The sequence below is a fragment of the Leptonychotes weddellii genome, chromosome 7 (assembly GCF_054177405.1).
Source record: "Leptonychotes weddellii isolate Sample4059 chromosome 7, ASM5417740v2, whole genome shotgun sequence".
Classification (NCBI taxonomy): domain Eukaryota; kingdom Metazoa; phylum Chordata; class Mammalia; order Carnivora; family Phocidae; genus Leptonychotes; species Leptonychotes weddellii.
The window spans coordinates 37,170,473-37,314,651 of NC_138375.1; the positions used below are offsets into that span (position 1 = coordinate 37,170,473).

The 144,179-nt window shown below is 42.4% G+C and overlaps 2 protein-coding genes across 12 annotated transcripts in view; one reads left to right on the top strand and one right to left on the bottom strand.

The window, feature by feature from the left end:
- The window catches only part of FBXO38 (F-box protein 38), a 53,864-nt gene extending 48,459 nt beyond the window's left edge, over positions 1-5,405 (top strand). For all 10 annotated transcript variants that reach the window (XM_031018552.2, XM_031018559.2, XM_031018556.2 and 7 more), the window contains 5 exons: positions 403-569; positions 1,914-2,059; positions 2,679-2,782; positions 3,246-3,359; positions 4,805-5,405. In XM_031018552.2, coding sequence (XP_030874412.1) covers positions 403-569; positions 1,914-2,059; positions 2,679-2,782; positions 3,246-3,359; positions 4,805-4,983 — 710 coding nt within the window. In that variant the 3' untranslated portion in view covers positions 4,984-5,405. The remainder of the gene's footprint in view (positions 1-402; positions 570-1,913; positions 2,060-2,678; positions 2,783-3,245; positions 3,360-4,804) is intronic.
- Positions 5,406-10,722: 5,317 nt separating this feature from the next.
- HTR4 (5-hydroxytryptamine receptor 4) lies at positions 10,723-91,138 on the bottom strand. 2 transcript variants are annotated; one of them, XM_081826139.1, is made up of 6 exons: positions 91,017-91,138; positions 89,534-89,734; positions 70,545-70,698; positions 69,622-69,663; positions 66,323-66,891; positions 10,723-13,748 (listed from the first exon to the last, which is right to left on the bottom strand). In XM_081826139.1, exons 1-6 carry the CDS (start codon positions 91,073-91,075, stop codon positions 13,661-13,663), a joined length of 1,113 nt encoding a protein of 370 aa, XP_081682265.1. In that variant the 5' UTR covers positions 91,076-91,138; the 3' UTR covers positions 10,723-13,660. The 2 variants fall into 2 exon arrangements, with proteins under 2 accessions (XP_081682265.1, XP_030876758.2); XM_031020898.2 differs by lacking the exon at positions 10,723-13,748 and adding an exon at positions 37,752-41,252.
- Positions 91,139-144,179: the final 53,041 nt, after the last annotated feature.

Genomic DNA, 144,179 nt, shown 5'->3' on the forward strand with positions numbered 1-144,179 from the left:
TTTTTAAATTTTATGTATTTATTTGAGAGAGAGAGCATGCACATGAGCACAAGCAGGTGGAGCAGAGGGAGAGAGAATCCCAAGCAGACTCCATACTGGGTGGAGAGCCTGATGTGGGGCTCAGTCTCACACCGTGAGATCACAACGGGAGCTGAAATCAGGAGTCGGACGCTTAACTGATTGAGCCACTCAGGCTCCCTGTGACATTTTCAAATCATTTTGATAACTGTTAGTTGTACTTTATGACAGTACTTGACCTAGGTTAGAGATGTTCACCTCTGCAGTATTTGTTGCTAATATAAGTTGGCCCAGTCTTCCAAACATGATTCCAGATGGGCTATACATTGCTCTGTTATTTTGTATAAAGTATTTGTAGAGCTTACCATTGTTTTCATTTTGTAGCTACCAGGTGCAGGGTACTGAAACATTTAAAAGTAGAAAATGCACCAATTGTGAATCGATTTGACTATGCACAGTGCAAGAAACTAAATATGGATCAAGTACTAGATCAGATACTAAGGATGCCTCCTGAGAGAAACCGCATCATATATCTACGCCCCATGCAGCAGGTAATGAGCTCACTCTGCTCTTCTCTGAGGAATATTGCAGTGATTTTTTTTTTTTTTTTTTTTTAAGTCTTCCACCTTTTTGGACTCGGAATTTATTCATTTGCTCAACCTGTGGTAATGAGTCTTTAGATTCTACACGCTTCTTTAGGTCTTTTAGGTAGTTAGACTGCCTTGCTAATCTTCATCCTTAATGCTTCTCTGCTTGATTTTTATGGGTTTTCAGCAAGCTGTATAATGAAGGCAGTTGTTGTTTAAGTTTTTATACTTAGTAAAAGTTGCCTGTGCTTAAGAGCACAGACTCTGGTTTCAGACAGCCTGATTTAAGTTCTCGTTCACTGGCCAGGAACAGATTACTTAGCTTCTTTGTCTTATTTCTTCGTCTGTAAAATGAGAATAAAAACCTACAGTTGTGATAGTTAAATTAATAAATGTGAAGTATCACAACAGTTTCTGGCATGTAACACATAGTCCTGTGATAGCTGCCATTATTATCATTATTAAGAGGAAACTTTTTATTGTATCTACATAAGAAGATGAATATTGGCTGAACCTATTATGGTCATCATTTCACAATATATGTGAATCAGACTAACCTGCTCTGTGCCTTAAACTTACACAGTGATGTATGTTGATTACTTCTCAGTGAAACTGGGGGTGGGGGAAAGAGCAAACGTCGTATGTAAGACTCTGTGCTTGGTGCCAAAATAAAGTTTAAAGGAGATAGTAAATAATCGTTGCAATCAGTGTTTAAGCCTGGCCCCAAAAGATTCATTTCAACAAACAAATCATTTGTTGTCTGTAATTTTCTGGGGTTGAAGAATACATAGGGCATTATCCTTCTCTCGAGAAGTTTGCCTTTCCGGTAGGAGGGAGACATGTGCGCCACTAAGATGGTAAGGTGGGGTTGCCTAAGTCAAGACAGGGGAGGGGGCACAAAGGCTACGCGGGGGCAAGGGAATGTGTTCTTTAGGATTGGCAGTAGGCCAGGGTATGTAGAAAACAACACACTCGCAGCTCTACAGTGCAGCCAGTACTTAAACCTGTGGAGGGCATACTCAGAAATGGATCCCCGGGGTCAGTCAGCTGCATCAGGATTCCCTGCTTTAGTGGGTGTGTCTGTAACAGTGACATGTAAATCAGCAAGCTTGCTGAGAAGAATTTTACCAAGCCCCACTCCCAGCATGGCAAGCTGTGTTCGGGACTGAATGTGACTATTTGATTTTCAAATCTGCCAAAGATTTTAAAACTGAGATCCCAAAGAAAGATTGTTCATACTCTGAAGAGATAGATTTTCAAGGTGTTCTCTTCCTTGGTCCAAAGCCCTGTCTATGATGTCTTCCCCAGGTGGACACACTGACCCTGGAGCAGAAGCTATTTAGTGGTCCCTACCCCTATCACATCTGCATTATCCATGAATTCAGTAACCCTCCCAATGTCCGGAACAAGGTGCGCATCCGCAGCTGGATGGATACTATCGCAAACATCAATCAGTAAGTAATCTGTGGCCTCTGAAGGTCTTTTCAGTCCTTTCCCGTGGCAAGGGGTCCCAGAAATGAATCCTAATTGTTCTTTGAAATGATTTTGTCTGAGCTTTTCAGGCACTGAAACATATGACATATAACATGTAAAAAAACTGAGGGAAATGAGTACTTAAAACTAAAAAGCACGCATATATATTTGTAACTTTATTTCTAAACTTAGAGAAAAATTACAGGAACAGACCATACACGTACATTGACATCGTGTACGTGGAAAAGCGATGAAATTAAAGATCTTAAAACTGTTAATGTTTTATATCATCAGAAAGTTGGATTTTTCTATGCATTTATTATATAAATGTTTTATTTAGCACCTTATACACGCAAGACATTTGATTAGAGTGGCTTTCTTTCTTTTCCCAATAGGACTTTGAAGATAGTGAGGAATGTAATTTTGACTTGACTAGATACATGTCCTCTAGTTTTCTACTTCTGTTAGCTATTTAATATTTTGTTTGAGATATTCATTAGAATCTAGGCCCGATACAACTTTGACAGGTCCTTTCTACCCCACACCCCAACATTGTTTCCAGTTTTGTAACCTTTGTTTAATTTTTCTTGTTGCCTCCAGAGAACTCATTAAGTATGAATTCTTCCCTGAAGCCACACGAAGTGAAGATGATTTAAAGAAATACCCCAAGTACCCCTGGGGTAGAGAAATTTATACTTTAGAAGGTGAGCATTGACCATAGGGAGGGTAGGAATCTGGAGCCTTACAGTTCTTTAAGGTAATGGGTGTTTTGAGTATCTGCAGGTAGCAGGGACCACATGAATACTGCTCTCCCTCTGTGAGTCTTTACCATCCCCAAAATAATCCGAAGCAGTGTTGAAACACAAAAAGTAGAAGAAAATTGAAACCTGCTACAGTTTGGGAGTTGGAAGTAACTTTAGGGCACCTGTCTCAACCTCTTTATTTAGAGAGAGGGAGAAACTGAGGCTTACTGAAATCAAAGGGTGACCAAGATCACAGGACCTAATAGAGGCAGAGCTAGAGTTAAGAGTCCACCCCTCCTGGTCCAGCACTTTTTTACCCGTGATGGATGAAAGCACATTTTCCATTCTGCTTACAAAATACTAGTGTTTGGCCCTGTTCTTACTTCCACACCAGCAACACTGTTAATGTGTCTTCTTATTTTAGGGGTTGTGGATGGAGCTCCGTATTCCATGATCTCTGACTTCCCTTGGTTGAGATCATTACGGGCCGCAGAACCCAACAGCTTCGCCAGATACGATTTTGAAGATGATGAAGAAAGTAATTATGGCCTGATTTGTATTTCCTAGTCTGAGTATATCCTACTGTGTTAGATACTTAATATTTTGTTTGAGTTAAAAACAGTGTATGTAGCCTTTAAATTGCTTCTCATATAAATGTGAGGGTTTTTTTGTTTTAAGTTTTTTAAAAATGTTAATGAAATTTTGTTAACATATAGTGTATTATTAGTTTCAGCTGTAGAGTTCAGTGATTCATCAGTTGCATATAATACCCAGTGCTCACTCATCACGTGCCCTCCTTCATGCCCGTCACCCAGTTACCCCATCCTCCCACCCACCTCCCCTCCAGCAACCTTCAGTTTGTTTCCTAGAGTTAAGAGTCTCTTATGGTTTGTCTCCCTGTCTGATTTCATCTTATTTTTTTCCTCACCTCCCCTATGATTCTCTGTTTCGTTTCTTAAATTCCACATACGAGTGAATTCATATGATAATTGTCTTTCTCTGACTAACTTATTTCATTTAGCATAATACCCTCTAGTTCCATCCACGTCATTGCAAATGGTAGTATTTCATTTTTTTGATGACTGAGTAATATTCTGTTATATATATGTACCACATCTTCTTTTTCCATTCATCTGTCAAAGAAAAACCCAAAAAACACAAATAGAGCTACCCTACGACCCAGTAATTGCACTAGTAGGTATTTACCCAGAGGATACAAGCATAGTGATCTGATGGGGTATCTGCACCCCAATTTTATAGCAGCAGTGTCCACAGCAGCCAAACTGTGGAAAGAGCTCAGATGCTCATATAAATGTTTTTATTTGCTTTTTGTTGCCCTCCCACCCTACCCCCCCCGCAAACAGCAGCTCTCAATTTGTACAATAAGTTGACTTACTATGGATATATAAAAGTTGGTGGGCAGGAGTCCTTGAGACAGATATTTTACCTAGGTGTTTTTATTACCTAAATGCTTATAATTTTCTTACTCTCTACTAAGAGTTTGTCAGCTATATTGTTTTGAAATTGTTCCATTTACATGAATGATTGTTCTCCTTATGAACCGCTTCTCTTTGGATACCATAGAGGAACTTACAATTCAGGTGTAGATATTTGGGGAGAAACTTGAAGGAGCTTTTGAATAGAGTTCTTCTGAGTGTTAGCACACTTGAACATTAATTCATAGGAAGTTTTAAAAGCATACTTTATGAAGAAACCGATTTGGAAAACCACACGGACGTGTACATATGACTTACCTGTCTGGTGCGTTGTCACGTTGGGCCTTTAATCATGCGTGCTCGCCGAGGCCCCAAACATGGGTGGCAGCATGGCACGTGTAATGTGGGGGCCCAGCCCGGGAGCTACGCCTAGTTCAGTAGCATCACATTACAGCACATAGGCGTTTCTCATGCACCAGCTTCACCAGTGACCTCCAAATGATTCTCATAATCCTACATGTTTCCCCTTTACTTTCTAATTTCCAAGGCACCATCTATGCTCCTCGAAGGAAAGGGCAGCTGTCTGCAGACATCTGTATGGAAACAATAGGAGAAGAAATCTCCGAGATGCGTCAGATGAAGAAAGGTGTGTTTCAGCGAGTAGTGGCCATTTTTATCCACTACTGTGATGTCAATGGGGAGCCGGTTGAAGATGACTACATTTGACTGGTCCCTCCTACTTCCCAGATATTCTGGCGGAAGCTGCTGGGGTCACCTAGCCGCCAGCGAGTGCCACAGGGATTCAGGGCATGCAGTTTGGAGGCCCTGGCACATTTTGGTATATAGGAAATGTATAAGGAACATTGAAGTTGTATACAAAGATTTGTACATAGAGGAAATATACAAAGACAGTTCCCAAGTACCACCTTTATATCATATGTTTATACAATTTAATTTAAGAATTCATTTTAATGAAGGCAGATAATTGGAAAGAGTTCATTTTGTTCATTTTTCCTGACTTAGTTCATAAAGTGTCACTTTTTGGCTGAGCCCCCATTTACTATATTCTTAATAATCATTGTCATCCCCTTAAATCTGTGCCTTTTTCTTCTCGAGCAAAGCTGTTTGAGTAAATCTGTTGAAGAGTCTTTGTGTCTTGTGTGCTTTTTTTGTGTTATTATTAAAACCAACTAAACCCTATAGGAGGAAGCTTTATGTTTGTGTACAAAATGGTGGTTCTTTTTTCTCTTGGTATTATAGTTGCCATATTTCTTAAAATCAAATAAAAAGATTCATGAGTTTAAAAAAGAAAATTGAGTTTGAGAGGGACAATGGAAGTTTCCAAAGCATTTCTAGTTATTTATTTCCACATTCAGTTGTGTATATGCTTTATCTTGAATATAAAAATAAAAGTGTATTAAAAACTTTTTTCTTGCCTTGGGCCTGAGTCCCTGTTTTTAAAGAAGAGCAGCAAATACCGCACAGAAAAGGAACGTGTGGAGTTGTGTCTAAGTAAGACTCCAGTGTAAGCCGGTCTCTTGCCTCTTTTTTTCTAAAATCCTGTGGCTGCAAGGTGTTCAACCCGTAGAGCTATTACGTGACCGAACACTGGGGAGAGCAGAAGTTCCCGAGATACCTGGTCACCAGGAGATGGCCTTTCTCCTTTCTCAGAAGAGACATCACGCTGATAGGGCGGTGACCTGTGCCTCATTATAGGGTCAGGGGTCAAGAGCAAAAACACCTTCTAGAGCAACACCTGTGCTTAAGGGATAGCTTTGCCACTTGCTAGCTGAGTGACCTCGTAAGTTGCTTAAACTGGAAGGTCTGTGGAAAAATTCTGTCAACCCTTTCCACATAGGATATGTACTTACAGTCTCTATGAGGTGTAAGGGCCCTTAGAGACCGCCTAGTCCAACCTTTTCATTTACAGGGGATTAATTGAAGTCCAGAGAGGGAAAATTCTCACTTATGGTCAAGAACTGGTCAAAGCTAGGTAGGACAAGAATTTAAGTGTCTGATTCCCACTGGGCTGCCTCAGTATCATTCACGTCCATAGGAATGCAAGGGCGCTAGCAAGTTTTTCTAACACTGAAATAGTGTGAATGATCATCAGTGTCTCTTCGTTAAAGTTCTTTTTCAAGACAAAATTATTTCTATCACATTGGGAAGAATTGTCAGGTACCACGTTCAGTCATCTTTTTATTACCTTATTTTTAACTTGGCCAATCTCCCTTTTAACTAAGAGTGTGTTGTACTCTCCAGTTTAGAAAAGGCAGGGAAACATTTTAAAACATTCTAGATATTTCCGAATAATACAACCCCCCCCCCCATCCTTAGACTCAGGCTAAACCTGCTGGTTTTTTTTTTTTCAATGTAACCCTAACCAAATCATCTAAACAATGCTGAGATGGGCCGCTAGAGGCCGCTGCTTTCTAACTTGGTGGTTTCTCTCTCCGGCTCATCTAACCCACTGTTAGAACAAGGACAGCAGGAAGCGCTAAAATCACTGCAAAGATGCTCAGACTGAAAACCAAAACCGTGAACTTGGAAGAAGGCTAGTGTAGTAGGCATTTGGTCCGTGCGTGTGGAATGAATGGCTGCACAGAGATCGGCCTACAGCAGGGCTCAGCCCACTTCCCGGACAGAGCCGGACGGTAAATTCCTCCGGGCTCCACCACGGCAGCCACACAGGGGACGTCAACAAACGGGCGTGGCTGTGTTACAGTAAAGCTTTATTTATGGACACAAATTGGAATTTCACATCATTTTCACATGTCACAAAATATCTTTTAATTTGTTTTCCAACCACTTTAAAAAGTAAAAAGCGTTCTTCCAGCCTGGAGGACTTGGCCCCCCAGGCCCTAGTGCGCTTGCCCACACCTGCCATAGAGAACGGAGTTGTCCTGTTCGTCCACGCAATTGCGTGTCACCAACTTGTGGTGCAGTGTCCGGCACACTTTTAAAAGGCCTTAAGCACTGTGTCGCGGACGGATGACTGAATTAATGTCAGTGTTAGATAGTCGTGCGAGATAATCGCGTCTGACGGTGCTGCCCAGCTGTGAGCCCCGACAATCTCTGGAGAGCACAGCTGGGCACATAACCCTTACGGGGACAGCCTCTACTCTGGGGTCCCCGTTTCCTCGGCTGTAAAATGGTAACAAGGAATAATAGGCCCACCCCACAGGGCGGTTGTGAAGGCGCGATGAGAGCCTCCATAAACGGGAAAATGGGAGGCAAGGGGACAAAAAGTACTGCTTCCGCTGTAATTCCCTTTATTAGGAAAGGGGTTTTTACTACTCTTTCCATAACCTCCTCTTCCTTGTACCATATTCCAGATGGTAGGAAGCAGAGATAACTGGTGAGGCCATTAAGGAAGTAATGATACCATGAAAGCATTTTTAAAAAAGTGTTTCCCCGGGAGCCTGGGTGGCTCAGTGGGCTGAGTGGCCAACTCTTGATTTCAGCTCAGGTCATGATCTCAGGGTCATGAGATCGAGCCCCTGTGTTGGGCTCCACACTCAGCGGGGAGTCTGCTTGAGAGTCTCTCTGCCTCTCCACCCCGCCCCCCCCAACCCCGATGTGTGCTCTCTCTCAAATAAATAGATCTTTTAAAAAAGAGTTTTGCCAAGTGCTTTGCGTACATCCTCATACTAACACTTCCAAGTGTGTCTGATCATTCTGTCCCCTGCTTTCCTGTTGGGGAAATTAGGGCTGAGCAGGTTAACTATCTTGTCAGAGGCACGCACCTGGGAAGCGGCGGAAGCAGGATGCTGTCAGTCTGTCCGTAGAGCCTGTGTCCCTGGGGCAGAGCGTCTCGAGGGCCTCGAAGGGAGGCCGGCTGAGGCCCAGGTAGGGTGGGCCTTCTCCACAGGGCAGCCGCCCCATGAACGTGAGCCCACTCCAGCTGACCTTCATGTGGTTAGCACAGTCCCAGAAAAAGAGAGGCTGCTGATTTTCAGATGCGGGCCTCACATGCCCCGCTCTGCCCCAGGATGCAGCCAGACCAGAAGAGAAACAACGCTGCCAGCTGGACAGCATCTGCTGTACGGTGTGGATGCACTGCAACTAAAAAGAACGATGAAGAGTCTCATGTGTTGATGTAAAATGACGTTTACCGTGTACCGTTGAAGAAGGCAAGTTGCAGATCATGATACACAGCATCATTTATATGTAAGAACAAGACAAGACCATATATTTTTATATGTACATTTATACATATGGAGATACACAGAACGCATTCTTGAGTTACATAAGCCAGGTAGAAGAGCAGATACTTCTCAGGAGGGGAGTGGGATTGAGCTGGATCAAGGGGTGTTTTGCTCTAGCTATAGTTAGAACTTGTTATCATGGGGACGGGCTGCATTAATACATTATCTGTGTAACCCATCATTTATGTCGTCTAAAAATATATAATTTGTATATTTAGAAACAAATTTAAAGAAGAGAAGGAGGAAAGCAATCTGTTAGAGTGGAGTGACCTGCAGTGTTTGGGCCCTGACTCCTGTGTCCTTGGGCAAATCACCTTCCCTGACAACGGCGGCTTCCTTTGCTAGAATATGCTGTCAGTAATCCCTCCCTGCAGGCTGCCGTGAGAGGCCCAGGGACCTTGCTGGGGAAATAGAAACTATAAAGTGCCCGCAGTGGTGAGCTCCTGGGACAGAGGAGCCTATCCAGATAGTGATCCAGGTTCCAACCACAAAATGTGGCAAAGTCAAGTTGCCTTCCACTGGAGCCACTCCTCCTCGTCTGCACAGCCCAGGGAGGGTCTGAGATACAAAAGAGGAGCGCTAGCTCTGGCTCACACCGCTCTTTCTCAGGGTGTGCTGCTGCTGGTTCCTCAGTAGCCCGACTGAATACTGGCAAGAGTAGGAATGATCAGTGCGGGAGGGCCTTTCCTCCAGACCAGTCATCTACTGAATTCCTCCCTTGTTTAGAGACCCAAAGTGAGGCTCAGAGCGTGGAAGGGAGCCAAAGAAGACACTAAGCAAGTGTCGGGCAGGGCTGCACACTGGAATAGGCAGGTCCCGGATTCCTGTCCAGGCCCCAGGCTGAGGCAGGAGGGTACTTCCTAGGCAACAGGAGGGCTTGCTGCTTGCACCCCTGCTTGCTCATACTCTCTCCCAACACCGTGCCCTACATGGGAGAGTGGAGTAAACAGCCTGGTACGGAACCTTGTGCCCACGGTTAGCGCTGCAGGCTTGACGGTCCCATTGCCTGTGGCCGGACTCCCGCCCTGGGGCCTGGGGCCTGGGGCCTCTCGGCTGAGGACCGCTCTGCTGCAAAGCAGGAGATATTTGGCTACTTCTCTTGCTAGGATTTTATGAGGATTAAGATAATCTAGGTAAAGCACTTACCACAGTGCCTCGCAAAAAGGAGGTCATTAAATGTTAGCTTCTCTTATTATTGCTACATGATTATTACGATTATTATTATTAACAACTTAGCTATGTTCTGGGATGAGCTAAAAAAAAGGAGAGGAAGGGAAGGGAGAAACAATCTGAATCAAATATAATAGCAATGAAAAATATCATCAGTTTCACTTTCCTTCTCTCTGTGGTTCCAAAAGGTATCGAATTCCACTAGTGATTTAACCACATTCACTCAGAAAGTTGGGAAGATCCTCTCCGGTGACTTCTCTCGCAGCCCTTCCCAGCATCAGGAGCCCCTGGACCCGCCAGCCCTCCAGCACTCAAATCAGTTCCCTTGTAAACACATAAGCACTGGGCTTAAGTTAGAACTTAAAAACCTTGTTTTCATTTCTTTATCTCTATGGCTGCTTTCTATTTTTGGCAAGTAATACTGATTTTCTATTCTGGGATTGATATAGTGTTTCTAAAATGTTTATCGAAGTGAAAATTTATTGACTTAAACGAAAATATTAAGTAAATTGCAGTATAGGCAGGACACATATTTGGGGAAGATCCTAACAGTGGCCCTTGGATGCATGTTGGAACACTCCCAACAATCCTACCGACTCAAGAGTTTCTCTATTTTGTGGCTGAGACAAGCAAGACAAGCGCTGGTTAAGGTCCAAAGCAGCACGCTGTCCCAAACCCAGGCCTTCAAACGCATCCCTGATTTGTTTAAATTTAAGCCAAACACGCGACCACAGTTTTCTAGACTGAATGAAAAAGAGATTGCAGATTACGGCTAGAAAAGGTAAATGCATTAGTCTTTTCCACCGACAAGACCCAGAGTTTACAAGGAAGAAGTTGACCAGAGCAGAGCAGAGTACCAGAAAGACAAAAGCAACACTGATCTCTCCCCGGAGAAAATTGCAACACCAAAGAGAAAACGGGCAGACAGCGCAGCACCAAGAAAACATTACTTTGTTCTCACTTGAAGACAAAATTGAAGGCAGTTTAGTTATAGCCACTCCCAGCCCCTCCCTGGATCCCCGGATCCCCTCCTTCATCCGCCCTACATCCCCCCTCTTTCCCCCCACCGCCCCCCGTTTCCCAGTTTGCTTCAGGACAGAGCAAGTGAGCAGCGTGAAGTGGAAATGGTGGTGAGTTGAGAAGGTGAAATCTCAGGAAGAACGGGGTTGTCTACAAACACATACTTGGGGGTCAGTTGAAGAAGTTGGTTTTGATCTCTTTCGCTCTCCAGCTGCTGACCAGGAGCTGGACAGGGAGTTCGGGGCTTCTACCCGCACAGACCTGTGAGCTGGAGAGTCATGTGGAGAACAAGCTCAGCTGGAGCGCCTGGATCCCAGGCGTGGGGTAGTCTGGCTGCAGCTCCGCCACCCCCGTGATTGTCCAGGCTGACCTGGCAGATGTGGCCAGAGGCGTACCCCCCCACCGGAAGCATCTCTTCTTGACACTTGGGGCTACCTGGAAGAGGGTGGCCTTCTCAGAGAAGACAGCAGAGTAAGTCTCCTCCTTCCTTAGACAAGCTCTATCTACATCTCCTCCTTCTCCGTCTTCCATACACATGCTCTATTACCTGGACTCCAGGAAGCCAGACCTCTAAGTAATGTCAGGCTAGCAGCTGTCTAGACAGAGTGCCTCTGGTCCTGTCCTATAAACTTCCAACGTGCTGTTGGGTGCATCACCCACATCATCCCAGCCCTGGTCCAAAGCGAGAGCAAAGTTTGCTTGTGAGGACTTGTCTGCAAAGGAGACCATCTTCTTGACAACGGCAAGGGCTTCTAGTTCCTCAATCACTACTGTTTCCCTGGCCCAGGGTGCTTGTGACCTCCGCAGACACCAATCAGGGGCTGGCCCACAGAAGCGTGTCCCGAGAGTCCAGAAGAAGATGGCCTGAGGATATGGCAAGATCTCATTTTCCCACACATGCTATAATCTGTGGATCCCTGTTGAATCCAAGCTCCCACTGAATACGGTAGACCTACCACTGAGAAATCATATTTTACACAAGCAGATAAGCTTGCCAAGCTCCTGGGAAAAGAAGCATTTCATAGTGAACAAATCTTACTGGATGTATGCACGTGTGTATGCATCTATGTACTCGGTAGTAGATACTGTCAACTTTGGGGACATTCAACAAAGCTTACCAGTTGCCTCAAAGCATTAAACCTCTTCCTCCTCATGATGATCTGGTTCTCATGATCTCTTAGTCTTTCCCTAAGAAGTTCTTTGTGCTTTGAGATCAGAGACCTCATTCAGACAGCACAGGAAGAACTCTAGAGCCCCGAATTTACTCAGCTCTGCCTTTTCCATGAAAAAGTGTAGAAAGAAAATGCAACTGTGAGGAGGCCTGTTAAACCTCTCTGAGAGGGTCCCATACCTGGGGTGACCAGCCAGCTTCCTTTGCCTGGAACTGAGGGGTTTCCTGGGATGTGGGACTTGCAGTGCAAAAAACCAGAGTGTCTGATTATCCTTCCCACCGTTTCTGGGGATGGAGAGAAGAGGGAGAGCCAGTGGGTTCTGCTTCCATGGATAAAATCGGTGGTAAGGAGGCAATTGTGGCTTCTGGGATGACTTAGGAAGGAAAGTGGGGTCAATAGATCAAGCACAAAGGCAAGGAGAACTGGTGAGGCTAGAAACCTCAGGCACATCTTTATCTTGTAACCTCCCCCCCCCCACCCACATTGCCTGTTCCCTGGGCTGGGTCCCTAAGAACCAGCAATCCATCTTTGCAATAGGATTTTTATCAGCAGTCAAAAGAAAGGCAACTGGAAGAAAATTTGCCCTCAAGAGTTTCAACCTGGGGGGATAATTCACCCCAAGACAAAATGATTTGCTGGTAGCTTTGACATCAGGGGAGCATCTCCTGAGGAGCTTGGAGGAAGTGAGATGCTAAAAAAGATGCAGAAAAATGGAGCCCCAGCAGCTTCACAGGCAGGGGGCAGGGAATTTTCCCAAGACAGTAAGTTGGTCTGTGATTATGTCTTCGCCTCAGCGAGCAAAGTGCCGGGCCCGAGACCAAGCACTGCCTCAGCACAGGGCCCTGAAAGCCCCTAAAATGTGTCTTATTGGAGTAACTTCATTTCCTCACCAAATATGAGTTGCAAGACCATCCTTAATCAGCATTCTCAGGAAAGGTGCAGTTCCTTCTCCCATTGTCATGGAAGGAAAATGAATCAAGATTCATTCCACGTGACCTCAGAGCCAGTATGCCAATGAGAAAAATGTCATCTTTAAACACACACACACAAATTAGACCAATAGTAAAGATGCCTTTGGGTAATGGATCTAAAATCAAACCCTGAGCAGTTTCCAAATCTATCCCCAAGAAAAAAGAAAAGAGAAACGTTCATATCTATCAACCAGAAAATATTGATGTTTCACTCGTCAGCTCTTTAGTGCTTCTGGACAGACATCTTGGCATTGATATCAATCTGACTTCATTACAAGAGCCTTGATTAATTCACCCACTATGGCATGTCCAGAGGATGGCCACAATGGAGAGGAAATTGGAGCTGTTTAGATTGGAGAGAAGACTTAAAAGGGTGGGTGGATGGCAGATCAGTGTCTCTCCCAATATCTAAGGGCTCTCAAAGGGAATAGGGAGCTAACTGCATGACCCCCAATGGAAGATGGAGCCGAGACAGGATTGTGTTCCAACAAAAGGAAAAACTTTCTTATAATTAAAGCTTCCCTACAATAGAAGGAACTGCATTAGGAGGTAGTGAACTCCTATCCCTGGAGGTGTGCAAGCAGAGACTGACCAACTTCCAGGGATGCTATGGAAGATGCTACTTCTGCATTGGATGGGAGGCTGGATCTGAGGATGCCTGAAGTCCCTTCTCAACTCTGAGATCCTCCATATTCTGGCCTTGGTCCTGTCCAACACTGTGTTCCATGTAGCTTCCCTGGGCCCTCGGCCCCACTGCTTCATGCCTCACTGGTGGTGAGGAGGGTCAAGAGAGATGCCAGGGAGTCCTGTTCATGCGGACATGAATGGGAATGAATGGCTTAATCACGAGCCATGTTCTCAGTCAGAAGCATGATTCCAAGGATTCTGGGTCATTGTGTATGGGCAGTTTCTCAAGTTCCTGGTGATGTCCACTGTGCAGAACTGTGTACCTAGGGAGGAAGGAAAGAAAACATGAGAACTCTACAGGCGTCCTTCAAATGCACCGAAGAGAGTGTTCCCACTACTGTTGACTTCCTTTCTGCTGTCTGTTTCTGAGAGCATGGTGAGGTGGGGCTGGGCATGGGGGTACATCAACCATTTGAAACCTTTGTGAAATCTTACTATGCAAACCAATTGAAAGCAGCAACTCTGGTTGAAAGCTAAAAAGGAGCCTAAGAGTTCTACCCATCTAACTTCCTCTAAAGACCCTGAACCCAACCAAAACCCTGGGGTTCCAGAAAAGATTCGAACTATTGATCTAGCCAACCCACTGAAGGCCTTCTTCCATAGTATTCCCGAAGGAACTTCATGCAAAATCTACATCAAGAACTGAATCCAAATTGCTCATTTTAAAAGTAAGGAACTGAAGGCCTGGAGGAAATGACAGTCCCAGAATACGCAAAGAGTTAGTGGCAGAGTTTGGACTAGAACCTAGATTTCTTCTTTCCTCCCAACAAAGCCTAAGGCTCTTTTGTAATCATCAAAATGGACTTTATGTACTACCTCAAGCACTACGTACACTAAGTTTCCTCTACCAGGGAGGGTTCTGGATCCAGTACTATCAAAGTGCTGAGATTCGTAAAGTACTCAGGGTCTGAAAGACACAGTAACTGTATTCGTTTCTTTGATTCCTTTTGGTGACATTTGGGAGAGTAAATCAATTAGATGAATCAAACAGCCTGTTGACTCTAAGCATCACAGTGAAATTTCCTACTTGACAAGTGTTTATTATTTGTCTGCAGGATCACACAGTTGCACTCATATGTTAACTGCCTTTAAATCAATCTCAGTTGCAAGTGGGTCTTATCATCAGTAGCCCAGATTCCAGCATCTGGCAGTTATCCTTACGAAATTTCTACAGAGTTTCGGAGCGCTACCACTTCCCTAAGGCCAATGTCAAGCCCATTCAGTAGAACAAATAAACACATGCCAGTTACTTGGCATCATATGTTGACAATCAACTTGGTGGTGGTTTCTCATGAATTACATTAATGCTTTGCTTTGAATTATAATAAATTGTTGCTGACTTGTATCGATCGATTGGTATTTACCAGGTACCGTACTAAACCCTCTCCAGCGTTACCTTATTTCATCTTCACAATAGAAGATAGTATTATATTCATTTTGCAGTTGAGCAAAATGACACAGAGCTTCAGTGACTTGCCCAAGAGAATAAAGGTAATATGTGAAGGTAAAGTCAGTCAAACTCTATCTGATGCCACTACCCATGTTCTCACACAACCCATGGACCAGGTACGAACTTAGAACAGTGGGTCTCAACAGGGACAACTGGGAGACATTTTTGGTTGTCCTGGCGAGGGCAGCTAGTGGGCAGAGACCAAGGGTGCTGCTTAGACACCGTGCAACACAGCACAGTGTCCCACAACAGAGAGTTACCTGGCCCCAAATGTCAACAGTGCCAAGACTGAGAAACCCTGATCTAGAATAAGAAGTCCTCTGAGCTGGCTGGAAGCAGAAGTTAGCTGAGGAAGAGAGACAAGGTGAAGGGCGTGAGTCTGACCTCTCCCAGAATTGCCCACTGTAGCTGCGGCTGGGCTTGAGGCTAGCGGAGGGCATGGGACTTGGAAAACCACAAGCACCTGCTGGATGAGCGTTGAGAAGAATAGACTGGAAATGGCTCTAGAAAGGAAGAGGGCACACTTATAATGATGGTGACCAGGGAGGGTGCCCCGGGGAGGTATGTGACTAAAGACCTCGGGAAGTCAGTGTTCCAGCTACTGAGTCATTAATGCTCAGCCTCAAAACTATTCTTCTACACTTGGCTTTGAAGGATGCTGCAAACAGTATCAGCTTTGTACGGGTCTCCGATCGGGCTTCTCCAACAGGGGGCACTGCAGGAGGATGGCAGCCTGGAAGAAGGAAAAGGGCCTTACTCCTCCTGCGGCCACCATCCCAGCCAGGCTTCTTCAGCCCGGCAGCTGAGTCCAGTTCGCCGTCTTTCCAACTCTTGCGAAAGCAGCTTCATGGCAGCCCCTCAGAGATGGCAGCGCTAGCTGAAAAGTGCCTCCTCTCCAGAGGTCTGCCTCTCTGGTCCGTGGGGTCCCTCCTCTAAGTTTCTGTCTCGTTTGTTTGTTTGTTTGTTGCCTTGTCCCCTCAACCCTGAAAGTAGCAGTAGCTTCAGACACAGCTCACGTGACTGAGGAAGTAAGATGTACTCCAGGCCTCATTTTCTATAATTACATACATTGTTTTCATTTGTATCATTTACTCATCACAACTCTAAGCGGTACCTACTCTACTTAAACCCATTTTATAGATGAGAAAACCGAGACTCAGAGAAGTTAAGCGATTGATATAAGGCCACAGTGTCCACGATGCCCACACTCTTGACCTCAAAACTCTTAACACTCCTGACCCTTTTCCCTGATTGGGGCCAATAAGTTCCTTTCACAGGCCATCAAGGGCACCTTCTCCTACACAAGTTCACATGAAAAGGGTGTCCTGGTCGAAAAGGCAAACTGATACATCTGATCACGTAAATGTGCTTTCATGGAGTATAGGCACGCCTGTCCAGTAGCCATTCCTCTCTCCCAAGCATCAGCTTCTCATGTGCCAATGAGCAGATTGTTCAGGAATGACTAGAGAAGAGGTGTGGAACTGGAGGGGATATTGCAAGTGGAGGTTCCCTTTTACCCAGAGCACAGCTGAAGGGCAGCAGCTTTTTGAGAGATGGGGGGTAGACAGAAGGGTATGCTTTCTAGTTACAACACCTGTGGGGTGGGGGGTCCTCACCATGGTGTGGTGGGTGGGACACACAGGATGGAAGAACCGCTCTGAGATTTCAGTGGCAGGACTGTCCCCAGTGTGTCCCCAATGGAGTCTGGCCCACAGAGGTACTCCCTGGGCTTGGGTATGCATTCCCGAGTCTCTATGAGATACAGATCTTTAAGTCAGTGTTTGCACTTTCATAGTATATGACGGGTATTTAAGCAGATCTGGGGTGATCTGGATGGCTACCCTATGAACTCACACTGCCTTGTGAATTCAGATCACACATTTGCATGAGGTCCACCCTCATGTCGCACTGACAGTGGCCAACTTTATGCTGTGTTTCTTGAAGCAGGATGCATGAACCTCCAGCAGCCTATAAGCATATTCATGGGGATCTACACATCCTCAATTTGAGGAATAGTGGGGAAAAAGAAAGCACACGATACTTTAGACAAACCGAACAGCATTCAAACTCCGACTCTACCATCTCCTGGGTTGTGTGACCTGGTCAAGGAGATCAGTTCCACCTACTTCACAGCTTCTTTGTGATGATAAAATTACCATCTCGAAAGGGCTGAGCAAAGGGCTGGACACATAGTAGATACTGGTATCTTCACTCTTAAGGAAACCAAGGTTCAGAAAAATGTGACTTTCCCAGGGTCCGAGAAGTATGACACATGGGATGTTTAAGAATACAGACTCTTAATGCCTGGGTAAACCCTGGCTCTGACACTCACTAACTCTGTGAATTACTACAAATGTTCTGGGTTGTTGCGAGCATTAGATGAGATAATGCACACAAAACTCTTATTAGATTAGTGACGGCCAAGTAGTAAGCACTCCATAAATATTTATGAGTACTGTTGCTCCTTGACATTGGATGTAAAACTTGAAGCCAGTACTTGATTGCTGATTCGGTGCAGAAATCCATTCTTTAGTAATTGATCAGATGTTTGTTCACTTAGCAATTGATCACAGAGCTGAAAGAAAACTTCATGATGGCTTTACAGATAAAGAAAGAGCCCCAGAGACAGCCTGTCATCTGTCAGAGTGGCAAAAGCCTCTCGGTTCTGTTTGGTGTAAGATCTTCCTTGTCGTTTCGCAGCTGTGCCGGTGGAAGGCAGACCCCAGATGTGTGGGTGTATACCTGGGCAGTTTCAAGCCCAGATGAAAAAACTCACTGCTGTTTCCCAAGCAACGGCGAGCAGGAGGCAGCTCCCTTCAAGCGGGGTTGCTTCCCGCCTGTAGCATTAATTTACTCAAACATGAAGGGAGCCACATTAGGTTTGGTAATTACCTGAGTCTACAATTCATTCACTGAGCAATTAGCATTGCACTTAGAGCAGCTTGGATGCCATAATTAGTCGCATAAAATAGCCCCCTCTGCCTGCCCAGCCTGGCATTGTAAGGAAATGATTAGACTTTATTCCACATCACCCCAGCCGTCCCCAGCATGGCGGTGCTCACATGGGGTGCCTGCAAGATGTTTTAATTATTAAAATATAACGTGCATGGGTTTAAAGGGATTCAACCCTAAAGCAGAGTTTCCCGAAGCTGGAGCCCCATCACCTGGGAACAAAGACCTCACAGTGGGTGTTTTCTTGATGCTGGGAGGAATGAGACTTTCAAGTCTTAGGCGTTTATTCATTCGGCCACTTGTTTATTTAAAAACATATTTTCAGTGCCTACCACAGTCCAGGCACTGGGCCATGCCCCGGAGACATGAGGGTGGTGAGGACAGTCTGCACAGTGTCTGTCCTCCTGGAGCCCGCAGCGTGGTGCAGGAGACCCACAGTCAGATGCAAAGTCACAGCCACAAGAGGTGTTGGGACAGGAGGCATTTGGGCTTGCCATGGGCGCTTGTCACAGGGACAGAGGTGAGGCTGGGCGTCAGGGTCCCGTAGCCAGGGAAGAGATGGAGATGAGAACTGAAGGGTAGGTAGGGGTTAAGCAGGCAAGGGGAGGGGGAGGCTGGCCCAAAGACGGCTGCCACAGGGCCAGGTGAGTGCTTCTCGAGTAGAACAGGCTGAGTATGTCAGTCTAAGATGAGCACGGGGACTCGGTGAGGCTCAGCACACCCTGGATGGCTTCACTCAGCCACAAGCCGCAGAAAGCTGTGAGCAGAGCAGGTGCACGAGGACTTTCTGTTTGGAAGAACGTTCTAGCTGTGGTGTATAGAATGGACGGGAATGAGGTTGGAGTGGGAACCCAGAGGTAAATTAGGAGGTATATCAGCTTCCTATTGCTTCTGTACAAATAGCCACAAATTCATTGACTTACAAGAGCACAAATTAATTACCTTACAGTTCTGGTGATCAGAAGTCCAATATGAGTCTCACTGGGCTAAAGTCAAAGGATGGGGTTGAGCTGCATTCTTTCTGGAGGCTCTAGAGGAGAACCCCATTCCTTGCCTCTTGCGAAGGCTGCCTGCATGCCTTGGTTTATGGCTACATTGCCCTGCCCTCTGCTGGCATCAGCACACCTCCTCCACCGAAGACCCTCCCGCCTCTCGACGTAAGGGTGCTTGCGAGTACAGTGCCTCCCCCCCCACCCAACTGCCCCGGACAATCCAGGATAATCTCCCCATCTCAAGATGCATAGCTCAATCACATCTACAAAGTCCCTTTGGCCATGTAAGGTAACAGATTCCCAGGATTTGGGGGTTAGGATGTGGTCCTCTTAGGACAGCCATTACGTTACATGCCACAGATGATTCTCAAGGTGTCCAGAGGTGGCTCAGAGATATTGGATGGGACCAGTGGGGGTGTTGAGAAGAAGTCAGAGTCAGGATATATCTTGAAGGATCCCCTGATGCATCAGCCATGGGGGCAATGGGGGAGTTTGAGGCCCAGCATGAGCGAGGCAAAGGCGCGGAGGCAGGACAGAGCACAGAGTGGTATGCTTTGTTTGAGGAAGGGCGGATGTTCTAAGAATATAACCTACATGGTGGGTGAGGGTGCTGGGAGATGAGGCTTAAGGGAGGGCGAGGTGGCATTATTGGGGGTCTTAAAAGCTGGGCTAAGGAGGTTGGGTTGAATCCTTAGGTGACAGAGACTGAGATGAATACTGGCTGCACTGTGGAAAGAGGGAGGGATGACCAGGGCACTGAGACCAGCGTGGAGGCTCCTTCCTCCAAGAAAGATGAGGTCATGAGCAAAGGCTAGTAGCAGTGGAAGGAGAAAGAGAACCTTACAGAGAGTGATGGGAAGGACGCCATCATGGATTGCATGTGGGGACCCACTGAGAAGGATGTCCCAGTGAGCCTGAGTTTAGGGGCAACTAAGTGGATGCCATTCACGAGAGGGCCCTGACCACCCTGAGCCTCTCTTCTCTGGTAGAGACACCTCCAGTTCCTCAACATTCCTCACAGATCAGTTTCTACTCTCCTCAGCTCCTTGGTTGTTCCACTCTGGACTAGCTTATCTTTGCCACTTGAAAACAGGTATTGCAGGTGGGTAAGGGACCTTGGCCTCAGGCCCTCCCCTTGGTTATCAGTGGAGTCAGGATCAAAATCCACATTTATGGTCCAGGTGTCCATTTCTATACAGGTATTTATAACTATTCCAAAACAGGGAGTGTTTCCTTTAAGTGGGTTCCCCTCACACCCCCCACCCCATACCTTCAGGGGCCCACAATCTCCCAAATGTGCTTCTTCACCGTAGGATGCAGCTGTGGCATCAGCCCTTGTTCCCCCACAGTCTGAGGAATGATCCCCACCCCTGCAGCAGGCTCACCCTGGTCATAGTGGAGGCCAAAGCTAGAGCACTCTTCTTCCATCTCCAGAAAAGATGTGATGTCAAGACACTATCAGGCTGTTACTGCTTGAACGGAGAATGGGTGGGGCTGTCTGAGGGAGCCAGGTTTGACCCGTGTGTTCATAGAAGAGAGAAAGGTGGTCCAGAAAGAGAAAAGAATGAAGTTGATGTGTAGTGCAAAGCAGACCAGAGATTATGGCCTCAGAGAGATGGAAAGAGGACTACTAATCCCTGAAAGCACCCCATTCCTTATTTTAGCCCCAGTGAAAGCCAAGAAACTTCCTGTTCTGGAGATCCACGAGCTGTCTCCTTATCTCTCCAATCTCTCTTTGTTTTTCTTCAGGAAGCATGAACGGATTTACAGCCTGTGGTAGACACTATGAATTATGTCCTTTAAAGCATGTGCCCATACTCTCTTCTTTCTTTCTGACAGAGCATGTCTCTTAGTGGAGGCAAAAATGCTTGATGCATTGCAGCTAAAGGCTTGGCCTGTGATCTTCTCCTGGTAGATAAGACCTAATGGTCTGCTAGGGGAGTCTGCTGAAAAATGTTTTCCTCCTGAATAAAACACAAGTGCAAGAAGAGTCTGCCTTATCTTCTAGCATTTGGTTATGGCTATGGTTTTGTGAGGAGGATGCAGTGTTTGGAGCTGTTGCAGCTATTTTGTGACCATGAGAACATCATCCCAGGATGAAAACGAACAGGTTGAGAATGGCAGAGTGGAAAGATAAAGAGCATCTGTGTCCTCCATGCTGCTGTTGACTCAATGGATTAACCTAACCTGAAACTACCCAACTCTGGACTTTCTATCTTGTATAAATGACCTCTTTAAGTTAATTTTAGTTAGGCATTCTAGAATGTCCTTGTAGGCGAAAGTGTTCTAAATGATGTAATGTCCGTGTTCCTTGTCTTCCATGCCTACAGTCACTTCCCAAATTCTGCCACATTCCAATCCTACCCATCCTTACAGACTCAGTTCAATGTCCACCAGGAGGCCTTCCAGAAGCCTTCGAAACTATCCTTCAGCATTTATTGTCTGTAGAAATACAAATTATCTGTTAATGTCAGGTGTCTGGACATATCTCTGGCCTCCTAACACTCCTGAGAGGCAAGGTCCATATCTTATAAGAGGTAACAATCTTTTAGCCCTCTGTACCAGACCCTATGCTAAGTGCTTTGAAAATCTTACTGCATTTAGTGCTTACACTGACTCTATGATGTCAGCGCTGTTATTTTATATATATCTCCATTTCACAGACGAGGAAACTGAGATTTGCCAGAGGTCATTCGGCCAGCAATGGGCAAAGCCACGATTCAAATCCACACGTGTTAGAATCTGAAGCCCTTTTTGCTATTAGCACTTTCCAACCTTATTCCTTCTTAATCCTTGCTACAGAGCTCACAACATCTCACACAGAGTGCAGAATATCATGGAATCTATAGAAATGGAATGAAATGAATGGATTACAGAATGAGACAATCCTCCCCGACATTGCCTGGCATTTGTATTGATCACAAAAGACGTTGAACTCTTCTGTCCCTGGTCCTCACTCGGCTCTGTGGGTTGCACTGCTCAATCTCTGCATCTGTGATGTGTTTTCCATTCTTTTATGTTCCATTCCATAGCTCCTGCGGGGGGAGGGTGTGGTCCTTTCCACATTTGGAAATGGCCCTGCTTGTGGGTAGTTCTGGTTCTCAATCTCTCCATGGGTAGGAGACTGAGAAAGCCACCTTAGCACGAAAATCACATCATGGGCTGGGGTCGTTCTGATGGAAACACCCTGGCAGAGAAGGTGGGAGTCTGAAGATGAAGAAAGGGATATTTTCCAGCTGGTAGAGGACTGAGGGTATTATGGACTAAATGCGTCCCACCCTAAATATGTCCATAACCCCTGATGGGATGGTATTTGGAGGTGGATCCTTTGGGATATAATTAGGTTTAGATAAAGTTTTGAGAGTGGGGCCTCCATGATGGGATTAGTGCCCTTATAAGAAGAGGAAGAGAGACCAGAACACTTTCTCTCTTTCTCCCTCTTTGGTTCTCTCTGCCATGTGAGGACTCAGTAAGAAGGTATCTGCCTGCAAAACAGGAAGAGGATTCTCACTGGGAAACGAATCTGCTGGCTCCTTGATCTAGAACTTCCCAGCCCCCAAAACTGTGAGGAATGAATGTTGTTTAAGCCACCCAATATATGATAGTTTGTTATGGCTGCCCAAGCAGACTAATAGCGGAGATCTCAAGGAGCCAAAGAAAGAATGCGTAGGGAGGGAGAAGGAAACAACAGGATGCATTGGAGAGATAGGACCTTTTGTCTTTAAGTGACTAATTCAGAAAAACCCGAGGCATCAAGAGAAAATAAATGAACTACCAGAGGGGTGTGAATTAGTGGGAGCTTCTGTGAATCTTTTACTAACAACACGTCATTTGTCTAGAGATCAAGCATCCAGTGTCGTTAACTATCCAGAGACCTGATTGAGAGGTTTTTGTTTGTTCTTTTTTAAGGCCTCTGAATCATCAGAGTAGTTGTCACAAATACGTTGGCCTCTCTTAGCCTTCCTTGGTTTTTCACTCAGAGAATATTTACACCTGGTTTGTGTATAACTCTGGAGAGCTTGGTACTTCTTCCACCCACGGCAGAGCAGAGCTCACCAGCGGGGGACAGACTGTCTGCAGGACAAAAGGACAGTGAATGTGTGCAAAGAGCAAAGAAACATAAGAAAGTCGACAGAAATCGACCCAGTGAAACCAACAGGGGCCATTGGTGCTGATGAAAACGTTTCAATCGTCTCTTTAGGCCATGACTATACCAGGGTGGCTTAACAAAGAAAAGTCAAAATCACAGCTTTGAATAAAGTGGCTCAAGATCTGTTTTGATACTGGGGAATCCAAATAAAGGCTGTAGTTCCGCTGCTAGTATTGGGAAAATGCTAATCTTTCCAGCTTTGATAAAAGATCCATGGTTGGGTAAATTGTTAGCATTAGGGGGAAGCTGCGTGAAAGGTATAAGGGAATGTTCTGTAGTATCTCTGGACTGTTATTCTACAGATATAAATGTGTTTCCAAATAAAACGTTAATAAACTACTACAAAAAACTCCCCTCATCCTGATTTAGTCACGATCACTTGTTTAAGAAAGATGAAGGGTGGGGTGCCTGCGTGTGGCACAGTCTGTTAGGTGGCCGACTCTCGATTTCAGTGCAGGTCGTGATCTCGGGGTTGTGGGATTGAGCCCCGTGTTGGGCTCAAACTCGGTGCGGAGTCTTGAGATTCTCCCTCCCTTTCCCTCTGCCCCTCACCCCGCTCGCCCTTGTGCCGTCTCTCTCTCTCTCAAATAAATAGATAAATATTAAAAAAAAAAAGAAAGAAAGAAAGATGAAGGAGTTCACCACTTATAGCCAAGGAGAGACAGCATGAATGGGGACCTGGGACAACCCAGATGACAGAAGCTCTAGGACGATTTCACGGGTTGAATCGAGCTCTGGCAGGTGCTCATCTCCCAGAGGCCTTGGGAAGCCTATGCTCCCAGGACAGGGAAGAAGCCTCAAACAAAGTCTAAAAATTAAAGAATATAAAATGAAATAAACCTCCCAAACCATATGTATCCCTGGCCTTCGGATCAATAGCAATCAGGGCCCAGAAGGAGCTCTGGGCGTGGCAGGCGTCTGCCAGCAACTGTGATGTTTCCATGGCAGGTGACGTGTCCATCGGACAAGCTGGCCCAGTGAAGACAGAAGAACGGGCAGAGACCAAGGACGTTGTGTAGGAAGAAGTGACGAGACAGACACAGACAGACTCATAATACAGACAGTGACAGACTTACAGAGCACGTTCAGAGTCAGACAGGAACTGGTCTATTGCAGAAGAGCAGGGGGAAGCTGGAGACAGAGGGACAGCCACTTTCTTTTAGTTGAAACGGAAAACAGCCACAGAGGAGGGAGAGCCAAGCAGAAGTTGAGAGAGAAAAAAGAAAGAAAACACAGAAGTGAGTGGACAGGTGATCTTAGCCTAGAGGAGTATTCCAGTAGCCTCAAAGTGCCTGTAGGGGAGGATAAAGTGGGGAACGTACTTATTGCCCAACATGGTTACGTCACACTGTTTGTCTAGAAAGCACTTCTCTAGCTGGCATCTCACGCGGGTCTCACAGCAGCCTGGGAGGGTCACTGTGCAGGTGGCCACCTGGATTTACCAAGGAAGGACCCAGGCATAGAGAGCTCAGTCTCCTGTCCACAGGTACCCAGCGGTGAAGACAGCTGAAAGCCACGTGTTCTGAGTTACCTTGCACGGTGATGTGGCTAAGGGATGCACAGAAAGCCACCCTCCTCCCTCCTCCCTCCTCTTCCTCTTCCTCATCACTAGCTGCCATTTCCCGAGTACTTATGGGTGCCAGGTCCTATCCCGCATTGTTATGTGAATGAGGAATGATCCCATGTAATAGTCACCACCACTTATGAGGCAGGGAGTACTGCTCCCATTTTCTGATGAGGAGCTAAGGCTTAGAAGCAATCTGACCAAGATAATCTGGTGAGCCAGAGGGAAAACATGACTTGACCCCCAGGCTCTCTGACTCAGAAGCACACACCTTTAAACTGTGAGAATCAGGAGTCTCTAAGCCTCGCTTCTAAAATCCTGGACTGCCTGTGTCCCCACCCCCCAGGCAGATTCTGGGCCAGGAAAGCAATGAGGCTCTTTTTTTATTGAGCTCTGGGTCCCATTCCAAGAAGGAAGAGCCGTCCGTGGCTCCCTCCTGTTTGCCAGAGACACCCCCAAACCCCTATACTAGAAACCCCACCCGAATATCTATCCCCTTCAGGGCTCTAGGCTCTAAAAGGCTCTCTTAACTCTGCCCATGTCTTCCCTTAGCAAACATCAAATTCCACTTCAGCTGAAACAAGAGGCCAAGCAGAAAGCCAGGATCCTGCAGTTGGGATTTTTAAGGGCAATCTGATTAAAATAATTCACCATAAGGTTAAAAAGCACAGAACATACCCTCTTCAGCTCTCCTCTCTCTTCTTTAGCTCATCTCCTATGATATGTCTCCATCGAAGAATCTTTGAAAATATCGTTGGGCATATATGGCCACTTCCTCCATCCAGCTATCTCTGACCATCCCAATATGATAATCCCTTTCTTTCTTGTAAACAAACACAGTGCTTCCTGCTTCTATAATTTATTTGACAATATAAGCTGCCTTGTGACAGTCCTTGATGTAGCTTATTAAGTGCAACCTGTATGTGCATTGACCTGGTATGTTTCCAGATAAATTACAAGCCTCTCGGGGCCACTTACTCATCTTACTGATCATTATTAGCTAGGCAATGCTGATTGAGAGTCAAACGTCCAGAATTCTAATCTCAGCTCCACTACTCAGTAGCCCCTCAACCTTAGACCTCCCTATGCCTCAAAGTTCCTCATCTGTAACACAGAAATCACTGAGCAAAGCACAGCGAGTGTTAACTGAAACAAAGCATGCTCATCACGTGCATGGTGCTCAGTAAATATGAGCTGGCACTACTCTAAGCAAACTTTAAGTTAATGACATGATTAAATGGCAACTTGGACCCCCAACTTTTTCTTCCTTCAACTGGTTCTCTCTAGCCCTTCACTAGCGCCATGACACGCCTCCGAATCCTTCACTAACAAAGCTCTCTAAGGGCTACCGTTAGAATATTCTGAATATTCTGTGAAATTCTTCAGTTTCAATAATACACATGCTGGAATGAAAATTTGAGAAACTCGGAAACTTTCATTAGGCCATAAACAATCATTTGAAGACTTAAATGTCTGGGTATCTGTTTGCCTGACATACTTCCCTGGAAGTCAGACTATCAGAACCCAGCCGTTCAAATACTGGAAGCCATGGTGTGTTTTATGCAGGAGGACCCGAAACCACTCCTTCACTCTGGGTCTTCCACCCCCAATTCTGTGCTTCCAAGTATTGGTGTAGGGCTGGGATTACTCACAGCATCACAGAACTATAAACTATTACAAATAACTAATACTTGGGGGGGGGTGTATATGCATGTGTGTGTGTGTGTGTATATATATATATATCCTCAATTATTTAATTAAAATTTTAACTACTCTTACATATTTACTTTTTATTTTTTTTTTATTTTAAAGATTTTTATTTATTTATTTGTCAGAGAGAGAGAGAGAGCACAAGCAGGGGGAGCAGCAGAGGGAGAGGGAGAAGCAGGCTCCTCACTGAGCAAGGAGCCCGATGTGGGACTCGATCCCAGGACCCTGGGATCATGACTTGAGCCGAAGGCAGACGCTTAACGACTGAGCCACCCAGGCGTCCCACTCTCACATATTTACTTTTTAAATGCAAGCCACATACTGCTTTTCTTCGCTATAACCCTTAATGAGTCCAATGAGTGAACTTTTGAGAGTGCAACGTGGGGGGAAGTTTATAGACATGTCTGAACATAGCAGATTGTGGCCAAAAAACAAACAAACAAAAAAAAACCAAAAAATTTTTCTTGTGAAAATCTTAGAATAGAATGTAATTCTTAACAAACACGTTTTTGCACTGCCCGATCCTTAGAAATGGGAGATGTGATTAATTTTACACCCTGAAGTAATGTTAAGATGAAATTTAAAATATTAACAGGAAATAAAAATTTAGATTTTCAGAAATTTTATCATTTGTACTTAAAGACCTTATGGACTGTCCCCTGTCCATGTCACCCTTGCTGGATTAACAATACAGTCTTCCGGGGACCTCTCGCTGTTTGCATTCTCACTGGCTGGACTGATCGCATAAAACCACGTCCGATCGAGTCTGCTTTTATTTACAGAGATTGTTCCTTACGTTTGTACTGCAGATCACGATCTTACAAAAGCCCTTTCATATCCATTATTATTTTGTACTCACCACACACCCATGAGGTGGTGTGAAGATCTGAGTGAAAAATACGTCACTCATTGCCTTCCTCTGCCCAGACAGCAGGGGAGACTTTATTTTTTTTTATTTTTTTAAAGATTTTATTTATTTATTTGACAGAGAGAGACACAGCGAGAGAGGGAACACAAGCAGGGGGAGTGGGAGAGGGAGAAGCAGGCTTCCCGCGGAGCAGGGAGCCCGATGCGGGGCTCGATCCCAGGACCCCGGGGATCATGACCTGAGCCGAAGGCTTTAAACGATCACACTAGACCCCGCCTACTGGTCAGGCTCACCTTCCTTAAGTTCACGCATGTTCAGTCCAGGCAGGGCCTCAGCCCCGAGCTTGCGACAGACACAGGAGGCGAGCTGCCTTGGCGGGAGTTCGGAGGGTGACGTGGCCGGCCGGGCACTGGTTGGTGGTCAGCCAGCGGCCTGGCAGCAGGTGTTAAGAAGCTCAAAGCGGAGCAGACAAGGCTCGGTGGCCGACAGGGAGAAGCGGCCTGGCCGGGAGCTGGGATCCGGGAATCATGGCTCGGAGCTGCACTCCTGTTACTCTTAGAGGAACGCTTACTTAAAAGGGTCTTATTCACAAATACTGAGTTAATATCCCGACATCATTGCCACAGGCTCTTACGAGAGAAGACTCCATCTGGCTCAACACAGTGACCCACAGGGCTGCCTTCCCTGGGCAGGGAGGTCATCTCGTCCTCCTCCTCCTCCGTCTGACGTTCTATGTAAGTCTCCGGGACAACCGGTGGGGAACAAGTCGCACGGCTGTTTCTAGAGCACAGGGGCTGCCGCGAGCAGAGGCAGGTCATTAGCTCTCCCTCGCGGGCCAACGCCCCTCTACAAAGCGCACCTCCAGTTCTTCTGCCCTCTGAGCCAGGGGCAATGCGGAAGCTCCTTAAGGGTCATTTGCACGACTGTGCCACGACAGTATCAGGAAGCACGACTGTCCACTCCGTCCAACAACAGAGGCTATTTGCATCTACGGCCTTAAAGAGAACCTGAGTCAACGCTGAATTACAGTTGATGTTGGCCGGAAATGACAGGGACTCTTTCCATGAGCGAACTTTGAAATGCCCCCTAATTGTATAGTCATGAATTCACTCTCAGGCTATAGACCACTATGATCTTAACAACCTGCTTTACACATCACTCCAAGGGCGTACTTTTGCTCAAATGTGTTTTGGCTTTTGCCCAAACCAAATAAAATACAGTACTCATCTGACCACACCAGCTCTGTTGTCAAAAACGTCCTGGCCCCTCCTCTCATACTTCCCCACGGCAGGTACCTCGGCTGGTCCCTAGTGGCAGACTGAAGTCTGGCACATTCTGAAGCTGGCTCTGTCCTGGATGGAACTATTGGGAGGGTGCAGGCTGCTGTTGATGAATTTCACTCTCTGCAGCATAAACAATGAGGTCCTAAAGGGGGGCTGTGTTTGTTTGCTCAGGGCTTTTTCCATTAGGCTTGGTCATCAGCAGTTGGCTGGTTACATACGCAATCCTAAGATCAAATGGCTGGAATCCAATTATCCCAGCTTCCTGTCTGCAGAGCCTTGCCAGGGAAGAACACAGTAATGTCTGCCTGTCTTGTCAGGCTCCCTGGACTCAAAGTATATCATTTGGAGAAAACTAACAAACAACAGATCCTCAGATGTTTTATGAGAGAGGCAGCATGGTGTGGAGAGAGGACAGGCTGGTCCAGAATGCAAAATCTACACTTGTCCTTATTCTCCCTCTTCCGGGCTCAGCATCTATCCCTTCACTTCCCTGAGCTCCAGTTTCTTATTTATTAGCAGGGGATCCTAACACCAACTGCTGCGTTGATGGGAGCTTCTGGTAAGATGATGTATGCAAAAGAGCTTTGAAAACCACAACAGTGATGGGGATGAGAGTAACGAGGGTAGCTGACATTTACTGAGTGCCTTCCATGAGAAGGGCACCGTGCTAGGTGTTCAAGAGAGGCTGTCTCATTTGATACTCGCAAACACCTTTGGTGTTGACACTGTTGGTGATGACAGTCATATTGATTTTAATAGCAACGGCTAAGACTTCTTCAGTGTTTACCCTAGACCAGCGTCCAGTCTCAGCTTGGTATGTAATCCCTGCATCATGAGCAATAAGTGCTATTATCACTCCTTCCCGACATGTGAGGAAAGTTAGAGACAGAGGTTGGCGAATCTGCTCAAGATCGTGCTGCTGGTAAGAGGCCACAAGGAATCAAGCACAGGCATCCCGATTCTAGAAGAGGAGTCATAAACTTTTCCCATACTAGGGCTAGACGTAAGTATTTTAGGTCATCTTAGTATCATAGGGCTGACTTCCTCAGGCAGGGAGGTCCTATCATCCTCATATAATCTCTGTTGCATACCCTTCTTCTTCTTCTTCTTTTTTTTTTTTTGTTCTTTTTCAGTTTAGTTTTATGTTGTTGTTGATTTTTGCTTGTTTTTATACCCTTTGCAAATGTAAAAAGCACCCTTGGCTCAAGGGTGATAAGAAATAGGCCAATGGCTAGATGTGGCCCACAGTAGTTTGCTGATGCTTGCTTTAGAAATAATTTTACTCTTCCTAATAAAAAACCTTAGCTAAAGCTCAAGTGTTTAAGTTCCTGAAGTTCGGATTTGAATCCAGTTTGTCGGCTTCCGGAGACTGTCAACAGCTTTCACGGGTGCTATTAAAATGTAAGGTATTCTCACTGGGTGAGGGATGCTGTACTCATCCCAGTGACTTTCCAAAGAGAACAGTCTTTTTCCTCTTGGAACAGACTTGGGAACGAGATTTGGCAGACCCAGTGCCAAGTACAGTGCCCGACACACAAATCTCCACTGAGTGAAAGAATTCTGACTTCGGAATGGATTCAGTGACTCCCCAAGGCCTCAGCCATTCGCTCAGACTCTTCTGGACCTTGCCTTGGAGTCCATAAATGAAGGCAATGACACACTCCTTTATCTAGCTCCGGGGGAGTCTGTAGCAGTTTATGAGAGAATTGCCACAGAGCTATTTGGGGGAAAGAAAGATGTTCCCAGAAGAAACATGATCTTTACGACAAATCACTCGACACACGACAGTGGTACTGAAGGGCTATATTTACAGCTTTGAAATAAATATCTCACCAACTGGAGGCAAGACAGGAAAAAGACTCTGTGATGTCATCAAGTCAATATTGTCATATCCACCAACACAGGCTCGCATTAAGCAGGGATTTTCATCCTGACCCTGGGTTTCTACTTCAGAGAACAAATGAGCTTCTTGGAAATGTATCTGACAATCTGTGCATACGTCCAGATCTTTAGGGGAAAGGCCAGAGATTTTATCTGGCTCTCAAAGAGTTTTATCGCGCCCTAAATGTTAGAACTATGATACATTTTTGCAGTGTAGTTTACACGTGATGAGGAGAAGGGAAAGATGAAACTTTCTGATGCATAGTGAGCAGTATTGGGTTTTGCAGATGCCCTTGTCAATATGATGCTTCGTTAAGCTCTCAAGATGCCCATGTAGGGTCCTCCCCAAAGCAACTCACCAGTTCTCCACTGGCACTGGTGTGTGGGTCTGCACATCCAGCCAGAGGGTTAATCACCAGTCCAGGGTGGCTGCAGTGAGGGTCACTCATGGTAAAGCAGACCCACCACGCAGCAAGAGAGTCTCCTCTACTTTTTATTCCGCCCCAAGATAGGGCTCCCAGAGACCACCAGAGCAAGCCCTGAGGTTTTTCTCCCCATTATTAGCGCCTAGCAGAATTTTATTAAACAGCAGGTGTTTCATAAAAGTCTATCTGAATGAAGTTCAGGGTAATAATGAAACTGATAGCAATTACTCCTCACATTCCTAGGATGATTAATAAGGTTGTTTCCTTTTATATCTCTTGAGATACTATCTTAAGTACACCGTCTATATGCACTGGTCGGTCTTTGTCAATTAGAGGGTGTTTTTACTTGCTATTGTTTGTTGGTGGTGGTGGTCTTATGCTGAGATCCCTGGTTTGGAAATTTCTGTTTTGTGTGCAGATCTGAGAGCACCCTTCCTCAGGGACTGTGGGTTTAGCTCCAGGGAATTAGGTTCTATGGACCAAGACGAGGGTGGCCTGGATTAGGCTTCACAGACAGGGTCACCCATGAACTTTTGGCTTTAACTAGGGTGCGGTGGGAGAAAAACACAGTGGGCTGCAGCAGAGCAGGGAACGGCCACGTAAGGACCTGACCACTGGAGAAGGAAGTGGGACTTGGCCCACTGGTACTCGTTCTGTTCTGAGGTGGGACTGTGTTGTGGGCATGGACGACATACTGATGAGCAACTGGGAACCACTTTAAGCTTCTCAGGAGCGTTGTTGAATATGGAAAATTTTCAGCATATGGAAAATTGGGAGGGGATGTTACTTTATTTTTTGTTTTTTTTAGTTATTGTATGTATGTGTGTAATTTAAAAAACACATTAGCCTAGACAGATGTAAAGGGAAAAGAATTAGAAAACAGTGTAGTTATCTGGTATGAGGGAACGGGGAATGACAGGTGGCAGAGAAAGGGAAGACAAGATAAAAGACTTCTCAAAGGAAGAGAATTTGGAAACTGAATGTAGGAGGCATAGAGGGTAAAGAAATCAGGAATGACTTCCACCGAGAGTACTGGAATAATGATGATGATGATGGTGATGATGATCATGATGGTGATACTTGGCATTTGTTGCCCAGTCCTATACATTTTAGCATATGGTTTCTTAACCTCACCGGACTTAGCACTTTTTGCCTGGCTTTCTAGTTTTAGGGACTGTATCTTTTCCCACCTATTAACATGGAAGCCATCCAAGGCCAGTGAACAACATTAATTTATTTCTCTCTCTTCTGGAAGCATAAAAACCCTTCTCAAGTGAATAAAAAATATTTGGTGTCTGTGCAATAGGCTAGGGCACCTGTTTGGGGAGAAATTTGAGGCTCAGAGAGGGAAGTGGCTTGCCAGAAGCCACTCAACTGGTGGCAGAATTCCAGGGGGAATCAGAATCCATGTTTTTTTTCCATCACACAGCCTACCGCAAGTGAAATCATCAGCCGCAATAGGAAGGTTTGAATAGCAAATAAATGCCAGGAAATTAGAAAATAAATAGAGACTGCTCTCCACAGAAAGGGCTACTATTAGATGAGACAGACTTCTGGAATGACTTTGGCCTTTTACTTTTATAAGCTCAATGTTTCCGGAAGGCTCTGTGTTGAGGAGAGGAGATGCAGTAATAAGGGTGACCCCAGTAAGACTACTCTTTCCTGGTTCCTTCCATTGACTCACATCCCCTTGACCAACTGCCCACTCTCTGGCTGGCTGGGACAAGAAGTCCCACCAGAAATGGTGCCTCGGCTCAACCAGTCAGGGGCTTTTCACTTGAAATTAGAAAGCCCTAGCTCAACTTCCCTTTTACAAAGCCTTAGTAATGGATGAATCACAGGCTCTTCCGTGGCAAGTTCTGAGGATGATAAAGAGACATTGTCATAGGCTTTGGAGGGAAGAATGTGGGGTGAAGAGGGGGTCAGCCTGTATTCTGGCCAAGAACTTCATCATTAAGCAATGGCATATGAGCCCCCATTTAGACCCTGTTGACCAGAGACTATATATGCATGATTACCATGCTAATTCAGGGGACTGAGGCTGGAATGAAATGACGTAAGCCCCTAATGTCATTCAATACTGAGAAGGACTCAATTGAAATTAAATTATCTGGTCTCAACCAAGTTTTTTTAAAAACACAGATAATGTCTGACCTTTCATCCAAGGCTCCAGACCAATTTAAATGACTATCCATCCAGGCTACAGGTTACCCACATGTTATAAAATGTCTTCTGATTTCGGAGGGAGTGTCTCTTCAAATTTGATGGCCTTGCTTCTGTCTCTTACCTTCTACACAGGCAGGAAAATAGAGTAACGATCCTCAAGACAGGCAGATCTAGGTTTGTGTCCTGGCTCGGCTCATTATTATTTGTATGACGGCTCAGGAGCTCAGTGCCTTAGGACCTCGTTTTATTTATCCACAAAATGAGGGTTATCACATAAAATAACCATGAACATAATAATAATAAAAACTACCAATTATCTGCCTGGGGGTATTCTAATTGTTAGCATATACATAGTTTAAATTTAAATTATACAGCCTTGTAAGTTTGGTAACATTAACGCTATTTTACTCCTGAAGAAACAGAAATTCAGAGAAGCTAATTAACTTGCCCAAACAAACTGACAAGTTGGGAAACCAAGATTCAATCCAGCCAATACTTTTTCTGAAGGTTGAATACGATACGTAAAGGGCCAAGGAGGCACTGCCCTATCTTAGGTGCTCAACAAAGTTGAGTCTCTTCACCTCTTGGCCGGGGGAGTGTGACTATTGGAGCAGATGAAGAGACATTTAGGTGTTCCGTAACAAGACAACAGGGTGACATCTCGGCTTCCTGTCCCTGCTCATCACGTTGTACGTTCTCCGATTCTGCAACCAACTCCCACATCATCTGCGTCTTCTCCTGCATGGGGGTCACAGCCTGTCCCTTTCCGGGTCCCACGACTGACACAGACACACCCAGCACCGCCATTCTCACCACTCGGCTCCTGGTGTCTCAACACCCTTTCTATAGGACTCTCCATGTGGCTTCGGAATTTCCCATTTCACGGGATCCAGAGTAATAATAGTAACAGCTCCCCCTCAGCGAGCGCTTCCTGCATGCCTATGCTCTACTAGTTATGGGCTTCCACCCTCCCGGGGCTCACAACAACACTCTGGGGGATGCGTCATCATTATCTCTGTGCGAGGAAGAGAGGCTCAGGTAGTCAGGAGCCTGCCCAAAGTCACCCACAGTCAGCACTTGGTAGAGCCTGAATCTAAACCCATGTCTCCCTAATGACAAAGCCCAGCGCTTCTCAAAACTTAAGCCAGAAAGGGGCAGCCATGTAGCAAGTTCGTTAGAAAACTGAGGGACGAGGACACATATTCTGCCATCTCTTGAGCACGCCATACCACATCTTAGCCTGAGCAATCTCACTGTGGCCATCCCACACCCACAGTCCGGCCCAGCCATCAATCACTCTGTGCTCTGTGCTGTCTCAAGAAATGTCACTATCGGTGAAATGGTGGCCAGGGTTCTCTAGTAGGTCACACGGCTGGAGCAACCTCAGTCTGATTCCCCACTGCATTCAGCAAATACAAAACTTTAAGCTTAACTTCTTTTTCAAGAGACAGACACGAACCAAAAGAGAAAAAGAAAACCTTGCCATAAATCAGGGAAATAATGGTATTTTAAAACCCTAATCCTTTTGCTCCTTATAAGAGATATGATAAACATCTTGATTTTATTCAAGACTGTCACAGAGAAATTCTCCTCTTATCAGAAGACTGCAGCTTTTGCAGTGGGTGGAGGGTTACACGGCAGAGCGGGCGCGAGATTGGGAGAGCGTAGCGTGGACTCTGCTGACAACGAAAAGCTCCAAATTCTTCCAAAGGAGCAAATTCAGTGAATTTGTTGGACAGCTCCAGGGCATAAAAAACTTGTGTTGGGCACGAGAACAAAAAAATGACCCATAAGGAATTGGCCACTCCTCCAGGAGCTCAAAATCTGGTAGGGAAGCTCAGAATGTACATAATTAATGAACCATAAGGAAAAGCATAGGAGAAGAACAAATAAAGTGCTTTTGGGGTTGGAATAGGTCAAAAACCTCATGCTGTTCTGGAGGCTGGAAAAGACGTCTAGTAGAAGGTGTCCTCTGAGAGGGACCATGTAAGGGAGTTTGGGGTCCATGTGCCCAGAGGAAAAAAGAGCGGGACCAACAGCCTGACCATGAGATGCAAAGGGGAATGCACAACATGCTGTTTGCTTTGCTGGGATGCAGAGGAATGACTGGAGATAAAACTACACAGTAGGCTTAGAAAAATGATGCGGGGCCCAGCATCTGGTAGGCAGTGGAGAATCCTTGCGGGGTTCTGATCAGGGAAACAGTGTGTTTCAGAGCTGAACGCCCGGTCCAGATGAGGATAACATCAGTTGTAGAAGAATGATGTCAGGAAGGATGGAGATAAGGAAATGCATGAGAAAAAAAAAAAAAAAAACCTGATTATATAACCAGACCAAATTTCCTCTTATTTCTGATACAATGAATAGTTTTCATAGGAAACCACTTTCTGGCTGGCCAAGAATTGGTTTTTACTTCTAATTAGACGGTATTTGGAATTAGCTTATTTAAAATCAATGAAGAACCACTGAATAAGTGCATCTTTATTTGTCTGGACAGCAAACACTCCATGGAGAAAGAAGGGAGGCAAAAGGGAAAAGGTGTACAAGAGAGGGATTCGTCGGTTTCAGGGATGGTTCTTGCTGCTAAAGAGCAAAGGCCTCGGGTGGGTCAGGCTCCCTCAGCAAGTGACGTGGGGGAGAAAGGCTAGCCTGGGCAGGGTCTGGGTCCCACTTCCAGCTCCCAGGAATCTCTGCGTCCTTTGGGAAATACCAGGTTAACTTCTCAGCTCCGCTTCTCCATCAGTACAGTAGGAAAATGATACTTACCCCACAGGGTCTCCTATAAAATGCTTCCCACCACGCCAGTACCTAGTCAGTAACTTGACTAATAACATCTAAAACTACTGAATCGCTATCAGCTTTGACTTCCTCCACTGACCCCATTTCCTATCACGTTCCACACATTCACTGAGCACCAGCCACACACGCCAAGCTCATTTCTGTCTCAGGGTCTTTGCATGTGCCGTTCCCTTTGCCTGACATCACATTCCCCCAGATCAGCGCATGACAGACTCCTCTTCGGCATTCTTGTCCCACGTCACGGGGCTGACCTCCTTGAAGCTTTCCCTGACTCCTCCAGATAAGGTACACACCCGTGCCCCATCTCTATGTTTTATGTTCTTTACGGCACTGGCGAGTATCTACACTTGTCTAATTCATGTACTTTTGTCCCCTTGTTTATTTTCTGGCTCCTGACGGGAGAACAGACACCTTGTCAGTGGTCCTTATTCATGGGCCTCTGGCAACAGACCCCTGGCACATAGTAGGATTTTGAGAATTTTCTCTTTCTCTAGAGGTTGTAGCACTGTTGGCAGAATTAATCTATAGAACCATGTAGAAAACGCAGTGAATACTTAATCACTGGCAGTCCCTATTCCTTGCATGGGTCGAGAGAACGGCTGGCTCCAAAGTGAAGAAAGACAATCTGGAAGGAAAGCAAGGAAGGGGACAGGGGTCTGAGGCTAAGTCAGTTGGGTTTCTGAGGTTCGTTCTTTGCCGGGACACAGTGGATGCTTCACAGGGGGTGGAGTCTCAGATTTTCCTTTTAGGATAGAAGTTTTAGGCAAAAGAGGTTTTGAAAGTAAGTGGACAGGCGTGATTCTGAGGCAAATCATCTGGAGAATTAGTTCACAGGAGTCTTATGAATGCTTTATAAAAATTAAGGAGGGGGAAGACCAAGCACCATCATAGATTTAGAAGAAAAAGCCCAGCCCAGTGGTGCCTGGGTGGCTCAGTCACTTAAGCGTCTGCCTTCAGCTCAGGTCATGATCCCAGAGTCCTGGGATCGAGCCCCGCATTGGGCTCCCTGCTCAGTGGGAAGTTTGTTTCTCCCTCTGCTCCCCCATCCCTACCCCCACCTCATGCTTGTGCGCTCTCTCTCTCTGAAATAAATAAATAAAATCTTAAAAAAAAAAGGAAAGAAAAAGCCTGGCCCAGCTGCTTCGGGTTTTAGGCTGCAAAGAAGGCTCCTTCCAGGGATGTAATTATTATATTAGAATGGATAATGCATTACATTATAACATTATAATATTACATATTATAATCACTATATTGTCATTATTATATTATAATATTAATGAGCAGAGATGGGGGATCCAAATCTACCTGTTCCCCATCCTATCGTATGTGCGATGGGGTTCCCAGGAAATCTGTGTATGAAGAAAGGATTTTGATTTGAAAACCTAATTCTTGTCCACCCCCTGCATTTTACATGTGAGATGATGGAGGCTCCAAGGACTAAACAGAAGAGTTGAGATGAGTACCGTGTCCTGAATGCTGACGGCATCTTTCCACTGCCCCATACTCAGAAGAGATTGAGCCTGGATTTCACAAACACTTACTCTAGGCCTAACATCCCAGGGGCTCCAGGGTAAGGGAGCTGGACTCCAGACTCTTGGATGATTCATGACACCAAAAAAGGTTTCAGTCAGGAAGCACGTGCTTAATGACCTCTGGATATACTGCTGTCCAGCTGCCTTGAACGGTTCCTATAGTGCGTGCCCCCTGAGAGTGGCTGGGCCGGACCCTTCCCCATCCTCTGCTCTTAGGATGACCATCTTAGATGCATCCGTCCTAGGGCATGAGGCCCTAACGAAGGTGGCAGACAGGCAGTCCGGTAGAAGCACTATCTAAGAATCCTGGGCTTCTGGCTTTACCTTTAGGAGACCCTGATGCTGGAAACAGAAAATTCTCCAGCTTTAAGCACCAAAGCTTCTAAGAGATGGGCTGGGCTACCAAAGTTACAGAGAAGCTCCACAAAACTGAGGCATGGGATTGACTTTGGCATTTTATTGTATATTCAAAATTCAGTTATTAGTTTTGAGACTTAAGATTTCCGTCAATATATTATTTACATAAACATGTACAGAATGCATAAATAGAAACAGATGTGTAATTTATCAATATTTGTCAATAAACAGAATTTATTTATTACAAAAACAAGTCTGTGTTGGTTCCTGTTTTTCCCAGAATGCATTCCTGGGAACTGCATTAAAAGCAGGTCATCATAAAGCCAAGGGTATTTTCCATAGAGACAAATTAGAATGAGGGATCCCAGTACCTTCAAAGCTTAAGCCTCAAATAAATCATAGGTATAACTAATAATTTCATAAAACCAAAGATACAACCATCATTAAAATTTGCAATCCTTTGAAATTATATAATTAAGTTCCATGTTCTATATAACAGGCACACATGTACATTACATGTTGATTACACAGGACACTCAGTGCATTGTAAACAGTAAGAGTGACCCCATTCTAATTCTACTTCACTGAAAATGTAAACAAAATTTAGGTGGTGACTAAATAGCATTAAAGCATAATTAACAATAATTTACACTGCCTATCAGATTAGAAAAAAATTTTTAAATTATCTGATTCAATAGCTCAGTAGATTCTTTATGTAACAGCCTTGTCAGCTGCTCGTTCATAATTAATTCATGTTTGAGTTTTTTATTTTCACAGAATATATATATATATATATATATATATAATTTACAGAGTAGGGATAATTTCGAAGACCCAGGTCTTCTTTCTCCAAATAAATGTTTTCATGGCAAAAAGGCATTTGAATTTTTGTCATGTGACTTCAAAATTTCATGAAAGCGAGGCTCATTCTTACCAAAATTAGCTTGTGGTCACCATCTCCCTCCACCGACTCCTTTAAGAACAATATCCCATCAAATGAGAATGTTTCTGCTAAATAAATTTGCAGTGAGGGTGTATGCACTAACCAAATGAGGAGGGGTGAATTTGGAAGAAAGAACCCCTAAAAGGTGCTCCCTTGGTATTGTTTTTCAACATGGGGAGCTCTTTCTCTAAATTGGTTCACATCTTGGTGAGGAAATTCTTCTTCCTTGGGAGCCCAGGAGCATCCAAAGTAATCCAAAGTAATAATAAAAATACAAAATGGCATTTTAGGATTTACAGGATGTTTTCACAAAAATTACCTTATTTATCTCCACAACAACTTTGCGAAGTAGGCAAGAGGGATTCTTTCAGAGGCCAGAGAGGTTGAGGGTCCCACAGCGAGTCAGCAATGATTCACCGCCCATAGCACTTCTCTACCACGTCCATCTCTCCCTCCTGCTCACAGAGGTAATGGGTAGCATGTAAAGCGGAGCAGAGAGTTTGGGGGTCATCGCCAGGTTCAGGGCCTTGGGACTCAGAGCTTTGCTGCTCCCTCTTTTGTATTGAGAAAGGACCATCATCAAGACCGTGGTTGCCCCCTAAGCCTAAATGTAGTCGGCAGAGAACAGGGACTTGAAAAAGCGGAGGAGATTGGTCCGGCCAGAGTCAAGGTGCCAATTAGGACTCACATAAACTGTCTTCATCCTGGATGAGACTAGATTCCCAGTTCAATCTGATCTCCACTGACGGGCAAGAGTTCCAGCCTGGACAGGGAACATTTCAGCGTCGTGCAGTATTTCTCAACAGCAGTCAGGAGTACTAAATAACATTTCTCTTTAGAGGCTTTTTCCCTTCCCTAAGGCATGACTTTCTCCCCAATAAAAGTAAGTCTTTACAGGACAGAGGTGGGGTTTTTTTTGTTTTTTTGTTTTTTTTTTTTTGCATTTAGATGGTGTGGGGGCAATCTTTTCTTCCTTATTCCAGTCTCTTTCCTATCCGGTTCAATTCCAGAACTAAAGTCAACATCAGTGGAAATGGTAACTGGCATCTCTTAAGCAGCAGGAACAATGAGTATGATAAAGTCCTGAGATGCTATCAAATTACAGCCAAGATCACTGTTAGAACCTCACATGGCTTCGGAACACGGCAGTGTTTATTTCCCTGGGACTTTTACTCTGGGGCAGTTGGTAAGAGCCAAAGACTCAGCTTTGAATAAAAGACATCCGGGTTAATCTGAAGGGCAAAGTTGGCAAGTTCAAGAGTCTAGAAGGCCCAAAGGAGGAGGGTGGTTCCTTTGAAACAAAGTCAAAAGGCAGGCAAGCCATGGCTTTTTGAGGTAGCTGAGGGATGTAGCAGCATCCTTGGTCCTAGAAACAGAAAGGGATCTTGGAGATCCCCGAGTCCGAACTTCAGTTCACAGATGTAGAAAGTGAGGTCCAGGAATGGAAGGGCAGGGGCCAAGATCCCACAGCATGTTAGGAGCAGAGCCAGGGCTGGAACTGGGGTCCCTGACTTCAAGTCAAGCACTGGTTTCCCACCCCAGCACTGCTTCGTCCGGCCCTCCTCCACCTGCAGTGAGGGTCAAGTCTCCCCAGTGTGAGCTGCCAACAGTTCTCTCCTTTGGGAGCAACAAGGCCAGATTCAAGGCTTTTAAGCTGCTACTGTGGGCTTTGCCACAAGTTCAAGGGAAAGATTCCGAAGTCTTTAATAAACACGATAACGTTGTTGGCCCTGCCCGAGGCTCTTTAGCAGAAGATGCCCGGTTCTAGTCCAAGAGGGAAGCAAACATCTCCGAGCAGCAGGGCCCAAGGCCCCGGCACTGGGGGGAAGCTGTCTTTGGCCAGCCTCCTAGGGTGCTGCAGAGACTGTTCTCCTCGGGTAGATCTCTGCTCCCATTTCTTCCACGGTAAATAAATGGAGCATGTCCTGAAGAGGACTGACACCGGCCTCAAGGAAGAGTGAGTGGGGGTCTGCAACTGACACGGTGGCTAGCCAGGAGGACACAGGTTTGGACCCAGGTGCCGGGAAGAAAGCGTATTAGTGTCGGGCCCAGAAGAGGACGGAGACGAGACAGCGAGCAGTTTGCACATGGCCGTATCAGGCATGAACAAGCAAGAAATGCGTGCTTTTGGAACACGGCTCTGACCAAGACAGGCGCCTGGAGGACGTGTTTGACAATGTCTGTGAGCAGACACAGCAAAGAAGGCGTATTTGGAGACATCTATGACTGAGGACACAATGAGCGATCATGTTTGGAACATGAGAGAGACAAACCAGGAACAGGAAGGGGACATATTGGGGACAACAGAGAGTGTGAGGCAAGGGCAAGACGCCAGGAAGAGGGAGTGCTGGAAAATGAAAAAAAAAAAAAAAAAAATCCCTTTGCAGGGGATCTCTGGAGGAGAAACCCCCGGAACAAGGAGGCCTCCTGTCCCCTGAGTCCCTCCAGCGCCACCTGCTGGAGCCCCAGAGAAAATCCCCGGTGGGCGTGGCTGCCTGGCGGAAGGCGTGGCGGAGAGTGGCAGGAGCGGTCCCATACACGCAGCAGCTTAGAGCCTGCCCTCTCTCGGAGGGATGGCTGTCTTCTGAGTCACTGCCCCACGGCCTAAGGGTCACTGGACTGAGCAGCCACCAAGGAAGAAGTTGCTGGAGGGTGGCAGTGACTCTCCCATTGGCCACCACACTCCACCGCATCCCTGGAGAGGGGAGATCATAGCGCCTTAGATTTGGAACGGACCTCCCCGATGATCTCAGCAAAGGGCCCACCCGGTGCAGACGCGCCCCTCGTGCCATGCAGATGGGTGGTCGTTTAGACCCTACTTAGGAATCTCCAGGGACCCGCCAGGCCTTTATTATTTTTGAGCAACTTTAGTTATTAGAAGAACTTATTAATGTTCAGCCAAAACCTGCCTCCTATGATTTCAACCCAGAGGAACTTCTGTGCCCTCTGGGCCCACTCAACATTCTTCCCTCTGCTAATTACATCCTCCAAGTTTTCTCTTCTCCAGGCTACACATTCCCATTTTCTTTAATGGTTCATTATATATTGTGGTTTCCGGATTATTGCCCATAATGATCACTGTCCTCTGAAAACCATCCTTATTATGATTATCTCTTGAAACAAAGTACCTGGAAAGAGCACAAATCTACACAATGAGCCTGACAAGTATATATCATGTACATTTCGTCATCCGTTTGGTTTACCTCTATGAATGTGGTCAACACCAAATTCATTCCTGTTAATGGCAACATGTTCTTGGCTTACACTGAGTTTGTTGCCAGTCTGTATCTTTTTGACACAAACAGCTGTCCATTCCTGTGGTTCTTTATTACATTGGTGCAGCCTATTTTAATTTAATTTAATTTAATTTAATTTAATTTAATTTATTTATGCCAAAATACAGGCCATTACATTAATCTCAGATAAATTTTGTTTTACAGGTTTTAGTCAATTGAGATCATTCTAAGTTGTAACAACTGCTACATTCAAGATATGATTATTTAGCACCCATTCAAACTAGACGGGTTTCACAAGCACAAAGAAGATCAGATAATGTATTGCTACCTAGATCTTTCAGTTTGGTGTCATCTGCCTGTTAGGTCTTCAGGCTTCAGTCAAGATAAAAACAAACCAAACAACAACAAAAAAACCCCTTGCTTCGGACAAGGCTAAAACCAAGAATTGTTTTAGGCACAGACTGTCTTCCCAGCAAACAGCTATCATTCAGTGTGCCTGAGAATAAACCCACCCATGGAAGGCTTTATCCAGTGCCTTGCTGAAATGTCTCTGCCACGCAGTAAATCTGTCCTGATAATGAAATTAGTTGGCATGAATTGTTTTTTTTAATGAAACAACATTGACTCTTGCTCACAAATCATTTGTGTAATATCTGTCTTAGAATTTTGGTAAGGTCTATTTCAAGCTATGAGTCTATAGTTTCTGGAGTCTAGCTTTAGTCTTTTGTAAGAACTGGGGCAATATTTACTGGTCTCCAGGCTGCCCTCATTTCCCCCGCCCTCGAAAGAATACCAGTCAGAGATCTTATCAACCAGTTCCTTTAATCCCCCGAGAGAATACATCTTGGCTCAGAGACAGTTAAATACTTTTCATGACTCTTGGACAGCAACCTTCTCCCTGTAATATTCTCATCTTTCCAGTTGGGAGACTATTCTTATTGCAATAGAACATGCAAGATTTCTTCCCTAAATATTGAGATCTAACTATTTCTGGGTTTGCTACTTGCTCTGAACATAGCTTTTGATTCATCCTTGGCTATATATTCCTTCTTCCATGCTATTTTCAAGTATAAGCTCTCTAGATAACTCAAGATGCAGCCGCAAGTCTTTACATAGCTCTCCCCATTTTTATGCCTCAATCATTGAACATATCTATTAAAAGGAAAAAAATAAAGAACAGAAAGGAAGGAAGGAAAGAAAGAAGGAAGGAAGGATTTCTCATTTCCCATTGGCCAAATTTCCTTTATCATACTTACTATTACCATTATTAACAGTAATAAAAACAAGCCAGGCACTACGCTGTGTTATATGCATTAATCTGTGAATTTTACATCCATTTAACAGACAAGGAAACTGAGTTTTAGAGAGTTTAAATAATTTGCCCAAGTTTCCTCAGTTAAAAATTAGTAGGATCAGACCTCACATTTCGGTCATTTTTGATACCAAAGTCTATGCTCTTTTTTTTTTTTTTTAAGATTTTATTTATTCATTTGAGAGAGAATGAGAGACAGAGAGCACGAGAGGGAAGAGAGTCAGAGGGAGAAGCAGACCCCCTGCTGAGCAGGGAGCCCGATGTGGGACTCGATCCAGGGACTCCAGGATCATGACCTGAGCCGAAGGCAGTCGCTTAACCAACTGAGCCACCCAGGTGCCCCCAAAGTCTATGCTCTTAATTGTCCTGATATATCGTCACTCATGAGCTTGAGAACTGCCACAGCTAAGCCCAGTGTTCAGGTGCTGCTAGGTCTCCAGCATTTCCTTGTCCCACTGCGACACATTCCAAGGTAAACGAGGCATGTGCAGAGGTTCACACTATGTTCCACCTGTGGGAAGCCTGCAGGGTGATGTGGCTCCTCTTTGTACTGAAACACAGCGTGCCTGGGATGTTAATGCAGGACTCGTTCCTGTGAACCCCTCCTGCTCACTAAAAGAGAATCTTTGCCAAGTGGCACATATATTTTCTGTGATGTGGAACTGGGGAGATGAAGATGAAAAGGAAAAAAGCCCCGCAGAAGGCAAGAGAAAAATCGGGAGGACAGAGTCAGAGAGAGGCATTGGGTGAATACCCATAGCAAAGAATGAGGGCAGAGGATGGGCAACACGGCGGCAGGATGAACAGGGCTAAGGGAGAGCCACGGAGTCGGCTATGTGGAAGGCTCCAGAGCAGTTGGGGAGAATGAAGGAGGCTCTTTGAGAAGTGTTTCCAGAGGCCACATTGGCTCTCTCACACAATCCTGCCAGGGAGTCAAATAAACATTGAGAGGACCATAGAATCACTGTTGGATGTCTGCGCCCCTCCAATTCAGGCTACATGAATGCTCAGAGTGTAGCCATGGTACCAGTAAGCGGGAACACAGGGACCCGGGAGCAAATGCATTTTTGGCTTTCATCTGCACGTGCCTCTGATGACTTACACCCTTTGGTGTGCCTCACTTTCCCCAACTGCTAAATGAGGAGGATTATCTAGAAGCTCCTCTGCAGCGCTGACATTCTGATTCTAGGAGTAGCAGAGATGGTGGGTGACAGATACACACTTCCTGATTGGGCACCAGCTGTGTGTGGGACTGTTCTCCAAAGCTGTGGGTAATTGCTTGAATTTGGCTTTTAATATTCTGTTGTTAGTATCTGATACTTTATATTCTGTAAGGAGCGAAGAGGTTTCGCTGGAAACACACTGAGGGTAATTTTTGGATTTGTATTAAAGAATCTGAAAGACCTCAATTTCGGAATCTGTGAAATTACACTGCAAAGCTGTTAAATGGATCTGGGTGGGCCAGGCTAGGACAGCTGAGATAGCACAACTTCAAATGCAGCGAGACCACAACTGTCTCTCCTCAAACATATGCTTGAGCAGAAACTGGCAGAGCTGCTCGAAATCCCTGACTCAAAACATCGCTGAGAAAGAACCTCTGACATTTTAACACAAGTTTTTCAAGTGCAGTTTCTTGTTTTAACCATGTTAGTAAAATATTCTACAATTTACAAAGCATTTTTGTATCTTTTTCCATATTTAATCTTAAACCCAAATCCCTAAGGAAGGAGGGTACAGAGTATCACTTCAATTTCAGAAGAGGAAGAAGGTCAATGTAGGGGCATGGATTGACTGATGGGGAGTGTGGTGGGGCCAGTGCTATAAATAGGCGTTCTGCCTCCCAAACCAGGAATTCTGTCCTCCGGGATGTGGAAGTCATCCGTGTGGAGGGAAGAGTTTTGTGGTGAAGTTTAATATTAACAGTTCATGAAACAGACTTACAATTACCTGTGTTCCAGAAGAAGGAGGACGAGGGGAGGAGGAGAAGGGAAAGAGGAGAAAAATCACTAGCTGAGCCATCTTTCACAAAGTGGTCTAAAGGTTATGTGTGTCAGAATTATCTTGGGAAGCTACAATAAATTCAGATTGCCAGGATCCACACCTGGTCTCTGTCAGTAGGGGTGGGAAGGCAGGGGTCAGGTGGGGCAGCAGACATCTGCATTTTTTTTTTAAGATTTTATTTATTTGAGAGAGAGAGCAAGTGAGTGCGAGTATGTGCACACGAGTTGGAGGAGGGGTAGAGGGAGAGGGACAAGCAGACTCTCCACTGAGCAGAGAGTCCATTGGGGGTCTCTGGACCCTGGGATCACAGGACCCTGGGATCATGAACGGATGATGCTTAACTGACTGAGCCACCCAGGTGCCCTGACATTTGCATTTTTAAAAAATGCTCTTGGGTAATTCCCGGGCACATAGGAGTATAAGATTCCCTGAGCAGGTGTGTAATCCAGTTATCGTACTCACACCGGAGGCAGCGCTTCGGGCCAGAAACTTAGGGGGCTGCAAAGAGGAAGGAAAGGTGAGCAGTAAGGGCCAGAGCTACAGCAACAGGCACTCAGAGATGCTCCACAAGAGATGAGAGTGGAAGCACTGAAAGGCACACAAATAGCGCATTTTAGCAAAGTGGATGGGGGGATAGTTTCTGGTTTTTATGACATTGACGATGAAGTAAGATTTGATGGTGAATCATAAATATGAGAATTTAAAAATGTAAAGAGCTACACAAAGCAATTTTTTGTAGGTGTTCTTTATGTGATGAAAAAATAGAATGCTTGGGTACAAATAGCTGATAAAAATTAACTGAATTGTCTAGAAACTGTGAGCACAAAGACTTGTACTAAGTTATCAGTAAGTTCAATCACTCAAAAGGCAAGGTCCTAGGCCAATTTCTTCATTTGTCTTTAGATTTACTATCAACCAGAATAGAATATGGACTCTGAGAGACCCAGTATTTCCCAAACATGGGATGTGTTGCCCAGGTGATATGTCAAACAATGGGCACAGCATTCAATAATTTGAATCACACTAAGGGCATTTGATACTTCTTCCACTCATTCTGCTTATTTTATTTTTTATATATTTTTTTAACGATTTTATTTATTTATTTGACAGAGAGATAGAAAGCACTAGCAAGGGGAGCGGCAGATAAAGGGAGAAGGAGAAGCAGGCTCTCCACTGAGCAGGGAGCCCGACGTGAAGCTCGATCCCAGAACCCTGGGATCATGACCCAAGCAGAAGACAGCTGCTTAACCGAGTGATCCCCACAGGCGCCCCTCATTCTTCTTATTTTAAAGAGAAAGACTCAGTTGCCCCCCACTCTGGCTTTAGCAAGCTTCTGATACCTAACAAATGGAGAGCAGGCCTTAGGCTCAGAGCCTGTGGCAAGCAATGGGATCAAGTTATATTTTAGTAATAATAATTTATACAAATAATAATTTTTGTTTTCACTGCATTTACATTTAAAGGAATCTTCTCTATATGATTTTTCATTCAAGGTCATGATACAGTTTCCTTTACAAATACATTTATTTAGATTAAAAATGTATTTAAGGGAACCTGGGTGGCTCAGTCGGTTCAGCATCCAGCTCTTAATTTTGGTTCAGGTCATGACCTCAGGGTTGTGAGATCGAGCTCCATGTTGGGCTCCACACTGGGCGTGGAGCCTGCTTAAGATTCTCTCTCTCCCTCTCTCTCTGTCCCTCCCCCCCTTAAAAATAAATAAATAAAAAATAAAGCCTCACTTCCCCTGTTCCTGTCTACTTAAAAAAGAAAAAAAATTGCAACATTTAAAAAGAAAAGAAAAGAAAAAAATGTATTTAAAAGTAAATAGTAAATAATAGCATGAGTAGAATGCTGATATGGTAAAAGCTGTGAAGGTCGCAGGCAGGTGACAAAAATTCCTATCAGACAGATGAGAAAACGGACTTGCAAGGAACACAGAGTCCTAGCAAGGACAGAATGCAACACGTCCACAGGGTGGAAACTCTGAGATCACAGCCAGCACGTGTTCTGCTATTTTGTGCTACTTGTAGAAAATACCCAAAGAGCTGAGTCTGCACAGTTGGAGATGCCTACCCTCTGGCCTCTGGACAAAATGTGTTCCCAGAGCTTTTTAAATTCCATCACCGACCTCAGACATGCCCATGTTTCAGCATGCCAAAGGGCAAGATCGGATAGGTGGGCACGGCTTGTTCCATCCTAATGCACCTCTTAGCCCACTTCTCCATGTGCACATATCACTATGGTCAAGCCACTCTCCTGGTGAGATTTTCTTTTTTTCCATCATCAACCACAATTCCTAAAGGACAAATAAAAGGACTAGAACTTTGAGTCTTCGGGGAATCAGCCTGACTGCCCACTTTTTCCGCTGAACTCTTTCAGTATGACTGAACCTAAAAATATATCTAGGAGAAAGTGCCCCAAAAGTATGAACCCATAAGAAAAACAGCCAACATTTATTATGTGCCATTCACTGTGTAAAACAAATCGTGGCGTTACCGGATATCATTTTCACCACAATCCCCTGACCTAGGTTTTATTATTTACAGGTTCTGGTGGAGTGGCACGAGGCCTTGTAACTTGTTCCAAGTCAAACATGTGTCACGAGGGGAGCCAGGATCCGAACCGGGCAATCCAGCGAGAGTCTCACTACTCCAGCATGCACCTCCAAATGTGCGCCTTCACTGGACCAGCTCCCTTGGTCCTGCCCAGCCACTTCAGGTAAGAAAATGATCTGCTCTTGACAAGCTGCCCAGGTGAGGAGAGAGTGTGTCAGGTGCGTAAGAGTACTTAAGATCCCTCGTGATGAGCTAAGCTTCCAAGAGAAGGAAAAGCAGGTGGTAAGGGAGCCCCGAGGGGGAAGTGACTGGTTATTGCTCAGGGATTGAGGGGGCGGGGATCAGGGAAGTTTAGAGTGCTCATGTTGGAGCTGTGCCTTGAAGGATGAGTAGGCTTGTGCCAGGCAGGAAATCGAGAAAGAGCTTTTAAAGCAGCAGAAATAATCCAGAGGCCAGAGAACTCACTATTTATTTGGGGAAAACTGATCAGTCTCGCATGTACATTGCACAGGGAGTTAGGTCAGGAAAGAGTTGAGGGAAATGAACTGGACAACCAGATTGGGTCAGGCAAGAAGGGCTTTATATGCCCTTCACTCTCTGTCCACTGCAAGTCCCACTGTGTTGCTCAAGGTTGTTCTATTATAACTCAATCCAGCTGGCATTTTACAGTTGAAAATCCTACATGCCTGAATGGCCTTTCCACCCTCTTGAATGATACACATGAAATAGGCTGTCTCACCTATATATTCCACACATATACCAAAAGAAAATCAGAGGCAGAAAAAACAAATTATAATTTGCAATACTGTCAGGAAAAGGTCACCCTAAGATTACCAAATATGTGCATAGCTTTGAGTTGAATCCTAGAGCCCATTCTTTTGGAAAGGCATGGGCAAACTGGACTGAATGCAGAGGAAGTTGCCCAGGATGGTTTGATTGTGTGTGTGTGTGTGTGTGTGTGTGTTGTTGTTGTTGTTGTTGTTTCCAAGGGCTCAAACCATCAGAAAGAAATGGGATGGTAATATCTTGACTATGAGCTCCTTAAAGGCAGGGATCTTGCCTGTCTAGATCTCTGCCATGTTCCCACTGCCTGGTCCACAGTAGACGTGTAAATAGAGGCAACCAATGTATGAATAATGAGAATGAGCTAGGAGTTCTGAGACTCAGATTCATATCTTAGTTCTGCGGATATAGCAGCATTCTCTTTAGCAAACATCTTAAGTCTTTGAGCTTCAATTTTCTTGTCTGTAGAATATTGGGTTCATCAGTCTATTTCAGGTTATTCTCTTAACAAGACTAACAAATAACCCCATGGAGTGGCCACAGGAGACACTGGAGGGAGGGGGTTGATGGCCGTGTGCACACACATGCCCATATGAACATTTGTTTTAATCAAAGCAGCCATGGTTTCACTATTCACAATCCCAAGTAAGATTCCATTTGAACAAAAGATTTCCACACCTGAAAAAAAGTGTTTAAGAACTGCTGGACTACTTGAGCTCTGTTATCACTTCCAGCTATATAACTCTAAGTTTTTATAATGTTATGATATAGAGAAGTAAAATTTGACCAAAATCTGCAACGGCGAGGGCTGTTCAAACAGTAGAATATCTCGCTTTGGATCATAAGGAGCTGCCTCTCCTCGGGAGGGGAGATAGACGGCTATCAGATAAGTTGTAGAAGAGATCACTGCCCGAGCTGGAAGATGTGACCAGATCACTTCTGAAGCCTTTCTTGTGTCTAAGAACCAAAAGTTCGATATTCTTTCAAGAGCTTTCAGTTAATTAGTATGGAGCTTAGTGGTTTACAGCAAGGCCTTTGAAATCAGATGAATGTGTGAGAACCCTGGTCCTAACCCTCACCAGCTGTAAGACACTGGCCAAATTAATCTCTCTGAGTCTCAGTTTCCTCATCAGTAAAATGGCAATAATAATAATACCTGCTCCATAGAGTATATAAAGGACTCGGTAAGATGGCACATGTAATACACTTAGCTCAATATGAGGCATATAAAACAATGTACTATATGTTGGCTAATTGAACGTAATAATAAAAAAAATAAAGCAATGTTCAGTAAATGGTAGATGCTACAATGATGATGATATAGAAGGAGAAGGGGGGAGGGGGAGGAGAGGGGGAAGGGGAGAAGGAGGAAGGAGGGTGGGGAGGAGGAGGGAGGGGAGAAGGAGGAGGGAGGGGAGAAGGAGGGGATGTCTGGACCAGGAAACCAAATTATGCCTGAAGCAACTAAGTATTATACATGACAATCATATATATGTATATGTGTGTGTATCCACGTACGTATGGGCATACATACATGAACACACACACACACACACACACACACTCCTTTCCCAAAAGCCAGAAACTTAAAAGCAGCCAATGCCAATTCACAAAGAGAGGAACAAATGACATTAAACCAGCCAGCAAAGGAAATAAAAGTCTGGAAAGAATAAAGGAACAGGAGCAGACACCAAATATATTTGTTTGTCAGGTTTATCAAAATATAGATTCACTCATTTCTTAGAGAATAAAAGGCTCTCCAAGAACAATTCTTACTGTGAAATGTTTCTCAGAATCTTGTTAAAAATAACCTGAAAGAGGCATGGAAACAAGAAAAGATATTCAGAAATCATTTTGTGAAAAGCTGGTTCTTGGCTCTTTGCTTGAATATAACCCAGAACGCACACAATTGTTTGTTTCTATAACCAGAAGCTGTTTGCTGGGTTTCCTCACTCAGGACTTGGAGACGATTTCACAGCATTTCTAGTAGAACAGCAGCTAGAACTTTCTGCATGCCTCCTTTCCCCATAGTTCCCCTGTCCTTGCCGGCGAAGTGCTTCTGAACCTAGTGCTCAGAAACTATCCTGCCCCTTATCAGGAGGGTATTATGGTGGCACCAAATCATTTCCCTTCACCACCCATTCTGACAATAAACCAGTGTTCCAGCAATAGGAGCCTTGTTCTATGAACCTGTGTTCCTGAATTTTTGCCTCAAAAGATGATTATGATCATGAGAACACAATTTATCAGTAATTTACATGTTCCAGGATCCATACGTACAGGATCTCACACAAGCCTCACCACAGTCTTATGAGGCAAGAACCATTTTGCCCCAGAAGAAACAGAGGCACAGAGAGGTCAAGCAACTTGCCCAGGGTCACACAGCTTCAAGGTGGCAGGACTTGAAGTCAAACTGCTGTCCATCAAATACCACGTCCTATGCTTTTAGCCACGACACTAAACCATTCTACCGGTACTCTGGTTCCTCCTAGGTTGTGATCCCGCCTTGTTATTTCCAGAGCCTGAAGTCCTGGGCCTGACATCTCTATGTGAAAAAGGAAGAACATGAAGACCACATTGAAGGGGGTGTCTCTTTAAACCCAGCCTCGGGGTCCTTCTCCATAAACATATTTAAATAGCAATTGTGTTCTTATGAAGGGCTCGAACGATAGAAATTTATCCTGACGGGTGGATGACAATGTTTACTTCAAATGGAGTCTCAGGCACCAAATCAGCTATGTAGCACTGAGCATCTATCGAGCCTGGGGAGGAATTTTCTTCCTCAGATATATCTAAATTTCCTACCGTCCACAGACTACCAGAGGAATCGTAAACCAAAACAAAAATGGCCCCTGAAATTAACGATATTACCTCTGGCACATTTCTTCCCACTGGCAATCTTTCCAGAAGGTCTCCGGCTTCAACCAAAGGAAATATTACGCTGGTTGAAGTAGGTGTTGCTCCGTCTTGAGTTCAACTGAACAGTGGGAGGGCTTCTTGCGGTTCTGTACCTCACAAAACCACAGAGGAAGGGTCTCAGGGTGTCTCAGACAACCCACTGCCTCCTTGGCCATGCTGACTAATTCAGTCAATGCCTCCAGTGACCGATGTCCATCACCACTCCAATGTGGCTGGCGGTCATCCAAGTTTCTCCTTCTGTTTTATTCTACTTATTCTCTACTTGATTCTCCTTATTAAGAACACCCTAATAAGGCAGTCCATTCCATTCTATGCTGAAATACATACTCTTAAAACTTCTATCTTCTGTCCCTACTTCTCTCCCCTGGGACCTTGCAGAACAAGCCAGACCCCTTTCTCCTGTAACAGTCCTTAGATAAATAAAAACAATGCTTATGACCTGAATCTTCTTTATGCTCTAAGCTTAGCATCCCTTGTTCCTGATATGGTTGCTCCTATGTCATTAATTCTGTAAGGAAAATCACGGTGTTTGCCCTCTTCTGGACACACTCTAGTTTGTCGATGCCCAGTGTAAGATGGAGCTTTGCTGCCTCTATGGGCCAGGGACCTGCATCCGTACGCTGTGGACCGAACACACGTTTACAAGGAGTATGGTTTTCCGGTGGGTCTCTTGTGTGCTCTGGAGGCGATTCTTTCCTGAGCAGCTGCTCTGACTAAACTGGGAGGGCTGTGTCCCTGCCAAGTACATGCTGGAAGGGAACAGGCTCAGAGAGCCTGCCTGCTGGAAAGGGCTTGTCTGCAAGGTGACTGCCGGCACACTAACCTCAGAAATTCAGGGCCCTTCTTTGCAGCAATAACACCAACTGCCTTCTACAAACAAAACTACAAGGTGTTTTGGGTTTTTGTTTTGTTTTGTTTTGTTTTTAACCTGTCTTGTCTTGGTAACGGATGTGAATTAAGAGGAGCCACACGGTGCAGGGGCCACACTGACGTGAGCAGGTAAAACACACTCCCCTCCTGGCACTGAGAAAAGACCCCTCTTGCCGGCCCCTGGCTGTGGAAAGGAGATTCTATGTTGCAAAGCCCAGAGGATTCGTTTACAGCAGGGTTTCTCAACCTTGGCACTATTTTGAAATTTGGGGCCAGACCATTCTTTGTCCGGGTGGGGGCAGGGGGCTGCCCCATGCGTTGTTGGAAGCTGAGAAGCAACCCCAGCCTACACGGACTGGGTGTCTGTAGCGCCCACCGGTTGTGGACACCAAAGATGCCTTCAGACATTGCCAAATATCCCCCAGCATACAAAATGGTCCCCAGTTGAGAACTAAGGGGTTATACCCACCCTACCTCAGTAGTTTAAGACACGGAGCGAGCCCTAAACCTGAAGCATTACCTACAACTTCCCTGTTTTGCTTTTTTTTAAAAAAGACTCTATTCATCCACCTGAGAGACAGTGAGAGAGAGAGTGAGAGAGAGAGAGTGAGAGATAGAGCGTGAGAGCTGGGTGGGGGGCAGAGGGAGAAGCAGGCTCCCCACTGAGCAGGGAGCCCAATATGGGACTCGATCCTGGGACTCTGCAATCACGACCTGAGCCGAAGGCAGAAGCCCGGCCGAGCCACCCAGGCGCCCCTACAGCTTCCCTGTTTTATTGGTGTGGAAAGAGATGATGGCTGCTCGGTGATCAACACAGGCTTCCTGCTCTCTCTGCTATACCAGGGGTCCTCAGTACTGCTGTACATCAAAGCTCCTAAAACACGTGCACTTCTGGTCCCCAAGTGAACCCATTAAATAGACTCTCTACAAGTGGAACGCAGGCTCAGCTCGTAAAAGCTCCTAATGGCTCCAGTGTGATACAAGGTCAAGGGTCAGAGCAGCACACCACACTGCCCCCGTTCGTGACCTCGGACCACCTCAGGCATCTTTGGATCCGGCTGTGGCTTGGGAGTCTGCCCCGTGGAGCAGCACACACGATCCGTCTGCGCCGTGGGCACCGATCGCGGGGGCCTGGTACACAGAACCCTAGAGCCCTGGCCACCCGTGCGCCTGCAGAGCCGAAGAGGAAGAGCAAATACACACGGAACGCACCCGACTTGTTGGACATGGTTACCGTGTTTTAGTTTGGCTCAGAGACGTGCCTACAGGCAATTTAAAAGCCAGAGGCGTATTCAACATGACAGCCCCAGTTGTTCGGCACAGGGCACAACGTACCCAGGAAACACGTCTCATCTCATGGTGCTTAAACAATTATTTATAAACAGCCTGATTAATTTATCTCTGGGTTTTTCTTCTGGCAGAGGGAGCTCTGCCTTCCTTGTCTGAGGGCAGTGTTTGGAACACAGAGATTTCTCTTGACTCATTTCTTAAGAAATGCTCATCAGGAAGCTGAGAAAATAACTGGAGAAGTTTGTTTAGCCAAGATATGAATGATGTTGTACATACAATTATAGCAACAGCCATTGCACTGGCTTCCGTTCAGGGGGCGCTTTCTGTGCAACAATACGAGCTGGACTCAGCTCTGCACATCTCTTATATTTCACCTTAACAAAAGCCCGAGGAGATGGGTCCTAAGAGTATTCCTATTTTACAGATAAAGGAACGGAGACCCAGAAACGCCGGGGCTACGGGTTAAAGGTGGTATCACCAGTAAATGACAAGTCTCGGGACTGAAAGCCAGGCATGCCAAACCTCAGCACTTCAGCCCTTATGCTTTGGGTTACACACCAAAGTTCACCTTCTTCTAAGTCAGGGGTGGGAACTTTTCCTTGAAAAATGTCTCCGTGGAGGGAATAACGCTTAGGCCTCAGCATTTCGGTCCAGAAGAGGGCATCCTGCAAGGCAGCTTAAGCCACTTGATTACTGAACGCAAGACAAGGGGAGCTCTTCTGATGTTGTTATTCTGCCCGTGTTCCTGGTGTGATCCCAACAAGCACGACGTCTCCTGAGAGGCTGCTTTAGGTTGTGATTGGGAAGGACTGGGGACAGGCCACCTCCTTGGTTGTGTGACCAGCGCAGCCAGACAGAAACCCAGACCTTGGTTTAATGCTCTGCTCGTCGCCATCTTGAAATTCTTCAGAAGTTTATCTTTGAACCTGTGAGGTCTGAAGGGACAATGGAACATGCGCGGGTGACAGGTGGGCACCGGTGGGCACAGACTACTTGTGCACATGTGTATACGCCATAGCCCCTTGCTGCCTCAAAATGTGACTGACGCCCCATGAGCACACAATTCTGGTTAAGATTAACCATCGTAAAGATTAGTAACTAGCCTCCAAGCAAGTATGGTGAACACATTATATATAGAAAGCACTTTCCCTTTTCCCATGGTCTCTCTGTCAGCAACTTCTACAACATGTTTACCACTGAGTCTTACTGAATTTCCACAGATCATGGGTCCACCAGAATCCGGCGCTCATGCTTCTTATCAACACTTCTATGACTGAATGACTGGGAATGCAGACAGCCCTGAGAGGCCACGGTTTCTGATTGACTGGAACTTGTCCAATGCAGGAGGAAGGCAGTGCTGTGCTAAGAAGAAGGAACCAACAAAAAAAACCCTGTCTTTTCTCACTCATGGTGCTCCCCCATATTAGCCAACCACTTCTGCTGAAAATACCAGCACAGAAAGAAAGGATAAGACATGGCCGACCATGGCTCCTTTTCCCTTTCAGTGCTTCCTTACTGATCAGGAAGCTGAAGGAGGCAGAGTGTCAGCAGAATGTGCGTGTTATCAAGAGGTGAAGTAAAAACAGTCGCATTAGTTTTGTGCACTGTCTGGTAAAAACAAAATACATATGCACGCTTGAATTGAGAAATCCGATTCGTGTGATTTGTGTCACTTTGGTGATTCCTTATAAACAAAACGTTCTCCTATTTGCACTGAAAACTGGTACTGCATACTATACAGAAGAATGGTAAATTTTTGCTAATAATTTAAAATTATATTTTATTTTTCTCCTGGAGGAGAGGTGAATAGCAAAGAAAATACACCATGACAAGTTGAGAGAAAAACTGCAGATGAAAGAAAAAGGCTTTACATTTTAATACTTTCGATGAAAAATCTTACCTGCCCTTTGACCAAGGGGCCCTGTATTTGCATTTTGTGTTGGGCCTGCAAATTATGTAGCGAGCCCTGGAGGAGGCTGGAGGAGATAAGGCAAGGTCATCCTCACCCATCTTTGATTCACCCAGATTAAGTCTGGCATTGGCTCAAAACAATGAGGTAAATGTTGAATCCAATTGTAACCTCCAAAGTTCAAGGTAATAGCCACAAAATAGCTTTTAAATGTCAAACAACTTTTCAACATTAGCAGAAACCTCTAAGCATCCAAAGTAAAATCAAACCTAAATTACTGTCTCATCCATGGGTAATCTTCCAACCCACAGTGTGAAAATCTCTGTTTAAAAGGGAAATCCTGGTGTGTTGACATTGAAAATTGGCAAGTGATGTCCCAGTGAAAAAAAACAATGATTCTGGTTATGGGATTAATAAATATTTGTTTAAAGTGGCGAAAACTTATTTGACTATACACATTCCAGGTGAGCAACAGAGTCTGATAAGAGCGTCCATTCATTCAACCAATAAGCATATGAATTGAGCCATGTGCTCTACCCTGGGGAAACTTTTGGGAATAAAACAGACATGTTACCTGCCCTCATGTACGGACAGTCTGACAGATAATAAACAAGTCAACAAAAAATAAATACAATGATAAATTCTGATAACTCTTATTTATAAAGGAAACAACAAAAAGCAATAGCCCAGAAGAATTTTTTTCTCCTACTGTTTTTAGTAGAACCCTCATTCTCTTTCCCTCTTTCTCACTTTCAATCTCTATCCTCATATTTTCCACCTCTGTTGATTCCATATTTAAACCTGAACATACTAATCTTGTGCACGGGAATATCAAAGACTTCTATAACACATCCATTAGAATTGGCTTATTTATTATTGAGCTTTGGTTGGTAAGAGTAAGTCCAGGGAAAAGCATACATTGCCTCATTCCAGAGAGAAGGCTCTAGAGCTGTTTTGTCCAATAGAACTTTTTACAATAATGAAAATATTCTACTTATAATATGCGGTTACTGAATCCTTGGAATGTGGTCAATGGTTACCCTATTGGATAGCACAGCTCTAGAGATCCCCAAGTCAACAAAAAAACTGTTTATCAGGGGGGATTGAGGGTAGGTAACGGAGGATAGTAGCCAAGAGCCAATTTAGATAGACAAGAAGTTCTTTGGGAAGTGCTTGCAGAAGTTCTCAGGCTTCTGAGGAACAGGATGCGTGTCCTAGGTTTGGGCAAGGTCTAAACTTGGAGAACCACAAGAGCTATCTAAGCCTGGCCTGAGAGCAGAGAACTCCGTCCTGAAAGCTAAACTCTGTGTGCCATCTCTGCATTGCTAAGCATGCAGTCTTAGCTATTTACCTAACTTATGAATAGTCTGTTCTCATAACATAATTATCTCTCCCCTGAGGACAGAGCTTTGCGGTTAGCAAAGAAATTTCACCTCCATTACCTCGTTTGATTTTCACAATGAGGTAGTGAGATAGGCAGGGCAGGGATTATTTACCCAAGAAACTAACACTGGAATCCTCAGTGGATTTCATGTAGAGAAAAATATCTGTTCTAAGATTACCGTCAGCGCCACAAATCCAAGATCATAGGGGCTAATCTTCATAAAGACAGTTAAACAGAAGAGAAGCGAGACCAGGGAAAAGGGACAGAAGCATTCCTTTACTCCTTGCAGGCACTTTTTACTAGGCTCTGAAGACTCAGAAGAGAACAGCCCTGGCAAGATCCTTGATATTTATCCAAGGATAATGGACAAAGAACTCCAGAATCAAACCCCCAAAAAACTCCAAATCACATCAGGATGGCTTGTTCCTATCTCCTGCCACACTGTGTGGTCACAGCCTATGTGATCACACTTCACCTCCCAAGGGGCCAGAGTCACTTGGCTGGAAGAATGGCTGAGCTGAGGCAACTTCCAAAGGAATTTTACTAGTTCAATCACATAAAATTATCACCCTTTAAGAGACTCTAAAAGGATCTAAGAATTATATGTGTCATAACCCAGAAACACAATCAATGCCAGCATACACTGGACCATTCCGATCCACTGGAGTCAGAGTCTGTGGTGCTCCAAGTTTAACACACGTAAGAATCATCTCGGCAAAAATGTCATTTTCCCTAACTTGCCCGAGTTCCATGAATGGGGTCTGGGATCTGTGTTTTTACTAAGCTCGCAGGTGATTTTAATGGCAGTGGTCTACTGACCATATTTTGAAGGAAAAATGATCAAAAGAAATAATAATAAAGATTACAAATAAGGGGACGTGATCGTGTTCTCCAAACCTTTAAGAATATTGCATGGAGAGTAATGGGAGAATGAAGAAAAGCCTCAGAAGGGACATAGAACTAAAACATACAGGAAGACGTAGCCTTGTTTTCTCTTGCTCAAGGCAGAACTAGGGCCAGCAGGCAGAAGGCATAGGGATGAAGATTTCAACTCAATATAAAGAAGACCTTTTAAATGCTAGAGTTACCCAACCATTGAGCAGGCTCATCGAGTACTATGATTCTCTCGTTGCAGGAATTCAAGCAGCGATTGGATGACCCTCATCAGTGATGAGGAAACTGTTGGTTAGGTAGCAATCTCTTCAGCTCCCATTAAACCTTGTCCACAACCCCAGTGATGTTCACTGTGCTGTAATTATTTACTTATGTGACTCTTTGTTCAGTTAGGCTGTGAGCTCAGGGAGAATCCGACTCTCCTTTATCTTTCTATCTACCACCTCATACACAGTGCCTGGCACATTAGGTGCTCAGTACACAGTTACTGTGAATCAAACCTCAAAACCTAATAAATCAAGTCCCAGAATCTGCAAACCTGGTTTCTGATGAATGTCCCATAACTTCCAAAGAAAAATTTGGATTTTTTTAGTATTCTCTTCTGCTTTCCACAGTGAACCCTTAGGAATATCTCTGATTTCTCCTTCAGTAAAATTTTAAAATTTCCTTCAACACATGTCTTATGTTTTCATTTTGTACTTTTTAGTAACTTCAATTACTGCTTCTGTGGATGATGGTATTTTTCCTAATCCACATTCTAACTGGTGATTTCTAGGATGTAGGAGTCACTGAATGTTGGGTTAGTTATTCAGTATCGGGACTTCCTTGTGAAATGTCTTAGTTTTCATGGTTTATAGTGGATTTTCCTGGTAAAAAATCATACTGTTCATAGACACAGTTTTGCTCTTTTTTTCTCTGATTTTTATATTTCATATTTCTCCTTTCTGTCATTTGGATTTTATATGCAATGCTGAACAGCAGAGGTGACCAGGCAACCTCGTCTTGTCCTGGACTTGAGTGGGAATGCAGCCAATGTCTCCTCACTAGGTTATTTCTTCCTTTCTCTGCCATTATGTCTGATGGGAGTTTCCTAGAGTGGGAAAGGTGACTTGGTGGATGGGGAAAAAACTATAGAGCCAGGTTAAAGATGCGACAAGGAGAGAGAAGCTGGCTCCAAAATTTGCTAAGAATCAGTTCACACCCATGATGAACCTCTTAGAATCCATTGCCCACATGGTGGCATTATACCTCTTACTAATATATGTGGGTATACAAATTAAAACTGCCCAAGAAACATATATTATGACAATAATTCATGTTTGGAGACTATTTTTTTTAAAGATTTTATTTATTTATTTGACAGAGAGAGAGACAGCGGGAGAGGGAACACAAGCAGGGGGAGTGGGAGGGAGAAGCAGGCTTCCTGCCAAGCAGGGAGCCCGATGGGGGCTCGATCCCAGGACCCTGGGATCATGACCTGAGCCGAAGGCAGACGCTTAACGACTAAGCCACCCAGGTGCCCCTGGAGACTATTTTTAAGAGGCTATGTAACCTACATATCTAGACAAACTACTTCATCAGCCAATCAAATGGTATGTTCACTTCTATTTTGATCATGAGCTGGATATTCCAAAGATGCTTATCTCACAGAAAACCAAACACAGCCACAGACATCTCTAATTCGTTCAATTTGAGTGGTCAAAGTCCACTAAGACTGTCTGGCAAAAACACATTTTATTTCATTGGCTGCCCATATGTTTGTTCAATAAGATGTTGCAAATAAATCTTAAAAAAAAAAAAAAAAGGAGGGCAGAGGCACCCAGGTGGCTCAATCAATTCAGCAGCCAACTCTTGGTTTTGGTTCAGGTCATGATCTCAGGGTCCTGGGATCAAGCCCCTCGTGGGGCGCTGAGCTCAGGGAGAAGTCTGCTTGTGGATTCTCTTTCTCCCTCTGCCTCTGCCCCTCCCCATACTCATGTGCTCTCTCTCTCAAATAAATAAATAAATCTAAAATAAATAAATAAATAAATAAAATAAAATGTTGCATAAGTCAAAGGATTACAAGAATAGGACCAAGACTGGAAGGCCTACTATTTCAACCACTGAGGCAGACTGTCCTATTTTTAGTTCAACCTGGAAAAGTAAAATTCTATTCTGTCAAAAAGACTTTAAAAGAAAAAGGCCCCACAGTTTTGGAGTGTTGTCATGACCTGGCTCTCCCCAGTGTGATTCTTGGGTTGCAGACTAAGTCCTCTATACGTTATAGATTCTCAGGGAAGATTTTTTTTTTAATGGCAAGATAATTTTCAATTTTGAGTGTTTTAATCTTTCATTAACCTGAAGATAATCATGAAGACTTTGTGGGACCTTGGGTCAATTCTGTACCCTCTTTAAACCTCGGTTTTCTCATTGTTAAAATAATGGTAATTATAATGGCAACTTATTTGGTTGCTGTAAAAATTAAATGCAACAGTGCATTCAAAGTTCTTAAATACAGTAACTGGCACATTTTTCTGGAATTATGCTAGGCATCATAATCATTATTATTAATAACATAGAATGACATAAATTTGTCAGTGAATGCTTTGCATGAGGAAAATGAAGTTGTACTTATCAAATTCCAAATTCTATTCTATTCTATTTTATTTTACTTTATTTTTTAAATTTTATTTTAAAGTAATCTCTACCCTCAACGTGGGGCTCAAACTCATGATCTCAAGATCAAGAATCGCATACTCTACCAACGGAGCCAGCCAGGTGCCCCTCAAATTCCAAATTTTAAACATGCAGCAGGATGTTCAGGCATCATCCTACACTTCTGTGATTTACATTCTGTCCCTGTGGTTGGATTTCGCATTTATTTAGATTGAACTCCATATTTTCAGTATCAGCTGATTGGTTCTTCTTTTTCAAAGCTTTAAGTCTGCAGTTTAATATGATAGTTCTCCCTGAGAGTGACAGAAAGTGTCCAGATTTAGTAACATGGTAGATGACAGTTCCACTTATGGACATAGAGGAGACTCTGGAAGCTTGGAGTAGGTGGGTGGGTGGGATATATAAGAGAATTCTGTTTAAGGTACATTAAATGTGAGATTCCTAAGAGGCACCTATGTGAGGCTGTCAAGGAAGCAAATTGGATATTGTGGTCTGGAGCTTAGAGGACGACTATGATCTAGAGCTATTAATTAAAGAGAGATTGATGGCACAAAAGCTATGGATGGTCAAATCACATTAAGTGAGAATGTCATTTGAGAAGAGTATAAAGAACCGAGCCCTGAAGAACTCTAACATTTAGAGGCCAGAGAGAGAAGGAAGAACCCACAAAAGTTACTAAGAACGAGTTGCTGGTGAGTCAGAGGGCAAACCAGGGAAGTATACTTTTTAGGAAAATTAATGTGAAAAGTATTTCAAGAAGGAAGACGGGTTAACTGTAAGAAGCCAAATCAATAGAGCTCTCAAAATTCAAAGTTAGCCCGGTGATGGGTATTAGGGAGTGCATATACTGCATGGAGCACTGGGGGTTGAACGAAAACAATGAATCGTGGATCACCGCATCGAAAACTGGTGATATATTGTATGGTGACTAACATAACATCATAAAATAAAATTAAAAAAAAAAAGTTAACCAAAGTCCAAAAGTAAGCAGAGGAGAGGAAAATGTATTTGCAAATTATATAACAAAGGATTATTATTTAGAATATAATCAATCTTCAGAAATTAATAAGAAAAATACAACAAGGTTGTCACACAAAGCACCAAATATGTGAAGGTGCAGTTTCTACAAGGATAAATATATGTCAACACTTTTAAATTAGTCAATAACTAACTTAAAAGAGGTTCAACCTACCAAATCATCTGGAAAATGCAAATTAAGTGACAGTATTTCTGTAATTAGCAAAATGGTAAAAGAAAAATAATGTATCATGTTGATGAAAGGAAGGAGTAGAGGCTACTCTCACAGCCTGCTGATGAGAATGCAAATCACTACAGTATTCTGGGAGGTCGATCTTACGAGAAACCTAATATTTTTAAATGCACATATATATCAATAGAGCAATTTCACTTTGGATAGCTATCTAAAATAATATACACAAGGAAATTCAAGGGCATTAAAAACAATACAGTTAGATATAGCAAAAGATTGGTAACACATATTCACTGATGGGAAATTAATAAATTAATAAATAAAATAAATAATTAATAAATTTTAACACGCTTATGGAAGAGTTAAAGAGAATGAGTTAGATCTAAATGTCCTGAGGTGCAATGATCTCTAAAATACATTCTTCAGGGATAAAAAGCAAGGTGCAAAAAAGTACATATAAAATGACCCCATTTATATAAAATAAAGGGAATAAGAAAGTGGTCCCGTTTCATACTTTTGCATGTGGCTGTCCAATTTTCCCAACACCATTTGTTGAAGAGACTTGTCTTCTTCCCATCGTATTGTCATTCCTCCTTTGTCAGAGATAACTAAACTCAAAATGGAGGAAAGACCTATATGTGAGACCTGAAACCAAAAAAATCCTTGAGGAGAGCACATGTGGTAATTTCTCTGACATTGGCCATAGCAACCTTTTTCTAGATATGTCTCCAGAGGCAAGGGAAAAAAAGCAAAAATAGGGATGCGTGGGTGGCTCAGTCAGTTAAGCATCTGCCTTCGGCACAGGTCATGATCCCAGGGTCCTGGGATCAAGTCCCATGTTGGGCTCCTTGCTCAGTGAGGAGCCTGCTTCTCCCTCTGCCTGCCACTCCCTCTGCTTGTGCTCTCTCTCTCTCTCTCTAACAAATAAATAAATGAAGTCTTTTTTTAAAATAACAAAAATAAACTATTGGAACTATATCAAAATAAAAAGTTTCTGCACAACGAAGGAAACAATCAACAAAACTAAAAGGCAACCTACTGAATAGGAGAAGATATTTGCAAATGACATATCCAATAAAGGGTTAGTATCCAAGATATATAAAAAACTTATACAAATCAACACCCAAAAAGCAAACACTCCAATTAAAAAATGGGCAGAAGACATGAACAGACATTTCTCCAAAGAAGACATCCAGATGACTAACAGACACATGAAAAGATGCTCAAACATCACTGATCATCAGGGAAATGCAAATCAAAACTAAAATGAACTGTCACTCGGGGTGCCTGGGTGGCTCAGTCATTAAGCATCTGCCTTCAACTCAGGTCATGATCCCAGGGTCCTGGGATCAAGCCCCGCGTCGGGCTCCCTGCTCAGCGGGAAGCCTGCTTCTCCCTCTCCCAATCCCCCTGCTTGTGTTCCCTCTCTCGCTGTCTCTCTCTCTGTCAAATAAATAAATAAAATCTTAAAAAATAAATAAATAAATAAATAAATAAATAAATAAATAAATAAATAAAAAAAATCACTGTCACTTCACACCTGTCAGAAAGGCTAATATCAAAAACACAAGAAGCAACAGGTGTTGGCAAGGATGTGGAGAAAAAGGAACCCTCATGCACTGTTGGTGGGAATGCAAGCTGGTACAGCCACTCTGGAAAACAGTATGGAGGCCACTCAAAAAGTGAAAAACAGAACTACCCTGCGATCCAGTAATTGTACTACTGGGTATTTACCCAAAAAATACAGAAACACTAAATCACAGGGACCTACGCACCCCTATGTTCATTGCAGCATTATTTACAATAGCCAAACTATGGAAGCAGTCCAAGTGCCCACTGATAGATGAATGGATAAGAAGTGGTCTATTATTCAGCCATAAAAAGAATGAAATCCTGTCATTTGCAACAACATGGATGGAGCTAGAGAGTATAACGCTAAGCAAAATATGTCAGTCAGAGAAAGACAAATACCATATGATTTCACTCATATACGGATTTCAAGAAACAAAACAAATGAGCAAAGGGAAAAAAGAAAGAGACAAACCAAGAAATGACTATTGACTATAAAGAACAAACTGATGGTTACCAGAGGGGAGGTGGGGAGGGGACGGGTGAAATAGGGGATGGGGACTAAGGAACGCACGTATGATGATGAAAATAAATAAATAAATAAATAATAAAATACAATGAACAAAGGGAGACGAATCTATGAACATGTATGTTTTTTTTTTTTTTTAAAGATTTTATTTATTTATTTGAGAGAGAGAGAATGAGAGACAGAGAGCATGAGAGGGAAGAGGGTCAGAGGGAGAAGCAGACCCCCTGCTGAGCAGGGAGCCCGATGCGGGACTCGATCCCGGGACTCCAGGATCATGACCTGAGCCGAAGGCAGTCGCTTAACCAACTGAGCCACCCAGGCGCCCGAACATGTATGTTTTTATGAATGTTTGTAAATGCATTTAAAAAATCACCAAACTAGTTTTAATTGTCTCTGAGGTGAAGGGTAAGATCAACAGGATAAAAGCTGATTTTACTTTTGATAGTTTAGGTTTTATATTTCTTGAATCCATCTGAATTTGTTGATGTCCTGCTTACAGGATTTTTAAGAAAAACATACATTGTTCTTAAGTGGTGCTCATACAATAGATCTAGAGAATTAACTGTATGCTTTATTAATTTATTCATCAAGAGTGTAAGTTCCTATTGTACATCAGGCAACATACTGGGTATCTCGTATGAAGCAGTGAATGAAACAGGCAGGATCCCTGTCCTTGCAAAGCTTACACTGTAGCTGATTCAGGCTGCAGTCTTCTCTGTGTCGGCTCCCCCATGCGTAAAAGATTCCTCACCTGCCCCGGAACAGTATCTCAGACCAACTTCCTGCACTTTTCATTACCTCATGCAGAAATACAAAAACTGAAGTATGGAGAGTACATCCACAAGCCGCCTCGAAACTACCATCTCCGCTTTACAATGCACTGCAGGTTCCCAAATGCAGCAGGGAGAAAATACCGCGTCAGTGAAATGGGTCTCTTGGGTTGCCCCTGAAGCCCCCAAACACTTTCTGTGACTGTTTCTATGGGGGAAAATGTCCCTCTGGTTCTAAACATCTGACTTGGCAAAGGCACTGTTAAAGCATCCTCTGAGAGCTGTTGACCGCCTGGACTCAGGCAACTGCTAATTCAGACAGCTTTTAGGCCCCCACACAGAAGTTCCTGCACACACACTTTATGGCTGGATTCTTCCTAGGACCCTCGCTTAAGGCCCAATAATCAGGAGAGAACGCCAGCCTACAGGAGTGGTTTTGGAGGCCCTCCCACCGGTTGGAATCTCAACACCAGACTAGGCTTTAACTACAAGTCTGCCCACACTAGTAGCAGTAAATTGAATTCAGGCTTCTGAGCAGTCTCTGAGGCAAAGTGTTTACATTTCACTGCAGACCCTATTTTCTCTTTTCTTTTTTTACACATGCAAATGAAAATTCCCCAATTTTCAGCTGCCAGGACAGCTGAATACTGTCATCAGAAAAACTAAATGCTTGTGTCAAAGAAGGAACTTTTTAGAAATTCCTGTGCATCTTGAGGCAAAGAAAAAAAGGCTGTTGACAATTTATCTTTGCTACAGGATGAATGTACTTATATAACACATGGTTTTTCGTGGCTGAGAACGACTCTAGCCCAAGGGAGCCAGAAAATTCTCAGGGATTAGAGAGAGGCATCATGACTGCTCACTGAACATCCAGCTCCAAAGTTACTCCCAACTTCATCAACCCAGGTGACCTTGGGTAAACCACTTGACCTTCCCATGCACTTTCACATTCCATTTCTTTCCTCATGCTGCTCAATTTGCTAGAATGGCTTCCTTGATCTTTCCTCCAAGTCTCAAATTCTTAAAAAATGCTGTCCTCTGAGGCCTTTCCTGATTTTCTTAAGCCAAATCAGCTTTTTTCCTCCTCAGATTCCCTTTCTTGATTATCCATACCTCCATTATATCATTTATCATATGGTATTACTGTTGCACATTTATCCCATTTATTTCATTTATCACGTTATTTTGTGGCCATCTTGGGTATCAGGCCATATGTTACTCCTCCTCCTCCTACTAATCATATTAATAACATTGTTAGGAGAATTATGAGTACTTACTATGTGTCAGGCCCTAAAAAAATACATCATCTCTAGCTGTCACAAAAGCCCTATGAGATGGATGTTATTCCTTTTTTTTTTTTTTTTTACAGTTGAGTAAAATAAAACCAAGAGAGATTATACAAATGGTTAGTAGTGGCAATGAGAGTCAAAATAGAGTCTATTTTACCTTAAAGCCCATGCTTTTAACCACTACCTATAAATAATAATGGATAATATTTGCTACGTGCTTACTAGGTGTTGGGATCTCTACTATGTGCTCTACACACATTAGCTAATTTGATCCTCACAAAAACCCTGTGATGCAGATACTGTGATTGGGATCTCAATTTTTTAAAAAATGAAATTGAAGTTCAGAGTGGTTAAACGACTTGCCCAAGGTCACAGAACTGTGGAGGCTAGATTTAAATAAAGGCCAGTCTCCCCCAGAGCCTGAGTCCTTATCCACTATTCTATTTCATGACCAGAGAGTAGAATTTTCTTTATTCTTTGTAAACACTGCACAGGTTTTCAAGAACAACCCCCTGGAAACAAAACACTGGAGGGGTACCCGTTCCGAGTCATGCAAATAAACAAAATCTATCAAGCCCCTAAGCACTCACCTTAGCACATGTGTGGATCCATTAATGGTTGTGGTTGAACAGGGGACAGTCTGGCCCAGAATGGAGGGTCTTCGGTAGCGCTCATCATCACAGCAGAGGATGATGAGGAAGGCACGTCTAAAAGACTTATTCAAGAAGGCATAGAGAAAGGGGTTCAACCCGGAGTTGATGTAACCAAGCCAGAGGAAAGCGGTCCACACCTGTCCAGGAACGGTGTAGTCTATGAATGGATCCACGATATTGGTGACAAAGAATGGAGCCCAGCAGAGGCAGAAGCAACCCATGATGATGCACAGGGTCTTGGCTGCTTTGGTCTCTGTCCTCATGCGATGAGTGCTGTGCTGGTCGGCTGGCTGGGACCTGCCTTCTGAGGAGGCTCCTGCCCGTTGTAACATCTGGATCTGGTGGGCATGCTCCTTCGCTGTGACGTAGATGCGGTAATAGGCCAGCACCATGAGGAGAAATGGGATGTAGAAGGCCACCACAGAGCAGGTGATGGCGTAGGGCTTGTTGACCATGAAGATACAGTACGTAGAGTTAGAGTTCTGGTTGAACTTCCTTTTTTCTATCTGAGAGTTGGAGGGAGAGAATAAATGAGGAAAGAAGGGAGAATGGGAAGGAAAAAGTGAAGAGAAAGAAGCAGGAGGGGAAGGAGGAAAATTGTGAGAAAAGAAAAAGGATGAAAAAGCAAAGGAGGGATTGGAAGGCAGAAAGAAAAGGAGGGAACAAGGAAGGGCAGGAAGGAAGGGGTAAACACAAGAGGAAAAAGAGGAGGAAAGAGAGAAGAAGGTTTATCAGCCAAGTTCTCTTTTCCTAATAAGCCTATAGCGCATAGAACCACGAAGGTAGAAAGGAATATGATTGCATCCTGGGGGGCAGAGGGACTGTCTCTGCACAGGGGGTTGAAGGCCCCAGGGAAGAGGAGAAATAACATAGGGACAAAATCATCCTTCAATCTCTGTACCCAACTGAGAGCTGAGTTAGCGTCTCCTCCCTTCCCCCTCTGCCTGCACACAATATATCTGGTAGTAAAAGTCTTTGAACTGTGGCCTGTCTCTTTCAAGACTGTTCTTACATCTCAGCATTTCCTATATAAAATTTAGAATTAGCTTATCAATTTCCATACAGATCTTTGGGGATTTTGATTGGAGATAGAGTAGAATGATTGAGGAAAACGGATTTCTTTCCCATGGTAAGCCTTCCATTTCACAAACATGGCAATTCTTTCCTTTACTTAAATCTTTTAAAATGTATTTCAGTAATATTTTACAATTTTTTTTCTGTAAATGTTTTGCACATCTTTTGTCAGATTTATTCCTAAGTATTTGACTTGCTATCCTATTGCAAATGGTACAACCTTAAAGTCCTTAATCCTAATTGTTTGTTGTTGGTATGTAGAATTCGGTGAAAATTTTTTTGTATGGCAATGTATCCAGCAACTCTGTTAAATTGTTATTAATATTTCGTCTCTCGATTCTTATTACTTTTCTTCGTAAGTACCCATCTGATCTCCAAATAATAAAAATTTCACTTCATCCTTTCCAATCTTAATCCCATTTTTCTTGCATTATTGAACTTGGTAAGACCTCAAGTGTAATCCTAAATAGAAGAGGTAATAGTGGACACCATTTTACATTCTCAGTTCTAGGAGGGGAGTTTCAATATTTTACTATGAAGTATGATACTTGCTGGAAGTTTTTTATGGATGCTCTCTTCTATTTTTAGTTTGATGAGAATTTTTTAAAATCATGGATACCGAATTTTGTTAATGAATTTTTGGCAGTAAAGAGATGATCATGTGGGTTTTCCCTCTTTCTTTTATTAATATGGTGAATTACAGTGATTGTGTTGCATTCCTGGAATAAGCCTCACTAGTATTAGATACTGTGATGCACTGAACCTCTTTTAAAGATTGAAAGACTCTTCTCCCCACTATAAACTCTGTCTGCTGACAGCTCTGAGTTATCAGCCCTGCCTAGGAATAGCCCTTGGCTGAAGAGAGCTGTATAATCCAATGACACCTCCCTGTCTGAGGTCAGCCCTCGTCCAGTGTGACTATACACATGAACAAATGTATGAATAACATATGATACACACGTATGGTATTTTATTTGTGTGTTAGTGTCTTATCTCATAGCATATTATAAGATTATAGTATACCTTCTTATTGAATTGACCTTTTTCTCATAATGAAATATTTCTCTTTACCTCGAGCAGTATGACTTGCCTTAAATGTATTTTATCACTGATAACAGTACAGCTACACCAGCTTTCTTCTGATCAGTGTTTGCATATTATATATTATTATATGTATGATAATATATATATTATTTTATATCAACCTGTCACCTTGCATTTCATGGGCCTCTCTCACAAGCAGCATATATTATGTATTGACTAGGTGATAAAAATATTGTGACCAGAACCTGCAAGAACCTAACCCTGTATTTCTCCTAGGAGCAAAGAGTATTTGCTAATTTGGCGCTTGTGGCAACTTTATAGAACGTACTTACTGCGACTGGTGAGAATCAACTGCCTCTGTATTGTGAACACATGGGTTGTGCTAGCGTCTCTCTAGGCCAATTCAATGTGCAGATGAGTGGAAAGATGCAAGGCCATCACAGCACCACGGAGCAAATACTAGGCATGTTCACAGCAAGCAGATGCCCCATTCCCCAGGTGCATGAAGTAGAGAGGGGATGCCTCTATGTCCCTCCACAAATGCACAGCAACTCCATTCTCTAATTAATTTCCCTTAGAAACTCTATATCCAAAGGTAAGACTGCTGCACTCTTTTTAAAAGTGCCCATGTACGAAAGCTTATGCTTCCAAATGTCTTCTCCATTAGGGAGTAAGTTTAGCACAGAGATTAAGAGCATAGACTCTGGAATGCAGCAAGCCTGGGTTTAGCCAGAGTCACCACCACTCCCTGCCAATCTGACGTTAGCTAATAACTTAAGCTCTCTCATGCTCCGTTTCCTGACGGCAATGATAGGATCAACCTCATGGCATTGTTGTGAGGCCTGAGTGAGGTTTCACAGAAATGATGATTACGTGAACCTGGACTCGGCAAACAGTAAGTGTTCAACATTGGTTGGTCATAATTATTACTCTGCTGGTCGTCGGAAACTTGAATTTCATTTCCCTTGAGAATGGTGAAATTGGAAGTTGGAAAGAAGAAGGATAGGATTCAAGAAAATATCCATACAGTCTCCCTGGTATGAATCCCCTTTTACTTCTCCACTCCTTTGTCCCCAGCATTTCTTTCAGAAGCCCAAGGAACTCTTGTTCTGACATACCACATGCAAATCCTGGCCCAGCCTTGGCTTGGATATCCTTTCCTGGACAAAGAACAAGGCAAGATTAGGGGCTGGGAATGTGGTGGAGAGAAGAACAGGCAGCTCCTACTCTAACTGGTCTTGTTGGGCTGGAGCCTGCTCTCAATCTCTCATCTCCAGTCCCCTTCCTACCTCAACATGGTCCCTGTTGCAAAGTGACTGCCTGACAACCACCTTAGGGAATAGATTTCGCTGCCGGTGAACCCCACCATAACTTTTGATCTTCACTGCAACTTTGGTACTATCAACATAGTGTGTCAGAGCTGGAAGACTCTTGAAGATCACCTGGACAGGGGCCGGCAAATGCCTGGCACACATGCTGCTCTCCGACACCCCTGCAAGACACACTCCTCCACTGAAGACCAATGCACCTTCTCATTGCAGTCCTTCAGGGTCAGGGACAGAGCTGGGCTCACGGTCCAGTTCTCTCAACTCCCGGCCCAGAGTTCTCTTCATTTTCTGGAAGCCTCCACCCATGTGACATGTTTTCTGCTGGTCACTGGAAGCCATGAGATAAGGTGAAGGCCACTTGGGGCACCTCACATACCTCAGGCTCTGTAGTCCGAACGCTAAGCTTTGAGCACCTGTTCTGCTATTTACTGGGCATGTTATTTCACCCTTTTGCACCTTGCTTTTCCCATCTGGACGAGATGAGAGAAGGATGTTTTCAGGATTCTATGTAAAGTCTGAGCATCCTTTCTGGCATACAGCAAACATTCCAAAATGTTAGCTTGCATTTTTTTGGTTGTTACTGCTGTCACTCCAACCACTATCAGAATCTTTCTTAGAATAGCCACCCAACCTGATATTATTTGTTTATTTAGAATCCCAAGCAAATAAACTTCATCAGAGAGTAAAGCAGCAGGGTCTGCAGAGGTACTCACCAAATCAATTATGCCAATATTATTCCAGCCTTGCATTATAGGGAGAAAAGAGATAAACATAGGGATGACCCAGCAGCCTCCCAGCATTAATGCGATGCGCAGAGGGGTCATCTTGTTCCTATAGACCAGAGGCTGACAGCAGATGGCATAATACCTGGAGAGAGAACAGAAGGCGTGGGTGCCATGGGAAAGGAGGAATGAGAGGGAGAAAGAGGGAAGAATGATTGAGGAGAAAGAAGAGTGGAGAAGGAGCAGAGAGGAGAAGGGGTGTAAGAAGAGGAAATATTGGGAAAGAGGAAAATCGGAGCAGGGAGTAAAGAAGAAAAATAAACAAGGAATAAAAGAGAAAACAATGGGGGGAAAGCAGAGAGAGTGGGTAACAGAGGAAGGGAAGATGACACCAGGAAAGGACAGAGGAAAGAAACAAGGAATTACAGAAGGAGATGTGATATTGGCCCATGAGTTCTGCAGACATAAATATCAACCTTAGATCACATCTGAGAGTCACTGCTGGACTTGGCCCCGCATCTCTCTTCCTCTCCCTGTCGCTGAGAATCTTGATACACACCTGGGGGCCTGCTCTGTCTCAGGCGTTGTTCCAACACTTACCTTCATGCCTGGGCACTTCGGAATCTTCTGTCCAGCCCTCTGGACTACGGCGTCCAGGCATCTGTGGCCCCCTTTGATAACAAGGTGAAGTCTCCCAGGTTTGGCCCTACATCTGAGCTCTAAGAACTGGATCTCAGATTTGCCCCCATCCTCTTGGTCATCTGGCTATCCTGAGGTGAAGTTCTAAGTCAGTGTTCCAGAGACTCCACTCTTCTCCCCTGCATCAGACTCACCTGAGGAGGCCTATTTAAAATGCAGATTCCAAGGATCTCCTGAATCAGAGTCTGTTGGGGAAGGAGTTTGTATTTTGACAAGTGGAAGTCATTGCAGCTGCTTGCTAAATATGTCCAGCTCCCCCTTCTGGGCACATGTACTTCCTGGCCTCATTGTGGTTGGATGGAGCCAAGTCACTGGTCTGGCCAAGGAGTTGTAAACAGGGTTGACATGCATTACTTCTGGACTAGGCCATTTAATTGTTTCTTTGATGCCAAGAATGTAAAGTTTCAAATATTCCCTGCTCCATCGTGTCCTACCTACTGGTAGAGACCACCTCGCCCTCATTTATCTGGGTCTGCTCTCCCTCATGGGACTCACTGCTTACCAGTTTTTGAGTCCATGTTCTGCCAATGTATTAGCTTTCTTCTTTCCTCCAAATAGAGATGCAACCTGCTCCACTCAGTGATCTGGTCTCTAACTCCCAGACTGCTTCTTGCATGTTTTTCTAGTCTTGGAGATCACCACTCCCATGCCCAGCAATTCAGGGAATTTGACAACAGGCAAAATACTCCAGTAGACCTATCAGCTATTTGTCTTTGGAAGTGTCAAAGAATAAGTGCAAACAGAAAGCCTGGGTGATAAGTCTATTCTTTAAGATTTTATACCATTTAATGATGAGACACCCCCATATATCCCTCGTTTTATGCAATCTGCTTTAATTTTTCCCACCTCTTCTTTTCTTTTCTTAATTCAAAGCATAACTAACATAACAATGGCTATGTTCTTTGAAGAGGTGGTGGTAGGATGAGTTGGGAAAGAGGGTGGAATAAGGAGAGCCCCCTCAGTGTCGGAACATGAGAAGTGGGTGCCTCAGGAGCTGAGAGGGGAGAATTATACATTTCCCTCCAAGGCATCAGGGAGCAGCTGACCATAACATGCCAGGAGGCTTCCTGTGGCCAGCAACACAAGCGGGTGTCCTGACCTGGATCAGAGTACAAGGAACAACAGACCAAAGAATGGGAGAAAGGCTCACTTGGGGAACCCATTTTCTCTATCTATAAAGCTGATATGATAGCAAAACATAACTAAAGGTAGTGCAGTAAAAGAATCATGATTAGCTGGAATTCCCTCCATGATCTTGACTTATAAGAAAGGCAAATCATATCAGAATGACAAATTTTTCTGAATGGCTGTATTAATAATCATCAGGGTTTTATTATGTACATAGAATTAATCATGAATTTAGAGTATATGAAAATATTTTTTAGTCTCAAATTGTGCTCCCTTCCTCATTTCCTGCTAGAGGGTCTAAATTAGACATTTGGTTTTATCCATTTAGCATCCTTCATCCTTTCTTTTGGTAATAGCATCCCAAAGCCTTTGGGAATTATCTCTTCTCTGTTGCTTTCGTGTTGTTGGGAGAGGAAATGATGGTGCTCCCAACTTTTCCGGCCACGTAGTGACCCAATCAGACTTTCTCCTGGGACTCTGAATGCCATGTGGAGTGATGCAAAGATGGGGAAGTCAGTGGAGGTCCTTTGATACAGCAGCCTCCTAGTGGGGCTGGGAGTAGGTCCTGCCTGCTTCTTGGATCGTTGGGCAACCACGCTCTTGCCTTTTTAGGTCTTCTTGCTTCAACTTTTCCTTCAATTAAGTAAGTCACCACATATCTTTCCAATAAATTCCTTCTTTGTTTAAGCTGGTGTCACAGATTGAGTTGTGTCCCCTCTCCCTTTCCTAACAGGTATGTTGAAGTTCTAACCCTCAGGCCCTTGGAATATAACCTTATTTGGATACAGAGTCTTCACAGAGGTAATAAAATAAAAATAAGGCCATTAGTGTGGGCCTTGATCCAATATGGCTGATGTCCTTAGGAAAAGGGAAATTTGGACACAGATTCAGATATGCTCAGAGATGGAGGATTGGAATGATGACTCTGCAGGCCAAGGAACACCAAAGACTGCCAGCAAACCACCGAAAGCTAAGAAGAACCAAGGAAAAATCCTTCCCCTACAGGTTTCAGAGGAAGCATGGCTTTGCTGACACCGTGACTTCTAGCTTCCAGAACTGTGAGACAACACATATCCTGCTCCAAGCACCCAGTTTGTGGTACTCGTTATGACAGCTCCAGCAAACTAACAAAGTTGGCTAAAGTCAGTCTCTTGCCAGCAAAGTTTCCTGCCTCAGTAAAAATGGTTTTGAATGTCAGACATGTCCTTCATAGATACTTTGTTCTAAGCAAGACTATCTTTGATTCAACATACTTTCAAATCATAGCTCAAAGTTATAACAGCCCTTCATCTACCATCCCAAAGAAGGTGATGGAGGGCTAAGTGAAGAACGGATGTTTCCCTATCTTTGCTGTATAATTTATGATTTTTGAGGTTGGAACAGATGATAAGCGAAGACAAGATTTCAGGAATTTTGGTTGGATCTCCAATGTTACAGAAATCCAAAAGTTCAAAAGACAAGGCAAAACTAAGGAACTTGTGGGACAAGAGGTAAGTTTGAGGAAGCAGGATATCTTAGCTGCAAAGAGTCTTTAAACTTTCATATGTGGATACAGATATTTAGAGGGTCATGTTGGGAAGACAACAGAATTTACAGAAGAAGACTTTAGAATATATAGTTATATTGGTGCTCAGAACATTTTTGTGAAAGTCTTTCTAAGTCTTGCTTGGCCAGGGTGATCGCCTGATGAATTGCATGATGAATATCCTGTGCACAATAAAATCTCCTCATGTTCAAAGTGGGTGGAAGGATGGGCAAAATAGGTGAAGAAGATTAAGGGATACAAACTTCCAATTATAAAAAAAATAAGGCATGGGAATGTAAAGTACAGCATAGAGAATATGGTCAATAATATTGGAATAACCATATATTGGAATATATGGTTGGAATAACCAGAATTATTGTGGTGATCATTTCATAATGTAAGTTTCAAGTCACTATGTTATACATCTAAGAGTAATATAATATTGTATTTCAACTATGCTTCAATAAAAAATAGTTAATTAGATTTATTTTTTTAAAAAAATGATCTCTCCATGGTCTGCTGGTCCAATGTTCTCACTTTATTTGCATTACCCTTGGTTACTAGGAGCTCCTGCCACAGAGAAGTAAATAGTGGTGGTAGATTTCCTTTTGCAGTTCAACTTCAAGGGGGATACTGTGGATGTCATACACATTTTACCGATCTTTTCCCCATTTGACCTATGCAGTCAGTATGCTGGACAATGGATGCCTGAAAGAAAGTTGCTTGGATAGCTCATTCCATAGGGGCTCAGGTGGGATGCATCCGTGGTCTCTTGCACAGATAGTTGTAGAAAGTTACTCTTGCATGATGTGGGGTGGTTGGGTAAGCCTGAGAAAAGTCCTTTATCTCCTACTTTAAAAATCAGCAATCAGTAAAAGGAAAAGAAGAATTTTATTTTTATTTAAATTGTATTGGCTAAGTTGCAAGGGATATGTAAGGATGAATAAGAAAAATACCAAATTTTGTCTACATATCTGTTGGACTTGAATCTTCCCCTCTACATCATATTCAGCCTGATGCTGTCTTATGATAGACAAAATTTGATTTTTAAGTGCCATGGAGTAGAAAATATGAGGCTTTTATTTGGAGCTCAGATCATACCAGCCACTTGACTGATGGGTTCAACATTCTTACCCAGGCTTTGGCACTCTTGAGGCAGGTGCCCTGAATAAGCCACAGTATATGCTTCTATCCTTCCTGATAGCTTTTGAATCTTTGCTTTCTAGCCATGAATCGAGAAAAATAAACATCCTTTTGAAGTCTGCAGTCAAGAATCTAAATTAAGTAGGTGAAGATAACATCACTGAATAAAATGATTAATAAAAATTGAGTCTGAGTGTTAATTGACTAATGGAGTTTCCTTAAAAATTCTAACCTTTGTCTACTGATCAGGGACCAAACAGAAATCTAATAACTTGACTGTTACCTGTCATGGTTGCTTTTTAATTCCTATATTTGAATTATATTACCCCTGCAAATAACAAAAATATTTATCCTTTCATGAACTGCCCCCAAAACACACATAACAACACCACTAGGCAGAAGTAGCTGACTTAATAGTTACTATACATTTACTTACCAAGGGCTCTCCCTGTATTATCTCATTTAGTCCTCACAACTACTCTTGAGACAGGAACTATGAAGGCACTCATTATATAGATGAGGAAACAAACACACAGAAATCTCAGAATGTGCCCAAGGTAAGAGCTGAGCTGGGATCTAGTCCAGGCAGTTTAACTCAAGGGCCATAACGTCAACTTCTTCACTATCACTTCACTCTGCCACCTTCCCTAAGTCCCCAAGGGATTATTTTAATTCTTTAAAAGCCACTTTAGAAACAATCAAAACGCTGAATCTCAGAACTTGTAGGATCCTCAGAATCCTGAAACGCCCAAATCCTCTCAAAAATGAAGTGTATCCAGGCCTGTCTGAATGTACGAGGGACTGTGAATTCACCACAGCCCACTGCCCTACTTTCTAAACTTAAGACTACCCTGAAGTTAAGAAAGTTCCTTCCAGGGGCGCCTGGGTGGCTCAGATGGTTAAGTGTCTGCCTTCAGCTCAGGTCATGATCCCAGGGTTCTGGGATCGAGCCCCACGTCCGGCTCCTGGCTCAGCAGGGAGCCTGCTTCTCCTTCTCCCTCTCCCCCTGTTCATGCACTCTCTCTCTCTCTGTATCTCTGTGTCTAAAATGAATAAATAAAAAAAAAAGAAAGTTCCTTCCACAGTTGATTCTCTGCCACCTCCAGCTTTAACCTCTGGCTCAATTAAACATTTCTGTCTTGAATTCTTTTTCTGCATAGTGGTCCTACAGACATCTAAGGAGAGCTTTTACATTTTTCTGAAGTCTTACTTTCTGTAGGAAGCATATACCCAGTTGGATTCAACCCAGGTTGATTTTGCTCACCAAGGGGGTACTTGGCAATGCCTGGAGACATTAGTTGTTGTCACAACTGGGAAGGATGATGTTATTGGCAACCAGCGGGTAGAGGTCAGAGATGCTACAAGTCTCACCATGGACAAGACAGCCCTGTACTCCCCAACAAAGAACCATCTAATTTACAACATCCACAGTGGTAAGGTTGAGAAAGCTTGCTTTAGAGGAGGTGAGCGCACCAAGAGCCGGGGCTCCATGTCCTCGGCATATGCTACAGTGTGCCATTACCTCCTAAGTGTAGATGTCACAAGGGTGGATGACAGCACAAGACTCCAGTGCATTCTCTACAGACCAGAGAAGACCAGTACATTGCTTTCCACCCTGCTCACCATAACTTAGTACAGCCTGGGGGATACCCAGCAGTACAAGACACCTGCACTCCCTCAAAGAGCTAAGATCTATGACAGGAGGTGAGAAAAGTCCACCTTGCCTGATTTATAAGTTCCAGAAATGTTTGCCTCATTTACCGTTATATCCCCAATGCCTCCTACAATGCTAGATAGAGTGGATGCTCACAGAATGGGTTGAATAAATAACAAACCCTTAGTCATTACCATTTAAAATAAATTCCATTACAATGTGGGACCAAGTTTTTGGGATGTAAGGGTCCTGTTTAGTAGAGGGATGGAAAGGTTTTCTCCAACAAGTGTCTTTTAAGGTGGACACCAGAGCCAGGGTAAAGATGGTAGAGGAGAAAGTGTAATCCATGTACTATAAACAGCATGGACAAAGGCCAGGAGACAGAAATTATATATATAATAAATCCATAAATCTACATCCATGTATCTACATAGCCTTATAAACTTAAAAAGAGTACAAGTTAGCTGGACCACAGAGTGTTTGTAAGGAAGTAGAAAAAAATACGTCTAAAAAGGCCGGCTGAAGGGCAGTGGTTCTCAAACTGTAGCATGCAACAGAATCACCTGGAGGGTTTGCTGAAACAGGTTGCTGGAAGATCTGGAACGGGGTCCAAGAATTCACATTTCTGTTATGGTCCTGGGTGATGCTGCTGGTGGTGGTTTGGGGACTCTGAGAACCACGGTCTCAGAGGTTCTTGCATGCTATGCCAGGATGAGTCACCAAAAGTTTTTTGAACTGGAAAATGTCCATTGCAATCAACATTGCTACATGCTCCGCTAAAGAAGCCGAATTACAACAAATTCAAGAGAAAGGATTGTTGGTTCATAAGCTGGGTGGACAGTGTTCATCAGGGAAAGCAGTTTTGTCTCATCTCAGGAATAGACTTATCTGCAAGATCTGTTCTCTAGACTTCCTTTGGACAAGTCCCATTCCTCTTTAATCAGAAAACTTTTACAAAGTGGTTAAATGAATGTTCAAGTGACAAGTGAGGTTCCAGATGGCCCGGATTAACTAAGATGTGGCATGGGTTTTTGCAAAGAAATGTCTCATGCAAAAACATTTCAAACTATTGCTTATAAAACTCCATTAAAATCCCCTTTGATAGACCAGCCACCAGCTTCCCTAACTGCAGCCATGTGTAAATGTGTGATCAAATTGCTTTTAAATGTCTCTGGGGACGCAATTTACTTTGACAACTCTTACAAGACAGTCATGTATTTTAGGCTCCATGCTAATCTCTTCCCCACTCGTCCTGCAATTAAGGAAAATTCTTCCCCCTCACTTCCTGCCATCCAGCCACAGGGAAAGCAGAAGGAGCAAGGAGAATAACTTGGAACCTTAGATTCTCAGAATTAGAGGTGATTTTAGCAGTCAACTTTATGTCTTGATCTGGGTATCAAGTCTCCCTGCCTTAACCATTTATTAGCTCTGTGGTCTCAGGATCAGTTATGTGACGTCTCCATGATCCAGTTTCCTCATGTGTAATATGGGAAACATTGTGTCCACCTCCCTGATTGACGGTGAGAACTGATGAAATAATGTTTTAATGTTTTCCTGGCACATAAAGATTAATAAATAATAGTTATTATTTTTACCTCTATTCCTTCTGATCTTTTATGTATATATCTAATATCTAAGCATGTAAGTATATATAAGTATACATAGATATGTAAACAATCAGAGGATATATATGTATATATATATGGATGGATACATATTGATATATGAATTCAAATAGATTCAAATTCATTTTGGAATCAGGGGCTTTAAATTATTTAATAAAATGGAAGTCACCTGGTTCAGTATTTCTCCTAGTAGTCAATTATAAGAAACAAAATGGTGAATGAGTTGGTCCCTAAAGATGAGTTGGTCCCTAAAGGTAAATGGAAACACTGAGACCATTGCAAGCAATGAATTTGATTATGCGTAGTATTCTCTTATGGACTTAATCCAGGCCCAGTCCTCCTACCTGAAATGATCAAAGACAACATCCTAGATGGTCACTGAGACCAAATGTCTAATCAAGATCAACTAAAGAAAGAAACATTAAACCACAAGCGAGAAGAGATGAAGTAGCACCTGCCTGCTAAGACCCAAGTACTGCAATGGAATCAGGAAAACAAACCTTTCACCACAGATTTTCCCCCCCACAATTCCTAATTCACAAAACACAAGCTAATGGTCTTCAGGACTTTGGACTAAGGGGATAAAGAGCTCCACTGAATCAGTAAATTTATTAGTTACAAGGGGGAATTTTGCCTTTGGCAAGAAAATCAGTTCTAGTTTCAACTCTTTCACGGATATTCCTTCCAACATTTGACAAATCATTTGGTGTCTTTGGGTCTGTTTTCTTATGTGTGAAACATCTCAGTTTTTGTAAGAGGTTGTAATTGTGTTGGATTAAAGACAGCCATGAGTTCTTTGACACTTCCCATCCATAGGTGGAGAGTCTGCCCCTTCCCGTGGATCTGGGCTGCCTTTTGACTGCTGTGACCAAGAGTTCATGAGGAAGTATTATATGCCAGTCCCAAGACTAATTTTTAAGAGGACTCCTGGTTTCTCAGAGTCATGAGCTGTCATGTAAGAAATCTAACATGTATTAATATGAGATCATATATAAAGACCTGGGACCACGTGGACAGGGAGAAGAGCCCAGTTGAGCCTAGCTTTCCAAATGACCTCACCAAGGTGCCATGCATGTGATAAATTGCCTCGGACCCTCCAGGCTAGTCCAGTCTCCAGCTAAACATCATCAAGAGACTTTAGCCAAGCCCAAATTCCTGATGCACAGAATTGTGAGATCTAATAATGATACATTGTTGTTCAAGCCATTAAGTTTGGGGGCAGATGTTATATAGAAAACCACAACAAGTAAACAAGTAATATATAGTCTGGTTTATCTGTGGGGTTCATTGGCTGGATATCAGTCCTCCCTCCAGTAGGGGGATTTAGCCAAACATTTTGTGGCAGAGCTCTGGATAAAGAGATTTGTCTTTCTCCTTGCAGTAACTGGTTTTGTAATATTCCAGTTGCTCTGGTTCCCCTTTGAAGAGATGGAGAAACAGCAGCAGCTTCAAGAAGAGCTAAAGGGCTTTCCTTATGCTCCCCAAGAGGCTTGGCAAGTGACCAGTCACCTGGACGATCAGTGAAGAAGACCCCAGCAGGGATTCATCAGGAGCCAGGGACATGAAGGGGGACTGAGAATGTAGCCAAGAGCAGAGGGAGAACTTGGGTTCCAGGAAGAAAAAATTGTGGGGGTGGGGGGACAGGAAGAGATGCCTTTCCATCAGAGATCTGAAGGGCATCAGACTGGGCTTCTGCAGGAGCCATAACCCCTTGTGCAATCTGCAGATTAATGCTTACTGTGTTCCTCTCTGTTAAACATTCTTCTGTACCTTCGAGATCAGAAAACTTACAAGAAGGGGAATATCAGCTGTCTAGGAAGGGGTCTCATTGAGTTATTATAGACTAAAGAAAAAGGGATAATCTGCCAACACTGTCATCTGAAAAAATCCTGGCAGGGTTTACTGGACACACACAAAAGTTTCTAAGGTATACTTTAGGACATGTATGGATTGATCAATCTTCCAGGAGACACTGGATGACTATCCCACCTATGCTTCCAGACTCAGCTCAAGGGTCCTATCGCCTTGAAAGTTCTTTGTACCCCCCCAAAAAACACTAGGAGAGAGTTCTTTCTGGAATCGGTTCCCCATCTCCGGCCTGGTTTTTCACAGTACTTTGTGCCTGTGACACAGCACGTCTCCAGTCGTACCGTAATTGTCTGTTTCTTCTCTCTCCTATAACTGCCACTATTCCTACTAGATGTGACGCCCACTCACTGAGGGCACACTATGTGGCAGGAGGTGTATTCTGTGTTGTATCTAATTCCTATAGCAACTCTACAAGGGAGCTCTCATTAGCCACACTTTTCCCCCTCTCTTTTCTTTTTTTTGGGGGGCAGGGCGCAGAGGGAGAAGAGCGCAGAGCCCGTTGCGAGGCTGGAGATCACGACCCTGAGATCATGACCCGAGCCAAAATCAAGGGCCACCCAGGCACCACTCATTATCCACACTTTAAATATGAGGCAACTGAGCCCCAGAGAGTTCAATCCACTTGCCCAATATCATACGGCCAGGATACAGTAAAACTGGGACTTAAACCCATATCTGCCAAAGTCCATGCTCTGGTAATGCTGATAAATAAACGGGCAAGTTTAGACCAAAGCAACCCTATTTAGGAAGAGGAAGGAGAATATGCTGTGCCCTGTAAGTTTTTGAGCTAGGGACACATGGAAAAAATTCAAATATATTTAAATAATTTAAAGATACACCTGAAAAATAAGATAATATACAGGAATAATAACTAAAATCCTACTGCAACAATCAAGAAATGGGAGGGGGAAAAGGAGTGAAGAGGAGGAAGATGGATCAGAAAGATATTTATGAAAATACATCTATGATTTGGCATCCAGCCGGTCATGATAGATAAGTCAAAGATGACCTCAAAAAATTACATTTAAATGACTAAAAGATGACTAACAGATGCACCTTTGATGTACAAAGTAGAAGAGGATCTTAGTTTATGATGGAAATTTGCACTTTGGGCACACTGGAAATTAAGAAGAGAGACAGAAGCTTAAGGCAAGATGCTGAACAGGCAGGTAGAGACAGGACCCCAGAGCCCAGCATGGGACAAGACTGCAGGAGAGAAGAGAGCAGAGTTGCTGCTGAAGCCACTGAATGGGTGAGCTCTCCAAAGGGAATGGGGGAGATGCCCAGTGCTGGCAGGCTGAGGGGCTCTACTTGAAGGACACTCAGTCATTCAACACAAAGGAAAAGGCAGCTACCAGTGTCTGGGAAGGCACCCACAACAACCAGTAGAAATTTGCATTTGAAAAGGAAAACAATAATGGAACGATACCGTGGCTAACATTTATTGAATCCTTATTGTGTACCATGAACGGATTTATGTTCTCTGCATGCACTCAGCTATTTATTCTTCATAAACTCCAAAGAGAAGGTACTATTATTAATACAATGTTACAGCTGAGTAGATAAAACCCAGAAAATTTAGGCAACTTCTCAAGATTATACAATTGATAACTGCTCCAGCCGGGATTGAATCCAGGTAGTCTAGCACCCCAGACCTCGTTCTTAACCATTTGCCACATTGCACGTTCTAGAAGGGTAGGAAAATGAACACCAAAGTCTGCCCAGGCAACCACAAGTCACATCTCAGAGCATCAGCTAAATGTGCCTGGAGCAGCTACTGGGGACTGACCAGAAGAGCACAGCACAGGTGAGTTGAAGGCTGACCCTCAAGGAGCTTCTAGTCTAGGGTGAGAAGGACATAAGCCAATGATTAAAGTAAATAACTGATACTTAACATTCTATGGGCCCCCAGAGGAAGAAACAACAAATCTTCGGGACTGAAGCCTGACCAGCTGGTAGAGAAGGTGACACATCTTGTCTGGATATTGAAAGGTGAGTGTTCATCAGGAAAAGAAAAGGAACGCAAGATACAGGCAGCAACGTGGGACTATGAAGAAATGTATCATACTCAGGATATGGTAACGGATCCCTCGTGGATGGGAGCTGAGGTAGGAAAAACAGACTGAGGACAAGTTGGGAAAAGCACTGAAACGCAAGGTAAGAATTTAGCCAATAGTTGATAAAGTGTCACTGAGAAATCTCTGGGACTTTGCACATGCTGTTTTCTGGAACCTCCTTTCCCCATGCCTCCGCTTCTTCCCCTTTACCTACTGACATCTGCATATTCCACAGATCCCAGCCTCACCATTACTTCCTCCCAGAGCTTCCCCTGCTTTGGAGGCCAAGTTCTCTTTGATTTCAGTGACCACCATTTTACCATAATTCCTTATTTACTACTTGTATTCCCCACTAGGCTAAAAAATCTGTGATTCAGAGCTTTTTCTGGTTGTTCGCCACTGCACTTCCACTGCTCTGCTCAGCTCCTAGCAATTAGTAAGTGCTCAATACATATTTGATGAAATGAATATAAAAATAAATGGGGCGCCTGGGTGGCTCAGTCGTTAAGCGTCTGCCTTCGGCTCAGGTCATGATCCCGGGGTCCTGGGATGGAGCCCCGCATCGGGCTCCCTGCTCCGCAGGAAGCCTGCTTCTCCCTCTCCCGCTCTCCCCGCTTGTGTTCCCTCTCTCTCTGTGTCTCTCTCTGTCAAATAAATAAATAAAATCTTAAAAAAAAAAAAAAGAGTTCATATCCTCTAGCATGAGATTCACTCAACAAATATTACTATTATGTACAAAGCATGAACCAGGCCTCAAAGAGTATGTGAGAAGGAGAAACATAATACGCTTTCCTTACAGATGCACATTTCAATCCCATCGGGAATACAAATATAGCTGTGTGACACAAATTCACAGTGACAGACACTTTTCACGTATATGTTACAAAGTTGAGTGGTGCCGCAGGGAGATCATTAAGAAGTGCAGACACTTTATCTCTAGCGCAGGATGAAATATGTAACCTTTGAGTCAAAATCATATGTTTAACAAGTAAACTTGCTTTAAAAGAAAATCTGTGACTGAGAAATGGTTGGAAGAGTTTGTGCAGATAAAACACGTCAAGTTCTTGGGTTGCCAAGGGAAAGGGTGACAATTTGGTATCAACGAGGAAATCTTGCAATGCCGTAGAGAATGGTATACTGAGTGAAGTGGAAGATTTTAAAGGGGCTTGCATTTGATGACAAAGGACAGCACTGATGAGGGAACGGGGATCAAAATGGTTAAAAGTCTAACATGTCTGACCTATAGAGCCTGTGGAAGGATCTAGGGATGTTTGGCCTAAAACAAGAAGAGGTGGGAATAGCAAACCTTTGTCTTGTTGTGGAGGCTCCATAAAGATATCTGCACATCCCTCGGCCAGCCTAAAAGAAGCTGATGTCTGTTGTTCTTGTCTGCCCAACATCCCTCCTCCAGAGGGAACTGCTGTTCTCCTGTGCCATATGCTTCTAGTAAAGCTGACAGTCGTGGCCCCTCACATCTGCCCAGCAACCATGATTGGTCATCCCACCATGGTGACTGGTCAAGATGAGAGTGACTCAAGCAAAGGCAACCAAAGTTCTTCCATGAGAAAAAGTATTTAGGTGTCTTATCCTGTGGACTCATGAGTTAAGGATGGTTTTAGGCTCATTTTTCTAACCACCCCCCGCCCCAAGACTGAATCCACTAAGAACACAGCATAGGGACAGAGAGGACAGATATAAAGAGAGGAACACAGAGAAATGTACAGAGACAGAAAGGGAGATAGACAGAAAGAGAAGGAAGAGACAGAAGAAAGAAGAGAGGCAGAGACAAGAAAGAGAGGGAGACAGAGACAGAGGGAGGGAGCGAGCCTAGATGGCATTGTTCAAACCCTGCAGAGAGCCATGTCTGAAGCCGGACTTTTTAGCTACCTGAACCAATCCATTTATTTTCTGTCACACGCTGCTGAAAAAGATCTTACCAATGTATCATCTGAGAAGCAAGTTGGTCAAAACACTACATCCAGGAAATTCATTGGGATATATACAGGGAAAGCCCTTTTCAAAGGCTTATTTAAAACATAAATCCATTTGAGTAAACTAAAAATATATTCACTGAAGTCTGCTTCTTGTATATAAAATGACTGGAACTGGCAGGAAGCTACCATTTACGGTGGTTATCTCTAGGGCTTACAGCTGTGGAGGTGCAGAGGGAGAATGGAGACCTTTTTATGTTCTACTTGTAAACTGATGGCATTTTTTTTTTTTTTTTACAATGCTCAGGTATTACTCTCATGCTCGTTAAAAGCTGTGATGATTAGAAAAGAGGCTGCTGCAGTGGGTCAGGCGGAAGGTCATGACCTGGGGTGGGACCAAGGAAGATGGATGGGAGGGTCAGAGGGGAGGAAGAGTGTGCTGACCCTGGGAGAAGGTGAGGGCTCCCACCCAGGGTGAATCCAGGTCATCCTGTGAGAAAGCAGAGGGGACACATTGGCCAAAAAGATGTCTGTGCTCTCTGCCTTGCTCAGCCCTCAGAGGGAACTCCTAGACTAATGTCAGAATGTTCTCAGTGACTTGAGAATGTGCTGGTCTAAGGCTATCATGTCAGCCAAAGGCTATCATGGATACTCCTACGTTCAAGAAGTGTCAACATCTAGCAAAGGGAAAACTGAAGTTTAAAACATATTTTAGAAGTTAGTAAGAGTGATGTCTCTCTCGACCCCAATCCAACTGATTATCCAGTCTCGCCAGGACCACTCCCAACTGCCCCCCATATAACTGTTGTTAATGGTTTGGTGCAATTTTATTCATAATCAACCTCTCTCTCTCTTTCTGTCTCTGCCTGTCTCACACTCACTCAGGTACACCTAGATACAAACATCTCTATATTTATTTTACAGAAGTGGAATTATTCTGAACATTAAAATCTGACACTTTTTTCCCCCCCAAATAACACACCAGTGATATCTTTCTAGGACAACACACATAACTATTTCCCATGGTTTTTAGTGGCTGGATTAAAACCAGTACTCTATGACAGATACTTGGTGGTTTTCATTCACCACAGAACCTTAGATTCAAAATAATCAACTGTACTAGTACATAATGCTTTTAATGCAGTTTTCTGGTCTCCCATGACCATACTATATGATGCATGTCGTTTAATTATGCTTTGGAAATAATTTTTAACAAGGCAATAAACTTTCATTAATAGGATTCAATTCTCCAAGCACCAGGAAGCACAGTGGATGGAGCACTGCAGTGGGAAAAAAGCATTTTATAATATTAATAGAGTCCTACATCTTGCTTTGATCCAAAGGTCTGCCATCTGGTGAGATTAAGAATCACAGTGAGCGTTCTTGTCTGGGAAGCACTACTCTAGATCAGTTGTCCCCACAGACTCATGGTAGCTCCAGAGAGGAAGACAAAACATCTTGCCAGGAATCACATCTCACTGACACACTCACTCTGTGCTCTGGTCCAGCCCAGTCCAGTCCAGCGCAACTGTCAGGCTGGGTGGGACAGAGAAAAACAGAGGCTAGATGATAAATAAAAGCATACTCTTCCAGGCTAAGATGTTGTGTTGTCAAGTTCAGGGTGGACCTTCCATCCCAATGAGAATATCACTGTAGGGACAGGAGATGCTAGAGACAACTGGCAAATTTCCCAGGCTCCCTAAGGAAAACAAACCAAACGAAACCATCTGACTCCATCTCATTTATGGTATCAGATGTTTTGATGTCCATTATCAGAGAAGGAAATGGAGCTAGTGGTGGCACAAAAAGAGAATTTTTGAGAGAATTCCCTCAAAAAGAGGGTGTACTGAACATCCCATTTGTTGAACAGTGTTTCCCAAATACCTAAATCAGTATTTATGTAATTACTGGCTAATTGTTAATTTCCCCATTAAAAAGGTAAGTTCCATGAGGGTGGGACCCTGTCCTTATTCATATCCTTGCACTTTCTCCCATCAGGGGAGATAGTCCACATATGAGTGGAATATAAGAAACAAAACAAATGAACAAACAAACCAACAAAAAAGGAGGCAAAAAACCCCCAGACTCTTAAATACAGAGAACAAACAGGGAGTTGCCAGAGAGTAAGTGTGTGTTGGGGGGGGGGGGGAATGAGTGAAATAGATAAAGAAGAATAAGAGGTACAAACTTCCAGTTGCAAAATGAATAAATCACAGAGATGAAAAGTACGGCATAGGGAATATAGTCAATAAAATTGTAATAACGTTGTAGGGTGACAGATGGTCACTATACTTATCGCGGTGAGCATTAGGTAATATATAGAATTGTTGAAGCACTGTGTGTACACCTGAAAGTAATATAACACAGTATGTTAATTATACTTCAATAAAAAGAGTATAAATGCAAAAAAAAAAAAGTCAAAGAATTGATTTAAATCACAATTGCACTAAATTTTACAAAGGAGAATTGGTTTGATGGGGTCAGAGCCAGCTTCTGGAAGGAGGAAAGGATTGAGCTAAAATCTGAAAGACCGGCAGGAGAGGAGGGGGCAAAGGAGCTTTCCAGGCAGATGGTGGAGCGAAGATCCTGGGATGGCTGAGCACAGCACTGGAGAGAGAAAGAAGGCCAAGACAGCTTGCAGCCCAGGGAGTGAGGCTGGTGAAGGGCATCAAGTGAGGCTGGGGACACAGACAGGAGACAGATGGCACAAAATCCTATAGGTCAAGGAGTCTGGTCTTGATCTTCAGTATGATAACAGCCATTGAAGGGTTTCAGGCAAAGGAGCAACAAGATCAAAGTTGCATCGTTGGCTCTGGCAATGAGATCTTGTAAGGGGCAAGCAGATTGGAGGAGGATAAAGTAGATGTGCGGAGAACAATTAGGAGGTTGCTGAAGTGGCTTATGCAAGAGATGACATTAGTTTGGACCAGGATAATAAAGATGGAGAGAAACAGAGTTGGATCTGTTTAGGAAGGAAAATCAGTAGGACTTATTGTTTAAATGCAGGGGATAAGGAAAGGCCACATTAAGAATAACTACCTGATTTCTGGATGATGCATCTGCTGGAGCAGCTATTCACTGAGGAGGTCCAAGTTCAGAAGTATCATGAAGTGCATGGATAGTTGCAGGAACTGAAATGAACATCCACTAGCATTTTGTACGGTGCCTAGTGGGGCCAATGCCATGCCTTCGATGAACTATCTGACTTAATCCTAACTGCAATCCTATAAAATAGATGCTATTGCCCCCATTTTTAGAGATGGGAAAACTGAGACTCAGAAAAGCTTAATAACTTACCACCATTCTCAGAGCTGAACATTGGCAGAGCTGGGATTTGAACCCAAATCTCTTCCGTTCTAAGGCAGATGGTTCTTAATGACCAGCCCATACTGCTTCATGACAGCTCCTGCCTACCTGGGGACAATTTCATGATTTCAAAAGAACCTGATTGTTAATCTGGAACTCTGAAGCCAAATCTCCCTAGGTAACCTGCAGTCCTTTCCTCAGGACTGCTCAGAGTAAATTTTCCAAATCAGGAAGATGATTCTACATGTCTCCCCCATTCTTCACTCGCTACTCAGCTCTTTTTCTTCCCTTTGCTTTTCCCCCAAACTGAAGGTTAACTCCAGTTGCCATGATCCCCTCAGTTTTGCCTTCTCCAAGTTCCTATAATACTTTCAGTCTTGGCACTCATTTTGGCAGTGATCATAGGCAGGCTACCCCGCAAGATTTCCATGCATTTTCTACTCCCTGACATTTCATTTCTTCTCATGCGAACTTCCATACAGTATATAGTGACTGCCTGTAAGTCTTTCATGTACTCAAGTCAGATTGTTGTAAATAAGCTAATAAACACAAATTTCACACTATGACATGCTATGGGTCTGGCTGCCAACCAACAGCTCAGTTTTACCAGTGTCACTATCTATAGCTAGAGAGTCTCATTATATGTGCATTTAACTTCAGCACATTCAACTATGTGTTCTTGGTAGAGCAAGAGAGAGAAAGAGCTCACACAATTTAAGCAGAGCTGGCCATTATGCTTGCCATTCCCATCAATAAGCACCTGTTCCATGAGATAGGAGATGAATCCACTGTTCCTGCAGCTGGTTCCAGGCCCTCAAGACCTTCCCCATTGTGAGTAATTCTCTGGACAGACTCTGATTTTTGTGTTTAAAGACATATTTTAGATACGTCACAATCTCTAATTTTAGTCAACTGCTTTTCCTGTCCCACAATTAAAGAAACAGTGACTATCCCTAGACCGGAGGAGAAACTGGGTCTGTTGGACTCTTCCAGAGATAAAAAAAAAAAAAAAAACTTGTCCCTGCTCATTCTGATAACATGTGACTTCCACACCACACTTTCTTTTGCGAACTACCCCTAAGATACGAATACCATGATGTCGGTCTATGATCCTGTAATTATCTGACCTTTAAACTGCATTTTCTGGGGCGCCTGGGTGGCTCAGTTGGTTAAGCAACTGCCTTCGGCTCAGGTCATGATCCTGGAGTCCTAGGATCGAGTCCCGCATCGGGCTCCCTGCTCAGCAGGGAGTCTGCTTCTCCCTCTGACCTTCCTCCTCATGCTCTCTGTCTCTCATTCTCTCTCTCTCAAATAAATAAATAAAATCTTTAAAAAAAAAATAAATAAACTGCATTTTGCTTTTATTACTGAATATAAACACACAGGAATTGGAAAATAAAAAGTCCTAATACAACTAATAAATATACATCGCAAACAAAGAAGGCAAAGATGGAAATCATTAGGCCTCCTGAAGTCAAATGTGAAGAAAAAGAACAAAATTCTGCAAAAGAATTAAATGTTAGTTCCGCATCCCCCAAACAAGCAGTTATTGGGGATTTTACAATTAACTTTCTGGAAAAGATTCTCCAGGTTGCATGCACATAAAATCATGATACAGACACATTTTTGGGGAGGAGGTCATGTTCAAACATCAGACTATCATTCTGAACCAGCCCTGCTGCCTACGGGGCAGGTGTGTTAATTCTTACTCCCTCAGAGTTTTGTTCATGCCATCCGAATAAAAATATAGAGCTCTACAGTGAATCTGATTGCCACTACCTGTCACTGTCTAGATTGTGAGCTCCCCACAGGCAGGTTCTAAGGCTTACAAACCTCGGCGTCTGCAGGACCTCAGAGAGGGCCTGACTAAAAAGGAGCCCTCTGCAGAGACTAGAGAGTGGGGGAACCAGTGAGTAGCCAGATCTATCACTCTGAGATTCATCGCTTCTAATGAACTAGGGAAGAAAAAAAGGTGTGGTCCAATAACCCTCAGGTCCTTGTGCCCAGCATGGAGCTCCGTTGTGCACAATGCCCTGCCCTTACCTATCCAGAGAAATGCAGCACAGGTGAAAAATCGATGCCGTTGTGAGCAGGACGTCTAGAGATGTCCGGACGAGGCAAAACATCTCCCCATAAACCCAGATGTCTTGAACCAGCTCGATGGCACCAAAGGGCATCACCAGCACCGAAACCAGAAGATCCACAAAGGCGAGAGATACAATGAAGTAATTGGTTTTTATCTTCCTGTGAGTGAAAACGTATAAGGGAGGAGGCAGGGGGAGGAACAAAGGAAAAGAGGAGAGAAAAAAGGAGGAGAGAAAAAAGGAGGAGAAGGAAACAAAGAAAGAAGGGAGAGAGACAAAGGAAAGGAAAGTCAACTGTCCAGTGCATTCTGTAAGACCCCCTTTCGCTTCCACCACACGGCGTGCACGGTCCAGCCGCCCCTGACTTCTCCAGACCCCCTTGCACCCAAATCCCTCCCATCTTCTTCCCTGAGGCCACACGGGCCTGATTTGAGCCCCCATGCATGGAACCCCTCCCTAGGGCCTCTACACAGGCTGTTCTCTCTCCATATCCATCCTTCCCTTGAGGCCATGGTTTGGTTACTCTCAGGGGACCCTCCCAAAGGGCCCTCCTCACAAATGGTGTCAAATTCTACTGTTTTCCTCTCTGAGATTGATTACTGTGTGCCTCACATTTGTGACACTGGTCAGAATTGTGCTTTTACACTTTCTTTGCATCATCCCTGGATTCGTGCATGCCTTGCTTAGAGAGGAAGGCCACAGAGCACGCAGGACTGCATCTTTTATGCCCCCTTATGGCCTGGTGGCTCTCGATCCAGGCTGAACCCTAGAATCGCCTGGTGAATTTTTATAAATATTAATGCCCATGTCTCTTCCCAGATCAACTAGTTCAGAGACTTTGGGTGACTAACCCATCCATGCACCCCGCCCCCAGGGTTTCAGATAAAATAGAGGACTCCTAGTTAAATCTCAATTTCAAAAAAACAACGAATAACTATTTAGTAGTATGCTCCAAATACTATATGGGACATAGTTACACTACACATCAGCAATTTTCAAAAGGTCTTCAGATGATTTTAATTGCAGCTGGGTTGAGACTCATGAAGTGGAAAGAGCAGAAAACACACATTTAAATACTAGATCAGTCACTGGGCAGCCACCCTTTTTCTGAACCACTGATGAAGTGGGCGGGTTAGATTAGATATGTCCTCAACAATTGTATGTATATATATAGTGATCACACCTATTACCAACCCTCCCCCACCCCCAAAACCCGAAGTTGAACACAGGAAAAAAGATGGGACAGAGATTGCATGTAAGTGCTTACACTGGTTATGTTAGTCATGGGAAATTATGTGTGATTTTTCCCTGCTCTATTTCACAACATCATTTCCCTTTCATAATTACAATTATAAAGGAATTCATAGTTCAGACCCCTGCTGTCCAGGGAGATCCTAGAACTCTACCCCGGTTTCCTCCTGAGGTCTCCTCCTGCTACTCACCTGAGCTGCCTGTCCCTGCACACAGCCACCATCACCAGCAGGTTCCCCAAGATGGCCATCAGGATAACCGCTGAGAGAAATGTGAGCAGCACGACCTTCTCCACTGACCCAAAACCCTCCTTGGAACTGGAAGACACACATGCACACAGGAACACGCACATACACATACACATACACAGAATTAAAGGAAACTCTGAGACATGGGAAAGAAAATCAATTTTTCCCCTCATTTATCTTCAGGGAGGTCACTTTAGCATCAGCAGCTGTAATACACATTTATTGTGCACCCAGAGTATTCCAATGTCTGTACCTGTCACTTTACATGTTATCCTAGTTAACTCCTACAAAAGGAGGAGGAGGCTCAGAGAGGGGAATTAACTACCCTGAAACTGCACAGTTATTCTCCATCAGAGAGCCTGTGACTTTCCTTCAGAGCTCTTACCTCAGCTTGTGCTCAGAAATGTATTTGGTTGATTCCTGTTTTGTGCACTTCCCCAGCTAGAATGTAAGCTCCATGAGGCAGAGACCTTGTCTGTTTTATCCACTGATCAATTCAATTTCAATGCATCACTCACATTTGTCAGATGAAGGAAAGATGGCATTGGATGAATGAATGACAGTAACTTGAACCAGGGTCTGCGTGAATACAAGGGCCACCCTCTCTCCAGAACCCTATCCCTGCCCATGTGGAAGCTGCTGTGTACAGATGGGCTGTCCAAGGGATAGGTCATGGCTTGAAGATTGTTCTAATAAAGTTGATCTGAATAAACAGATCTCGGATTCTGTGAAGTCCATCGCAAAGACAGCAGCCAATCAATATGCTCTGGGGGCTCCTGTCACTGCTCTGGACCCTATTTCTTTTGGTGCCCAACATCACAGCTCAAATCTGTGTTCTTGTCAGTTTCAGCATCTGATTTGGTCCTATAAACCCTGCCCTCCTAGTGCAAACTCAGCATTTTGTTTTTATTAATTTGGAAACAAGTGTCCACATCAATGAAACCATAAAATCTGAAGGTTATTAAGAAGCTATAAGAAAAAGTTTTATTTTTAATAAAGTAGTAATAAAATTCTCTTTCTTAATGAAGTTTCAAAGGATCTCAAAACTCTCAGACCCAAACCCTACATTACAATATGGAGAAACTGAGGCCCAGAGGGGAGAACTGAATTGGCAAAGTATATTAGCTTCTGATCTGGGAATAGCTCCTTGTCCTGTGAGCCCACCACTGGAAACACAGGGTCCCAAGAAGCAAGAAAGAGCTGTCTTTACTGAGCTACTTCAACGGAAAACCAAGATGGCTGCTGGCCCCAAACAGTAGCAGCCCACCACGTTCTAGCTCTAGCCTCCTCCAGAATTTTTTCCCTTAGGCATGGAAGACAAGATGCCAACTGGAACAAGGAACCAGTATTGCAGTGGTTGGAAAACCAACAAGTTCCTCTACTCTGCTGACAAGTGTTTTGATTGAATGATTGAAGTTGTTATGGCTAAGGGTTCATGAAAAGAAATTCAACTTATGTTCATCCAAATCACTCTTCCACACCTAAATTCCAGCTACCAACATGTTACAAATATTGGACAGGGCAAGATTTAACTCAGGAGGAAAAGGCTTCAATAGGGTGATATAGTTACCACGAACTAATTTGATCTTAGGCCATGTGGATGCAGGTAAAATGTCTAACAAAGGAGGTGACAGTGGTTTTTCTCCTTGTCCTTCTCAGAGGCTCTGACTGAGAGCACTGCTGAAACATGTGCCTCCCCCCAAAGCCTCTGTACTTGCTGTGCCTTCCTCCTGGGATGCTTCTTTAGCGGCTGGCTTCTTCTTGCCATTCAGGTCTCAGATTACAGTTAAACCCCATTTAATGTGCCACAGCCAACAAACATTGTGCATTTTCTTTATAGCACTTGTTCTCTGAAATGACTTCTGTTGTTGATTACTGTCTGTGTCCCACTCCCACAGAATGACTTTGGTTCTCTTTTTCACTGCAATTCCCAGATCCTAGCACAGTGTCTCATCTGCAATATGTGTGTACAGGTCTGTGTAGTACATGGGAAGTACTCAATTATTTTCTAATTTAGTGAAAGGAAAACAATGTATTCATAATGGTGAGGTTTATTCTTCAATGTCTTTGAAGACTGGCTGAAGGAACAAAGAAGATTCTGCCTAGAGAAGAGAAGACCCACAGATAAGACACAAAAGCTATTTTTAACTAACTGAAGCACTGTCATTTGAAAATAAGAGTAGATTTATGCATTCATTCATTCAACACTATTTTCTGAGCACCTACTCTGCATTAGGCATTGTTGTATGTCTTACAGAAGCAGAGATAAGTGAAACAGAGAATAGTCCATGAATAGATAAAGGAGAAAAACTATGTAAAGTATCAGCCGGCAATACACACTATGGTAAAAAATCTAGGAGGGAGAGGAGGACAGGATGCCAAAGGGGGATGAAAGGCTGGCTATTTAATAGGAGTTGTCAGAGAAGGCACTGTGATAGGGTCATCACAGCTGATGCCCGCTAGGCTGCAGAACTAAGTGGGACCAGTGGTCAGGTTGGAAGCCGTGGTTCTCAACTTTGGTTACATAGTAAGACAAATACCATATGATTTCACTCACATGTGGAATTTAAGAAACAAAACATAGGGGAAGGAAAGGAGAAAGAAAATAAGATAAAAATAGAGAGGGAGGCAAACCAGAAGAGACTCTTAACTCTAGGGAGCAAACTGAGGGTTGCTGGAGGGGAGGCAGGTGGGGTGATGGGGTAACTGGGTGATGGGCACTAAGGAGGGCACTTGATGTAATGAACACTGAATCACTAAATTCTTTTTTTTTTGTAGTTTTTAATTTTATTATATTATGTTAGTCACCATACATCATTAGTTTTTGATGTAGTGATCCTAAATTCTACCTCTGAAACTAATAATACACTATATGCTAACTAAATTGAATTTAAATAAAACTTTTTTTTTTTTTAATCACCTAAGGAGCTTTCACAAATGCTGACATATGGGCTCCAATCTCTAAGACATTGATTTAATTGGTCTGGGTTTTGCAGCCTAAATATTGGAATTTTTAAAAGCTCTCAAATTATTCTGATGTGCAACCAAGGTTGAGAGTCGCTGCTAGAGAAAGGTAAGATTTAGTAAGAAATAGTAAGAACTTTCTAACAACTAAATATGGTCCGCAATAGCTTCCTGGTGTTGTTTTGAACTCCCCAGCTTGGGACAGAAATGTTTAAGAATACCTATTATACCACTTTGCACCCGTTAAGATGGCTATTATAAAAATAAAACAAAACTAAAAAATGACCAGTGTTGATAACCATGTGGAGAAAGTGGAACACTTGTGCATTCTGCTGGAAATGTAAAATTGTGTGGCCCCTGTGGAAAACCATTTCTCAGAAGAAACTTTCTCAAAAGTGTCTCAAAAGACTAACCATAGACTGACCAGATGATCCAGAATTCTAGTTCTAGGTATAACCCCCAAAGAATTGAAAGCAGGGGCATAGATAAATACTTGCATATCTATGTTTATAGCATATTATTTTTTTTAAAAGATTTTATTTATTTATTTGAGAGAGAGAGAGAGTGAGAGAGAGAGCACAAGAGGGGGTAGGGTTAGAGGGAGAAGCAGACTCCCCGCCGAGCAGGGAGCCCGATGTGGGACTTGATCCCGGGACTCCGGGATCATGACCTGAGCCGAAGGCAGTCGCCTAACCAACTGAGCCACCCAGGCACCCTGTTTATAGCATATTATTCACAATAGCCAAAAGGTAGAAATAACCCAAGTGTCCATCAATAGATAAATGGATAAACAAAATGTGGTAATACATATTATGGAATATTATTCAGCCATAAAAAGAAATGAAGTTCTGATACAAGCTACAACATGGATAAAACTTGAAAACATTATGCTTAGTGAAATATGAAATAATCCAGACAAAAAGACAAATATTGTATGATTCCACTTATATGAAGAGTCTACAATATGCAAATTCACAGAAACAGAGAACTGAATAGTGGTTACCAGGGACTTGGGGGAGCAGGGAATGAGAAGTTATTTAGTGAGTATAGAGTTTCTGTTAGGAAGAGGAAAAAATTCTGGAAATGGATAGCGGTGATGGTTGAACACCATCGTGAATGTACTTACTGTCACTGAATTACACATTTAAAATGGTTATTTTACATATTAATGGTAAATTTTATGTTATGTATATTTTATCACAATAAAAAAAGGTTACATGGATGACCACATATCAGGATATTGTATAGGACTCCTGTGTTGGAGGCAGGTTGAACTAGCTGATTTGGGGTTGTTTTCTTGTCTATGGACAATGATCTGAACATATTCTTAGAACATGGATTCTCCATCAACCACATCCTCATCATTAGAACCATCTCCCCTGTACTGCCTTTCCTCTTGTAGGAGAAAAAGCCAGATTCAGGAGATGTGGTGAACACCTCTGGCACCAGAGAATGTATATTTCAAATCAAAAGGCTATGTCAGGGTCAGAGAATCCCAAGTTCTGTGTTATGGTTCATTTGTGATGCCAATTAGGAACTAGAAATAGCTAAACTTTAAACTGTGAGTGACAAGCAAAATTCAAATCATGAAAGGAGCTTTTCTAATTAAACAGAACTGTCCACTGAACTAAATGTAAGTCCAGTAATGATAATTAAAATAAATCAGGAACCACTTCAGCAAAATCCATTTTAGATCCCTAGGTTACCTCTGACAGCCTCCAACCACTCCGTCAACTGCGACCAGGCAGTCCTCATCTGCACAAAGAGCTGTCCACTCCACTAAATTGGTTCTTTGACAATTATGAGAAATTTTCCTTTCTCTCTTCTTTTAATATTTATTTATTTTAGAGTGGGGAGGAGAGGAGGGGCAGAGGGAGAGGGCAAAAAAAAAATCTCAGGTAGACTCTGCTGAGTGCAGAGCCCAACACAGGGCTCGATCTCATGACCCTGAGATCGTGACCTGAGCTGGGAAACCAAGAGTCAGACCCTTAACTGGCTGTGCCACTCAGGCACCCCTCCTTTCTCTTCATTTGCTTTTTTCAGTTATCTCTTGATCTATTAAGAAATACCACAAACTTGTTGGCTCTGTGTACCATTTTCTCTGCTCTTAATAGAAGAAAATGTTATGACAATAATTCTGGTTAAATTTCCACATATGTTAGTGTATGTGAAAATGGATTATAAATGACAAAGTATAATATAAATAAGTAATCATTGTTATTAATATCAGAAGCCCATATACGGACAATAGCTAAGGAAGTTTTAGGTTTGTTACATCATCCAGAACAATTGGTTTCAAGGTCACATACACACAGAATACACTTTCTCAGGAGTCAAGAACACTTTTCTCTTTTTTTGCCCTGGCCATGTTAACAACAGCCATATAACTTCAAAGAAGTCACTAGCCTTCTCTGAGCCTTAGTTTCTTCATGGATCAATTGAGAAAGTTACATTAAATCTCTCATTTATCAAATACGTGTTGATTGCCAGCCATATGCCAAACACTGGGATACAACAGTAAAGAAGGTGACCAAGACCCTCCCTTCATGGAGTTCAAACTATTAATGAGCAAAAACAATAAGCAAGTGCATAGCTAAAGAAATACAATTGGTGATCAGTACTTCAAAGTGACACTCTCAAACTTTAATGTTCATGTGAATCTATGGGGGGGATCTTGTTAAAATGCAAATTCTGATTCTTTCAGCCTGGGATGGGGACTGGGGTTCTGCATTTCTCACAAGCACATAGGCTCATGAAGAGCATCACGGATGCCCATGCTGCTGGTTCATGAATCACACACACTAGACCGTAAAACTATCAAGGGTATTGACAGGATAATGGATAGAGAACAACTGAGTTGGAAACTCTAGATGATCAGGGAACATGGGACATGACATACATGCAAAGAATCCATGAGTTAGAGGAGCCAGGAGAAGAACAAGTGCAAATGTCCTAAGACAGGACAGACATTTTGTATTCACTATTGTAGGAAGGGAATGAGCAAGGAATAAAGAATCTGGGGTAAGTTCTGAAAAGTAGCCGGGAGCCAGGTTCCTTGGGCTTTGTATGCACTGCTGAGAAGTTTATCTTCCATCACACAATAATAGAGAATGCAATGAAGTGATTTAAGCAGAAAAGTGGCCCTGGGGATGCAAATGTGATAGAAAGAGAGTAAGCCTGTCAGGGGCCCTTGCCCAAGTTCAGGTAAGTGAGAGCAGTGGCTTGGACTACGGTTGTGGCCATGGGTGGAATAAAGCTGTATTTGGGAAGTCAAGGGATAGGTAAAAACAATAGATCCATGGATGGATAAGAAGAAATGGAAGTTCCATTTCTGAATTGCTTATCTGGGTAATGAGATAGAAATTTCATGAGATGGGAAAAACATGTTGTATGAGATACCTATACGACATTTAAGTGAAGTAGTGCCTGGCTGGCTCAGTCGGAAGAGCATATGACTCTTGATCTTGGAGCTCATGGGTTCAAGCCCTACATTGGGTGTACTAAAAATTACTAAAAAAAAAAAGGTTTTTAAAAGACATTCAGGTAAAGATGTCAAAGACGCAATTAGATATGTGTGTCTAGAGTTCAGAAGGGATGGCTGGGAAAGAGATACACTTGGGATTTCCAGTATTCTATGGGATTTAGATCCCGGGGGAGAGATGCAATCACCCAACAAGAGGGCCAGGGGCTTGATGAACTCTAATACTAAGCCATGCAGGAGAGAAGGAGGAACCAGCAGAAGAGAATGAGAAAAAATGCCCAGGGATATCTGAGGAACATCAGGTGAGTATGGTACTGTGGAAGCCAAGAGTGAAGAAAATGTCAAGTGGGATAGCTCCCCAGAAATACCATGGGACCACTTCTGGGAATAAGGAGAGACCAAGAGGCAGGGCAACCAGAGCAGTTCTTCTTTTTCTTTTTATGTATTGAATTGTGCAATAAAATTGTATCTGATGAGCAGGGTCCAGCCCTGGACCCTTGATCTTTGGAGAATGTCCTCCTCCTCCTCTTCCACTCCTGGTAAGTCCCGGTCACATGAGAAACATCTTTCCCAAAAGCACATCCACACGGGATCCCAAGCAGTTCAAAATACTCCCTATCCAAGGCTTCCTTCCCCCATCCTGTTCACCACTGCATGGTCCTCCGAAAGAACTGCAGGTAAATTAGAGAAGACAGTATTTATTTTCTTGCCAATTAACAGTCAGCACAAAGGATGCCAAGGTACTCTGACTTAAAAGAGAGACCCTGACTAAAATTGGATTGTTTTTCTAGTGTGGATTTTATTAACCTTAAATGTAAGGTCCCTGTTGTTTTCAATAAAGATAAAAGATTGGGTATTGGGGCGCCTGGGTGGCTCAGTCGTTAAGCGTCTGCTTTCGGCTCAGGTTATGATCTCGGAGTCCTGAGATCGAGCCCCACATCGGGCTTCCTGCTCTGCAGGAAGCGGCTTCTCCCTCTCCCACTCCCCCTGCTTGTATTCCCTCTCTTGCTGTATCTCTCTCTGTCAAATAAATGAATAAAATCTTTAAAAAAAAAAAAAAGATTGGGTATTGACCAAGGCGGCCTTAGCTTTCTACTCAGCTTGACTAGACTTTAGACAGACTTCTCCCTACTCTAGGTTTCTGGCCTCCCTTTTCTTAGAGTATTTGCTTTATTTTTTTTAATTTGAAATACAGTTGGCATACAACATTATATTAGTCTTAGGTGTACCACATAGTGATTCAACATTTATGTACATTACGAAATGCTCACCACCATAAATGTCATTACAATTTGTTACTACACAAAATTATTGCAATATTATTGACTATATTCCTTATGCTGTACTTTGCATTTCTGCAACTTATTTATTTTTTGATTGGAATTTTGTGCCTCTTAAACCTCTTCACTTATTTCACCCACTCCCCTCACCCCTGCTCTGGCATCACCAGTTTGTTCTCTGTACTTAGGAGCTGCTTCTGATTTGGTTTTTTTGTTCATTTATTTTGTATTTCAGATTCCACATACAAATCATATGGTGTTTGTCTTTCTCTGTCTGACTTATTTCACTAGCATAATACCCTCTAGGTCCATCCATGTTGTCACAAATGGCAATATTTCATTCTTTTTTGTGGCCGAGTAATATTCCATGGTATATATATGCCACATCTTCTTTGTCCATTCACCTATCCATGGACACAGGCTGTTTCCATATCTTGGCTATTGTAAATAAGGGTGCAATCAACATAGAGGTACATGTATCTTTTCAAATTAGTGTGCTCATTTTCTTTGGGTAAATACCCAGAAGTGAAATTACTGGATCCTATGGTAGTTCTATGAGGACCCTCCATACTGTTTTGCATAGTGGCTGCACCAATTTACATTCCCACCTGAGAGGGCACAAGGGTTCCCTTTTCTCTACAAGCTCACCAGCACTTGTTATTTCTTGTCTTTTTGATGCTAGCCATTCTGACAGGTGTGATCTTAGAGCATTTACTTTAGAAAATTTGTAACTGTAAATTCTTTCTCTGGCCCTTTGGGATAGAAATATTTTTAAAAACCTTTTTCTAGTTTTACAAGCTAGAACGGCCAATTTTATTTTATTTTATTTTATTTTATTACGTTATGTTAGTCACCATACAGTATTGTCTTTCTCATGGACCTAGCAGCCATCCCTTTGAAATGTTACCGTTAAGGAAGACAGAGCCCCTACCTCCCCGTTTCTGTGGGAGGGCAGGAGCCTAACTTCCACAGACACATTGCTCTGAACTGTAAAACTACCCCCTGTTTCCTTGGGGAAGGCCAAATAGCAAACACAGATGGCCTGTGAGCCCCACCCCCACTCCATTCCTGTAAAACCTCTCCTGTCCTTTGTTTCAGCGAAATTGAGTTCCGACTGCATTCTGGTTTCTCTCCCCAATAGCAACAGCCTTGAAAAAGTCGTCCTTATCTGTTTAATTTTGTCCAGTGCAATTTTGGCTTTGACAGTATACATCACTTTCACAACTAATTATGTCGTGTGTGTACTGTCTTCATTACCTTTATTAGTTGCCACGAACGAAACCCGCGACAGTTGGAGTACATACATGGGGCTTAAGCTCAGATGATGTTTGTGTTGGTGATATTTCTCATGTAAATTAATTTTTAAATGCCTTTTTAGGTAAAGCAGAAATAGTAGAGCCCATGGGTATGTTAACTGTTTTCCTCTATACCAATAACTTCAGAAATATTGTAACTGTAAACTTTTTAAAGCATACCCCACTTCCTGCAAATATGTGCACTTGTTTTCTGGGTTTCTTGAGAGCCTAATGTACAAACAATGGCCAGACCCTATATAACAATAAAACTCTGACAGATAATGTCTGCCGCAACCAGCCCAGAAAGGTCAGGCCTTATTCAATGACGGCCAACCTCCGTATGTTTTCCCTCCAGACCAACCACAGAAAGACAAATATGCCCCCCAAACAAACATGAGAGGCTCCCCTTCTTGTTAGCTCACCTCTTGCTTCCCTGTGCCAACAACTTCCAATCAGAGAGCAGCTAAAGTCCTGCTGTTTTCACTATAAGCTTTTTATTTATTATTTTTAAAAATTTTATTATGTTATGTTAGTCACCATGCAGTACATCATTAGTTTTTTATGTAGTGTTCCCTGATTCACAGCCAGTACTATAAGCTTTTCTACTCCCATGCCTGACTCTGAGTCTTTGCAAACTGCAATTGATGATGGCTGGGCCCCTGGCCCCCATGTTGTAGCCTCTGCAGAATGCCCCTGTTCCCATTAATGTGGTCTTCATTTATTCCCACGTTCTAGATATGTTCTAGGTGTTCCACGTACTTGGAATCCTATTATTTTCAAATAATCTGGAGGAGTATTTCTTATTATTTGCTTTACGTTACTTGGGGCTCTTAATGGTAAGTTTTCAGGTCTTCCAGCTAGCTTTTTTTTTTCAGGTATTTTTTTTTCCTTAGAAAACCTTTTTTATAGAAAGACTAAATATGATAATTCATATAAAACTGTTCCATCATAAGAGCATCAGAGCATGGTGCTCCAAAATCATCAGGGAGTAGCAAAGCTTGGTTAAAACACAGATTGCTGGGTCCACCTACACAATTTCTAATTCAGTACAGATGGAATGGGGCCCCAAATCTGCATTTCTAACAAGTTCCTGGGTGATGCTGATGCTGCACGTCTGGGGACCACACTTTGGAGACCACCGACCTAGAGCACTGAAACAGGATGTCCTTTACCCCGCCCTCATCTCTCCATGGCGAGTTACTTTGTTTTGCCCCTAGGTGTGGAACTTCCTACTTGGAAGTGGGGAAATTGACATTGATTTATTGAGCACCTACTATATGGCAAACAATGCACTAGGGAGGTTTTCAATGCTGCCTCATTTCATCCTCACAATTACCATGTAATCTAGTATCAGGACGTCCTTTGTCGGAAGAGACTGGACCTCAGTGTGGCCAGGAAACTTAAGATCCTACAGCTATCAAGTGGTGCTTGGGGGACTTAAACCTATGCACTCTTGATTGCAAGCCCAGTGCTTTTCCCACTAGATTTTAAACATGCTCATTTGAAATTGAGTAAAATTCCTTTAAAAAAAATCAGCTAAAGTTTGACTTTTTGTCTACAAACTTAATATCCAACATGATGATGGCCGCTAATATGCCTTGTGAAAATATGCTGGCTATAGAAAATGGTAGGGATAAAAAATCTTTCCGGGAAGAAGATTAGGCAAAATGGAGTTTCTACGCAATTCTAAAAAAATCCCCTTCTTTTGATTGTTTTTGAAGACCCTACAGAGGAGGGTGGGAGGGTGGTGGTAGTGGTTGATGCACAGCTGATGAAGGTCAGGTATTTTTCAAATGCAAACTTGTGGAGGAAAATTCTAGTGGCAAGCTTTTAATAGGCTCTTCAAGGTCCTCAAAGATCACACATATGGGGCATGAGAAAAACTTCAAAGCCCTGAGAGGTTCTATCTGGATAGAGTATAATGGGAGTTCAAAGCTGCAAGGAATACAAAGGCTATCAGGATCAAAGACATTGTGTTCCCAGGCCAGGCCTGAATGCAAAGCCAAGGCAGGACTGACGTGATAAGGGGAGACCTACATTTGGGAAGATTCTCACTGCTGCACAGCGTGTTAACTATTGGGGCTTCCATTCTTTGTGGAAATAAAATGCTAAATGACAGTGCCAGTAAATTATACCTGGGAGGAGAGTCTCATTTCAAGAAAATCCATCCTTCCAAAATTGGAACTGAGAAAACAACTTAAGAGATCATTTCTTTTTCTTTACAATATATTTTTTATCTATGTGCAAATTCGATGTAGGGTCTCTGGTCTGTTTTGCAAACACTTCTTTGCCCACAGTTGCTGAGGGTCCTTAATGCCCATCAGGTCCAGAAATGTGTTCCTTTGGAAGAAGATAAGTGGCATGTGTTCAGTATTTGGCTGATCATTCCCTTGAAATTATTCTTGTGGTTATAAGAAATCCAGCCCAGGGGAGAAAAAAAAAATGTGGGCCACATGAGGCCTCTCCCCTGTAGTCAATCATTTACCCCGAGGATAAGGGCTCAAGGAAAAGCGGAATTTCCCATACTCTGATAACAACCTGCTCCCCATCCTTCTGCTATAGTTGCCCCCCTGTCCCTGGGCCCAGCTGCTAATGGAGCCAGCTCTGCATATTTTGCCAGGGTCCAGGCTGGTTGTTGCTAAGTATTCTGATTTCTCACCTCACCTCTGCTCTGACAGTGTAAAACTTTTCTGCTCAAGATGAAAGAAGAAACTGCTTGGGGTTGCTCTATTATGGGGACAGCCAAACCATGGTCAGTGGGCCAAATCCAGCCCCCTGCCTGTGTTCGTAAATAAAATTTCATTGGAACACTGTCACCCTCAATCCCTGATGTATTTTCTATGGCTGCTTCCCACGATAAAGGCAGAGTTGAGAAAGTATGATGGAGACTGTGTGGACTGCAGAAGCTGAAATGAGTTATTCTGATCCTTTCTGAAATGAGTTTGATGATCCCTGCTCTTCTGGAACCCACAATGAGTTTGGCCTAAAGAAGAATACGGTATGGAGACACTCGGATCTATGAGAACCTATTAAAAGAAACCTAGGTCACTGGGAGTCATTCATTCCTCTGGATTTTTTCACTAAGTGAAAAGAAGCATCATTCCACTTGACCACACCAGAAACCAGGCATCTGACTCCATTTCTCCTCCTTTACCTAAGTCACTACCTACTTTGAGTAGCTCTTAAAACTCTTCACTCCTTTCCAGTCCACCGTCAATACCCTAATGAAGGCCCTTCTGTTATCTTTGCAGCAACTACTGTAGCTACTCATGTCCCACTACCTACTGTGTCTTCACTTAGTGGTCTACCATGGAACTCTCACCTCACCTGGGTGATGGCAAAGGCTTCCCAACTGGTGTTCCTGCTTCCACTCTTTTCTATACACAATCCACTCTTCACCCAGTAGACAGAGTGAGCTTTGTAAAATGTTTCAGTTGGAACATGTCACTTCCCTAACCACCGCCCTTGAGATGGCTTTCATGACACTCACAGTAATACCCAGAACCCTTACCATGGCCTACATGGCTCCACAAAGCTGGCTCTTGGCCGTTCTATGATCGCCACCTTTACCACATTCTCCTTTTTCATGCTGCTCCAGCTATAAAGGCTTCCTCATTATTCCCAGAAGGAGCCAAGCAGGCTCCCCCCTCAGGGTCTCTCATTTGGCGCTGCCTCCATCTGGATCTCTCTAACCCCAGGGATCAAAATTACTCACTTCCTCATTCAAGTCTCTGCTCAGATTCACCTCTGAAAAGATGGCTTTCCTGACCACTAGATTTAACACAGGACCTCTCCTCTCACTCTCTATTCCCCTCTCTTGCATTATTGATCTTCATCGCTGTTAGCTACTAAGTCCTTCTACACACCAGAATGTCTTGAATGTAATCCCACTGAGGGCAGACTTGGTCTGTTATGTTCACTGATGGTATTTCTCGCCCCTAAAACAGCACCTGGCACATACAAGTACTCAAAAAGATGAAGGAATAAATGAACAACTGGATGAATGAATGAATGAGTCACCCTTTAATTGGTCATCTGCCCTGACTCTTCCTCTTCCCAACCATTAGCAGCACTGAAGTTAAAATGTGTCACTTTGTTTATTCCAGAAGGTACTAACTCATGTCCCCCTATTTATCCAAAACCTTGTAATGCCCCCCCAATGCAATGTTGGTAAAATACCAAATTTGACCTGATTTAACCTGGGCCCTACTTAGTTTTCCATCTCTATTTCTGACACTATTCCATAACCAGATCTACCACAGAGAAACGCCCAAATCCCCACTCAAGGAGGTGGGACACACTTACTGTTCCCCTTTCTCTCCCTCCCCTTCTTTCCCTGGCAAGCCCTTGCATGTCCTTTGGAGCTCAGTTAAACATCTTCCTCTCTGGGGAGCTCCAAGAACTTCCTCTTCCTATATGTTTTACAGCACCTATAATTACATATCATAGCTTTTAGCACACTATATTTTAATTATTCACTTAAATATATGTGTCACCTCAACCATACTGTCTTATTCACTTTGGTATCTGCAGTGCCTAGCACAACAAATACCTATTAAACAAGTAAAAAAAAATGTGTAAGTTAACCCATGCCTGTAAGATGCTCAAGCCCTAACAATCAACATAAAAACGTGTTTTGGTTTGTTTTTCTTCAACTCAGTATTTCTACTTAAGCTATATCTAAACTATTGTCTGAGTCAGGTATCCTAGGGCCACCAATCACTTCTTTGAGTTACAACTTATATAATTGTTGACGCCATGGGCAGACTACCAATAGTTAACTAGTTTCCCTAGAGAATATTAGAAGCCTTTCCCAGGTACTCTGAAGGCTGACAATGCTTTTAAATCTATTTTCTAGTCATCCCCTGGGCACTGGAGTTGTTGTGAGGATTAATTAAGGAAATACATGTAAAACACTCAGGATATTGCCTGGCATATACTACATGCTCAATAAATGCTAGCTATTATTATTCATCTTCTCTGTTTATTTCAAATATACATACATGACATTCACACGCATCCTGGTCCTCTAACTCATAGCATAGACAGACACCCAGCCTGGTCGATGACTGATCATTATGACAGCATGTTGTAATTTGGCTGGGGGGTTGTTGAAATAACAACGAAAAATATAGTCCAGAGAAAAGAGATAATGAATAAGAATACACTGGAATTTTTCCAGACACAGCTAGGAGAAAAGCAAATATGATAGAGCAGAGAATGAAGAAAACGTGCTAAAAATGGGGATGGAGTTTGGAAGGTGGTGTGCAAATGTAAGAATTGGGGGGCCTATCAAGCTGCCACGAGCCTAAGAGGAGTGAAGGGTATCTAATATCTTGATGGGGCACAGAGCTTTGAAGAGAAAGACTCCGCATTCAAGTTTACCAGCATGTGCACACCCATTCACACTTACACACCCTGTCAGGTACAGAGTCCATAAGAGCAGGCTGGGGAGTGACGGGAATAGGGGAAGGCAGGCGGAGAGTAATTGCGGGGTCACCTGGATTCTCTACCTGCATGCTAGCAGACATCCCTAGAACAGAATCATATAAAGTACTGCTCATAAAGATGACCACTTGGCATTCCAACCTGGTATACCTAAAAACTGTACTACAGTCCATAAATGCGTGTCCAGACTGCACATGACAAATGTAGAAATAGCCTTAAAAATTCATGCTCCAATAATTCCACTTTTAAAAATTCATCCTAAAAAAATACATTATTAGAACTGTTCTTTTTTTTTTTTAAGATTTTATTTATTTGACAGAGAGACACAGCAAGAGAGGGAACACAAGTAGGGAGAGTGGGAGAGGGAGAAGCAGGCTTCCCGCGGAACAGGGAGCCTGATGTGGGGCTCAATACCAGGATGCTGGGACCATGACCTGAGCCGAAGGCAGACACTTAATGACTGAGCCACCCAGGTGCCCCTATTAGACCTGTTCTTAAAGACTTTGGTTTTTCATGGGGGCGCCTGGGTGGCTCAGTTGGTTAAGCATCTGACTCTTGGTTTCGGCTCAGGTCATGATCTCAGGGTTGTGACATAGAGTCCAGCATCAGGCTCCACCCTCAGGGTGGAGTCTGCTTGAGATTCTCTGCCTCTCCCTTTCCCTCTGCTCCTCCTCCCATTTCTCTCTCTCTCTCAAATAAATAAATGAGATCTTTAAAAAAAAAAAAAAAAAGGAAGACTTGGTACATTATAATTCACAATCATGTTGTTTATAATTGGAAATATTGGAAACAACCTAAATGTCTAAATTTGGGTATCAGTTACATAAACAATCTCTTATTTATTTAATATTTCACAGCCATTATAATCCAGGTTTGAAAAGAATATTTAACAACAGGAGAAATTTCTCATAAATATTGTTCAATACTAAAAGCAGGTATGACAGAGTAAAGTACAAGTTCAATTTTCTATAAAAATGTTGTTCTACATATGGGTCCAGAAAAATATCTATTGAGAGATTAACTTTTGACTCTTTTCTTAAAATCACACACACAAAAAAAGACTAGAAGCAATGAGTGGTTCTCTGCCTCCTCTATCCCAATAAGATAACTAAAATTTGTGTTTTATCAACAATGTTGGTTATGGGTTTTTCAAGTTGCAGGGCTGAAGGCAGAAGTTTCTGGCACCAGAGCATAATCACCTGACATAAAGGCAGAAACAGCCAATTAAGGAAGGAGGGAGGTTTCAAGAGCTATGACATGAAGAAGCCAGAGGTTTGCAGGCTCCAAAACCAGCAAGAAGGAACACAGCAGTCCCTCTCAGGACTCACAGACACCAACCACTAGGATCAGAGACCCTGGGGTCAAGGTTGACATAGAAGCAGCAGGTCCCTGCCAGGTACCCAGTAGAGGTGGCCAGCTATTCTGGCAGTGGTGACCACAGTGGACTGGAATGCAAAAGTCCCAGCTTGGTCCAGAGAGAAGAAGAGGTACACAAAATATCTGAGATTGAATTTCCCCTTGAGATCCATCTTGAAGGGCTCATTAAATTCAGAGATTAAAAGAAATGGGGCATTTCTTACAGCTGAATTTTGTAGAGTAAAATCCAAATGCAAGCCTGGTAAGTACATGTGTACCACAAACACATAATCTACATACTTACACACACACACATAGGTACAGGTAAGTGATTCATATATAGTACCTACTATTTACATATGTAATAATCTATAGATTATACTACATATAACCCATCTATTGAAATTATATATATACATAACAGTTATCTCTAGACAATGACACTCCAGAAAATCTGAATTACTTCTTTATACTTTTCTACCACTTCCAGTTTTCCACATCAAATGTGTAATGTGTCCCTAATGCACAAAACTTATTTTTCTCAAAACACAGTGCCTATATCTAGCTCTGCTCCTAAAATCACCTTGATTAGTATATTGCTTCGGCAAGTATTGTTTCTCCAGCCAGTTATTCAACTTACTAACTGGTGTGCTTAATTTCAAAAGAGTTATTAGTTGCAAATGTAGCTGTAAGCTGTGGAGCTTACTTAAAGGAATCGGTTCTCTCTTAGTGTTTGCCCATCCACCTGAAGCTGCTATAAAGAAAGAATAACACAAATACTTTTTCCAAATTTTCCTCCCCTCTTCCGTGGATGTTTGGGTGTCTCCAATTTCCTCTGGAATCTGACCACTTCCCATCAGTGGCACCATTAATATTAGTCTAAACCACTATCATCTCCAACTTAGTCTCTTTCAAAAAACCCTGGTCTTTGATCCCCAGCCCCTATGGCCTATTTTTAACATACAAGCCAGTTTTCGCCCTGAAACTTAAGCATACAGGGTGTGCTCCCTGCCCTATATTCGTCAATGGCTTCCCAGCTCATGAAGAATACCTGAAGTTTCTACTGTGACCACCTCGTAAGAGCCTTCTCACTATTTCTTCAGTATGTCAAGTGCGCTCTGACCTTTGCACCTGTCGTGTTTTTCCCCAGAAACACCCACAGACAACCACTGGGTTTCCTCCTGGCCTTCAGTTAGGTCTCTACTCAAAGCAACCTCCTCCAAGAGGGCTTTCCTGACCATCCTAACTGATGCAACATGCGCCAGCATCTCAGATTCCTTCCATTGCTTTATTTTGCTTCAGGGCATTTATCTAACATATTGTATGTTCCTTTGGTTTTGGGGTGTCTATTGACGGTTTCCCCGTCAACAAATTGTAAGCACCGTGAAAGTGGAGATTTTGTCTGTTTTCTTGGCACACAGTAGCTGCAGCCGTCCCCTCTTGCCCGTGGTTTCATTTTCTGTGGTTTTGGCTACCTGCAGGCAACCGCACTTGGAACAGATGATCCTCCCGCTGACAAACCGCCCGATGTCAACAGTAGCTAGTGTGACGTCACAATCCTCCATCATTCCCTGGACTCCATCCATCACAAAGGCATTTTCTTATCTCACATCATCACAAGGAGGGGGAATGCAGTAGAGTAAGATATTTTGAGAAACCACATTCACATAACTTTTATTACAGTAGATTGTTGTAATTGTTCTATTTTATTTTTACTTATTGTTGTTAATTTCTTACTGTGCCTAATGTATAAGTTAAACTTTATCATAGGTATGTACCTATAGGAAAAAACATAGTACAGATAGGGTTTGGTACTATCCGTGATGCCGGACATCCACTGGGGGTCTTTGAATGCATCCCCCGTGGGTAAGGGAGGATTACTGTACTCAACAAATACAGGTTGTTAGGAAAATATCATTTAAAACGTTGAGGGATAATTTTCTGCCATCAGATTGGGAGAACACTTAAGTTTGCAATCATTTGAGTTGGTAAGTGCCTGAAAGGGCACTCACAGGACTAGTGGAGGGAAGATACATTGGCAAAGCTTTGTGGATGCTACTTTGGTAAAATCTTTGAAAATTCTGAATGCACATTTTTCATGTATCTATTCTAGGGACATGCTTGAACACTTGCTTAGGTGTAGAAGGACATGTGTCACAATATTGTTTAAGAATGAACACTTGGGGCGCCTGGGTGGAGCAGTGGGTTGAGCGTCTGACTCTTGGTTTTAGCTCAGGTTGTGATCTCAGGGTCATGGGATCGTGCCCCAGGTCGGGCTCTGTACTCCGTGTGGAGTCTGCTTAAGATTCTCTCTCCCTGGGCGCCTGGGTGGCTCAGTTGGTTGGGTGACTGCCTTCGGCTCAGGTCATGATCCTGGAGTCCCTGGATCGAGTCCCGCATCGGGTTCCCTGCTCGGCGGGGAGTCTGTTTCTCCCTCTCCCACTCCCCGTTTGTGTTCCCTCTCTCGCTGTGTCTTTCTCTGTCAAATAAATAAATAAAATCTTTAAAAAAAAAAAAGATTCTCTCTCCCTCTGCCCCTCATGCTCATGCTCTCCCTCTGAAATAAACAAATAAACTTTTTTTTTAAAGAATGAACACTTAAAAATAGTATAAATGTCCACCATTCCAGGAATGATTAATTCAATCACAGTACTTTGATACCCTTAAATATTATGCAGATGTAAAAAAGAATATGAAGGAATCCACATACATGCAATGAAAAGTATGAAGACATGCATTGGTTTGATAAACAATGAAACCAGGGCAGGGACTGTGGGGTAGGGGCAGGAAGAGGTAGCTATTTTATTAGGGGATTTTGATTGTATTTTATACCTTAAGGTGGGTCACAGGCACACAGGTATTCTTTCACTTTCTTCAGTAGCTTTTGCTATATTTGAGATATTTTATTTTTCAAAATGAAAAACATACATATGCACTTATATTTCATATATAAACAATAAAATCATAAATAAAATATTAATGAAATAATATCTACCAGACACATGGTTAAATGAAAAAATCATAGAGCAATACACATGATACCATAAGAGTCTGAAGGAAGATAAAAACAGGGAGAGAAGGAGAGATATGTATGCATATATGTAAATTCAGAGATTATGGTCATTAGATTGTACAACCAACAGTTAATCATAAATATTTTGGGAGCGCCTGGGTGGCTCAGTCAGTTAAGTGTCCGATTCTTGATTTCAGGCCAGGTCATGATCTCAGGGTCATGGGATCGAGCCTCATGTCAGGCTCTGCACTGAGGGTGAAGCCTGCTGGGATTCTCTCCCTCTGACCCCCCCCCCCAAAATAAATTAAATAAATAAATATTTTGGGCAGGGAGGTGGAGGGTATTGGAAGACTTTTCTATTTGGGGCATTATTGGAATTTTAAACTATAAGAATATGTTTATGTTTTACTTGTTCAACTGAAGAATAAGGAAGTACTACCCTCTCTCCTGTGAATCCCATCTTCTTTTGCACTTCTAGCAAACTCACAACTTTGTCACTTCACACTAGGTTAAGGGGCTATTCCTGCCAAACAGGTCATACATGAGAGCGTTAATTTCTCTAAGCAGTTGGGCGTGAGCTCTGTTCTAACTAGAAAACAAATAAACTCACTGACTCATCGATGCCTCGCCAAGGAATGTCAGCTTAGCTATAGGCTTATGTTGGTTCTCTTGTTCATTCAACCATCCCTCTGTCTACTCAGCCATATAACTTGTATATGCACTCAACAGAATATTTGAGGGTCTCCTCTATTTTAGTCACTGAGAAGAGAAAGGAGGCATGGCTCCTTCCCTGATTGAGCCCAGAAGCTACCGGAATAGACATGAATCCAGTTTTTAAGTACATGTATGTAAAATTAGAGCTGTTGTGGAAGCTACGAGAAGAGGTACACACAGCGGTGTTGACGCCGGTGGGAGATCAGAAAACACTTTCCTGAGGGAGTGATAACTGAGCTGTGATTTGAAGAAGGAACAGAAGTTGACTGAAAAAAGGCAAGGAATGTCAGGGCCCTGGGCTGGAAGTGCAGCAGTGAGAATGACATGGTTTCCCCCAGCAGCTGAAGGAAGACCAATGTAACACGAATGCAGGGAGCCAGAGAGGCACCATCAGATGAGGCCAACAGGGGCAGACTGGGAGGGGACTGGACGCTGGGCTAAGTACTTAGGTCTTCATCATGACTTCAATGGGGAGTCACAAGTTGTTTTTAGAAGGTTGGCACTGGGGGTGACCTGATCAGAGTTGAATTTTGACATGTCTGAAGCGTAGAAGGACAACTATAGTTTGGGAGGCTTTTTTGTTTGTTTGTTGTTTGTTTGTTTTTGAGGATGGCCTTTGGCTGTAATAACTGAAGAGACTCTTCCTTGCAGGTACATCAGTCAACTTATCTAGAACGTGGTTCTTAATAAAAGAGGTGTTACCCCAGAGATGCTGTTTGAGAGATTTGTGGGGCATTAGGTCATGGTTATGACTGAGGAGCACTAGAGGGGAAGAAGGGATGACATTACGAGAGAAAATCTCTCATTAAAAAAAAAAATCATTCCACATTTTCCATGATTCTAGAATGTTCTACCAGTCATTTGTGTAAGTGAAAATTTTGTTTATAATTACCTAATCTAGAACTTAACTCCTTTTCCATATAAACACAAATAATTTTTTTCATGTTAATTTATACACACTCAATGAAAGGAAGATTATGCTTTCATTTTGTTCAGAAAAAGTATTCTCTACATGTCACCAACAGCAATGCCACTCATGGTACTAGAGTCACCAGCACAACAGGCCTGGACTTTGTTGGTAGTTGTTGTGATTATGGGGATTTAACACACAAGTGCAAGTGTCTGACTGCTTTATTATATTTTCTACTGTAAAGGAGCCTGAGCATTTATATAATGAAATACATATTCTTTTATCATAAATCACCTTTGTTTTATTGCTTTTTTATATTACAATTAAGGCATTATGTGGATAATTTGTAAAATCGTGTCTAGATTATATTAATCATGTATTTCATTTCAGCATAATCAAGGGGTATTACAAAATAGTTATTTAAAAAAGGGCAGGGTAGGTGTGCCTGGGTGGCTCAAGTCAGTTAAAGCAGCCGGGTCTTGATTTCAGCTCCGGTCATGATCTCAGGGTCCTAGGATCGAGCCCCAAACTGGGCTCTGTGCTCAGTGGGGAGTCTGCTTGAGATTCTCTCTGTCTCTCTTAAATAAATAAATAAATAAATAAATATTAAAAAGGGCAGGGTAGTGGTTGATCTGATATGATTGAGAATCACTCGTCTAAAAAAGTAAAGTAACTTTCAAGAGCTTGACTGTTTCCTCTTCTTAAACTTCAGACATCTTGTCTCAGATGAATGCACTGAAGTGTTCCTGATTCATCAATCCTGGACATATGTGCTTAAAGATCAGTGAATGTCAAAGGTTGGAAATAACAGAGCAGAGGCAGAAGCAGCATACTATTTCTCTATCAAGAAAATTAGAAAGATCTACTCTAGCTTCAAGCTTTTCTCATTCACAGCCCAGAAGGATTTTAACAGCTATAATACACACCTTCCATGAAAAGCTGTATTTCATTATCTCATGAATATCTAATTTGGCAATATTTGCAAATCAAGTTTGTGGAATTCTGCATGTGTGTATGTGTGTGTTATTCTTTCTCGTAATAATTTATGGGGTAGAAATGCTTCTATACACTAGAAACTGCTGAGAAAGAAAAATTAATTTTGTGGTAGCTTGAAAATAAATGCCCGGCTGCAATATGTAAGGTAATGTAATATAATGTAATGTGATCTAATGTAATTAGGTAACCCCTTAGGGCTGACACTTGGCAGCTGTCCAATCCATCAGGCCTCTTTGGCCTCTCTGCTTTAATAATAATGGGGTAAAGAAGAGCTATCACGACCTGTGCTGAAAGAACGCTACTTTTGAAGCATTAACTCATTCAATTGTCACAACAAGCCTATGGAGATAGGTGTTACTACTGCATCCAATATTCAGATGAAGAAACTGAGGCTCAAACATATGACCTCATGTTCCCAAAGTCATATAACTAGTAAGTAGTAAACTCAGGATTTGAACCAAGGTGTCCCTCACTCCAGAACCTATGATGTACTAAGATGAATGTTCTAAAATGTTAAAGAAAATTTAATAACCAGTGCATAACTTCTGAAGATAATCTAAAAGTTCAAGCAGGTCATCTGGAATACAGATGAATGTAAATGCTTACCTCTTAAAAAATATTCTGATGACTCCTTTGAGATCTATGAGTTCCTAAACCTGCTCTCCTCCAGTGAGCTTGTGTTCCATACTTCCTCAGTTACTCACTCCAATGTTCAATCCTTGAATATTACTGGTAACTCTAACCCCCAACAACTGTGCTTTCAAATATCTCACTTTCCAACCATTTCCTGTCTTTAGAACTCATCCCGTTAGCCCTCTGACTCCAACAATGCTTTGACTCTCTCAGGACATTCAATCCATTGACCCAAACCAAACGTTTTTCACTATCCCTCACCTTTCTCTCCTTTAAACATGGCACACCCTAACCAGGTTATGGGATCTTAAAGCTATGGATGCTAAAGTTTCTAGAAGTCTGAGGATACCCTGAGAATTGTCTTGGATAATGATTAACCACAGATACTCGAAAACACCTAGACGGGGTTAACCAGAATTAAAAAAGGTCTTTGAATTAATCCCTGTGTCACAAGTAGAGCAGTTGAGGAAGTGGGGATTTTAACCTGGAGGCCAAAGGACCCAGAGGTGCTGGGGTAGCTAACTCTAATCTCTAATCTACACCAGCAGGTAGCTCTAAAGAGTGTGACTGTGTCCTGTGAGGGGGAAATATGCGAAAGTAGAATTCAAGTCCAACAAAGAGAAAGTAACAAATACTTTTCTTCTCATTTTATAAATTCAATCCACTTGTATAGTTGAATGCTATATTGAGAAGGTTTCTGAGAATGGGTTCTCAATCATTGTGTCAGTCAGAATGGGCTAGATTATACTCTGATAACAAACAACTTCCCATCTTCAGTAGTTTAGAAGAACAAAGGTTTTATTTCACTCACTATACATATCCATTGTGGGTAGTCAGGGAGGCTCTGTTCATCACGTTCCCTCCCGAACCCAACTGATGGAGTGGCCACCATTTTAAATGTTGCCAGTTGCCATGCCAGAGGGAAAGACAACTCATGGAGTGGGAAGGTGCACGTGTGTGTCACAAACTGGGAATGAAATGTTCCCACCTGGAAGGCTCACATCACTTCCATTCAACAACTCATTGGCCAGAATTAGTCACCTGGCCCCATCCAGCCATAAGGGAGGTAGGCTATTCAAACCGACAATGCGCCCAGAAGGAGGTGAGCAACATAATGAGTGCCACAAGCAGCACAGACAGCAGTGGCGTTCCTCGTGGATCCAGCGACGACACTGTGACATTTAAGTATGGTACTTTTCATTCCTGCCCTAATCTCTAGAGCTGCCCTGCAATGCCTCACAATGTAGTCAGCTCCCCAACACCAGAGCAGTACAAGGAAAGAAGACTTGCTTAATCACTACCCGTTGTACACCTGAAACCAACATTGTGTGTCAGTAAGAAAAAAAAAACAAAACACTAAAATGTAGCATTAAGTATAAGAACATTCAATAAATGTCCTATTTTTTTCACTAAAAAAATAGAGAAGTTTAAAGGACTACAGGTCAATGACACCACAGAGCTATTCCTTTATCTAACAGACTAGAGGAACGAGAAGAAAGCCACAATGCTAAGTGTCTACATGGATCCCCCACCACACCGAAATACACAGAACTTGGCACTGTGGACCCCTTCACCATGTGCAGCCAGATTTTTAGAGAGAAAGAACTAGTTCTCAAACCAGTTAAATGGCCCAGCACTGAATTTTATTCAACTAAATCAGACCCAAACATGGGCTGACTTTTACTGTTCATCACTCCTTCTCTTTTCCACAAAAATAGCCAATTACATTATCTCCCTCCCTAAAGACAGACAATGATCAGATCAATCAAACAGAAAGCGAAGCAAAGGGTTTCCATTGGGGAGAAACCCTGATAGCAAGATATGTAGTGCTACTAAGATTTCTTTATAAAAACCAGAACCTGTCTAGCAGCTCCCTGGTCCACTACAGACAGAACAGCAAATGGTTAGGAGAGAAAATGATTTGCTATTCACCAGAGCCCATTAGCCACAGACTAATCAGTGATAGACACAACATCTGAGGAAAGGCAAGTATGCATTAAAGGCTCTCTCTCTCTCTCTCTCTCACACACACACACACACACACACACGATGATAGATTTTTAAAATTAACATCTGAATTTAGCCTTCAGTTAGCAAAAGCTTTCCTGGCTATTCCTGTTGAATCCACACAATTCAGAGAGATCAGGATTATTATTATAATCAATACTTTTAGATAAGGAAACTCAGATTCAAAAAGATTAATTTCATTCGCTCACTCTTATTTAAGTCGGTCTATATATGTGGTGCCCAGGAAAGCACCTGAATGGGTGTGGCCCAAAACTGACTTTCTAATCTATCGAAGTTGACATAATGGGGAAGGAACCACCTCAACACCCCACCAACGCTTCCCCATTGCCAGAGCTGATAATGGAATGTTGGGCTTGAGGGACCACGAGTCCCGTAATTTATGGAACTTCTTGCATTCTCAGGGAAATTATTTATCTTTGACATTCTCCATTAGTCACATTTCCACCCACCACAGAATTCATTTTATTTTTCATAAATCACCAAGTGACATAAAATAATTTTCTCTGGTTTCTGCTGTTAAAATATCCCCACGGTGGAGCTGATTATAACATCCCAAGAGAAAGCAAGAACTATAGGATAACTAATGAGTTTGTCCACATGAGAGTTAATCAGTAGGCACCCTAGAAAATAAGCCAAATCGTCTGTAGGTACAATGGCTGACTAGCTGACGGAACTGTGGCTCACTGGTCCAGTCAAGAGAAGAGCTTCTGGGTTTATCTCCTCTCTCTTTTCTTGCCTCTGTCTCTTCACACCAACTTGGAGCCACTACAGGCTCCTCTAAACCTCCAACTCTGGGGTTAGGACTACCTTTAATAAAAGGAGAGGTAAGTAACCCTTGGTCAATTACAGAGAGGTCGAAACCTCAACTCAGCCTGCCTGTGACTCCAGTTTGGCTCTCTCCAAACACCAAAGGTGCATACTAGTTCACCAACTGGATTCCTTTCTTTTCCTGTCTGATGTCTGATTTCTTTCTTCTGTCTCCCTCTCTGTTCGTCCCTCTCTCTGTCTGTCTCCCTCTCTTTCCTCCCTCTTCCCTCTCTTTCTTTTTTAAGTACATGGTTAAAACATGAACACATTCTTCAGTCAACAAAACTGGATTAGCAATAATTAATCATGGCCATGTGTTGACAGAGATCAGGAACAATGGGGCTTCTTACGAACTGCTGGAAGGAGCATAGCCACGTTGGAGAGGATTTTGGCACAACCTAGTAAAGTTAAGGTGTTTACGCCCTACAAACCACTCCTAGGTACAGAACCTCAAGAAATGCACACAGATATTCAAGGTGACATCATTATTTATGGGATGGTTTTCTGTAATTGCAAAACACTGGAAATTATCTAAGTGTTCAACAACAGGAGAACCATAAAAAAATTATAATCATAGAGCAGCTGCCTATGCAGGAGTGAAAAAATTAAACTAAACATGTCACTATTGATACATTTTGCACATATAATGATGAGTTAAAAAAAACAAGTTGTAAAATAATACACACAGTGTATTATTTATGTAAAGTTAAAAACATGAAACATTAATATTTTATTAACATATTAATGATTGATATTATTTGGGAATTCATGCTTATTACTAAAATGTATAAAGAAGGGGCGCCTGTGTGGCTCAGATGGTTAAGCATCTGCTTTCGGCTCAGGTCATGATCCCAGGGTCCTGGGATCGAGTCCCGCATCAGGCTCCCTGCTCAGTGCAGAGCCTGCTTCTCCCTCTCCCTCTGCCATTCCCTCTGCTTGTGCTCTTCTCTCTGTCAAATAAATAAATAAAATCTTAGAAGAAAAAATGTGTAAAGAAATGCATGGGAACAACAAACTCCAAATCCTGGGAGACAATCATTTCTGTGGGGCAAACGTGGGGAAGTCAACTTATTTGTCATGCTTTATTTCTTAAGCTCAATGACGGTACAAGGGAATTTGTCCCATTTGTTGAACTTTGTGCTATTTTGTTAGTTTGACCTACTTCATAATAAATTATAAGCACTCCAGAAAAAAAATCAAACATTTCAAATAAACCTTAAACTCCCTTTGACTACTACTGCCCAACACCTAATCCCCAACACACTCCAGAGGTGTCTACCTCTTATTAGTTCTTTTCTACCCAATATATATAGCATTGTTCAAACAGGTGGGTCTTTCTTTTTTATATAAGTGATAATATAACATATATACTTTCATTTAGCATCATGTCTTGGGCATATATGTATGTCCCTCATTAACAAAAACACATTTTCTTAGAAATTTAGCATTTTTTTTTTCCAGGAAGAAGGGTATAATAACTAAGAAAATAGCCTTTGGAGACATACCTGAGTTCCAGTTAATGATTAATATTTACATAGGGCAAGGTATTCAAGTTTTCTGTGTTTCAGGGTTCTCATCTTTGGAACAGAAATAATGGTAAGTACCAGCCTCTTAGGACTGTTTGAGGATTAGATAAAGAAATTGGTGCAGAGCACTTAGAAAAGTTTCTGGCACATAACCGGCCCATGATAAATACTATAATCATTACTATTAATTTATAGCTACAGTCTATGCCTTATGAGGAAGGGTCTTTATGATGGCATCTGTACACCAAGTTCAGTTCATGGCCCCTCTCTAGAAGAATTGGGATGTCCCTTGCCCACCCCTGCTACTTGTGCTAACCTTTGGAAATTAGTTGCCCTTCAAAACACTATAGAACCCATGGCGATGTCCAGTCTTCTGGTTCCTGCACACCAAGTTCTTTTTGTCCAGATTCTAGGCATTCTTTTCTTATAGAAGAATTTCTTTTTAAAGATTTATTTATTTATGTATTTATTTGTGAGAGAGAGCACAAGCAGAAGGGGCTGAGGGAGAAAGAGAATCTCAAGCAGATTCTGTGCTGACCGCAGAGCCCAACATGATGCTTAATCTCACAATCCTGAGATCACAACCTGAGCCGAAACCAAGAGTCAGATGCTCAACCAACTGAGCCAACCCAGACGCCCCTCTTACAGAAGAATTTCTTCACCTCACTCATAGGTCTCAGTTCCTGCCAAGTTAATATGGCAACTACAGAAATACTCTTAACGACTTACATGTCACCATTCTTTAAACCTGGAGGCATGGACATGGCCAGCCTTTCTTTCTCACATTCATTCTCATAATACTTTATGTTATAGAATATGTAACTTTAAAGCAATTTATTTTCTTATAGTTCTTAGCAATTTGTTCCAAATTCAATACATCATTTATGTGCATTTTATACTTGCACTTAGCAATTTAAAATATCTATTTCTTGCCTAATATAAAATCTGAGAATTTTCATTATTCCTCAGTATAAGGGAGATTCAGAACAAAAGCAATAAAGTCAGGCAGGCTGGAGTTCGAATCCTAGCTCTGTCATAGGCTGGTCATGCACCCCCAAGGGACCAATGTCAGTTTTCTACAGCTACATAACTACTTCACACTTAATGGCTAAAAACCACACTTATTCTTCAGCTCATAGCTTTGTAGCTCAAAAATCTAGGCAACATGTGACTGAGTTCTCCGCTCGGATCCCACAGGCTGAAAACAACACGCAAGGGGAGCTCACTGCTTGTCTCTTTGGGAATTCAGGGTTCTCTTTCAAGCTCCTGGTGGTTGTTGGCAGAATTCAGATCCTTGCAGTAGAAGAACTGAAGCCCCCATTCCTTGCTGCCATCAGCTGGGGCCACTCCCAGCTCCTAGAGACTTCCCACATTCCGTGCCACGCCCATCTTCAAAGCCAACAGGGATTTTTCCTCACATCAAAATCCTCTCGAATTTCAAATCTCCAATTTCCCTGCCTCTTACCTCTAGACCAAGATTTAAAGGACTCATGTAATTGGGTCAGGCCTCCCTGGATAATCTCCCTATTTTAAGGTCAGCTGATTGGGGACTCTAATCACATCTGCAAAAGCCTTCACAGAAGTATACCTAGATTAGTGTTCCACTGAATACATCGGAAGAGTGTGTACTCCAAAAAGCAGGAAATCCCGGAGGGCATCTTAGAATTCTGCCACTCACAGCAAGCCAGTTTGGCTCCATGAGCTTCGGGCAAACAAGGGGACACTGGTGCTCACTAGGTTAAGAAAAGTCAGTTGGATACAAAGAAACAATGATAAAAGCTTCCAAGCACTGACTATGCTGAGGATTAGGCTCCCTGTTTTCACTACTTCAACTTTGGAGCAGTCATTTTGAAATGAGTGAGCCTAGTACACTCTTTGGGTGACTGCTCCTGCTTGGTCCTCCAATAACTACTCATTATATGAAAGAATGAGGCAAAGACTGCTATTACCACATTTTATAGATGAAGACGCTCAGGCTGAGAGATGATATCTATAAAGCAATTATAACAGGGTCTGGCGCATGCTGAGCGCTCATAAATACTAGATGCCACTACCGTCGCTTTTATATTAGAAAGCAGCACCCCAAAGCCTACAATAGCACCTACCACACCTCCATTCTTCATGCAGGCCACGTAAAGACCATGGAGATGTTGAACACTTTGCAAGACATAACTGAGGAGCCACTGTTCCCTGGGAAGATGCTTGGCCATTGTTTTGGCTGCTTCTGTAATACCCCAGGGAGAGCTGCTATTGAAGCTCTTGTCCTGGGACTGACACACCAGAATCCATAAGCTTCCAGTCTCTTAACACCAGGTTGATGGTGGAATTTTCATTCCCTGGTGTAAAATGCATCCCTTCTAACATTTGCATTTGATCTTTGTTTTCTGGTTATACAATTCCCTTTATCTAATTTTACCTGTTATTTATTTTAAAGCTTTTCACTACATCTTACCCAACTTTCAGTGGAGACAAGTAGAATTTGAAAGCTCTCTCAACCTTACAACAGCATATAAAACATTTTGTGCCTATTAAACACCCTTCATTCTTTTCAAATGTCAATCCATAATCAACATAAATAAGGTCAGCAGACGGTGGTACCCAAAGAGGCTTTAGATTTCATCTGGTTCAAATTCTTCATTCTACCAACGAAAACACTGAGAAAAAGATTTTTTTCTTTTCTTTTTTTCTTTTTTGAGGGGGAGCAGAGGGAAAGGACAGAGAGAATCCCAAGCAGGCTCCAGGCCCAGTGCAGAGCCCTATGTGGGGCTCGATCTCATGACCCTGAGACCATGACCTGAGCCGAAATCAAGAGTCGGACGCCTAACTGACTGAGCCACCCAGGCACCCCAAAGATTTTCTTAAAGTCATGAAATAGTGGCAGAATCAGGGCTAGATGGGCATCAGGGGTCCACTCACGCTGTGCCACAGCCTTTCCAATGACGTGGCTCACCCCTGGCATTTGGTTTATAGTCTCCAAAGCACTGCTTAGTGATTGGCTTCTTCATTGTGTGTGTGTGTGTGTGTGTGTGTGTTTATATAAACCCCCAAATAAATCATTAAAGTGAAAATAGCTCATCATTACGAGCTTACAAGTACTATAGCTTACAAGTACTAGTGAGCAAGCAAAGATTCTGTCATAATTCAATGGGCAGGCTGCTCTACACAGGTACTGCAAACACTGACAACTACCCTCCCTGTTGCCATCCCTCCTTCCTGGGTGGCAGAACCTCAGTTTCCTTTGGGGGCACCACTATGCCCTGCTCCACAAAGCTACCTTCCCTGTTTGTTGCCAAGGGTGACCAGATACAATTTTGACCAATAAGCAGAAGTCAGTCGGAGGGTGGGGAAGAAGGCTTTTGCTTCCCTGAACAAAAGGATGGACATTGCTGGCTTCATCCCTTTGCCTCTCTTTCCTTTGAACTTGAATATGATGTCTGCAGCAATCGCAGCCATATACAAGGGACAACAAAATGGAAATCTGGAAGGAACATGGATGCTTGATACTACTGACCTCCTTCGCCAGCCCTGAACTACTTGTATTTTTATTCAGGACAAGAAACAACAATTCAGAAAGCAACGTGTGATCGTACCTAAAGCCACGGCCTGAGACAGATCTAGGTTTGAGTCCTGGATAGCTGTCTGACATTGGGGAAATTACCTGACTTTTCTCAGTGTCAGTCTTCCGAACTCACAGGATTGTTTTAAGATTAAATAAAATAATGCATATAAACTGCTTATAATGGTACCAAGGCACCTTGCAAGCCTTCAGTATATGGTAGCCTGGTTAAATCCAGGAATTGATTCCAAAATTGTTTTATTATTATCCAACATATAACCAGGAGATATACGCAGAACCAACCTAACTGGTCAGCAAACAACATGTATTACGCTCACAACTTCATATCTTAGATTGCTGTGGAAGGCACAAGTATCAGAACAAGACTAATGAATATTCATCAAAGATTGCCTCAAAACCCAAGAATGCTAGAGCCAGAAAGACTGCTCAGTGTTTATCCAGCAAATATTTATTGAGTGCCAAATATATATTCAGCACCATCCTCGTCACTGTAGATATACCAGTAAGTAAGTGAAATAAGACCCCTGCTCTCATAGTGCTTATATTCTGGTAAGTGCTTTCCTCCCCGAGTGTATCTGCTATGACCAGGTCATTTTGCAGTGGAAAAAACTGAAGCCCAGACAGGTGAAGTGACTTGCTGATTTACCTAATCACACAGCAGTTGGTGGCAGATGTCGGAGCAGAACTCCAGCCTACCGACTCCTACTGCACTGATCTTTTGTCTAGATCAGGATCCTCCTGGATCTAAACTTTTATATACCATCACAAGGCGTGCTTTGTTGCCTATCGTGATGACCAACAAAGAGAACCTGATCCCTGTGTTCCCTTCAGTTCCTACACCCCCTCTCATTCTCTCTGTGTTCCGTTAACTGTGGTCTTGGTTCTAATTCTTCAAGCTTGTCAAACTCGTTCCAGTTTTAGGATTTTACACTAGCTATCCCCTCCATCTGGTTGCTCTTCCTCCCTAGTTTTATTTGGAAGCATTCTTTCCTTATTTAGGTCTCGATCTGAATGCCGCTTTGTTGACCATCTCTTGAAAGATATTGCTCTTACAAGACCATTTTGAAATTACCTTACGGTTTTTTTTTCTCACATGCTTGGTCTGCATAAGAATAGAAACCTGGTCTGCTCAGCTCACTGCTGCATTCCAGAGGCCAGAACAATGCCTGGAACAGAACTGGCACATGAGAAATATCTGCCTAACATCAAATAATGCCTTAAACTCTAGAATTCTAGGCTCTCGAGGCAATCTTCATCTGTAGGCTGTGCTGGGCAATTTATGTTAAATGAATGAAAGAAGGAATCCTGAAGCCATTTCATAGTTAACTTCGTAGAATATAAAATGTAGATGAGATACTGGAACAAAACTACTCCAACTCTTTCATGTGAAACAGGAGGAGAGTGACGTCAGGGCTCCAGGACTCGCCTCAAGATCCAACTGACTGAATTCAGTCGATGTACACAGGGGGTGAGGTTGGAGGTGAGATCTATCACAGGCCACCAATCTAAAAAGTTAGATGAATGCAGGATGAGGCAGCAAATGATGATAGACCATAATATGCTCTTACTTCTCTCACTTCTTCACTCACTGCTGCCCCCAATCCTCTTGAACCTGTGATTGGTGCCTGAAATTCCATTACCAATTTTCCCTCTCTTCTCTCAGGGGCTGCACACTAGTGACTCCTGGCCCAAATCCAGCCCGAGAAGATTTGTTTGTTCAGCACAGTGTTTATGAAACATTTGCACGTGAATGCCTTTGGGTAAGCAGACACTCTCCAGTTCCCCGACACCCACACTGTTCTCGAGTATGTTACACCTGCCTGCTTCAGAAATTTATGCAACCTCCTTGGTCCCTGGAGACATCTGAGTTTGCCAGCTTTGTATTAAGGCTCAAATGTAATTTCCCCAGCTGTCAGCGATAGAAGACACTTGACTGTGTAATGCAAAGTTAATTTTGTGGCATGGAGAACAATATCTTAAAGACATTTATAGTTGCGTAGGATATCAGAGGTAGAAGAAATGGAAATGGTCCGGTTCTACTTCTTTCATTTGAGAATGAGGAAAAACTGAAGTTTAGAAAAGACAGGTGACTGGTTTAAGGTTACAGAGCAAGGCAGTGGGTAGATCTGGGATGGGAACTCGAACTTGGTTGTATCACACCGAACAGGCCTGGTACAGGGCAGGGATGCTTTTAGGCCCTGGGGGTGGGAGAGAGCTGGGTGGTGGGTGTGGGTTTTCAGAACATCATCAAGATTCTGCCTGGGCTGAGCCCACCTTTTCCAGGCTTTTCCTCCCAGCAGAACTCTGAAAGGTGGGATGCTTGTTCCTCCTGCATAATGATACATTTGTGCCTTCATCCTCCTTCACTAATTTGTATCTGTATCTTTTCTGTCACTTTATATAACTAATTACTGTTTACTCTTCCCAAGCAGGTTATGTGGGGATTCAAACTGTGGGAGAGAATGATGTTCCTTTAACGAAGCCTTTGAAGAAACAAGATAGTCTGGAACTGAGGGAAACTCCGGCTGCAGAGCCCTCTTCTCTTCTCTTGCCCAGCCTCCCACTGGGCTCCAGGGAAAAATCCTATCAAGGAGGGAGCGTCAGTAACTCAGCCTCAGCATCTCTCAGCAGATATCAAAGCTGTGCTTGGAAAGCAGCCCCTCACCCCTCACCCCTCTACTTCCTCTGCTGACCACACCCACCTCTGCACCGGGATGACGGCCCTAGGCTTTCCTACCTCGCACCTTTCACTATCAGCCTCTCTCTGCTACCTTTCTGACTAGATTTAAGGACCTTTGGAGTAATTTTAACCACACAGGGAAGCAGTATGATCAGGCAGAAGAAATTTAAAAACCCAGACTCTTAAGACTTGGAGCTAGCTCTCTTGCTGCCACCAACCAGCTCTGGGTCTCCCCTGATAAACCATCAATCAGCTATGGGATTGTAAAACCAACAGCCTTTTCTCAGCATCTGTCTGATGTAACCACTGCACCACTTAGCATTGTTGATGAAACTCTTCTTTAAAATTAAAAAAAAAATTGTAATTATGAAATATTTTAAACATTCTAAAAATAGAGAAAATAATACATTGACTTGAGCAGACAGGGATGGAATGACCAGACGTTCAAGACTGAACGATGTTCACTGAGGGAAAGTTCTCGATTCTAGGAGCAAGTGTGAGGGCAGGGTTCTAGCAAAGCTGCCTGAAGGTTAAACTCTAGGACAATATTGGACTTTGACGATGGGGAAAAACCAGGTATAGCTAAAGCCTTCATTCCTTTACCCTCCCTCCCCAGAAGTTACCTGTACACTGAAAGTTAGTATACGCCATTCACACGTGTTAGTCCTTTTATTATATATGTGCATAGACAAAAATGAGATATACTATTTCTTACATTTTTCTACGTTTTATGTGTTTTTTATGTTTATATATGTAATGGTATCATGTTAATTGTATCTTCTTTTTTTCAGTGTCATGCTTTGGAGATTTACCTGTAGAATTCACACCAACTGAGTTAATTCATCTTAATTGGTACTCCAACATGACTGAGCCACAACTTAACAATTCTCCTATGAAAGACAGATCATTTGGTTCTGCTGTGTTGCTATCATAAGCAAGCTGCTATGAACTTCCTTGTGCACAAGTTCAAAAGTTTCTCTAGGACAGAATTCTAGAAGGAGAATTTCTAAACTATTGGGTGTGTGTTCCTTCATTCTGCTGCTTTCCAAAAGTTATATCAAAGTTTTGCAAAACACATAGATGAAAATTTTGCCAAATGATCCTTCAAAATCATTATACCATTTCATCTTCCCATAAATAAACTTCTTGTTTCTCTATATTCTGCCAATACTTGGTGTCTTTGATTCATTAATTTTTGCCAATATGATGGGTATCAGATGGCATCTCATTGTATGATAGTTAGCATTTCCCTGCTTCCTTGTGAGATCATGTAGCTTTCTGTTTATTTATTGGTCATTCAGTTTTCTTTGAAGAATTGCCTTGTTTCCCATTTTCTGCTCACATCGTTTGTTTTTTCTCTTACTGTTTTGTAGGGACACAAATTCTGGGTACTAATACTTTGTTAGCTATATGGTTTACAAATAACTTCTCTTGCTTGGCTTGTTTTTTTTTTTTCACTTTATTTTTGGTATGTTTGCCATAGAGATGCTTGAATTTTTATGTAGTCAAATATAGCAATCTTTTATTGTTGAATATTTTTGTGTTTCATTAAAGATGTTTTTCCTATCCTAATACTATACTAGGTCTTTGTAATATCCTTCCAATCTAAAGTGCTATTTTTCTCAGGACTTAGTCCTACCTTGTTTTTATTACTCCAAATAATTACTATTATTCTTATTTTATTTTTATAGAACAGCAGAACAAATATTTGTTTAGCATTATCCATATGTTCATCAAACTATTTGCTTAATATTGCTTTTTGTATTTCTATTTTCTGGCTCAGTTTCACCCTTAATACTTAAACTTAAGTAACGGATTGCTATATAATAGTTCTCAGTCTTATTTGAAAATGTGTTTATTTCAAAAATGATATTGAGAGATTTTTAACTGGATACAGATGCCCAAATTAATATTTATTTCCTCTCAGCTCTTTAACGATAACAGTTCTGTGTCTTCTGGCCTCTGTTGTTGCTGAAAGTTTGCTGCTGGTCTGCATATACTTATTCTTCCTTCTTATAACTTTTATTCTTCTATATGTCTTTGATATTACACAGCTTCACTGAAATATGTTTATAAGTAGATTTACTTACATTTTTTTCTACTTAGGATTCATTATGATTCTTACACATTAATATTCATTTCTCTTTCATCAATTCTGGAAAAATCTCAGCCATATTTTCTTTGAATATTGCTTTTCCCTCATTTGGCCTGTTTGCTTTTGTGTCTCATTCTAAAAGTCCATTTATTATTTCTTCTGTTCTCCATGCTTTTTAAATATTTAGGTTTTCTTTATCACTGTGCTACCACTGTGCTAATTTCTTCACTTCTGTCTTTCAGTTCATTAATTCTCTCTTCAGCTATAATTTATCTCACATTTATTTTTCCCTTGAGGATTTTTAATTTGAATTACTGTATTTTTCTTTTTAGAAGTTCTATTTATTATTTTGGCTTGCACGGCAAAGGAAACAATCAACAAAACTAAAAGGCAACCTACTGAATGGGAGAAAATACTCACAAATGACATATCCAATAGTTAGTATACAAAATATATAAAGAACTTACAAAACTCAACACCCCCAAAAAATGAATAATCCAATTAAAAAATGGGCAGAAGACATGAATAGATATTTTTCCAAAGAAGATATATAGATGGCCAACAGACACTTGAAAAGATGTTCAACATCATTCATCATCAGGGAATTGCAAATCAAAACTACAATGAGTTATCACTTTACACTTGTCAGAATGGCTAAAATCAGTAATACAAGAAACAAGTGTTGGTGAGCATGTGGAGAAAGGAGCATGTGGAGAAAGGAGAACCCCTCTTGCACCGTTAATGGGAATGCAAACTGGTGCAGCCACTCTGGAAAATAGTATGGAGGTTCCTCAAAAAGCTAAAAATAAAACTACCCTATGATCCAGCAATTATACTACTAGGTATTTACCTAAAGGATACAAAGATACAGATTCAAAGGGGTACATGCACCCCAATGTTTATAACACCATTATCTACAATAGCCAAAATATGGAAATAGCCCAAGTGTCCAACAACTGATAAATGGTTAAGACACACACACACACACACGATAGAATATTACTCAGCCATAAAAAAAGAATGAAATGTTGCCATTTGCAACAACATGGATGGAGCTACAGAGTATTATGCTAAGCAAAATAAATCATCAGAGAAAGACAAATGCAAATATCTTCTCCCATTCAGTAGATTGTCTTTTTATTTTATAGATGGGTTTCCCTCATTGTGCAAAAGCTTTTTAGTTTGATGTAGTCCTGATTGCTTCTTTTTGCTTTTGTTTCCCTTGCCTAGAGAGACAAATCCAGAAAAATACTGCTAAGACCAATGTCCCAGAGATTACTGCCTATGTGTTCTCTTAGGAGTTTTACGGTTTCAGGTTGTACACTTAGGTTGTTAACCCATTTTGAGTTTATTTTTATGTATGGTGTAAGAAAGTGGTTTGGTTTCATTCTTTGAATGTACCTGTCCAATTTTCCCAAAATCATTTATTAAAGAGATTGTCTTTTCCCATTGCATAGTCTTTCCTCCTTTGTTATAGATCAATTGATCCTATAAGCATGGGTTTATTTCTGGACTCTCTTGTTCCATTGATTTATGTATATATTTTCATGCCAGTACCATACTGTTTTGACTACTATAGCATTGTAGTACATCTTGAAATCTGAGATTTTGACACCTCTAGCTTTGTTCTTCTTTCTTAAGACTGCTTTGGCTACTTGGGGTCTTTTTGGGTTCCACACAAATTTTAAGATAATTTGTTCTAGTTCTGTGAAAAATACTATTTGTATTTTGATAAGGATTGCATTGAATCTATAGATTGGGTAATATAGGCATTTTAACAATATTAATTCTTCCAATCCATGATCATGGTTTGTCTTTCCATTTATTTCTGTTGTCTTCAATTCCTTTCATCAATGTCTTATAGTTTTCAGAGTACAGGTCTTTCACCTCCTTGGACAAATTTATTCCTAGATATTTTAGTCTTTTTGGTGCAATTGTAAATAGAACTCTTTTCTTAATTTCTCTTTCTGTTATTTCATTACTAGTGTATAAAAACAGATTTCTGTATATTAGTTTCTTACCCTGCAACTTTATTGAAGTCATTTATTCTAATAGTCTTTTGGTGGAGTCTTTAGGGTTTTCTATATAGAGTATCATGTCGTCTGCAAATAGATACAGTTTGACTTCTTCCTCACTAATCTGGATGCTTCTTATTTCTTTTCCTTGTCTGACTACTTTAGCTAGGATTTCTAGCAATATGTTGAAACAAGTGGTGAGAGTGGACATCCTTGTCTTGCTCACGATCTTACAGGAAAAGCTTTCAGTTTTTCCCCACTGAATATGACATTAGCTGTGGGTTTGTCATATATGGCCTTTATTATGCTGAGGTCTATTCCTTCCACATCCACTTTGTTGAGAATTTTTATCATGAATCGTGGTTCAATTTTGTCAAACGCTTTTTCTGCATCTATTGAGATGATCACATAATTTTTATCCTTCCTTGTTTCCTGTTTTTTTTTTAAGATTTATTTATTTTAGAGAGAGAGAGAGCATGTGCAGGGGGAGAGACAGAGGGAGAGGGAGAGAGAATACAAGCAGACTCCCTGCCAAGCAGGGAGCCCCCATGCAAGGCTCGATCCCAGGACCCTGAGATCATGACCTGAGCCAAAATCAAGACTTAGATGCTTAACCGACTGAGCGAACCAGGCGCCCCTATCCTTCTTTTTCTCAATGTGGTGTATCACGTTGATTGATTTGCGGATATTGAATCACCCTTACATCCTTAGACTAAATCCCACTTGACCATGGTCAGAGATCCTTTTAATGTGTTATTGAATTCAGCTGGCTAATATTTTGTTGAGGATTTTTGCATTTATGTTCATCAAGGATATTGGTCTGTAACTTTCTCTTTTTAAAAAATATTTTATTTATTTTTTTGAGAGAGAGAGAGAGAGCAAGTGAGAGAGAGAGCATGAGCAGCGGGGAGGGGCAGAGAGAGAGGGAGAAGCAGACTCCGCACTGAGCATGGAGCCTGACACGGGGCTCCAACCCAGCACTCTGGGATTAAGACCTGAGCCGAAGGCAGATGCTTAACCGACTGAGCCACCCAGGCACCCCAACTTTCTTTTTTTGTAGTGTGTTTGTCTCATTTTGGTATCAGGGTAATGCTGGCCTCACAGAATAAATTTGGAAGCATTCCTTCCTCTTCTATTTTTTGAAATAATTTGAGAATGATAGGTATTAACTCTTCTTTAAATTTTGGGAGAATTCACCTGTGAAGCCATCTGGCTCTGAGCATCTGTTTGTTGGGACTTTTTTGATTACTGATTCTGTTTTTCCGGTTATTGGTCTGTTCATATTTTTTCTATTACCTCCTGATTCAGTCTTGGAAGAGTGCATGTTTCTAGGAATTTATTCATGTCTTCTAGGATGTCCAATCTGTTTACATGTAATTTTTCTTAATATTTTTTATAATTATTTCTATTTCTGTGATGTCAGTTGTAACTTCTCTCTCATGTCTGATTTTATTTGAATCCTCTTTCTTTTTTTTCTTGATGAGTCTGCTTTATCAATTTTGTTTATTTCTCAAAGAACCATCTCTTAGTTTCATTGAGCTTTTCTACTTTTTAAATTTATTTCTACTCTGATCTTTATTATTTCCTTCCTTCTACTAACTTGAGTTTTGTTTGTCCTTTTACTAGTTCCTTTAGGTGAGAGGTTAGATTGTTTAGTTGAGATTTTTCTTGTTTCTTGAGGCAAGGCTGTTATCTATTTTGGTTTATTCTTTATCATGGTATCTCATAATGTTCTTGTTTTGATTCCTATTTTAAAGTCGTATTGATTTTAAACAATTATTTTGTAGTTTGTACCAAATTGATCTACTATCTGAAGTTCTCAAAGTTAAAATCTTACTGATTTGGTGGTCTGCTGACTCATTGAAAGCAACTTTTTCTCTCATATATTTTGCAGTTTTGGACTGGAAGCTCATCTTTGGTGGGACTTTATCTGGGATAATTCTAGACCTCCTACATTCAGTATGTGTCTATCCAGATAAGTTCTGAATTTTCTTCAGCAGGAGATCTTCTAGGGCCAATTTTGTGACATTTTCTTGGCTTGCCAGTTCCCAGACCATGAGAATAGTAGAAATTTGAACCCCACATCCACATTACAAAATCGGACTTTTATCACTTATTCCCAAATCTGCTTTTCCTTCATATTTTGTTCTAGTCAACTGGTGAAGAAACTAACACAGCACCATCCTTCATACCTCATATTTTCTTATTCTCTCATCCAAATATGTAAGTCCTATGGATTCTATCTCTTTACTTTTTCTGGAAAACATTTACTTCTGTCCATTTCTAATGAAACTAACTTAGTTTTTTAATGTCATAGGTGAAATAAGCCTCCTAGGTACTTCCTCTGCCATAAGACTTGACCTCCTCTAATTCATTATGTACACTGCAGCCAGTCTGGTCTTTCTAAAATTCAAACCTAATCATGTCACTCTTCTATTTAAAAACCTTTAGTGCCCCTCCATTGCCACCTTCAAAATAAAATCCAAAATCTAAGATGAAATTCAAGGCCATTGATAGTCTGATCTGTTTTAGGCTTTATCTCTTACCAATTTCCCTTCGATACCTCCAAGTGACCAATGCCTCAGTCATATTAAATTTTCAACCTACTCCAATTCCCCAGAATATATTTTGAATATCCTAGAAAAATTATAAGCTGAGCCATAAAGTTCAGGTGCAAACTTCTCAGCATGTATTATTATCACACCTTTCCTGATGATGAAACGGTTTTTCTTCATTATGTGTAGTAGTTAAAAGCATATTAAGTAATAGCAACAATGTCTACTTTTAGAGTATTAGTGGAATTATTTTCATTTTTTTATATTCCAGTCACAACATAATATATATTCCTAATAATAATATATTTTATGTCCTAAAAACATATTGTCAATGACCAATATAATAATAGAATCCTCACAAGCAGATAAATGGTTGTCTTAAGGCAAGTGAACTCTTAAAGGAGAGCTAGCTTCTAGATAATATAAGTGGAAATTATAAGAGTAATAGTTTGAGGTTAAAAAGGTCTTTTCCAGTTCAAATTTCTGTAACTCTGTGGCATGTGCATATGTGTGGTGTGTGTGTGTGTGTGTATGAAAGTACCTGGTACAACAGTAGGAGCAATTCAGTGGGAAAACTAATGAAATCATAGAATATTGGAGCTGAAAGGGACCTTAAAGATAATTTAGCTCCATAGATTTTCAAACTTGTTACTAGTCAGGAAACTTTTTCAAAGAAAACTTAGAAATCCAATATGCAAGACAGATTTCTGTGAATCTCCTTTGGCTTATTTTAAGGTGTAGGATCCTGCAGGTACATGTAATCCTTCTCTCCTTCATCAGGAACAAAAAGGCTACACAGAGGCAAGCTTAAATGTCATTGATCCATCCCAACTGAGTCACTGTGCAAACGAAAGAATTTGGAAACCCAAAAAGTCATTGATATACTCAAGGTCACACAATCATTTAGAGGTAAAGCTGGCATGGACCCTGATCTCCTAAGTTTCCATGAAGTGTTATGGCTCTAGACCTTGTTTTCTACAATACTTGCAACCCAGTCTCAGAAAGCCAATAGAATTTCTCCTTTCTCATGTTCCACAAAGGAACCAATGCTATAAAGTAACAAGTTTTCCCATGGATATTCCCCAGAAGCTGTGACATAAGAAATAGTTGCTCACTATAGAAAATTACAAAACTAAAGAAAAGCAAACACAAAAAAGACTGAAATCTCCAGAAATCTCACCCAGCAGAAATAACCAGTGTGATGTTTTCTCCGCACAAACAATTTCTTTAAACCAATGGGATCATACAGAGGGTATTAATCAGTATTTCTAGTTACAAACAGCAAAAATCCTCTTTAATTTAGGCAGAGAAGACTTTTTTTTTTTTTTAAAGATTTTATTTATTTATTTGACAGAGAGAGACACAGCGAGAGAGGGAACACAAGCAGGGGGAGTGGGAGAGGGAGAAGCAGGCTTCCCGCGGAGCAGGGAGTCCGATGTGAGGCTCGATCCCAGGACCCTGGGATCATGACCTGAGCCGAAGGCAGACGCTTAACGACTGAGCCACCCAGGCGCCCCTAGAGAAGACATTTATTAAAGGACATTAGGAAGTTCTAGAATCTCTAAGAAGATCAGAGAGTCAAGGTTGCAGTCAAACCAACCAGAAAAACACTCAAACAACATTATGGACTGCTCCAGAGAAAATTCTACCACCACCACGACCACCACCATGACCAGGCACAGATGCCACAGCTCACACTCTGGACTCTGGGAAGGCATCAGCGTCAGAATCACCCTCGACTGTCCTCCAAAGCCAGAAAATGGATTTCCCATGGCATCTGCATCATCACATTCCTCTCTTCCAAACACTTCACTGACACAAACCTGAATAGCCCCCAGAACACAGGAAAATCCTACCCACAAGATGCAAAAAAATGCCCCAAACACAGGAACGGTGTTCAAAGACAGTACAATACAATAACATAACATTTGAATTGGTCGAAATCTCCATATACAGGTTTCCCTCACTATCCAAAAGCAGAGCATTCTTATGAAAACTTTCCTAAGTTCAAATGGTCTTGGTGGCGCCACTCTCACTGCTGTCAATGTGTGCTGCCTCTCTATAGGACTTGCTGCAAAACCAACAGCACACGATTTTCACATTTTGCCTTTTTTCATAAAAACCAAAATCCTCTTCGGATTTCTTTTGGTTAGCAAAAACTAATGTAGGTCTTTTGTAAAAGTGAAGTGGCATAACACCATCTTAAAAAAAGCAAGGCATACCTGTATTTTTGTTGCTTTAACTTGTAATGATATCATTATGTTAATTATTGGCCTGACAAAACTGACACATCGACCATTCTATATAAATTAGCTGGCTGAAAGCAATTACTGTGAATTCTCAATGTAATGAATAATTCAATTTGTCTTTTCCTGTTCCTTTATGTGAGATGTAAGAGATAACTTCTAGATTTTCCACGACCCCTCTCCACCCTCCGGCATCCTAAAAAAATTGTTTTACAAGTGTTTTCCAATATAAATGATATAAATTCTAAAAATGATGCAACCTATTCATAAGGATGAAAATCCATAAAAATGTGGGCTGCATGAGGAGTCAGAATAGTGACACACTTATTTACTGCCATGACTAATAATCATTGCAACATCATGTTTTTATCTCTCCACATTAGTTAAAAATATAGTACAGAAGATCAGTTGCCTCAGACACCAATCAGCAGCCCACAGACTTCCGATCAAAGTCTGTGGCTACAGATCAATCACGACATATGGCATCTGTGCTTCTATTAAAACCCAGAGCAGCAACTGAGGACATAGTAGTTAAACAAATGCTGATAATCAGCAGTCTAACAATGCAATGTATAGGTTGTAGCTATCTGATGCCCATTTTAAGTGACAAGCACAACATGTGTGAAAACCCTTAGGATGTGATAAAAATTAGCCTACTAGTCTCAGAATATGTCCCAAGAAATCTTTCCTCTTTTTTTTTTTATTAAAATGGTATAATTACCACTAACTCTTTGGCAAGTAATCCTGACTCATCTCCCTGAAGCAAACTTCAAATTCAATCCCTCCCCAATTTCAACCCTTGATTGATTTTCATTGTATACTGTTCCAAGTCCAGCTCTCACCCAGGCATTCAAAGCTCTCTAATAAATGTCACCGGAGACAGAGGAAGACCCATATGAGAGTATCCATCAGGCCGAGTCCAGCACACTTCTAAGATTAAGAGGAAGCAGGGGCACCTGGGTGACTCAGTCATTAAGTGTCTGCCTTTGGCTTGGGTCATGGTCCCAGGGTCCTGGGATCGAGTCCCACATCAGGCTCCCTGCTCAGCGGGAAGCCTGCTTCTCCCTCTCCCACTCCCCCTGCTTGTGTTCCCTCTCTTACTGTGTCTCTCTCTGTCAAATAAATAAAATCTTAAAAAAAAAAAAAAGATTAAGAGGAAGCAGTAGGACCAAGACAAGCGTAGGTGGGATCAGTCAGTCAGAAAGAATGAGGAGAAAATGAAAGAAAGATAGGTTGGGGTAGGACAGAACAGGGTGGGGGCGTGGGGTACAGAAATGGGACAGGAAGGTAATGCACAGAAGGCCGGGAGTTGAGATCAAAATAAGTGAAAGCAGTGAAGGTGAGTGGTTGGTAAGACCATCAAGCCGTGTAGCTTAGCATTTAAAAAATGCTCAGAATAATGAATACAAACCACTTAAAATTCAAATACAAATAGAAAATTTTAAAAGCAGCCAGAGAAGAAAACAGACACGTTCCTTCACAGGAGCGAGAAGACTTTTACCTGACTTCCCAACAGTACTTATGGAAGTCAAAAGACAATGAAATTATATTTTTGCAGTGCTGAGAGAAAACAAAACTGTCAACCTAGAAATTTCACATCCAGTAAAAAATCCTTCGAATGTGAAAGAAAAATAAAACACTTCCAGAGAAATTCCAGAGAGTTTATTGTCATCAGTCCTGCACTAAATGTGATGTTAAAGAGAGTTCTCTTTGTGAAGGAAAATGAGCCCAGAGAAAAACACGGGAATGCAGATAAGAATCAGGAGCAATGGGAAGTGTGCATCTATGAGTAAAGCTAAATCATACTGTACAAACTGTATATATAATGTCTTGTGGTGTTGAAGTTATATGTAGAGTTAAAAAGCAAAATATAAAAGAAAAGAAGATAAATAGAGACAGTGTTTAAGGACTTCAGGTTGTCTGAGAAATGGTAAAAGTACAAATTTATATTAAACTCTAATAACATATGGATGCACATTTTAATCTCTAAGGCAACCACTAAAAGGATACACATCTAACAAGCTAATTAAGGAGAAACTACAATAATAAAAAATTAATTATTAGTCTAAAGTAAGGCAAGAAAGCATAGAAAATAATCATAAAACAGGTGGCACAACTGGGAAGTAAAATTAATATATAACAGACATAAAACCAAATATAATAGAATGTTGTTTAAATACACCAATAAAAAGGGAAAAATTGTCAGACTGGATAAAAAATATAAGCTGCTTATATAAAGATAGTTTAAATAAAAGGACACAAGTAAAATACGAATGTATGTATATATAACATGAATGCTAACTAAAAGAGAACTCTTGTCATTATTGTAACATATAACCAGATAAACTTAGGACCAGAACTAGTGTGTCAACAGTAAAAAGGAATATTTCAAAGTGGCAAAAGTGTCAAGTCATCAGGAAGATATAGTCATTACAAATTTTTATATATTTAATAACATATTTTCAAAACATGAAAAAATGGACAAAACCGAAAGGCAAAATAGACATATCCACAATCCAAGTGGGAGACTAACACACATTCTCAGAACTGATAGAAAAAGCAGACCAAAAAATCAATAAGGGTAGAGGATCTGGATTAACAGATGTGGCATAAATGACACACAGAACACTGCACCTAAGAATCATGGAATTGTTTTTTCCCAAGTACACATGGAAATTTACCGAACTCGACCATATGCTGGCCAAAAGTATATGTCAAAAAAATTTTTAAAAAATGAAATCATTCAGAGCAATTCACTGACCATGTGGAATTAAGCTAAAAATCAGTAATGAAATTACTAGGAAATTTTTAAATATTTAGAAATTAAGCTATAGACCTCTAAATAAACCATGGCTCACAGAAGGACCCAACACGGGAATTGAAAGTATTTTGAACTGAGTACTTAAAATACGAAGTATTAATCCTTGTGCAATGCAAACAAAACAACGTTTTAAAGGGAAATTCATACCCTTAAATGCATACATTATAAAAAATTTGCTGATAACATAATAAAAAATAAAAGCTTCTTAAAATATCTAAATATCCACCTAAAAAGTTAGAAAAATAAGAGCAAGTTAATCCCAAAGAAAGAATGAAGAAAATAGGAAAGGCTAAAGCAGAAATTAATTAATTAAAAAAAAACAATACAGAAAATTAACAAACAAAAACTTCCCTCCTTGAAAAGACTAATAAGATTGACCCTACCCGGACTTGTTATTTAAAAAAATTTTAAGAGAGAGATAAGGCTCCAATTACTAGTGTCTGGAATAACAAAGGAACATACCAGAGAGTGTATATAAACACTACCAAGGTAATAAAAGGATAGTATGAATAACTTAATGCTAATACATTTAAAATTTAGATGAAATAGACAAATGCCTAGAAAACCATAATTTACCAAATTTACCCAATAAGAAGTTTAATAAATCTAAATAGTCTATGTCTATTCAAGAAAATTTAATCTATAACCAAAAACTTTTCCACAAAATTTCTCCAAGCCCAGCCAGATAACTTCACTGGTGAATTCTTCCGAACAGTTAAGAAATGAATAACACCAATCTTTTTTTTTTTTTTTAATTCTTTTTTTTTTTAATTCATGAGAGACAGAGAGAGGGAGAAAGGCAGAGGGAGAAACAGGCTCCCAAGGAGCAGGGAGCCCGATGCGGGACTCGATCCCAGGACTCTGAGATCATGACCTGAGCCGAAGGCAGACGCTTAACCATCTGAGCCACCCAGGCGCCCTGAATAACACCAATCTTACACAAAAACTTTTAGAGAACAAAAACCAGAATGCCCCTTGGTAGCAAAATCTGAAACGACATTACAAGAAGGATGATTGTAGACCAATTTATCTCATAAATACAGATTCAAAAATCCTAAACAACGTATTAACAAATGGAATGCAACAATATCTAAAACAACAAATGAAAGTTATGTATCGCTCTATATACATAGGTATGCTCTTCATATCTATTGCTCTAGTAATGTATGGTTAGCTTAACACTGAAACATACATCAATGTAATTCTCCACATATAAAGGAGAATACTCGTATTATCATCTCAGAAAAAAAGCATTTTTAAAAATTTGACACCCATTCAGGATTAAAAAATAAAAACTCTTAGCAAACCAGGGATAGAGGGGAACTTTCTTGATCTTGACCATAAAAGAAGCCACTGATAAAGCAGATTACATATTATATTTTGAAGAGCCTCTATTCATCAAAAGTCACCTTTAAGAGAGTGGCAGAAGATATTTACAATAATATATTAGCGGGGAAAAAAGGACTTTAATCCAGAATGTAGAAAAAGACACTTGAAGAAAAACTTCATTAGGAAAGAATATCAAAATTGCCAATTATATGAAGTTCAAAACTAATCTATGATGTCAGGCATTGGGATAATTGTTCCCTTTGCTGGAGAGGGGTAGTGACGAGGCATTTGGGGCGTTAGTAACATTTTATTTCTTGATCTGGGTATTGGTTATGTAAGCCTTCTCAGTAAGGGGAAATTTATTAGGGTATCTTCCTATCTGGGCACTTTTCTCAGTGTATTTTATACTTCAATAAAAAATCTCCTTAAAAATAATTAATTAACCACATATGTTTTTCTCATCAGGCTCTCCCTCCTGATTTGTCTTCTCTAACATGTCACTGCTTGGTCCTCCTGACGTTTTCTTTGACTTTATAATACAATTTTCATTGGAAGGGGTTCCAAAAACACCTTTACCAAAGCTGACATCTTAACAAGATGATAATGCCACTTACACAACATAGAAGGCTACAAACACAAAATCCTTCATCACTCAGATAGCTGCAACTATTGTAAAAACAGTGGTATCACAGGCACAGCTGTTCCAAAAATAGTATCTCTCCCACCACTTCCCTGGGTCAGCTGGGTAGGAACACAGGGGAAGAGATCGCTGTTACCTAGAGTATTAAACGAGATGATGGAAGGAAAGCATTCGGTAGACTCTAAGCCATTATGTTAAATAAGGTTTCACTATACTGATTCCATTTTATAGCTCAGACAATATAGAGACTCACTGAAATTTCTCACATAATTACAAGAAAGGGTGTTGGTTCAGCTGGGTATCAGGGTCAAGTGGACCCAGGGAATCCAATATGGCCGGGATGCTCTCCCACGTGTTCTCTTGGGTCTCTGCTTCCAGAGATGGGAGTGTGTAGCACAGGCCTGGCCAGTCAGAGAACCAAATTTCTCTGGCCACAGTGACTGATTCATCCAAGACTGTCCAGTCATAATAAGGATACTTGTGTAGGAGGTACCCGGAAAAATTCTCTTTTCTCTCTTCCCTACTGGGTTTGAAGTTGGAATCTAAACATAATTTAAGCCCCGTGGATTAAGCCCCACACTTTACGCAATGACTAGAGTTTTTAGGAGAGTTAATGTGGAAATGAAGACACCATGGAAATTCTTTATTTAGACTTTTGAAGTTAACTTGGCAAAGTCTTATCTTGTGAAGTCCGTGATCCCTAATGGATTCCAGTCAGAGCCCTGGGGGGTGAAAACTAAGATGAGAAATGTTCCAGAATCCCAGACCATTACTCTGGACTGTCTAACTGCAACTGAAAAGTTATGTAGTCTGGACCATACCCCAAGATCTACAGTCCGCCCAAAAATATAATCTATATAGTCTTGTATGGATGAAGAGCTCTCTTACCAAGAGGCAAGAAAGGCTGTGTTGGAGCCCAAAGTGTAAACCTGCCTCACCTGGCTTTCATATTTATTGAGCATACGCTGTGCTAAAAATTGGTTAAACAAGACAGTGTCTGCCTTCATATATTTTAAGGCCTTGTGGAAAAAAACCAAAAACAGGCAATTATATAATATCATAAATGCTATAAAGAAATATTATGGGGACACCTTCCAGGGACATCCAATCCAGGCTTCGGTGGTCCACCAAAGCTTCCTGGAAAAAGAGGCATCTAAGCAGAGACCTGGAGGATGTGACATAACCCACTGGGTGAAGATATGGAGAAGAATGCTCTCGTAACAAAGAAAATGCCATTTATAATAGAAAAACAGAAGTCCCGCCCCGGGACTGAAGTGCAAGCAACAAAGTGGAGAGTGGGATGATGTGGCAGAGACAGACCAGGGGCCACTCACAGAAACCTCAGCAGCTATGTTAAGAAGTTTGGATTTTAATCCGAGAACAATGGGAAACTGCTCAAGCCTTTTAAAGAGGGAAATGGCATAAAAGGATTCACATTTTAGAAATGTCACTCCAGATCTAGTACGCAGAATGGACTGAGGGGATGCAAGAGGGGAGAATGTTTCCTTCTGTCCCTCAGTGTGACTGGTGACAAGGTTGTTGCAATCACCAGGTGACAGATGACAGCGTTCTGAATCAAGACATTGTCAGAAAGATATAAAAGGATTTCACAGGGATTGAGGAGATAAAAGCAGTAGACTTAACATTTTATTGGTTCTTGAGCTTGCCTGATACTCAACCTTATCAACTCCCAGGTGGCTGGCTAATCAGGATGATATATTCTATTAAGGATGTTAATACAGAAGGGATTCTTATGTCAGGTAGGGGACTGGTTCATATCACTCAGGATCCCTTTCAAGTTTATAGTACTTTGGTTCTGTACTGAAGCCAGAAAGTAAGAGTGAATATTTATTTACTGATTCCTTGGCTAATAGAAGTAGAGAGCCCTTATTGTTCAAATATTGGTAAGATATTGGACATAAAAATAAAGCACTACTTATAATGGAGTTTCACTGTACACTCATTTCACCTACTCTGAGAAAGAAAGAGAGGGACCAATTGAATATTACAGGCAATTTTGCTCACTACTCCCCTGAATGATCACAAGCCCCCAAATAAGAATGAGAAAGGAACTGGTTATCTGCTATCCCTTCAATCGACTCAGCTACCCCTGTCCCTCACTGGGTATAAAACTTGCCACTCTGCTTGTAATTCTGGTGATCAAAGATGAGCATTTTTGAATTTTCAAACATCATGCTTCCCCAAAATATAAGCCAACTATTTCATTCAGTTCTCAAGAGAAGAAAAGTGATCTGTTCTAACACTAGAAAAATGGTGACGTGGGCTTATTGAGAGAGTGCATATTAGTCCCCACTTTTATATACTGTACTTTATACATAGAGTTTAAGGAATTTTTTTAAAGATTTTATTTATTTATTTGACAGAGAGAGAGAAAGATGGCAAGAGAGAGCATGATCGGGGGGAGGGGCAGGAGGAGAGGGAGAAGCAGACTCCCCACTGAGCAGGGAGCCCCAACATGGCAGATGCTGAACCAACTGAGCCACCCAGGTGCCCGCAGTTCAAGGAATTTTTAAGGGTGATTTTTTACTACATGAAAATACAGCTTAAGTACTGGTTTAGAAACCTTTGAGTAAGATTCGACTCCAGGATAAGTAAACTAATGGAATTCACTATCCCAGAAGTCATAAAACCTAAAAATACAAATTTTATAAATTCCAGGAGGACTATAAGGGAAACTAGAGGGATTTCAGAACAACCCTAATATGATATTGTCCTTCCAACAAAACATGGTTTATCACAACTTTCCAAGAGAAAGAGCAAATGGGGGCTTCATGGCCTTGTAGATAGAAAGATCCTGAACCACTTAGTTCCCCGGACCTCCTTTCATGCAGGCTGCTCAGGTCAAATGCTGACTCAGGACTTTCATCTGTCAATCAATTCCTCGGGTGGGCCCAAAAATACTTCTGAAAAACGTTCCCCGTCCTGAATTACTCAGACACTACGATTTAATTTCCAGCTAGAAGATACAGTCTGGACATTTTCTTTCTCACCTCACTCTCCGTAGTCTTGTTCTCCTTTGGCCCTTTCTATTTTTCGATATAAAATAAAGAACAAGACTTTACAGTGATTAAGAAGCACACATGGCAATTCCGCTAATGTTGCTAGGCAACAAGGTCCATGTATGAGTTCAATGAATGAACTCTGAGCATCTGCATGAAAGAGAAATCGAAGGAGCCAGTGAGTAAACTGTCTTGATAACTGTAGAGGTTGGACTTTTTGACACACATGCTCCTGGGTTTGCCTGAGTAGGGAAAAGGCACACTTACTTTCAATCTTTCTGGGAGGCTCCGGTCCAAAATATGTTTAAAATTCTCCTCCGTGAAAATTAACACAGTACGCGATCATGATCACCAGCTCAAGAGGAGAAAGGAGGTAAAAATGGCTTCTATCTGTATGTTTTCCTAGTTCAGGGCTCTGTTGCCTATAGCTTGGGCTCTTTCTAACAGTCTCTCCAGCCTGATCTGGACATGTTTTCTCCCCTCCTCCTCCAGTTCAGCTCAACTAGCTGATCAATTACAAGGGTATTTTCTATCTGCTAGTCAGCAACTCCCATCCCCTGCAATCAGCATTTACCCTCTTCAGTTGCAGTGAAAAATACAATTGTTGACTATAATTAAGTCTGTTTTATTTTGTTCTTATTAGAAAGCAATGCATGATCATTAACAAAAAAGCAGAACAATACAGACACACTAATGAACATTAACATCCATCATCTTGTTTGTGAGAGACAAGCAATGTAAATATGGTGCATAGCATTCTAGATGAGTTTCTGTGCATACATAAACAGATTTTTTTTTCTTACAGAACTGTATTACCTGTATACGTGAAATCATAAGTTACCTTATAAATTCAACAACAGCCAACATAATTTTCAATGGCTTCTACACTGTACCATAATTAAATATTTCCATGAAACTTGGAATAATTAGCAGAATAAATGACCAATTACAAGATAACCTTACTAATCTTATTGCAGCTTCTCTGCTTCTCCCCTGACCTAACCATAGCTAGTTTTATTAATTCCCCAGTCTTACCCCACTATTTTCTTTATTTTTACTAGTATCACCCTACTGCAAGCCTCTTACCTAGCTGCTTGCAGTGATGAATTCATTAGGACTCTTGGTTTTAAATGTCAGAAACCCCAACTCACAGTGGTTTAAGCAAAAGTGCAAGTATCACTGCCTGGCTGAAAGTTTCAGTACAGGGGCTAGCTGAATGCATAGTGGGATCAGGGGACTCAAATAGGATCAGTGGGACTTGGCCTCACTGCCTCCATATCCCAGAAATTCCCTCTTTGGTAATGGTTTCCTTCTTGGGCAGGCTCTCCCCAAAGGTGACCAGACAGCTGTCAGCATCTCTAGGCCTCTGTATTCTCAGGAACTCCAGGGGAAAGAGCATTCCTCTTATTTCATCCTGAGAGCCACTGACTGTACCCACTTAAACCAGTCACCGTGGCCACTCTGAGTGGAGCCAGGCCTAGAGCACATGCCCACTCTGGAGCCTGGGGACACACCTCACCCTACCCAAGACACAAGAACCCAAGAGTCAGGGAGGGGCCATTCCCTAAAGCAATACCAGGGTGCTGTTACCGGGGAAAGGGGGACTAGATACTAGACAGTCAGAAACAATAACCATTTACTACCATTTGCCTGTGTGTGCTCCCATGGCTCTTGTAGATCCACGTGCCACCCTCCTCCACCTGGGCTCTGTGTAGCCACCATATCAATCAAGTCTTTCCTCTGGCTCCCAATTGGGTTTAGTCAACAGGAGGCATTAATAGAAGAGTGAGGTCAGAGAATTTCTCCACCTCCCTCCTTGCTGAGCCATAGGTGAAGACCAGAGCTTCTGTCAGGTGAATGTCTACAACCAGCTACAGACCTCTTTGGGTTCTGGTAATAATTCTCTTCCCTCGGGCACAGTGGTGGTGACAGCTCACTGCTGTTGTGAGCTCCAGGGTGCTCCACCGTCCCTTGTTGTTTCAACCCTGCACACACCTTTACCTCATCTGCATGTGCCTTCTCTTTCATATGGTACCTTGGCAGGTCCAGCCTGCCCACAGGTTGCTCCACCAATCAGTGCTCCTGCACACCAACCACAAATTTTGTTTAAAGTCCTCATTCAAGAAATAGATGTAGACATTGGAAGTTCAAGGCAAAGGGCTGCTGTCAATTTAATTCAAATTACCAGGCAAGCATGACTAACTAGACTTTGGTGACCACAGAAGTACACTGAAGAGTGGAACACATACTAGTGATTCCAACTGCTTTTCATATTTGGTTGATTTCATAGGGGGTATTGGAAATATACCCTATGAAGATGATACTTAAGTGCAGTTAAGCCAGCTTTCCTGGTAGGAATTGAAAGGAAAAAGAAGGAAGCAAGGAAGGAAGAGAGCAAGGGAAGGAGGAAGGGAAGGAGATGGATGGAAAATAAAGCCATAGGGATAAGGAGTTCTGACCTTGGAGTCAGGAAACCGGAAACTCAGTCTAGCTTTGCCTATGACTCATAGTAGGTGGCCTTGGGACCACTGGGAGTCATTATCCTGACCTGTCAAACACTGAGATTGGACCAGAACATCTTTAATGTCCCTTCCAGTTTTAACAACCTATTAAGTTCTAATAAACTACAATGCATGGCTGCAAAACAAATGTACTTACAAACACAGCCAGTTCAAAGAAGATAAAAATATTTCACTAAGGTAGATAAAAATGTTTCTCCTGACCAAGAAAGCAAATTCTTTTTAAAAACTAAACAGTCATTTAAGTTAATAATGGAATAGAAACCTAAGGTTCTGACCTCGATTCAAAACAAAATTGGGTTTGTTCAGATTCTTGCTGCAGACCAAATTTTATGGACAGACAATGTGGGCCTATCAATAAGGATCTGCAGGGAAGCCCAAGAAAAGTAGTAATGAAGTCCACAGGAGCCCACACAGCCTGGCCATGAATGCAATGCAAGATTAGAAATACTGCAAAAAAAAAAAAAAAAAAATACTGCAGAAAATCTGTAGAGGGGGGAGTCCCCACACTTTGTGTAGTTTCCTGGTCCAACCAAGATCGTGGAAGTTGTAGGAGGAAGATCAAAAAAAGGCCAAAGCAGGAAATGAGCTGTAACTTGACAGAGTCACAAAAGAAAACAGAAAAGCATGAGACATATCAGGTCCAAAGAAGAAGCTTGGAAAATGTAGCCTGTTCATTCAGAAATGAGGCAATGGGTCATTTAAAAAGGATAAAAAAAAATTGCTTTGAGGAATTTCATGCTAAAAATATCCATTATAAATAGCCAGGTACAAGAACTGGCAATAGACAAACTGAGTGTAGGAAATGAAACTTATTAGAGTATTGCGGGGAAAGAGAGGGAGAGACTTTGTTCCTGAGGGCTCGAGGTTTACTCAGGGCAACTTAAGTCAAGGACAGAACGTCTGCACCAGGGCCCAGTGAGAACTCAGGGGCCACAAATAAGAAGGTGGAAGAATATGGAGGAAAAGTCAGATGCTGAACTATCTGCATTGGCAAATGGTTTTAAGTCACTTGCCAAGCAACTGATCAGTTGGTACTGGATGCCTCAAGAACTGTTAAGAAGATGGAGAAACAGGACATGGGAAGAAAGAGTGATAGAGCAGCAACGTTTGAAGTTGGGGTGATGGGTGGGGTAAGAATGGGGAGTGGTGGCCCAT

What these genes read in the sequence shown, in the direction of transcription:
- HTR4 (XM_031020898.2), bottom strand. Translation starts at nt 91,075, where the DNA reads ATGGCCATCTTGGGGAACCTGCTGGTGATGGTGGCTGTGTGCAGGGAC. An exon ending in TGCAGGGACAGGCAGCTCAG is followed by an intron (nt 89,735 to 91,016) that starts GTGAGTAGCAGG and finishes TTTCACTCACAG; the next exon opens with GAAGATAAAAACCAATTACT. An exon ending in TGGGCCAGGATTTGCATGTG is followed by an intron (nt 66,892 to 69,621) that starts GTATGTCAGAAC and finishes TCCAACTCTCAG; the next exon opens with ATAGAAAAAAGGAAGTTCAA.